The sequence below is a fragment of the Myodes glareolus genome, chromosome 1 (genome assembly GCF_982192425.1).
Source record: "Myodes glareolus chromosome 1, mMyoGla1.1, whole genome shotgun sequence".
NCBI lineage: Eukaryota > Metazoa > Chordata > Mammalia > Rodentia > Cricetidae > Myodes > Myodes glareolus.
The window spans coordinates 72,746,928-72,891,106 of record NC_142026.1 but is presented as its reverse complement, the minus strand read 5'-3'; the positions used below and the strand labels follow the sequence as shown (position 1 = coordinate 72,891,106).

The window sequence follows — 144,179 nt, the reverse complement described above, 5'->3', positions numbered from 1 at the left end:
TGTGAGGCACTGGGGTCAGAAACAGTTATGTGGGCTAGTTTCATCTCAGTTTTTAAATTTGTATTAATTCTTTGAGAATTTCATATGATGTTTTGATCATACTCAACTCTACTACCATAGATCATACTACCAGATTCACCCCCTCACTACCCAACTTTTGTGCCTTCATTTTTTAAAAAACTTATCAATATCTTGCATGTGTAGCCTTCCACAAGAGTGTGGTCAGTCTATCAGGGGACAAAACCCCTAAAGAAACCTACTCTTCCCTTATCTAGCAGCTATCAAATGCTAATGGCTCCCCCTCCAGGGGTGAGACTTCACACTTATCTCCTCTCCGTGTTGGGATTTGGTCTAGCTTGACCTTGCACAGGCTGTATGAATGCTAACATAATATGAGTTTACATGTGCAGCTGCTCTATATGGTCAGAAGACACTATTTCCTTATAGTCATCCACCACCTATGGCTCTTACAGTCTTCCCAACCCCTCTTTCATAATAATCCCTAATCCTTGGAAGAAGGGATGTGATAAAGCTCATTTAGGGCTGAGCATTCCACAATCTCTCTTATTCCCTGCACCTTGAACAACTACAGGTCTCTATTTTAATTACCTTCCTCTCTGGTGGAAAATTCATTTCTGTTGCTGTGATAAGACACTCTGGTTAAAAGCAACTCTGAAAAAGAAAAGATTTATTTGGTCATCTCTGAGAGAAAGTCACGGCAAGAACTCGGGCAGCTAGTTGCATTACATCCACAACAAAGCACAGAATGAAACAAATACATCCATGCTACCTGTTTCAGCTTTCATCCAGTGTTCTTCTATATCCTTTGTCATTCATACAACCCTGCCCAAGGACTGGTACCACAAGAGAGTGGAACTTCACACATCAATTATTAATAAAAAGCAATCCCACAGAGACATGCCCACAGGTCAACCTGATCTAAATAAATCCTTACCTCAACTCTCTTTTCAGACAGTTCTAGATTGTGGCAGATTGACATTTAAAACAGAGCATCATAGGAGTGATGATGGGGACAGGTGCAGCTCACTTCAGATGGTGAAGAAAATAACATGTGTGAATTTGTCTTCATGTGAGACAAATGAGTCTCACAATTGAATGAATGACGAAAATGAGGCTTCCCCAGAGTTTCTGTCTGGCGTGACCATACATTAGTACTCTGTGAATCCATACTTAAGTACATCCATTTCTTTACTAGTCTGCTCTATTTCCAGATGAAGCCCTGAGAACTTGGAATTCTAGGTGGGAACCAACGTTGCAAAGACATGAGATGCCATGGGGCCTATACAGAAAAAGAAACGTTTCAAAGGAAGGATCCAACACCATTGTTCATTCATCCCTTCTTCTTTTCCTTATCCTCAGATTATTGGGAGTACAACCTTTCAGCCGAAGAAGAATCAGAATTACAGAAGGGTAAGTGAACATCTAGATTCTGAGGAAAGGCACAGGGCAAAGCAGGAATGTCAAAAAAGAAGAGGGAGGATGGGGTGGGTGTAGCCTCTGCCAGCAGTGACCCTGTCTTCCGACTCCAGACTTTGCCTTCTGGGATCACACAGCCCAAAATCTCATTCGAATTGGTGTGGCATGCATAGTCCTGATGGCTCTGGTATGGCTTTTGGTTGAAGACTGCCTCAGCAGGAAGAGGGATAAAGAGGGGACCAACAAATCACCAAGTTGGGAATACAAGAGAAGATGGAGAGTCCACCGTTCCCTTGAAGAGGAACAAAGGAACGCAATTTCTATGCGGGAACTGAAGGCAACTCCTGGACCTGGGGACATATGAGCTCTATGCTGCCCCCTGGAGGAAGAAAGGCATCATTGCAGGAATGAAAGGGTAGTGTCACCCAGTCTGGCAAAACACCCTAAAAGGGCATGGTGAGACGAAATGTCTAAGTTTCTACTATAGACAAATTCTCTGTCTCTGTTAAACTTTAAGTTTAATGTTTGTTTACTGCAAGCTATACTTTTAAACACTCTGGTCTTTCCTAGGGGGAAAAAAACATGTTGGCCATGGGAATATTTCCTTACTACTTTTGTCTTTAGCATTTTTCTAATTTCATTTATTTTATGTGTACGGATATTTTTGTGCATGTATGTTTGTGAACCATGTATATGGCTAGTGTCAGATCCCCAGGGACTCGAGTTACAGATGTCTGTGAGCTGCCATGTGGATGCCGGGAATGGAACACAAGTCCTCTAGAAGAGCAACAAGTGTTCTGAACAACCAAGCTGTTGTAGCGTATTTGTTTACACTGTGTAAAGATGCTTCGCTGTAATTGGTTTTAGAGCTCAATAGCCAATAGCTAGGCAGGAGAGAATAGGTGGGACTTCTGGACAAACGGAAAAGTCTGAGATGAATCTCTGTGCATAAGAAACACCAGGAAGACATGGAACAAATCAGACATACAGAATGGAAGAGAGGTAAAAGCCACCTGGCAAAGCATAGATTAGTAAAAGCATGATAAGAGCTAGTTATAAGAGCTAGTTGGCAAAAAGCCTACGGTAAGGCAAAGCTTTCATAATTAATAATAGGTCTCTATGGTGTTATTTGTTAACTAGCAATCCGAAGAAAGATTGGCTACACTGAGCCTTATCTCCAGCTCCATCCTCAATTTAGTTTTTTGTATTGTGTGTCCATGTGTGAGGTACATGTGTGCACACATATGTCATGTCACTCATATGAGGTCAGAGGACACCTTTGTGCGGTTTTCTCCTTCCAATTTTAAAACATTGTTTCTTTTGTTTTCTGATATAATACAATTATATCTCCCCCTTCCTCCCTTCAAACACTCACATCCTTCCTTGTTCTCTTTCAAATTCATGGCCTCTTTTTTCATTAGTTGTTGCTACACATATATGTCTATACATATATGTTCCTAAATGCTTAAGCTTTTTGTGGGTTCCAACAATTGAATACAGATTGTTAGACATATACAGCAAGTGTTTTTAACTTACTGAGCCTTTGCCTTGCTAATCTATCATTATTTCTTTCTTCTTTCCTTTGTCTGCAAGAATTCCATTCAAAATAAGTACTGAACAACAATACTAATAAGTAGACATATATTGTTCTAGCTAGAATTATGTCAACTTGATACAAGTTAGAGTCATTCTGGAAGAGGGAACCTCAGTTGAGAAAATGTTCCCACAATATTGGCTTGTAGGAAAGCTTACAATGCATTATCTTGGATGATAAGAGATATAAAGGACCCAGCCCACTGTGGGCAGTATCATTCCTAGACTGGCAGTCCTGGGTTCTGTAAAATAAGCAGGCTGAAAAACCATGAGAAAAAAGCCAATAAGTACCACCCCTCCCTGGCCTCTGCATCTGCTCCTGCCTTCGGGTTCCTGTACTGATTTATCTCAGGGATGGTCTGTGGTATGGAAGTGAAAATAAAATAAACCCTTTTCTCCCCAAGTTACTTTTGGTCATAGTATTTTATCACAGCACCAGAAACCCTAACTAAACATGTATGAAATGCTTCAAAAACCATTGCAACCACAACATATCATTATAAATGCAAACTAAGAACAAACAATGCAAAGATGTAGATGTGTCCTAGCTGGTTCTCACCCAATCCTTGGTTTCCCCCATCTATATACCATGTAGGTCCTAGGGATTGAACTCGTGATCACCCTTGGTGTCAAGTGACTTTTCCATCTGAGCCATTGCACCTCCCTTGATCGTATAGCACCAGAACCCTGTTAGTGCTCACATGTCCATGTTCCCATCTGTAGTATAGGTTTCATGTGAATTGAGTCTATCAGTTTGGTGATAATATTCTCAGTCCTCAAGGAGATATCAGGAAACACAATGAGTGGGTACATGAATACAACACAGAACTTGAGACTCCTGAGTCTTGATATGAAGTAGAGGGTCCCGCAGCTCTTTCCTCCTTAAACTATTTGATTGTTCCAATAATATACTAATATGGATCACCATTCCCTACTATACAGACACATCCGGCATGTAAAACTCATCTCTAAAGCTAAATTTACTGTTAAGGATATTCCTAAACCCAAAGACATGCAATCAGGTGCTTTATTGTTATTCTTTGCTGGTTGGTTGGTTAGTTGGTTGGTTGGTTGGTTGGTTGGTTGGTTGTTGATTTAGGCTGTTTTGTTTTGTTTTGTTTTGTTTTGTTTTTTGAGACACAATCTCAAATTACAAAGATGTAATGAGGAGTCATATCTAGAAAGTAGCCTAAACTCTGGCATACATGTCACTCACTGCACTGTAGGCAACTGATGGTTGCATCCATTGCCCAGGGAGCTCCAAATTGAACTTTCTTCTCTATTTTCCCTATTGGTAGAACTTTCTAACTTGGTATCAAATTATAATCTCCCAACACCCTATTCAACCCAAGATTAAATGGATTGGTTTGGAGTGAGTTTATGACATGTTAAATTTTCCCTATTCTAGTTTATGTCAAGGAACCAGTCATCTTAAACAAAATAGTATGTAAGTTAGGAATATTTTATAGCCTTCTACCTAGAGTCAGAACTTGGTTTTGGTAAATGAGCCTCCTCAAGGGAATGAAGAGGGTGGTCCTGACCAGCCCTAACCCTGTGCCCTTAACTCATCCTAATCAAAATCTCTCAAACTGATCACAAGCAATACCCGAGAGCTCTACTGCATTTATATTTTGTAAGATACTGAACATGATATCTTAAACATAAAAATGAAGGATGCAGATAAAACACCTTCAGTTGCTAAGTTAAATTATATATAAAAACATTATTATAAAAATTCAAAATGAATATAACTTTCATAATGGACAAAGTATCAAAATTTTAAACAAAATTGTGCATATTGTTTGTCAGAAATGCTACAACAAAATACTACAGGACAACTATCACATTACAAATTTATTACCTTAAGATTATGATATGCTCTAAGATATTCACTATTGCTGCACTCTGTGAGAGAGAGGGATCTCTTTAGATGTCTGCCCAATATAGGCATCAAAGCATAGCTCCAACCCCACAATCACACAGATGAACCTCATTAGTCTCAGTGGTCACAAAACAAAATGAATGTAAGATATTCATTCAAAAGGAATGAAGGGTGGGCAGGAGTGGAAGAAAGATGGTGGATGATAGAGATCACCATGCAAGGTGTACATGTGAAAACTGTCTAAAAACAAATTTAAGGAATAATTTTTAAAATCAACATGTGGACAGGGTTGGTTTCTCATGAGACCCTTCTCTTTCTTCACATGACTAGCGTGTGTGTGTGTGCGTGTGTGTGTGTGTGTGTGTCCAACAGAAAACAAAACAAAGTAAAGATTTTCCCAAGGCCTGTCTCCTTGGTTGTCTCATCTCTATGTCTTCATGTCTTCTTCCATTATTTTCTCACTTCATCCTCCTCTCCCACCTCTGTCCCTGCATCTGAGTCTCTGTGTCCTCTGTCTCCATCTCTCTGACCACCTCTCTCTCTAACTCTCTCTGTGTCTCTGTCTTTGTCTGTCTCTCTATCTCTATCTGTTTCTCTGTCTCTCTATGTCTCTGTATATCTCTCTGTCTCTGGCTGTCTCTATCTCTGGCTATCTGTGTCTCTGTGTCTCTGTCTCTCTCTCTGTCTCTCTCTCTGTCTCTCTCTCTCTGTCTCTCTCTCTCTCTTTCTGCCTGCTACCTGTGGATCTGGATGCAAAACTCTCAGATTTTGCCCTACCTCCGTATCTGTCTGCTTCCTACCATGATGAACATGGAGTAACCCTCTAAAACTGTAAACAATTAAATGTTTTCTCTGAACCCTAGACTTTTACCCTCAGAACTTTAAATCATCTTATCAGCTTCTTCCATTAAACTATGGTCCATAATTTTCTTTTTTAATTTTTATTAATATCATAATATTTATTATGTATGAGCACATATATGTGCACGCAAGTGCCCATGGAGTCAAGAATAAAAATGTCAGATTCATGGTGCTGGAATTACAAGCAGTTGTGTAGTGACCAACATTCATTCTGGAACTGAACTCTGATCCTTTCTTAAAGCAGCAAATGCTCTTAACCACTGAGTCATCTCTCCAGTCCCTGGATTCACCATTTTTTCATGCCAAAAAATGGTTCCTCCGATTTTGAAAAACCTTAACCCTATTCACACATACTCTTCTCACTCTCTCATACCCACCCACATGCAGAAGCCCACAAATCACTTAATACAAATCAGCCCCTGACCCCTGGTAAAGGTATAATAAAATAAATAACTTAAGTTGTAACATTTTCATGCAAGCATATCATTGTGCTTGGCTCATATTCATCCTTTCATTGCCCTCTTTATCCTCCTTTCCCCACTAAATAATCTCCCTTCTATTTTTGAGTCATTGTGTTAAATCTGCATCCCAAACATTAGAACATATATATTTGCCTCTCCTTCCCCCATTACTTTTTTAACTTGTGTTCCTGCAATACATTTAAAATGTCTCTCATACCAAAGTGCTTTATTTTTCTTCAGGTAATCTATTTTACTAAGTATGTCATTTTTATTTCAAAATCAGGTTACATCAATGTTTTGTTTGAGAATGGTTTCGTATAGCTCAGGCTGGCCTTGAATTCACTATGTAGCTCAGGATGACCTTAAATTTCTGATCCTTCGGCCTCCACCTACCAAGTGGAGGATTGCATACATGAAATCACAATGCCTGAATTCATTTTCTTTTCTTCTATATAGAAAGCCAATTATAGGGGCTGGAGAAATAGCTCAGCGGTTAAGAGCATTGACTGCTCTTCCAGAGGATCCGGATTCGATTCCCAGCACCCAATCCAGTTTCAGGGTACCTGACACCTTCACACCAATGCACATAAAATAAAAGATAAATAAATCATAAAATTAAAAAAAAGAAAGAAAGAAAGCCAATTATAAAACCACAAGACTATACAGCATGTTGTTCTACCCTCCCCCTTATACAACAGTCTCCTTCATCCTCAACTTCGATTTCCAGAATTTCAGTTACTCAGGAATCAAAGGAAGTGGGTCTTTGCTAGTTCCAGGATAGCTCAGAGCTACATAGTGAAGCCCTATCTGCAATAATATTTCCACAGTACAATGGTGATTTGGGACAGTTTGAGACAGAGGCATCATATTTCATAGTTATTTTTATTTTATCGCTAATCTCTTACCCTGCCTAATTTATAAGGTTTGGGGTCTAAAGAAGTGGTTCAGTATTTAAAATGTTTGCCATAAAATTGTGAGGACCTCAGTATAAAACTTCAGAACCTATGCAAATGCCAGATGTACATAGAAGCCCACCTATAATTTCAGTACTATGGCATGTGCACACCCACACACAAATACATAAAATCAAAAGTATAATAGGAAAATATTGAATGGAAATGCTACATCCAGTGATCAAGTTATTCTGCATTTCTCCTCTAGCCCTGGCAACCATTAATTGGCATCTATGCATTTGACTACTTCAGAAAAATGTCTTGCTGGTTCTAGAAGCTTTTAATGGGCAGAAACCACAAGATTAATAAAATCTTGCAATGTGCACCATCTAATCAGTGAAGAATCTGGCCTTTAATGACAATCATACTAAGGTTGAAACCTCTGACATGGAGAATAAATGGTTTAGGGTTTCCTACCTGAAAATTCTTTGGGATTTTGAACACGCATGCACACACACACACACACACACACACACACACACACACACACACACACCAGTATTCATACTGTGTGAAGAATATCTAAGAGTTTATCTCTGGGGTACCTGATGGTCCCCACCTCCCATATCTGTGTTTCTTTGTTACAAGAACTGCATGCAAGGTTTCTAAAATAGTCTGTAGTACTGAAATTTGGACCAGGATCTTTCTTTGTTGGAATTGAAAGATACTGTCCTCTGTGTTGATAGATCGGGTGTTATAGGCAGAATCCCTGATCTCCATCCATTAGTGCTAACAGCACCTCCTAGTTGTGACAACAGGAAATGCATAAAAATATTGTGTGATAACTCTGTAAGTTTTCTTCTGTGGACAGAGGATAATATAGACTCACAGCTGATCAAATGCAGAGAACACATGACTGTGGAATGCTTTACCCTAATACCACACCCCTTTCCTCCAAGGGTCAGAAAACACTATGGAAGAGGGAGTGAGTAGAAGGGCTGAAAGAGCCTAATGATGGGAGGTCTGTGTAAAACACTGTCTTTAAGACATGACACCATGGAAGAGGGAGTAGAAGGGCTGTCAGCCAAAGGATAGGGAGGTCCATTGTAAAACACCATCTTTAAGACATGACAGGACCACTGCACTTGTGGACTCACAGAAGCTCTGGCTGCCTATAAAACACCAAGCCAGTAAACATTCCAGCATGGATGTGGAAAGGATTCATAAGATTCCTCTCATAACTGAGGAGCTTTGGATGACTGCTGAGGAAGTCAATTTTTCTTGGTAGATTCTCCATACTGCAGTGGTCAGCCCTGTACCCATAAGCATACTTGAGGCACTAGTTGGACTCAAAAGAGCTATCAACACACACACACACACACACACACACACACACACACACACAAACACACACACACACACACCACTTGGGAGAGGGGTGCTGTAGGGAAGTCTAGGAGGAGTTGAAATGAGAAATGAGTACAGATATGACCAAAGTACATTATATATATACATGGCATTCTCAGAGAATAAAATTTAAAAGTACTGGGGGTATACCCCAAAGATAAAGCACCATCTAAACTGTACAAGACCATGAAATAAATCCCTAAGCATGGCAAAAGGAAAATTTTAAACTATACATTTCAATCTAGACTCTCAAATTAAATAGCTTTAACCCAAAAGTTTGACTTAGTCCCACATCTAATAACTTATTGAAATCCCAATTCTTAACTTCTCCAACATATTTCCATCATTACGATCTATGTATCAGACTTCTTTGCCTATCATACCACTATAGTTAACTCAAAGCCTGAGTTGACATCAGCCAATGTAATACCAAATACTACAGAAATCAAGTATTTGAAAAGACTTACTACCATAGACCCATTGAAGATGGAGATGCTAAAAACTAAAGTAACTAAAAATTAGACATCTATAGTACACATCCCTCAAGGTTCACGGAACATTGAAGAGAAGTGAAAAAGACAGAGGCAGAGGTCAGGGACAACAGATCCAAAACAGTGTCTCCTGGGTGTGGCAAAGCAGTTATGTGCCTTATAAAAGCTGTGTAAGATCAAGCCAGCAATGCTCCAGTGTGGATGGGGAGAGGCTCATGATGCTCCCCAACCCCCCGCTGAGGAGATACAAACCTTTGATGACTGCTAGGGAGGAGTCAGTTTTCTTTAGCGATGTGGTTCACGGGAAGATGTTCATGCTGTAGCAGGTGGCCCCACATCAACAGCACATACAGGCAGCACTAACTGACTTCAGTGGGTTACAAAAAAGGACACAAAGTTGAGAGGGTGATGTGTTGGGAACATTCAGGATGAGTTAGAGGAGAGTGGAGGACTATATATGACAAAAACACATTGTAGACTTTGAAATTCTCAAAGAATAAAAATTTTAAAGTTGTACCTTAAGTTTTCAACCTACATAATTAGTGATAAGGATATTGATGTAGAGGTTCAGACTTATGCTTAAAGTAATAATTGTCTATTTAAGACTGGTATAAAAATTATGGTAGGATGTGGACCAATTACCTTCTCTCAATGCCTGGGAAGAAATGCTAAGTAGTAACTGCAGTCAGAGGCTTTAGTTCATTCCAGGCCACTTAGACCTGAAATAATCACTAAAAAACTATATTATTTGCAATACTATTTGGCCAATAGCTTAAGCATATTGCTAACTAGCTCTTATATCCTAAACTAACCCATGTTCGTTAATCTGTGCATCACCATGAGGTTGTGGCCTACCACAAGTTTCGGTGGGCTCCAACAGAGGCGTCTGTCTCTGGCGATGACTATAGCTTCTCATTGATTTCACCTTCTTTCTCTCTATATATATATATGTGAGTGTGTGTGTGTGTGTGTGTGTGTGTGTGTGTGTGTGTGTGTATTTCAGCCTGGCTATATTCTGTCAAGCCATTGGCCAAAAGCAGCTTTTTTATTAACCAATAAAAACAACACATATACAGAAGGACTTCCCACACCAAGTAACCGAAATTTTTCTCTAAGAAAAATTCCTAAGTGGGTCTGAATCTTCATTTAACAGAAATAGATTGTTGGTAACATGGGGAAAAGTGTGTTTTCCACCAAGAATGTGAGGGGTGGAGGGGGAGGGAACAGGTCAATAAAGAGTTACAGAGAATGACAGCGACAACAGTGAAAGGATGACATGGTGACATGCTGAAAGCAGCGGTACATATCTCTTCAATATGCAGATGGAGGTCGAAGGGTCAAGCATTCCAGACTAGCCTGAGCTACACAATAGCGAGATCCTGTCTCAAAGATTGTCAATAGTTCCTTCAGAAGTAACAGTTAATAGTTGTTGGAGAATGTTGTCATTCTCCTCAGTAGTGTGGCTACTGACAAGTTACTCCCACCCACACATGGGCAAGCAATCTGAATTAAACTCAGTAGCTCATGCACAAAAGAACGTGAAAGTGGGGGATGGGAACCTGTTGGAGGAAGGGTTTCAGCCAGAAAGGAAGAAAACCAGAAGAGGGAAATTGGGGGGAGGTAGATGAAAATCACTGAAATTCACTACATACATGTATGTAGTTGTCAAATAAAAATCAATTGCACTTCTTCAGTTCGATAGGTTAAAGACAATTTGGCAAACTGACCCATGAGACAAAGCTTCTCACCCATTTTCTAAGTTTTTATTAGAATATAGTCCATTTGTCTACTGTGGCTGCTTTCATGATTTAGGGACAGAGGTGGGTAATATAACAAGGGTATATTTTTTCTGCTCAAAACATAACTAACATTATTATTGGGTACTTAATGGAAAATTTTTGCCAAACTCTTGATTATGATATGATAAAAACTAGTAGCTAAAACACCCATCCTATTAAATCTTAGGATTATTACTACAATGAAACATCATGACCAAAAGCAAAGTTGGGGAGGGAAGGATTTATTTGGCTTACACCTCTGCATCATAGGTCATAAAAGGAAGTCAGGACAGGAACTCAAATGAGTCAGGAACCTAGGAGAGCTGATGCAGAGGCCACAGAGGAATGTTGCTTTACTGGCTTGATTCTATGGCTTGCTCTGCCTGCTTTCTTAGAGAACCAAGGATCACTAGTCAATGGATGGCACCACCCGCAATGGGCTGGGCCCTCCTCCCATCAATCACTAAAGAAATGCCCTACAGGCTTGCATACATCCCAATCTTGTGGTGACATTTTCCTAACTGAGATTCCCTCCTCTCTGATGCCGTTAGCTGTGCCACACACTGACAGATCTATCCCTCAAGAAGATCATTTCACACATGAACTCACATGCCTGTGACTGTATACACAAGAACAAACCAGCCAAACATCAGCACAGATGGGGAGGGTCTGTGAAGCTCCACCCCTAGCTGAGGAGCTATTGGCAGCAAATGGCTGCTAAACAAAGACAAGTCTGTTTTCTTTAGGAATGCAGCACCCAAGAAGCTACATTAGAAGGTCCTACACTGATGGGTATACTGTCAGCATTAGACTCTACTCAGTGGGTTTGAAAATATACACATGAACGATGGTTCAGATGCTGGGGAGGAGCAGAGAGAATAAGAAGCAGATTAGCTCAAAACATTACACATATGTATAAAATTCAAATTAAAACTTTTAAACACTCCCCTTGTAGACCCATCAGGCAACTATTAAACTAAGAATGTTTTTAAAGAGCTAGGGAATAAAAATAAACAAATATGAACCTCCTTGCATCCCCTTATTCTATGTATGTCAATCATGAAATTTATTGCCAAACGGATTCAGAGATTGTTAATAAATGAAGCTTTAAGATGTGGAGATCCTCAGCCAAGCACTGATGCCAGCTCCAGGAGTCCTGGAGAAGTAAGAGAGGGATGATTAAATGGGCCAGAGGTATTAAGGTTACAACAGGGGAACCCACAGAGACAGCTGACTTGAGTTGTGGTGCTTACCAACTCGGCACCGACAGCTAGGGAGCCTGCATAGGACTTACCTAGGCCCTCTGCATGTGTGTGACAGTTGTGTAGCTTAGTCTGTTTTGAGGACTCCTAGTAGTGGGATCATGACCTGTGCCTGGTGCTTCAGATGGCTTTTGGGAACCCATTCTCCATGCTGGGTTGCCTTACCCAACTTTGATGCAGGGAAGAGAACCTTGGACCTGCCTCAATTTGAGTGTCATGCTTTGTTGACTCCCATGGGAGGCCTCCCCTTTCTAAATGAAGAGGGAAGAGGAGTAGATGGGGGATAAAAGGGAGGTGGGAAGAGAACAGGAGGAGAGGAAGGAAGAAAAACTGGTCAGTATGTAAAACAAATGCAAAAAAAATAAATGAAGCTTTAAAGGAAGAACCTTAACACTTTGTTATGCTGGTAATACGTCGTGGACAGAAGTGTGAAGTGAGTGTGAAGTGTGAAGCAGAGAGAAAAGTCAGTGGCTTATGTTTTTGTCACTTGGTGACTATATTTGGCACTCTGTCTGTTTTACAACTCAGATTGCCTTCCCTAAGCTGTCAGAGGGACAGTTTCAGTGTACTCAGAGAAGAGATCATAATACGTTGGTGCAGCTGAGCTGGTGGCATTGTCAACCCTCAAGCTGGGCTTGCTTTCTTTTATTTTCCTCAACAGTTTTTCCATTATCAGGCTTGAATTATCTATCATCAATCTGCAAGGTAACAGAGCAGAGTAAGGGGAACATTCATCCATTGTTGGTGGGAATGCAAACTTGTGCAGCCACTGTGGAAATCAGTGTGGTGGTTTCTCAGGAAACTGGGAGTCAACCTATCTCAGGACCCAGCAATTCCACTCTTGGGAATATACCCAAGAGATGCCCTATCATACTACAAAAGCATTTGTTCAACTATGTTCATAGCAGCACTATTTGTAATAGCCAGAACCTGGAAACAACCTAGGTGCCCCTCAAGAGAAGAATGGTTAAAGAAGGTGTGGAACATGTACACATTGGAGTTCTACTCAGTGGTAAAAAACAATGACATCTTGAATTTTGCATGCAAATGGATAAAAATAGAAAACGCTTTACTGAGTGAGGTAACCCAGACCCAAAAAGAGGAATATGGTATGTACTCACTCATAAGTGGATTCTAACCATAATTAAAGGACATTGAGCCTATAATTCGTGATCCTAGAGAAGCTAAATAAGAAGGTGAACCTAAAGAAAATCATATAGTTATCCTCCTGGATATTAGAACTAGGCAAGATTGCCAGGCAAAACCTGGGTGCACGAGGGTGTAGGGGGTGTATGTAAGGGGAGATGGGTAGAGAGAAGGGGAGGATTAGGGAAAGCTTGGGGGAATGGGATGGGAGGGATGGAGGAAAGATGGATATGGGAGTAGGGATGTAAATTGTGGGGGTCGCTCCACGTCACGGGGTCAGCATCACCACCCACCTCCCACGAGTTCTATATTATCCTAGGGGTTAAAACAGAAGACGCACACGCACAGACAGAGTTTTCGAGTCATCCTCAAGAAGAGAATGCCGAATTTTTTCTGCTTAATCTGGGGTTAATATACCCTTTTGCCCCAGTAAAGAAAAACTCCTCCCACCCAGAGGGGGCTGGGGAAACTGGCGCCTGTGAGAGCTTCTCCGCAGGCAGGTGGTCGAGGATGCAAGGCAGTGTCAGACAGGGTAGATGGGCCTTGGCGCCTGGGCTCTTCCTGGCAGGTTGAGAAATTACCATTTTAAAACTCTATGCTATTTTACCAGGCTAGAGCAGAAGCAAGCATGAAACTTAGCAGAAAGCTTAACTGGTTAGCGTAAACATTTCTTGCATCCTGTGCTTTGGCCTCGAGGAACAGGGAAGACAGGGCCTCACAGTAAATATCTTAATTAAGGGAGCCATTTTAGGGTTTGCAAGAGACTTGATTCTAGAGAGGTTCCCAGGTCCAAGGAGAGGTCCCCAGATTGTTCCTTGGGCAGCAGGGGAGAGGGTGCCTGAACTGGCCTTGTCCCATAGCCACACTGATGAATATCTTGCATATCACCATAGAAACTTCATCTGGCGATGGATGGAGATAGAGACAGAGACCCACATTGGAGCACTGGACTTAGCTCCCAAGGTCCAAATGAAGAGCAGAAGGAGGAAGAACATGAACAAGGAAGTCAGTACCACGAGGGGTACGTCCACCCACTGAGACAGTGGGACTGTTCTAATGGGAGCTCACCAAGGCAAGTTGGACTGGGAGTGATGGAACATGTGATCAAACTGAACACTCTGAATGTGGCTGGCAATGAAGGCTGACTGAGAAGCCAAGGACAATGGCACTGGGTTTTGATTCTGCTGCATGGACTGACTTTTTGGGATCCTGGTTTGTTTGGATGCTCACCTTTATAGACCTGTATGGAGGGGGGAGGACCTTGGACTTCCCATGGGGCAGGGAACCCTGACTGCTCTCAGGGCTAGAGAGGGAGGGGGAGGTGGGGAGGAGGAAGGAAAAAGGAGGTGGGGAGGAGGTATACATTTTTAATAAATAAATAAATAAAAATGAAAAAAATAAAGGCATGTAGGGTCAAAATTATGTGAGAAAGAATGAAACTTGGTGAACTAGGCAACTAGACCTTATTTTCATACTCATCCGAGAAAGGGAGACCACAAAACTTCCCAAGAGTTTATATATTTGAACAATAAGAAGTAAAGAACTCATTCCTACAATGGGAAAGAAAACTCAAAAGTTTTTCCATGGAAAGCTCAACCAAGGAGAACAAGCTTATTCAGAAATAATATGACCACCTCAACTAGCTCCAGTCAGGTTCTCTTAGCTTTTTACAGCCTGCTTTGACATTCTGCTCTCTCTTGCATTTATTCTTTTACTATGACTCACTATGCACTTAATGAACTCACAACTGGGAGAACCACCCTCATGTCTCATTCTCTGGGCCATTCAGAACATACTGGTTCTTCTTTCTCCCACAGTGTGAGTTCTTTTCCTGATGCTCTTCAGAAATGGAATGACTTTTTCCAGGCCCTGAAAGTCAATGAGTCCCTGACATGTCCTGACCTCACAGACAACAAACTCTGGGCCAAGGGTGCCAAGCTGCTGTGTAAGACTTGGAAGCAACCGAAAAGCAAACTGCAGAGGATGTCGTAAGTATATCCTCTCTTCCTGTAGAGCATCTCTCTGAAGTCTGAGCTGTAGAGAGGAGAGACCTGGTTGACACCACACTTAGCAGGCAATCCATTTGAGTCCACTTGGGATGCAGATACCTGCTTCTGAGTTTTTGACTCTGCATCATGCATTTTGCGCTTCTCATTCTTTTTTACTGAGAATTTCATACATGCACATATATATGATATATATCATATATGTGTCATTTGATAAAATTTATCCCCTGTTTTCTCTCCTCTGAATTTCCTTTAGCCCTGTCACCATTTCCTCCCAATTTCACCAGCTCTTTACTTAAACCAACTGAGTTTGTTTATTGTACATGGGAGTGGGACAACCTTCTAGAGCACTGATCACCTCTCAGGAACTTTGTCCCTGAAGAAAATTAGACCCTCCTTTCCCCCAGTATCCATCAATTGCCAATAGCTCCTCAGCTGTAGGGTGAAAACATGAGCCCCTCCCTCATCCATTCTGGGATTTTGGCTGGCTTGGTCATATGTTTTTCTCATTCTAAATTCCTCGCGTGATCACGGCTGTGTGATGGAATGTGAGGATTTTACCTGCTGGAGACAGCTGGAAATGTCCTCTCCTCTTTTAATAGCTATATGATTTTTTTTTGTTTTTTGTTTGTTTTGGCTTCGGATTTTTGTGGGGTTTTTTTACAATTCCAAAAAGACATGTGTATTATGCATAATGGCATTCAATCTATCCTCCCGATAAATCTTTCTCATTTATACCTATTCATTTTGGTTTGTGACTCACCAAGATTAACCAGGCTATCTGTGAGACTAGATTTGAAGCTATGTGTGGGAGTCTGGTGAGCTCAGCATAGGAGATACAAATAAGGATAGCAATCTCCCTCTGCTAAAGTCTATCTAGAGCCACATTTGAGAGATAAAGGGTAGGGCCTATGAGCCTCTCCCCTTCCTAGAGTGATAGTTGGTAGAGGCGCTCCTGTATGGTCCAGGTGTGTGATTCATCCACAGGTTGGAGAACTGTCATCTCACTGGATCCTGCTGCAAGGACCTCTCTTCCATTTTGATGGTCAGCCAGACTCCGACACATTTCAGCCTGGCCAAGAACAATCTTGAAAATGGTGAAGTGAAGACCCTGTGTGAAAGCTTAAGATACCCTGAGTGTAAACTACAAACTCTCGTGTAAGTCGTCTTTGCCTGCAGATGTTTGAGGGTTTGTATGTGTACTTAAGTATGATACATATGAAAGAAATTCATGATTATTCTAGCTAGCAGAAATATGCTAATGATCTTCCAAGTCAGAATGATATAAGAAACACCATTTGCTGGGGCTGCATCCTAATGCTAGCAGATATATACAGCATGAGTAAAGCCCTGACCTTATTATTATCACCATTGTAGAATATGAATATTTGGTGTTAATATTCTGTAGTGAATTGAGAGGGAGATATGATTTATGGATATGTCTTCCATTTTGTTTTTGTCTGAGACAATGTCTAGAGTGTCCCATGCTGGCCTTGAATCCACTCTGTGCCAGAAGATGACTTTGGGCTCCTGATCCTCCACCTACCAAGTACCCAGATTTTAAGGATGTGCCACCATGCCTAGATTTTTCTTTTTGTTCTTTTGCAAACTTTTTGTCAAGTATAACCCACTAAGCCCAATTAGTACCGATGACATGCATTCAAGGGTGGCATCATATACTTGGGGCATTGACAACCTATAAGTAGGCATCTCACAAAAAAAACAGTAGCTCTCCCTACCTCACAAGCTATCAGCTATCAATAGCTTCTAGCTAGGGGTAGGGCCTCAGGAACTTCCCCCATATATACAGGATTCCTGCCTGACTTGGTCTTCTGCAGGTAACCATAGTTCCTGTGGGTTCCTGTGTGATGCAGTCATAGCACGTCCAGAAGACACTTTCACATCACTCCTCTGCATCCTCCAGCTCTTACACTGTTTAAGTATTTTTATGAGACAGGATCTCACTCAAAACAATCCTCCTGCCTTAGACTCCCAAGTTATGTGCCACCAAGCCAGCTTCATTTCCTATTCAAATCTGTTCTTCTCACTATGTAACAAAGTACACATGGTTGGATAGAGGCAGAATCATCTTGTCCACAAGTTCAATGTGACCCTTGGTGTTCATCCTGGAATCTATAGGATCCATTTTTATATATATATATATATATATATAATTTTTGAGATTATAATAAAATTGCAACATTTTTCTCTTCCCTTTCTTCCCTCCAAACCTTCTCATATATCCCTCCGCACTCTCCTTAAAATTCATGGCCTCTTTTAACTAATCATTACCATATGCATATATGTACATGCATACATATATATGTGTATTTGTGTGTGTGTGTGTATATATATATATATATATACATTCCTAAATATAAACTATTGAAACCATATAATGTTACTGTTAGGTGTTTTTTCAGGACTGACCACTGGGCACTGGACAACCAATTGGTGGTCCCTAGGGATAGACCACTTCTCCTGTTCCCAGTTTTCTTAAGTTGCCTATTGTCTTTTTGTGTAGGGTTGAGACCTCATTGGCTTTTCCCTGTCCAGTTTTGCCTGTCCATTAGTATCATCCTTGTTCAGCTCATGTTTGGGTAGTCACGGTGGTGAGACTTTATGGGTCTAACTTCTGACATTACTAGGAGAGACAATCTCATAGTAAACTCCCTGATCTTCTGGTTCTTTCAATATTTACTGACTCCTCTACCATCTTCCCTGAACTCAGGTGTAAGCATGTTTTACAGGTATACCCATAAGAACTGGCTCCGGAACTCTGCATTTTGACTGGTCAGTGATCTCTGACTGTTGCAAAGAGGAGGTTCACATATTTAATTTCCGAAGTCTAATGGGACTGTACTGGCCACTCTGCAGAAACTGTATTAACATTGATGACATTGATATTCTGGTTAACAGAGAGGTCACTGGTAACATTTAAACACTGGCTCTGTTGGAAGTCACCAGTACAATTTGTTCTCATTTGCTCCCTATTACTGTGATACATCCCATGACAAAAAGCAACATGGGGAGAAAAGACTTTGTTTCATGCTACACATTGTAGTCCATCATGAAGGGAAGTCAAGGCAGGACCTAGAGTCAGGAGCTAATGCAGAGGCCCTAGAGGAGTGTTGCTTACTGGCTTGTTCACTTTGCCTTCATATACAACCCAGGACTAACATGCTCAGGAATGGCATGACCTAGAGTGGGCTCCTCTACATCAACCATTATGTAAATGCTCTACAGACTTGCCTACAAGCCAATCTTACGGAGGTACTTTCTCAACTGAGGTTTCTTCTTCCCAGGTGACTCTAACTTCTGTCAAGTTGACCAAAGAATAAAATAAGTAGTGCAGTTTGTGTACAAGGTCCTGTGTTCCATCCTCAATACCACAAAAGGAAGTAAGGAGGCAAGAAGGAAGGAAAGCTCTCAGCAGAGTTGCTTATAGTTTTAAGCTTTGTTATACCTTTAAGCAACTAGGGTTGGATGACTACGTCATTATCTATATGTGATGAAATATTAAGTTCATGGTTGGAGATAGATGGAAAGAAAGAACTCTCCAACAATACACTATTTAAATACCCAAACACCAAAATCCAAAGTCTTGAAGAACATATTCACTACCAAGCCCTATCTTGAACTTACAGCCTAATTATGTTTGAAGGCACTATCATCGATACAGGCATGACGGCATATGCCTGAAAATCAGTGTTTGGAAGTCAAGAAGCAGGAGGGTCACAGCCTACAGCCTAGGCCACAGAGAGGGACCCTGTCTGATAAAAGACAAAAAACAAAAAACGAAAAAGCGACATTGCAGAAAAGTCACTATCCTCCAAGACAACCAAACACAGTCATGAAATAATGATGATTAGCAATAATGATGATAAGCACCTACGGGGCAGAGGCACCCTGCTAGGAACTTATCGCAGATCTTGTCCCCATCCATAAAGTACTACAAATATAATGGTTTCTTTGTTGATGAATAAGAGCTGCATTTATCTATGAGCATGAGCATTTAAAAGGCAGTTGAAACTATGTATTCATTTAACAAAGAAGTGTTCTTCTAGAGTCTTTGCCCTCTTCTAGCCACAGGTAGTTGCCTAGGTTGACAATAGCAGAAATGAGGTTACCTACCATACCAATTAATTTTATTTCCTTATTTTTTGAGAAGTTCATATGTATATACAATATATTTTAATCGCATTCAGTCTTCTCCAATTTCTCTGTAGAAGGGGGTTTTAAATGGGGATGGGATGGGAAAGTGGAACAGAAGGAAATTAAGGCAGTTAATAACATTAAGGATTTTTTTGAAAACCCATCTGGAAATGTACTCTGTGATTTCATTCTAATGTCCTCATTTATTCCAACATCTCTAAGCTTAACTGAAACCCATGGTTGAGGTAAAAAGGGCTGTGGTTTGGGTCCATCATCCCAGAATGGACTAATGGGTTAGTTTGTTCCTTATTTTTGTCCTTGTCCTGTGGTTTTCCAGACTGCGGTCCTGTAGCATCACCAGCGAAGGTTGCTGCCATCTATCAAAGATGCTCAGAGAAGCACTGCATCTGGAGCACTTGGATCTGGGACTAAATCATATTGGAAGTGAGGATGTGAGACTTCTGTGCAATGCCTTAAAGGAACCCCAGAGTAATTTGAAAAGTCTGTGGTGAGTTATGCCTTGTTGAACTGTAAGTACCTCAAAGGAGCTGTCAAGTGTACCAGATGCCTTCATGAGCAATACAGACAGGGCTTGAGTCAAGTCAAGTCGAGTATTGTATCACACTTTTTAGTATGTGTATCTATGGTTGGTGCTTAATGTTCAATAGGACAACATGAGGGAGGTTGGTTCTTTCTTCCCACCATATGGGATCTGGAGTTCGAACCCAGGACATCAGGCTTGGCAGGAAGTGCCTTAACCCACAGATCTTGTTCCAGCCCAACTTGAGTATTTTTTTAATCACCTAACAAAAGAATGGAAGAATAATAGGTCATCAGTTAAAATCACTTACTGCTCTTGCAGAGAACTTAGGTTTTTCCCAAGCCCACATCTAGTGGCTCCAAACCTCCTGTAACTCCATCTCCAGGGAATCTTCTAGCCTCCTTGTGCACACAAACATATGTGTAAACTTTTTTAAAAAAATAAAAAAGAAATTAGATAGTGGATCTAATTGCTCGCTGTGCAATCACAAGACCAGAGTTCAGATTCCCAGCATCAACATAAAAAAGTCAGGTGAGATGGTGCACCTTTATAATGTCAGTACTGGTGAGGCAGGGTTTGGTGATGATCTCTGGGGCTCAACAAGCAGTCATTACAGCCAAATCACCAGCCCTGGATTCATAGAGAAGACCCTATCCCAAAATATGAGGTGGAGAGTGATGGAGGAAGTTGCAGTGTCAACCCTCAACATCTACATACATGTGCATGCACCTAGACATTTACACACATATATAGAGCATACAAAGGTCTCCTCTGAAGAATCTTAAAGATGAGTTGCATCAAGTCAAGCAGAAGTACCCAGTGCTGTCCAATACCCAGGGTTAGTAAAGACAGGAGTTAGGCATGAGGCAAACCTGTGCCTGCCATGAGGTCAGTGGAGTGACCATGATTCTGTCCTATAAATCTCAGGAAAGCTAGGATCCTCAATCAAATGCTCTTAGTGACAACCCTTACCTGTAGGAGACACGTGAAGAAGAATCCTCTGCATAGAAGGGAGGTCATTTGAATGTCACTCAACATATTGTCCTCCTAATTCACTCACGTTGTCACAGATGCCAGGACTCCTTGTCTTTTTACGAATGAGTAATGTTCCATTGTAGGCATTTACCCCACTTTCCTTAACCCACCAGATCTGTTGGTGGTACTTGGGTTGTTATACTTAGGCTAGTATTAGTATGTCTTCAATGAATGCCCAGAAAACTTAAAAAGCCAGACTCACAGAAGCATAGAGTAAGCCAGTGGTTTCCAAGACCTAGAGGTAGAAACGGAAATATTGATTAAAAAAAACTTCCAGAAGTTACAAAGATAAGTTTGGAGATTTAATACATTGTGGTGGTAACCAAATTAATTCTTTGGGGTCCTTGATGCACAAGAGACATTAAATCCTGTTGTACACCTTGCACACAAACTTTATCAAATATTTTGAAACAGGTTTTACTACCTAGTCCAAGATGCCCTCAAATGTTCACTTTTCCAGTCGCAGTTTCCAAGAGCTAGGTTTATAGGTGTGCACCACCATACATAGCTTGTCAAATACTTTAAAAGAAAATGTGCTATCTGGTATCTACAATACAAGTTAATATAGTGTATATGCCGTGTTCAAATTCTACTTCATAACAGAAATGCTCATAGCTTTTAAAATCTCAGTTTCCAGGTAATATCACAGAATAATCAAAGAAAAATTTCCAAAGTGAATGCTCACTAGGCACCAGTTTTTTGTTTTCTTTTGTTTCGTTTTGTTTCGTTTTTGGATTCTTTGTTCTTTGGGGGTTTTGGTTTTTTGTTTTATTTTGAGAGGTATTGTTTGTTTGTTTGTTTGATTGATTGATTAATTTTGCTTTTAGAGACAATGTTTTTCTGTAGCTTTGAAGCCTGTCCTGGAAGTCGCACTGTAGACCAGAGTGACCTCGAACTCACAGAGATCTGCCTGCCTCTGCTTCCCGAGTGCTGGGATTAAAGGTGTGCACCACCACCAACTGGCAGCACCAGTATTTCTTAATAGACAAGAAAAATGCAAACTGAGAGTGGTGGTGAAAGACTGAGATCCCGACCCTCAAGAGGGTGAGGCAGGAAGATTGAAACTTTGCATTTGCCCCCTTCAAACACTCAGGTGTGATCCTATTTCCTATTTCATAAAGGGTGGTTTGGTGGAGGTGAGATCCCCAATGATACTGAACAGTTCACTGTTGACATTAGTCACTGGCAATCATTGCATTTGCTCACTCAATATTATCTTTTTAATGTTTCAAGACAGGATTTCTCTGTATAGCCCTGGCTATCCGGGAACTCACTTCATAGAGTAAGCTAGTCTCACTCAGAAATCCACCTGTCTCTGCCTCCTGATTGCTGGGATTAAAGGCATGCATCACCACACCCAGTGGTCACAAAATAATCTTAATCTTCTCCTTAATATTTCTGTTGCACTGATGTGTAAACTGGGTCACAGAATGAAGTCAACACTGCACGAGAGACCAAGAAGCCATCATGGTTAGATATTTGTCTTATTAATGAAAACAAAGGACAAGTCAAATATGGTGTCTCTAAAAAAAGTGGAAACCTAGTATGATGGCACAGCCCTGATTTCTGGATCTTGGGAGTTTGAGATCAGATTGCCCCAGTTGGACTTATGTACTGAATTTCAAGCATTCCTAGATTTCAGCATGAGGTGTTCTTTCAAAGAGCACAAATTTTCACAATGGTGGGGAGATAGCTTGCTTAATAAAATGACTGAACTCAAGCACAAGAACCCCAGCGTGGACATGAATGCCAGGCTTTAAGTTATATGTTTGCCCATCTGGAGCTTAATGACCTGTAATCTGGGAGATACCCATCATTCCAGAAGAGTAAGCAAGCTAAGATTTTAAGAAAGGAGAACTATACCAGAGAGCAGACCCAGGTATATTAACCAGGAAAACCAGTCCCACATATCCTTCTATGGAGCCATTCCCCAAAACTGTCTCCTTTAAATCAGATGTTGGTTCTTTTAATCCTTTTGCTGCATTTCATACTATCTTCAGGAGACTGGCATAGAAACAACATTCTTTTCCCATGATCAAGCAGCTGTCCCCTTGGGTTGAGATGTGGTCTTTTTCTCATAGCTAATTTGGCTAACAGGGTATGCTATTTTAGGATTTCTAATGCTATTACAAACCACAATGACCAAAAAGCAAGTTGGGGAGGAAAAGGTTTATTTGACTTATACTTCTGTATTGCTTTTTATTATTGAGGGAAGTTAGGACAGGAGCTCAAACAGGTTAGGATCCTGGAGGCAAGAGAGGAAAAAAAAAAGTTATGTTTTGCCTCTCGAAGGCTGGAATTACACAGGCAGGCAGGTCCCAAACACTTGATACACAACTTAACCTTGCCCATCAATGAGTTCTTGTTGCAGTCAGAAACCCTGATTCAAAGTACAGTGTGATCAAGACTGAAGGATGTGCAGCTATGCAGTGTCTCTATTGCTACAGATATCTGTGCCCTATTCAATCAATGTGCAGGGCTAAGTGTGGGATTCAGTCAGTGGTGTGCTTACCTAGTGTGTGCCTTGAATCTGATCCTAAGAACTGCATAAAACTGGGTGTGGTAGTAAATGTGGAAGAGGGAGGTAGGAAGATCAGAAATTCAAGGCCATCCCCAGCTACACAGTGAGTTTGAGGTTGGCATAGGCTAAGGAGACCCAACATGCTGTAGCTAGGAAGTTAGCTTAGTGTGTCAAACTCTTGCTGTGCTAACATGAGGACCTTAGTTTGAATCACCAATACCCACATAAAAGCTATAGACCATCCAGGTCTATAACCCCAATACCTGGGAATGGGATCAGGAAGATTCAGGAAGCTTACTGGTCAGTCAGTTTAACCAAAATGGCGAGCTCCAGGTGTCAGTGAGGGATCTTGACTCAGAAAAGCAAGATAGTGGGAGGATGGACAGAGGGCTCAGCAGTTAAAAGCACTTGCTGTTCCTGCAGGGGACCTAGGTTTTATTTTCAGTACCTGTATGGTGGCTCACAGCCATCTGGAACTCCAGTTCTGGGGCTCTAATACCCTCTTCTGAGCTCCCACAGTCACCAGGCACACATGTTGGGCACATGCATACTTGCAGGCAAAATATTTATAGACAAATCGGGTGGCAGCAGTATGGTAATGAATTGTTTGAGAAAGCCATCCCTATAACAACATCTGGCCTCTACATGTAGTCCAGGAGTGTAGTCTACCAACATACACATGGGCACATATGCATGTACCATATACCAAATAAAATCTAAAATATCAATATGCAATTCTACTTTGCAGCATAGTGTTAAAGTGACCCATGAAACATTTAAGGTATGTTGGAATTTTTAATGAATTTTCTGAAAGGTACAAGAAACTTTTTCTCCCCGTTTGTGACCTAGGTTGAAATTTGATAACACTAACCCGAGAACCCAAAATCTGATTCAAGAAATGAAGGCGAGCCATCCACAATTGACCATTAACAGTGACCAACCAGATCCTAAGAAAAAGGAATCTTCTTTCCTTCATTTCATTTTTTGATGCCACCTGGCATCATTATTCATCATCATTAAAGGAGTAATGGGCCTTGAGAGTGTGGGTGAAGGCCCTCTGGCCACCCTGTCTGGTCTTTTTGTAGCTGGGCTAAATGTTTTATCCTTTATTCCACCCATGTCTCTGTATAAACCACACAAGTCACTGAAAAAAATGTTATGTGTGAAATGTTTATAATCACGGGTATATTGAGAAATAAAGGTGAAAGCATTCATGAACAGCTGTGTTTACTAATGGATTCCCACAAAACTGAAGAGATCTTAGGTTATAATGTGACACTATTCCCAGGTATATGAGAGATATACACCCCATATAGGGGACCAAAAATGGGCCGAAGTATGAATACCGGGAAAAATCCAACTTGGTGAGCCAATGAGCTTTATTGGAGCGACTTACAAAAACGGTTGCATCACCAAAGTCCACCCCAGAATGGTGTTGTTCAAGAAAACTGACAACCTGGAGCATGCTACACAACTTGCAGATAGTTCAACAGGTTGGAGACTCTCCGCCAGGCCGCTGGTCTGGTCTGGTCTGGTCTGGTCTGGTCTGAGAGTACCCCTTAGCCAGCCACTTTACTACTTATGCATGCTTGGGGAGGAAGGGCCCTAGCATAATCTGGTCAGTTTCAGGGCCTTTCTGAAGCACTGAGTTGTTTACTTTCGGAGCTTAAGGATCTGCCACACAGGGCAGAATCTTTCACCTCCTTTAGAACACCCTGCACCTTAAAGAGCTTCCCTCCAAGATGAAAGATTTTTTTTTAATCTCAGAAGAAATTGCTAGACAACAGTAGGGGAGAATGCAGAGCAGGAAATAAATGAGGCAATTGTTTGATTGCACCTATTTCTATAGACCTGCCAGTACATGCTGGGTTCTGGTTTTATGTCTTAGTGTGCAGCCCTGGGGACCAAACCAAAGCCTTGCACAGCTAGGTGTAGGGAGTAGAGGAAGCCCTGAGAGAGTAAAGGCCTGACTGAACGTGTATTATTGACCTAAGCATGGCCATGTCCAGGACTCCAATGCCTCAGCCCCACAGGATTGGGCAAGACTTGCCCAGGTTAGGTCCAAGAAGGATTGCCAAACTTTCCTATAGAATCCAAGTGCAGTTGGGTGACAAGTGTGTATAGAGACTAGAAACTTTGGTTTCCTCCTCCTGGGTCTTTGCTGCTATGACTCTGGGGTCGCTCACAGAAGAAATTTTCATATGAGGCTTTTTATTTAGATGTTAGTACCTGGACTGATTGATGCCCCTGAGAGTGCTCTAAAAATGCAGCCGTAAATCGTATCAGCCCCGGCCTTAGGCAAAATCCACAAGATAACATGTATTCTGCAGAGTAAGCGAGCTTGATTACAGAAACAGAAAGAGCAGTTAACCTTCTGACCTACTGTCTTGCAAGAACACCAGTTTTACCAGATCAGTCAATTAAGGACAGTCTTCAATGTCTTGGGAAAATAGGAGGTGGCTGCTAGATTCAAGTTTGTACCAACTACAGGCTTACATTTTAGATAAATTTTTTTCATTTTGCAATTTCTCAAGCATAGTTACTAAAATCTTTAATGTTAACCATGGCATTTATAACCTTAGACTGCTTGCCTACAGAGACTGCTTATCAAATCTTGCTAACCTATCTCCTTGTTTAGTATCTCATAAACGTACTGATGACCCAGGTGGCTGGAAGTAGCTTTTGCCCTCCAGTGGTAGCAGACATTCACCCGATCCCAGATATTTTCTATGTGTGTCTATCTGTCCTTTCTTCATCCTCTCGCCACCCCAGTCAGGGTTTTAAGATCCAGGCTATGTAGGTCACAATAACTAAGGACTTTGTCGTTGAGTTATTTCCCTACATGATCCTGGTGTGTGTGGGGGAGGGGGCATGTGTGTTCATTCATATGCATGTGGAGACCAGAGGTCAGTGTTTGGCGTCTTTACCATATCAAAAGAGGGTCTCTCACTAAACTTGGAACTTCCCGATTTGATGAAACTGACTGTCCTGTGAGCCTGTCTCCACCGCTCCAGCACTGGAGTTGCAGGCCCACCGAGTTGTGATTTTGTTTTGTTTTTGCTGTCCAAGAAACTTCTCTGACCCAGGTTAAGAGCAGTCTGGGTCTACAAGAATAAACTTTAAAACTTAGAGGGCAGTCTGTGGGGCCACTGACAGTGGAACCAGGATTTATCCCTAGGGCATGAACTGGCTTTTTGGAGCCCATTCCCTGAGGAGGGCTATCTTGTTCAATCTACATTCAGAGCAGAGGGTCTTGGTCCTGCCTCAAATGATGTGACGGACTTTGTTGACTCCCCATGAGAGACCTTACCCTCTCTGAGGAGTGAATGGGGAGTGGGGTGGGAAAGGTGGGAAGAGGAGAGAGAGATTTTTATGTAAAATAAAGAGATTGTTTAAAAAAAAACAGATAACCAGAAAAAGTAGGGAATAGGTTTGAACCCACTGGCACATAAAAGGACTTTCTGAATAGAACACTGACAGCACAGGAACTAAGACTAACAATAAATGTGACTTCACAAAGCCGAAAAGCTACTGTGCAGCAAAGGACATCATTATTCAGGCAAAACAGTAGGCTTCAGAGTGTGAAAAGATCTTACCAAATACATAGCTGATAAGTGTTCATACCTAGAATAAAGTGCTAAAGAAAAAACAAGAAAATAAAAAACTCAGTTAAAAATGGGGGTACCGACCCAAACAGTTTTCAACAGATGAAACAAAAATGGCTGAGAAACACTTTAAAGAAATGTTCAGTATCCTAAGCCATCAGGGAATTGCAAATTACACTACTTTGAGATTTCACTTTCTCCCAGTTGGAATGGCCAAGATCAATAAAACAAATGACAGGAGGTGCTGGTGAGGATGCAGGGAAAGGGGACACTTGTTCGTTGCTGGTGTGAGTGCAAAGGTACAAACACTATAGAAATCAGTGTGGAGTTTCCTCAAAAACCTAAGAGTTGATCTATCTCAAGATCTAGTGATACCACTCTTGGAGGATGATCCCCACAGGCTCATATTTGAATGCTTAGTCACCAGGGCGGGAAACTATTTGAAAAGATTAGAAGGATTAAGAGGTGTAGCTTTATTGGAGGAAGTGTCAATGGGGGTGGGCTTTGAGGTTTCAAAAGCTCACATCAAGCCTGGGTCATATCAAGCCTGGGGTCTCCCCGACCCCGCCCCCCCTCCCTATGGATCAGAATGCAAAGATCTCAGGTAATACTCCAACACTTAACTTTCTTTGCACTACCATGCTCTCTTTCATAATGATAATGGACTAAGCCCTTCAGGCTGTAAGTAAGCTCCTTTAAATGCTTCCTTTAGCAAGAGTTGCCTTGATCTCTTGAAATTTTCAGGCAAATGGATGGGACTAGAAAAAAAAATCCCAAGTGAGGTAACCCAGACCCAGAGAGACAAACACAGTAGGTACTCACTCATAAGTAGATATTGGATGTAAAGCAAAGGATAACGAGACTACAGTCCTCAGCCCCAGGGAAGCTAGGTAAAAAGGAAGACCTTAAGAAGGACACACATGAAGGGCCCCAGGAAAGAGAAATCGTTAAGATCTCCTGGGAAAACTGGGAAGGGTATAGAAGGAAGCAGATGGGGGATGGGAATAAGAGGACTCCATATGACCTGAGTTGGGAGGAGGGACAGAGAGGGAGAGCAATAAAAGAGATATCTTGATAGAGGAAGACATGAGATTAGGGAGAAACCTGGGACTAGGGAAATTTCCATAAGGATTAACACAGCTAAGACTCCTAGTAATAGTGGATGGGGTGCCTGAACTGGCCTTCCCCTATAATCAGATTAGTGACTACCCTAACTGTCATCATAGAAACCTACATCTAGTAACTGATGGAAGCAGATCCAGCGTCCCATAGCCAAGAACTGAGCTGAGCTTCTGGAGTTCCGCTGAAGAGAGAGAGAAAGGATCATATGAGCAAGCAGGGGTCAAGATCATGATGGGGCAAACCACAGAGACAACTGACCCAAGCGAGTGGGAGTACACAGACTAAGTATGGACTGACAGCTGGAGAACCTGCATGGGACCGAACTAAGCCTTCTAAATGTGGGTGATCCATTGGGGTGGCCCTGACAGTGAGACCAGGACTTATCAGGAGTGCATGAACTGGTTTTTTGGAGCCCATTTCTTTGGATGGAATACCTTGCCCAGCCTTAATACGGGGGGAGGGGCTTGAACCTACCTCAATTTAATACGCCAGATTTTGTTGATTCTCCAAGTGAGACTTTAAACCTCTTGAGGAGTAGATGGGGGTGGGATGGAGGAGGTAAAGGCAGGAAAAGGGAGAGAAGGGGAACTGGAACTGGTATGTAAAATGGGGAAAAAAAGCAATTTAAATAAATAAAGAAAAGAAAAACTTAGAGGACAACTTGACCACTTAGCAAAATAACAATAGCAGGTTATACATTAGGATCTTTGACATCCCCAACCATAAGCTTTGTTTTGACCAGAGTCTTTCTCCTGCTTATGTGTATTTGTCTTTATGTGTGCATGTACACATGTGCAGGTACCTGTGGAGGCAAGAATCAGGCCTGAAGCTAGAGTTACAGGTAGTTGTGAGCCACTTGAACCGGGTGCCTTGAATCAAACTCACATCCTCTTCAAAAGCAGCAGGTTCTCTTAGCTCAGACATCTTTTCAGTCAGGGTCTTAACTCAACTTTCTAGGTGATATATATTCTGTGTATTACACTCTCAGACCCTTATTATCTACAGCCATACCCAATGCTGAAACATGGCACAAGGGCTCCCTATCATCTACATGAATGTTTATGCATGTCCAGAGGTGAGCAAGCAAAGCAGCACTAGTTCTCGTGGCATTGGTTTAGCTGGGTCACCAGCTTCTGCCCATTACTAATGTATGAGAACATAGTCTCAACCCTACTGCTGAAACTGTGCATATATAAATATTTGATCTGTTCACATTGTTAACCAGGAAGGAAGTTCTTTCTTGAGTACTTTGGTAAGGCATATAGCAAGATCATCCTTCCATAATGTTACCCACTTCAGTAATTCAGTGGCCATGTAGCATATCCATGTTTTTATCTTAGGGAGGAACACAGGGACTTGGTGAGGCTGAGGAGGCTGGGCAAAATAACCGGAGGTTATGAGAATCTGTTACTACACCATTTTAGTTAACATTGAACCTCATTCAAAGGTTCCTATCAGTGAAGCCATATTTTCCAATCCTCAGCTGTCCTTGAAGAGCAGGTCGTTAATGAGAGAGTCAGTAGGTGCTTTCCTGAACCAAGCTCAGTCTCAATTCTATAAGAAAAACCCCAGTGAGGTATAGTTTTTCACATACCCCATAAGAAGACCACATCTTAGACCCCTAAAGAATGACAGTATTCCTCTCTCATCCAGAGTCCTGACCAGGAATTCTGGGCACTCCCTAAACCCCTCTACTTATCAAGACATAACAATGCAACAATGTGACTATGGTGGCATTCTGGTGGCATATAGTATATATGGTGGCATATAGTATATTCTATACTATATACATGGCTGCTCTTGCACAAGGGAACATAGGAAGCAAGAAAGAAGGCAGGAAGTGAGATCAGAAGACAGGAAGTGAAGTCAAGAAGAGAAAATAGTTGAAGGTGGAACTGGTGAGACAGCTCAGCAGTTAAGAGCACTGCCTGCTCTTCCATAGGATCAGAGATCAGTTTTAAGCCTGCATTGGGCAATTTATAGCCCATCTCTATCTCCATCTCTAGAGGAGTTGCATAATTAAAACTAAAAACCTAAAAATTTGAAGCATGAGTGGATCCCCTATCCTCATCCTCTTCCTCATTCCGCTTGAAGGCAACCATCAGATATGATAGTTGAGTAACTAGAAAAAGTTTAAACATCCTCATCTCCCACCTGCCACCATCTAGATATCATAGGTCACTTCTGAAGGTACAGTAGCCCACTCAAGCCTGTGACTCTGGCGGGACTTGGCCTTCTCCCAATCCCTTTGCCTTGATAAAAACCATTAGATTGCATTCCTAAAGCTAACCAGCATGGTCCATTCCCTTATTTGGCCACTTCCACCTCCTGCGGCTCACCACCAAAGTCCAGCAACCAAAAGCCCACTTTGGCTCACTTAATAAACATGTCCAATTAAACACCTCATCCTAACACAGGGTTTTACCTTATACCTTTAAAAACCACCATTTGCTGATGGCCCACATCTGTCTCCTCTCTGTCCAGAGGCAGTTGTTTATCCCAGGGAAACAGATACCCACTCCCCCTCTCTCTTTTTTTCTTCCCCTTTCCTTTTGTCCTTTGTTTCCTGTCTTTGTCTCATATTCCCTGCCATCTGTCCCTCTGGGGCAAATAAATCTCCTTTGAGCTGAGAACTTGGTCTTGAGATGTCCTGAAGTAATAATAATCTCTTTTTAACTCCCCTTCACTGACTTTCTTTACTGATTCTTTTATTCATGGAGTTGGGGTCCCCAGACTGAGTGACTGAATTACTATGTTGTAGTTTGATAGCTTGACTATTAATCTCTAAATGCCTGAAGCACCAATGGTTCCACTTAAGATTACCTACAGTTTTGTTGTAATATTTGTGATAACTTGTTATCATAACAGTTATTTGGATATTTTGAAGTTGGCATATAATCTTTTTTAAGTACAAGTGGGTGTGTGATGTAAGAACGAGTGTGTGCATTAGCACTCTTCTCCATTGATAAGTCCATTCCCTTGAGAAAAATAATATTATGATTTTTGTCTGTCCTGGAAAGAGGGTTAGAGAGATGACTGAGCACTTAAGAGCAAGTGCTGCTCTTCCAAAAGACCCAAGTTCAGTTCCCAACACCAACATCAGGTAACTCACAACTGCATGAACATTAGCTCCAGAGTATCTTACTCCCTCTTCTGGCCTCTAGACACTGCACTCATGTGCACAGACCCACAAAGAGACACACTTGGTTTTATTAAGCCTGTAAGTACATATTTTATTAAAACATCAGAATCAGCTAAGAAAGAACTTTGCCAGGCCATATTCAGGAAAATATTTCCAAAACCCCTAAAAACTTTTTTTCATTTTTAACTTCTTTATTGACTCTTTGGAAGTTTCACATCATGAACCCCAATTCGGCTCACTTCCCAGTTCCCCCTCTATCTTCCCCCACATCCCTGCCATGCCCCCTACCAAAGGAAACAAATCAAAGTAAGCAATCAACTAAACAAAAGCAAAACAAAACAAAACCACACCAACAGAAAAATCTCTTTGCTTTTCCTTTCCTTCCTCTCCAACACCTCTTCATTCCTCCCTGTAGCAATGGAGGTTTCAGTGTGCCATACTATATACCTCTTTGTCCCATCAGTTTTTACTGGCAAATGGTTATTGCAATGAGTCACTGGTCAGGTTCAAGGCCTCTGGTTTCTGGTACACTGATGTTACCCAGTTCCTGCAGTCATTAATTCCCAAAGAAATCAAACAGAGGTCTACATTAACTATAAACTGATTGGCCCATTATCTCAGGCTTCTTATTAACTCTTATGACTTATATTAGCCAATTATTCCTGTCTATGCTAGTCACATAGCTTGGTACCTTTTTCAGCAAGACAGTCACATCTTGCTTCTTCTGTAGCGGGCTCACAACTGCGCACCAAGCTTTCCTCTTCCCAGAATTCTCATTGACCCACCTCTACTTCCTGTCTGGTTGTCCTGCCTATACTTCCTGCCTGGATACTGACCAATCAGTGTTTATTTAAAAGATAATTAACAGAATACAATTTTCCCACACCAGTACACTATCATCACTGGGTCCTCATAGGAACTCCTCTGGGATATCCTGCAACAGCCACAAGTCTTAGAGATCTTGTTCCACAAAAACAGCCAATTCCTTCATCAGCTCCAGCAGGTATTAGGTACTAGATGGTGTAAATGCTAAGGTGGGTCAACCCACAGCCCAACTGTGGACTTAGATGGTAGCCAACATGATCAATCTAGACCCCTGGGGCAACCTGCCTTAGGAGAGGGGGTAGAGGCAGCTCCCCTATGTGCATGCCCTCAGGGTTGGTTCATCCTTGCTGTGTTGATGGGTAGGGCCATCTCTCCAGCAGGGGCCAACACTCTTGCTGTAGTGTCCAGTGAGAGGCAAGTCCTGCTTTCCCAGGGCCTGCAAAGGGGCAGAGCCAAGTCAACATGGCCCTCTGATTTCATCTTGCATAGTTCCTAAGACCTCCTGAGGTGACACAGGCCACAGACAGCCACACAGACCTCAGCTGTAGCTGGACCATGGACCCAGACGTGGCCCTCAGAAGCAGCTTGAGCCAGGTCAACTTCCTGGCTCTAGGTGGAGGGACTGGCTATTCAGGTGGGAATGATTGAAGCCCTAACCTTGGGCATCTATGAGACACACACTTGATTTTAAAACAAATTTCAAAACCCTTTAAGAAGCTAATTTTTAATGATTTTTTGTCCTTAATTCTCCTTACTAAGAGAATAAACCCCATAAAAGATGTGTTCTCATCAATTTATCTTATTATAAATATAGAGATCAACCTACTTTAACAATTTTAGGGCAGAAAGCCATAACTCAGTGCCTAACATGTGGAAAGTCTTAAGCTTCAACTAAAACACCACAAAATAAATATGCAAACAAGCCCAAAAGTTTTCCATATACATATACATATATATGTGTATATATATACATATATATATATATCCATTAATAACTAGCCAGACATCCTTTCCATTGTCCCTAAGAGACACATACTATAATCTGAAGACTGAAATTACCAACAAAATAGAAGTTTCCGTTTCCAGAAAGGGACCAGCTATTAGCTGGATGTCAGGACTTGATGACAACCAAGTGGTAAGCATTTCCAATATAACCCCACATATCCAAAGAGAGATGATCCCATGGATAACAAAGATAAAGGTTTTTCTTTTAATATTTTTGGGTGTATAAGTCATATAAAATGAATTATTCTTTTCCTAAATCAACATTTGACAGACATGAAGAGAAAAATTGCACATTTTATGGGGTATATATGTGTACATTTAATAATATATCTTTTACGTTGACAACATTTAAAATCATTCTTTGCTCTTTTAATACACAGTGTATTATAGTTGTCTGAGGTCACAAGACTGTATCTGTTTCAGAGACAGGGGCTCATATTAGTGCAAGCTGGTCTTGAACTCAAGGGCTTCCTACCTCTCCTCCCAAGTACTGGGATTATAGACACTCCCTACTTTGCTCAGCTGCCTTACTGGATTTTTTAAGTGAACCATTTCATGGCTCTTAGCACACTGACAATGTGGGGAAACTATCACCTCTAATTCCAAAACAATCACACTAAAAATTTATTGTTCCAAACTCATCAAGTAGTAATCCCAGCATTCCCTTCCACTACCCTTCTCAGCTTCCAGAAATAGTTATTTCCAGGCTCTCTGGATTTGACTATTCTGGCCTTTCAGATAAGGTTAAGACTCTTTCTAATATGAAGGAAACCATAGACAAAAATAAACCTATTTTTGTCGATGTTTTTGTTGTTGGAGGGAGTGCCTCCTCGTGTGTGGTTTTGCTTGATATATACATGTGATCATCCTTAGGTTGAAAATATTAAGTGGAGAAATTCCAAAAGTAAACAAATTATACTATTTAAATTGTGTGTAGCAAGATACACTCTCATGCCATCCTACACCATCACATTCCAGGACACGAGCCAACCTTTTGGAGGTGTAGTCACTGCCTGCTCATGAGGATGTCATAGTCATCTTATTTAACAGATCAACAGTCACAGAGATCCTGGTCAGACACCTCTTATTTAATGGTCTCAGAATGTAATAATATATGTAGGAAAAACATTATGTGTACGGGACTTGATACTTTTAGGCATCCGTTTAGAGTCTTGAAATATATCTGCTATAAACAAAAGGAAATCATATAGATTATCATATATTAATGAAAAGTAACCCCCCAGCATACTTTCTGGAGAACAGGTTTCCATTCTAAAAAAGTAAAAGATTTATCCAACTGTGACTTAAGATGAGGTTAGGGTAAAGGCTGAATCTATAGACTACCATAGAGGAACACAGACTACCAGAGAACACTGGATATATAAAGGATGGAATAGGTCAGTTGTATAAGACAAATAAATCAATCTAGAATCCAACTTAGATAAGGTTGAAGAAATACCATTACAGAGGTCTATTATGATATCTACAATATGCAAGATATAAAAAAGATAGACCTTCCCTAGATTTTCCCATAACATAACAAATTCTTAGAGCAAAGAAGACATTGACTCAACTGCTTGATTGAACACCAAGAAGGCTTATGACCCTCTGTCCTCCCTTGTTGACTCTGACTCATTCTCCACACACATTCTTTATAAAACCTCCCCATTTTTTATTATATCCATGTCTGAGGTTCTAATGGTGGTGCCCATGGTTTTGAACATCTGATCCACCCCTATCCTACAAGTCATGTTATTTCTAGGCCAGTGGGAGGGGTGGGAGTGGTCTTTGCACAGCTCTGATTCTGTGTGGTGGACGTTTCTTCCGACTGTACCAATCCTCTGCCAGAAGCCCCACCAGGAATATTATAATCATGGCACCAAGGCATATCCGGACCAGATTCCCCTTCGCATAGTGCTGGTGGGAAAACCCTAAACAAAAGAAGAAAGTTGAAAATGACACTAAAAAGGCTCTTCTCCAGGCCCCACTCCATACACCTGATAGAGATTCTACTATCTTCCATCAGCTATGATGATCATCACATTCCCATAGGGTCCTTCCATCACCCATCAAGAGTCAGAATTGAAGAATCCCAGTTCTCTATCGAGTGATGTTCTCACCAATCCCTTCCTAGAATCCCAGTATGATTCCTCCTCAGACAATCAACACCTGGTTATATTGCTGACTTATAAGAGAAGAAAACTGTAAGAGAGTAAGGGAGAGCTGGAATGTCCTTACTTGACTATTGGGGAATTTTCACCCTTCCCATTTAACCTTCTTGATCATTTCTGAATTCTATATGCTAATATTCTACTTCCCTTGATGTTTTATGCACCAGGTCCCAAGATAACAGATCTACATATTCCATATACAGGGGAAATACTCTGCTCCGAATGAAGAGATGGGATACAAATGAAGTGGGTATAGACAGAACCATTTACCAAATGGAGAACTTCACCCCTCTGGAGAGACACTGACATTCATAGACTTCTTTAAGAATGAAAAAGGGGCCAAGGGTAAAGAAATGGAAGCATTGCCCCTGTTAGATATAAACATGTGTTCTCATGTGCTTGTGAGGCAGAAGTCCATGACATTTAACAAGAACACAAACCATAGAGTCAGGCTGCCCAGATTTGACTTCCCTATACAGCACTTATTATATAAAGGACCTCTAGAAAGTATCTCAACATCTGTGAGTCGATTTTATCATCTATCAAGTGGAATCAATGCTATAATACAATGGGTTGACCTATAAATAATAGTACAGATTTAGCTTTGCTAATCTGGAAATACAAAATATGAAATATTACAAAATTTGACATTTCCAAGCACTGACATGAAGCCACAAGTGAAGAAAATCCACACCTGATCTTCATAGGACAGATTGTGATCAAAACCCAGGAGGAATTGGGGAGACAAAAGAGCATGATCATAACATACTGTATGTACAATTTTTAAATAAAAAAGAAGTATTATGTAGAATAACCTTTAAGCTATATCTAATGTGTATATAAAACATAATGTGGGCCTGGTGTGGTAGTGCCCATCTTTAATGCCAGCACTTGGGAAGCAGAAGCCAATAGATCTTTGTGAATCTAGGGCCACCCTGGTTCACACAGCAACTTTGAAGCCAGTCGGGGTTACATAGTGGGACTCTACCACAAAAAATAAAAACATAGATAGGGGCCAGAAAGATAACTCAGCTGGTTAACTGCTTTTCCTAGCACACATTAAGCCCTGAGTTTCATAAGCAGCACCATATAAACAGAGCATAATGGCACATGCCTTCACTCCCAGGATTCAAGGGGTGGAAGCAAGAGAAACAGAAGTTCAAGGTCATCCTCTGCCAGATAGTGGGCTTAAGGTCAGAGTAGCTGCATAAAATTCTGACTCAAAGAGAAATGTCTATAGATTCTGCTGATAGGAAACAAAAACCCATCCTCATGCTCCTTTTGCATTAAGCTTTAAATGCCTACTTACCAGTTGTAGATGCCTTGGTTGAGGGCAAGATAGAAGATCTCCTGGGGGATTCTAAGAGTTATAAGCAGGAATATTATAAGGAAATAGAATAATAACAGTTCATCCCAAATGGCCCCACTCTCCAGACCCCTTCTGGGATAACTGAGTTCTCTAAAGTTCCCTCATCTAACACACATTTCCCAACTACTGAGATTAATAAATTCAAACAGCCATGGTTAGTACCCAAAGACTTCATAGAATTGGACCATATCTCAACAGATAGGCATTGAACTTGTTTCCACTTTAGGGCTGGTATGAATGATGCTGTTATAAGCATCCAAGTATAAGAATTTGTGTGAACATAAGTAAAATTGCTTGAATGATAATGCTCCCTCCACAGATTCATATATTTGAATGTCTGTTCCCCATTTGAAGAAACTGGGAAAGTTTAACAGGTGTGGATGGCCTCATGACTGGAGGTATGTCACTTGGGGTGGGCTTTAAGGTTTCAAAAGTCCACCCCAGTTTTCAGTTCTCTCTCTCTCTCTCTCTCTCTCTCTCTCTCTCTCTCTCTCTCTCTCTCTCTCTCACACACACACACACACACACACACACACACACACACACACACACGCACACACACACATACTTGTAGATCAAAATGCAAGCTCTCAGGTACAGCTTGCCTGCCTATCTGTTATCATGCTCCCCTACAATGTTGATCATAGACTCACCCACCCCTTGAAACTGCAAGGCCAAGTAAACTCTTTCTTCTATAAGTTACCTTGGTCATAGTGTCTGATCATGGCAATAAAAAGAAGTAACTAAAACAATAAGTTTTCAAATTTTTAGTACCGCTCCAAGAATTTCAGAATCACTGGGTCACGGGATAATTCTGTTTAACTTCTGTGAGACTATAAGACTAATTTTCAAATTATATGCTTTATTTGACAACTCCCCAGTACTGTAGAAGTATCTAAATCTTTCCAACATGTGACTTGATTGTTTATCTGGTTTGTTTGTTGGTTGATTGGCTAGTTGTTTGGTTAGTTGACTGGTTGTTGACTGTTTAGCTTGTTGGTTGATTGGTTGGTTGGTTTGTGTTTGTATAGTTATAACCATCTTAGTGAACACATAGTATGTGAATTGTGTCTCTGTTTTAAACAGGTGTCATAAAAGAACCAGTTTTTAACATCTTGTTCAGGATGCTCCTTCTATCCTTAGTTCATTATCTTCACATGAGTTTGCCTATTGTTTTAACAAAAATGTTTCCTGAACCTATTAAGCCTGTGAGTATAAAACTCTTGACAATGGGGACTACATTTGAGGGCACCTTCATCATAGAACTTCTTTCCCCAGACACCAGAAACGACTGAACTCACCTGTTATGGGAGATGGCACCTCTGTGGGTACCTGACTGGGAGTGGCAGAGGGTCCTGAGAAATCAGAAAAGAAGAGAAGTCAATACCCTGTAAGTCTGTTAACTGTGAATTCTGAACAAACAATGAGACATTTCTGTGACTTGATTTTTCTCATGCAGCAAATGAGTATGAAGAAGCTCCTGCTGCTGACTGATTGAAAAGCATGTTTGGCCTGTTCCCTGGTACATTGTACAGTTGCTTTCTTACCTTTGTCTTCCACGGACCCTTGTCACCTATCCCCTTACTTGTCATTTGACACTTGACTGGCACTTGTCCCAGGAATTATATGTGGAGACAAAAACCATGGATAAAGCTTTGGAAATGCATTAGGAATCACAGGTGAGAGGGAGTATGCAATGGGAGAGGAGGTAAATACCAAAACAGTATACAGTGTTCTGAGTATTAGAACAGCATAAGATAATCCTTTTCCTTCTTTTATTCATTCATTCATACATTTTTTGATACGTGGAAGTGAACCTGGGTGCCTTGTGCATGCTGAGTATGTGCCCTAGCAGAGATATATTCCATTCATTATTTTAAATCATATTTATAATCTATAAATCAGGATTTCAGTTCTTTAATAATGTTTTCTTGTTTTTATTCTATAGAAAAATCAAAACTGAAAAGTCAAAATGTAGACCAAAGGTGCAACTCAGTTGGAATAGCTTGCTTATGCACAAAGTCCTGTTCTCCATCCCCTGCATCACATAAACCAGACATAGTAGCTGAAGCCTGTAGATTCAGTACTCAGAAGTTCAAGGTTATCCTCCACTACATAGTAAGTTCAAACCAGCCTGGGATACATAATATCATGAGTTTAAAAAATAAAATTTTAAAAGGAGAAAAAAAGTACTACAAAAATTGAAGCAAAAGTAAAAACTCAGCAATTTATGAATGCAAAATAATTCTTGCTATGTTGTTACATGTTCACTGATTTCTTATTGAATTTTTTGAGAATTTCATACATAGTTTCATTTTTCCACCACCCCACACTTTTCCTTCTCCAGCTCACCTCATGTCTCCCCTACTCCATCTCAAATTCATGACGTCTTCTTCATTATTGTATGTGTATAACATATAACCTAATGAGTACATTTAGTGTTGATCATATGCACATGTGTTTAAGGATGTTCACTTGATATTGAATAACCTATCATGAACTTTGTCCCCAGAGAAGACAAATTCTCCCTCTCTTAAGGAGCTACTGATTACCTATACCTCATCATCTAGTGGGGGGCCCTTGTGAGATTTTACTCAGTTGGCAATGTCAGCTGGGGCTGCCATTATACTTGTTTTGTTTGGGAAATCATATTGTTAAAATTTCATTGGTGCAGCTTTCATATCATGTCTAAAAGACCCTATGTCATATGGTTATCTGTCATCCTGGTTATCTATCTCATAATCTTTGATATATTTATATCTCTTTTCTTGGTGAACTAATAATTTTTACTCAGGCTTCATTATTTCCATAGAAGCATGGACAATAAAATTGCTAAGGAAGAAAATCTAATAATTAATTGTGGTTTGGAAAATCAAAGAGGAAAAACCTTCAGATTTTTACTTTCCAATTACCTATACTATTATATTTTTACAATAAGTGTGTGATACCTCTTGTCTATCAACTTATTTGGATTGAGATATACCTAAGAAACTAGGAACATACACCTATAGGTGTATCTATAAGAACATTTCCAGAGACTAGTACATCAAAAAGCATCCTATAACTGGAGGTTTCTCTCCCACCTGCCAATTCCCAAATAACCACTCTGAGGCTTAATATTAATTACAAACTATTTGGCCTATTAGTTCAGGCGTATTATTAACTAGCTCTTACAACTTAAATTAACCCATAATTTTTATCTATGTTTAGCCACATGGTTGATAGCTTGCTACCTTATATTTTGCATGTCTTCCTTCCTCAGAGGCTGTCATCTCTCAGACTCTGCCCTTCTTCTCACTGCCTCTCTGCTTGGATTTTCTACCTGGCTCTATCCTATCTTGCCATAGGCCAAAGCAGCTTTATTTAGCAACCAACGAGAGTAACAGATACTCACAGCATACAGAGGAGTATCCCACATTAAGATCTGACACAACCAATGAATTAATACACTGATGGATTCAAATTCCAAATGTGCTATTAGGTAGTGGGAGAAGTGTGAAGTCAGTCACTGAGGGTGTATGTCTTTGGAGAGTATAGCTTGACTTAGGCCCTTCCTATGATCATTCGCCTTCCTGGCTGCCATGAGCTCAATGACCTTGTTCTACTACATCTTTCTGCCTTACCATGATCCCAGGAATACAGCTGAAGCCTCTGACACTATAAACAAAAATAAATCTTTCTTCCTGTAAATTTTTCCCAGGCAACTTGACACAATGGCAAAATGTAGAGAGCGGTATGGACCCAAGGCTTTTCAGAGGCCCTGAAGAAAGGACAAAAGTAGCTTAGTTCTTTGTCCTTGCTCAGGACTGGGGGCCAGGACCTTAAAAGTACCAAAGTTCTGTTTCCTGGGAACTTGGTTTTCCCCCTGAGACAACTGGAGTTGTCAGTCATAAGGCCACTGTGTGCTCGCTCTGTCATGATCTTGAGATTCTGTGTTCCCCTTGTGTAACACTGCTTGGTCAGCCTCGTGCTGACTTTGTCTCATTGCATATCTTCTGCTCACTCTGTCCCATTTCTCCCCTGAAAATAGTATCTAAGTAGACTTCCTAAAAGGTTTGCTTGGCATAAGTCACAGCATGTGCAAGACTTCCAGTCCCAAACTTTTCTCTATCTTTGGTCCTCTCTCTCAGGACTTTATCATTGAAGAGTGACCCACTAGTCCAAATCAATTTAAGGCTAACAAACCCAAAGTGCTCCTGAAAAATAAACAAAAGAGATTTTGCCACTAAAATTTCAACAATGCATTTCATTTTATTTAATTTGATTCTTTTATATACTGCAGTCCTTTGTAACTTTCTGTTGTCCTTAACTGTTTCTTTATTATACTACATTATGTAAGGCTATTTTTTGTATTTATATGAAAATGCATATGTATGTATGTATGTATTATATATATATGTATGTATATAATGTACTTTGAACAGATTTTCGCTGCCCTGCTTCCCTCTACTTTCTCATCTCTCCCATTAGTCCCCTTGTTTCTCCTAGATTAGTGGTTCTCAACCTTCCTAATGCTGTTACTCTTTAATACATTTCCTCAAGTGGTGGTGACCCCCCAATCATTATTTTCAGTGCTACTTCATGACTGTAATTTTGCTACTGTTGTGAATTGTAATATAAATATCTAGGTTTTATGATGGTCTTAGCAACCCTTGTGGAAGAATCATTTCAACCTCCATAAGGGATCATGACCCACAGGTTGAGAACCACTGCCCTGGTTAGTTTTGCTTCAGCTTTCCTGTTGTACGTAGACATAAGATTTTTATGTATCTATATAAAATCTATGACCCACAAATGAAAGAAAACATGTGACATTTGTCCTAATGGCTAAAAAATATCCCTTTGTTTAAGAACGACATTTAATTTCTTTATTCATCCCTCTGTTGATGGCCATGTAAGTTGGTTGCATAACTTCACTGTTGCAAACAGGGCTACAATTAAGCAATGGTTTATAAGTGTCTCTGTGATACATCTATAGCTGAGTTATACATGTTTAATTTGCTAGGGGAACTCCATATTGGTCTCCATAGTGATTGGACTATTTTCCATTAGTGACCATTGATAATAGTTTACTTTTGTCTACATTCTCATCAGGATTTGTTGTTTGTTTGTTTTATTAATAACCACCATTCTGATTGAGGTGAGTTGGAATCTCACAAATCTTCTTAATATGCACTTCTCTGGTGCTAGTGATGTAAATCTCTTTTTATGTTTATTAACATTTAATCACATTCCTCTGGTTGGTTATATACCTTACGTGTTGTAACTGGAACAGTAATAATTGACAGCTTTATTTTATAACGGTGAGACCTTTCACAGACTTGAGACCTTCACAATGTTAAGGTAATAAATTTGCATTACAATGAGCCAGCGAGAGTCTGTTGTGATTTGTTACAGCAGCTATAGGACACTCATACACCTCCAAAACTGATTGGAGCTGGAGGCTCTCATTGCCCACACCTCTGACTCCCTCGAAATTTCCACAAGGGTTTACAAATACCAGAGAAAATCTTGGATCTGGACCCACTTACCTGTAACCACAAGCACCAGGGGGTCACTGGGGGCTGACCACAGGTATGGAGATGTGCTTGAAAAGCTGTAACACCGGTAAGTCCCACTGTGAGCTGCAGTCACTGTGATGATGGGAAAATTAGCCCGGTACCATCTATCATGTTTCTTATAAAGCCCAGTATCCCCCTCTTTGTGTAGAGCAAATTGATCAAAACCATGTTTGGTCCGGCACTGCAGAGTCACGTCCCTGCCTGGAGCAACTGCTGAGCTCGGATGAGCTGAGAGGGAGGGCTTACCATAAATGCCTGGGAAGAGAGAAAACTGTGTTAAAGGCAGGAAGCACGCGGAGGAGATGACTCTATAGGTAAAGCACTTTCTGTGCTTGATTAGAACTCTGCGAATACAAGAGGTCGGCCCAGTGCTTAGCTGTGGATCCCTGCACCCGCTTCCATTAGTTACTGGATGAAGATTCTATGATGACAATTAGGTTAGTCCTCAATCTGATTGCAGGGAAAGGGCAGTTAAGGCACCCTCTCTTGGGTAGTTTGCAGGGCCACTGGCAAGGGAACCTGTATTTATTCTTAGTGCATAAAGTGGCTTTTTGGAGCCCATTCCCTTTGGAGGAATGGCTTGTTCAGCCTAGATTTGGGGGTGGGGCCAACTTCATTCTGCCTCAAGTGATGAGACAGACTTTGTTGACTCCCCATGGGATGCCTCACCCTCTCTGAGGAGAAGATGGGAAATGGGGGAAGGTAAGGGGAGCAAGAGGAGAAGAGGGAGAGGAAACTGGAATTGGTATGTAAAATAAAAAAGATTATTTTAAAAAACAAAATTTAAAAAGCTCTGAGACTACATAACAATCTAGCTCAGACCGACACAGGACACTTAATGCACATGCCTTCTAAGACTCAAGAAACATTGAGGAAGAGGGAGCAGGAAAAAATTAAGAGCATGGAGAAGATTTACAAAATATGATCTCACAGCAGCTATGAACACCCATACATGATCAAGCCAGTATTTTAATATTGGAAGGGAGAGGGCCTCCCTCACTGAGGAGCTGCCAGCAGCTGCAAGCTGTTGGGAGAAGGAAAATCTTTTCCAGAGAGTCCCCATACCCATGCAAAGACAGGCAGCTCTAACTAGACTTAGTGAGTTTTATTTTAAGGGGAAAACATGAAGTTGGGAAGGGATGTGTTAGGAGAAATGGCATAGAGTTGGAGGTGGGATGTAGATGATGGGCATGATTTATAGTTCATTGTTTGCAAGCATGAAATTATCCAAGAATGCTTTTTTAATTTCTTAATTAATAACTTGTCTTGACTGATGACTATCCTGGAGACACCACCCCTATATTCAGTAAGTGAGACCAAGACTCGTTTGTCTCATTCTAGCACTAGCACCACGGAATTTAGGGGTTTACCATCTAGCACCCACATTCCTCACATTCACCCTCTCCAAGTCCAGAACTGAAGTCACACGACCAACAGCACCCCATCCCTCCCTCCAATTACCTGTAGCTATTAGCTCAAGGTGGTCACTTGGGGGAGACCAGTGACTCCCATTCTGATATGAGCAGCGGTAGCGTCCTGCATGACTTATTCGCATGTTCTTAATGAAGAGAAAGTTTTGATCTTCATATTTCTCAGATTTCAGTTTCTCCAGGCGATATAAATCCACAACCGGAGGCCCCTGGCACCTCAGAGTGACTGACTGCTCCAGGGCCACCAGGGAACTGGGCTCAGCCCAGAGTGAAGGCTTAGGGTACAGGCCTTGGGAGGGAAGCACAGCCTCTAGGTTAGCATCAATGACCTCTTACTAGTTGAACCCTGGGGAGGCTTGGGGGTACTGGGGAGATGTACTCACCACTCTGTGCTTGCATCGCTTGCAGTACACACAGCCCTGAGGAAAAGAATCAGAGACTAGAGACTCTCTTGAGTGGACAGCTATACACGTGCATTAGCTTGTATCATAATTATCTTACATTTGTGTTGATGTACACAACCCAGGCTGGCCTCAGACTTGGTCTGTAACCGAGGATGGTCTTGAATTTCTGATCCCACTGCCTCCATCCCGTGAGTGCTGGGGTTGTAGGCATACATACATCACCATACCTGGTTTTATGTGGTACTGGGGATAGAACCCAGGGCTTCACCGATGCTAGGCAAGTCACTCAACTGACCTACATACCCAGATCATAATTGCTCTATTATTTCAGAAGACACTGCTGCATATCATTCAACTGGAAAAGACTGCCTCTCAAAACCAAATCCCAGCCAGGAGAGGAATGGTGAGCATGAAGTCCCAACGGTGAGTTATTGGCATTTGATAGCTACTAGGAGAGCGAGTTCATTTTCTTTAAGCGTGTGTCACCGCCCCATAATTTGATTGTAATCCAGTGGAAGCCCACATACCCAAGGCTATATGGGCAGCACAAATTACTTGATAGGTTTAAATTTAAAAATACACACACAAAGAAAAGTTGTGTGAATAGTGAAAAATAGTGCATTGTGGGAGAAGTGAATGTGATCTAAACACATCACACAAATTTCTCAAATAACTCATTCTTTGAAAGTTGGAGAAATGTCTGCAGTATTGCTTATGTGAAATGTTCAAAAAAGGTAAAACAATAGATGCAGACCAGCGCTTATGTTGGATGATAGAAGTGGGTCTGTGGGTAGGTGAAATTGTTCAATAAGTGCAGGGTCTCTTTAGGAGTGGAAAGAATGTCGTGGAAGAAGACAGAAGTGCTAGCTGCACCGTATCATCAATGTACTAAATGTCACTCACTAATAATATTTAATTAATTTTAGTCTAACAAACAAAATCTTCATACATATACTGTGTTCTCTCATTCACTCCCCTCCAACAGTCCTTCCTTCAGTCCCGCCCCCCTCCCAATTTCTTAATACGTAAATTCCATTGTCCTCTCTATTTCCCATATCCCTTAGGATCTCTGTCTACTCTCTCCTGATCCTCTCTCTGGTTTTAAAAGCTACATAACAACCACACAGACACACAGACACACACACACACACACACACACACACACACACAAAATTTTAAATCTAAGTTCCCCATATGAGAGAAAACAACGTATTGTAGCAATGCTTTTTCATGAGACCGCCAGCCCACAAATAATGGCACAAAGATTTATTATTAATTAGAAATGCTTGGCCATTAGTTTAGGATTGTCCCACTAGCTCTTCTAACTTAAATTAACCTATGCTCTTTCACATGGCTTGGGTACCTCTATTCTGTACCATTGTCCAAACTCTGCAGTGTCTCCCTGGCATCTTGCTACCATGATCCATGCACCTAGATTCCTCCTCGTCTTCCTCTCTCTCCCCAGGAAATTCCACCTATCTTCTCCAGCCTAACTATTGGCCATTCAACTCTTTATTACACCAATCACAGCAATACATCTTCACACAGTGTACAAATATCCCACAACACCGCATTTGCACTTCTTTGTCTGAGTTATTTCACTTAACATAATTATGTGTATTTTTTAAATAAAAAATTTAAGTCAAGGAGCTGGAGAAATTGCTAAGAGGTTAAGAGCACTTGCTGCTCTTTCAAGGTACCTAAGACTGGGCTTCAGCTCCATTGTGTAGTGGCTCACTTAAGTCCAGGGGATCCAGCATCCTCTCTTGGCCTCCATGGGCATCAGGTACACACATAGTGTACATATATACATATGGGTAAATACACATACATTAAAAGTAAAAACAAAATAAATCTTAAAATGTATTTTAAGTCAAAACAAGGATTTCTCCCCCACCCTGTCTAGACTCACCCCATCATTCCCCCAATACCCATGCTCTTGGCTCCTTTAACTTTTCCTTTTCATATTTTCATATCTGTAAAATAATTTAACTCTATACATACTGTGAACAAACGTTGACTTCCTTGATGAAGATGGAGATTTGGATGTCTAGATTCACAGCCACCATCTTCCAATTCTGTTTTGTATACAGCCTAAAGTATCTCACCCATGACCTCACATCTAGTAGTAAACTGATCAAAATGCTAGCAGAGAGTTTAACAAGAAAGAAGATGCACTTGAAAAATTATAAAAGCAAAGAAAATGGAATGATGATTATAGGAGGTGGGGTAAGGACTGGGGAAGATTGTCATCAGAGGAGGAGAAATTTCAGTCAGACAAATTCAAGAGCTATATTGAACAGGATAGTGAACAATAACAACAGTATTTCATGGAATATTATTCCACTCTAAAGAAAAATGTAATCAAAACATTTACAGGAAAATGGATGACTTAGAATGCAAGGTATAAGGCATTAAATCAATAATATATGTGTAAACAAATATATATGTGGGTACAATATAACATGAAGAAAAGAGAGGGAGAAAGGCTGAATATCAGGGGATGAGGAAGGACTGGATGCAGCTGATGGATATGAGTCAGGAAAGAGGATGTAAAGTCTGTTGTTTTTCCAGTTCTAATTCTGTCATGGATTTTTTTGCTTTGGGTGATGGATAAATGGTGTGGTGTTTAAATAAAACTGGCCCCCAAAAGCCCATAGGGAGAGACACTATTAAAAAGTGTGACCTTTTGTGGAAGAAGTGTGTCACTGGGAGTGGGCTGTAAAGTTTCAGATGCTCAAGCCACACCCACTGCAGCATTCTCTTTCTGCTGCCTGAGGATCCGAATGTAGAACTCTCATGTCTGCCTGGACACCACCACGCTTCCTGCCATGATGATAATGGACTAAGTATCTGAACTGTAATCCTACCCAATTAAATGCTTTCCTTTATAAGAGTAGCTATGGTCATGGTGTCTTCTTCACAGAAATAAAACCCTAACCTAACGAAGACAAGAGCATAAAAATGTATTTGATTGTGAAAGTGTAAAATCCAATGTGAAATTCCACAGCTTCTGTTCTGAATGTCTGCACTACCTATACAGAAGTTCATTGAGTTGTGTAGTCTGTGGGTCTGGTTAATTTCTCTCTCTCTCTCTCTCTCTCTCTCTCTCTCTCTTTCTCTCTCTCTCTCTCTCTCTTTCTGTGTGTGTGTGTGTTATAATAAAATTTTAAATTGGTTTGCTTCTTATTAAAATAATTTTTCATACAGTGTATTTTGATCATGTTTGCCCTCCACCAATTCCTCCAAAATCCTTTTCACCTCCCTGTCCTCTCAACTTTATGTTCTGTCTTGCTTTACTTTAAAAAAAAAAGTCAAACAAACAAACAAACAAAAAGCAATTAGACAAAAATAATACCAAAACAAAACCCCACAAAACATGGAGTTCATATTTACTCCAGAGCATGGGACTGCCCTGCAGTATGGAATATGATGTACCCAGTAAACACTCCATTAGAGAAAACTGGTTTTCCCTTTGTCAGTAGATATCAGTTGTAAATAACTTCTTCACTGGGGTGGAACTCTGCCTGGCTTGACCCTGTCATATGCTCTCTGTGGATGTTTTGTTTGTTATTAATAACATATTTTATGGTTGAGAGGAAAGTTTTTATTCTAGATGTGAGGGAGAGAGTACAGCCCAAGCCATCTGGAAGCTTCCAGAGCAGGGAGAGGAAAGTAGCAGACCGAACATGACCAATAAACTGAACTGGGCTGTGAGAAAAGAGGGTATGTGTTAAAAGAGGCAGACCAGAGAGAGGATGAGAGAAGAGACCAAGAGATCACCAACAGAGCAAGGGCTGAAATGGAAGGGTAATATAGGGATGAGAAGCTGGCGGGAGGGAAGTTAATAAGCTGGAAAGGTTAGGGTAGAGAGCGGGCCGAGAACAGCCAAACCCCGTATGGACTCTGCATCAGGTATTTTCAGTGCTGAGAGATAGCAACACATAGTATTTTATTCTGAAATTGTTTAATGTTCTCATCATTTTAGAAATTAGAATATATGCGATCTTCTTGTCAGACTCCTAACAGTGGTAGAAGGGACTTTTTCTGACTCTGTAGCCTGCTTTTGGCACCCATTTCTCCAACCAGATTGCCTCGTTCAGCCTAAATAGAAGAGGAGGTGCCTAGTCTCACTGCAACTTGGTATACCATGACTAACTGATATCCATGGGAGGTCCACCCGTATCTGAAGAGAAACAGAGGAAGAGGAGAAGATGTCGGGAGGAACTAGGAGGAGAAGAGGAAAGGGAAACTTTGTTTGGGATGTAAAAACAAAATAATAAATATCCTAAAAACAAAAAAAATAACATATATGCAATGCGTATGTTAATTAGCTTGAGCTAGCTATTTCATGTGCAGACATTTATCAAAACATCATCTTCCTTCACTGTAAATATATTTACCTTTTATGACAATGAAAAAAAGAATAAACAGGTCTCTCCTTCCACCTACAAAAGGAAAAATATAAGCATTTTAAAGTGTGGAGATACAGATAAATTAAGTTTTAAAATAAGAGTGTGGCATGACTGTAAGGAAAGAAAGACCCATGACTGAGCCAAGTCCAGAAACAGAGTCACATGCATGATATTTAAATTGTTACAAAACATATAAATTATTTTCATAAGCAGAATAAACCATCAAATTGGTCTTTCATGCTGGAAAAATAAATGTAGAGATAGCAGCAAAACTCTTTAGTTTATATTTGAATCCCTGCTATATGACAAAGTACTTAACCTTCTGAAGTTTTAGTTTATTTACTTATAAAGTGAGGTCAATTACTGTCCCTGCCTCATTCAGCTATGGGGCATTGATTGAGTTATATTTTTTAAAAAACAAAGAGGGAAGGAGAAGGAGTCACAGAATAATGTCTAACCCATAACAAGCATTGCATAAGTGTATTAAAGACTGAGTGACAGATTGCTTGTATTCAGAGGATTCCTCTTATTCCCAATAACTCAACAGTCCCTGTCTACTCTACCTCTTTAGGTCATGAAGTTCATCTAATAAAATAAGGAAGTAATGATGCAACCTGAAAGTACCAGCCTGGTAAAGAGTGGGCAAGAAAAACACATGCTCCACCATGTGTCATTTGGCAAAGATTCTAATGTGTTCTGCTATCAAGGCACATACAGACAGATTAGATTTGTGAACTAGCTCAAATGTTATCAAGCCCACATGGTAACAAATAAAGGTGAAATTAAGAGGAAAAATAGAATGAGAAAGAGGAGGGGGAGAAAAGAAGCAAGTGAAAAAGAAGAAAAGAGAAGTAAAGTTTTAAAAGGCAAGAAGAAAGAAAAGAAAGAAAAAAAGAAGGTCAATGAGGTGACTCGATAAGTAAGGATGCTTGCCACCAAAATGGATGACCTAAGCTTGATTCCCCCAGATATAACATGAAGGAAGGAAATAAGATGCCCTCTGACCTCCATGGTACACAAGAACACACACACACACACACACACACACACACACACACACACATGAATAAGCAAATAAATAAACGATTAATGACTTTTAAATGGATAGAGGAGGAGGAAGGGAGGAAAGAAAGCAGTCCTGGTGTTGCTGGTATAAAGGTGGGAAGTGTGGCAAGGCCTGAAACACCTGTTCAAGTGTCCTGGCCAAGCCAAAGCAAATCAAAACAATTAAACCAAATGCATCACAAGTCTGATCTTCCTTCCAACAAATGGACCCTCATAGCCTCCCATTCTTGTTCCGAGATTCACCACTGATGAGACGGTTTTCATTCCTTTGTACACAGAGACGGTTTCACAGTACTTCCCAGGTCAACCCTCAGGACTCACCAAGATAGAAGAAAGCAGGTAAGACTGGAGACATGGTTCTACAGTCTGGTCCTGAGCCATGTGGCACAGCAGGGAAGTTGTAGATGCCTGAGCAGAGGCATAGGATGGGATGGGGGTGAAGAATTCCCTCCTTGCTGATTCTACAAGCCCCAGCTTTCCTAATTGAGAGTCATCAAGACAGGGCCATCTCCTCAGTAGAATGACTTGCACATTAGCTCTTGAAGCCACCATTTATCTCCTCTCGCCAGCTGTATGTCAGCCATCTGTCTGCCTGCAGGAACAAGATATATGTCCTAAATTCCCATAAAATTCCTAGTAGTCACTGGGGAAAGGATTGTCCAAACTTCATTTGTCTGACCTCATACTGTCTGGTTTAAAGGACATTCCAATTCCCCAAATTCCAGAAGGCTGGGCAGTATGACTCTCTTGGCCCAGCTTGAGCTGTACTATAGAAGGTAGCTAGATAAAAGTCAGCATTCCTCAGGAACTTGTGAAACAGTTCCAGTCTTCCGAAAGGAGTCGTCTCCCTTACCTCTGACAGAAGGGAGATATGGCTCTCCACTGGCATATGCCTACAGTTGCATAACAAAGCCCATGCTGGCCTCCAGACTCCTCCAGTCAGTCCCTATTCACAAGTACCTAGTATACATTTCAAATGCCCCACACTGGCATCCTGGACCTTCTCACCTTCCCAGGCTTCCCTTCTCCTATATATCCATTTGTTCTCTATATAGCAGCAATATTTTCCCCTGCCCCCACTATTTCTTGGTATCTCTAATATCTTCTGCTATTCCCACTTCCATAACACTTGCCATGTCCAGTCTGTTTCTTTTCCTCTTCTACTCTGGATATTCTCTATATCTTGCTTACAATAAAAAAAAAAAAAAAAAAAACCCTTCCCTCCCAATGGAGTGGCCACTTAGGTAGTTACTTTATTGTGCTCCCCAAATACCTCATTCCTGGAGGGTGGAGCGACTGCTTAGAAGCACTTGCTGTTCTCTCAAAGGACCTCACCTTCTAGCATCCACATTGGGTTGCCTGTAACCCCAGCTCCAGGGAATCCAATGCCCTCTTCTGGAGTCTGCTGTCACTTACACTAATGTGTGCAAACTCACATACAAACACATAATTAAATTTTTAAAATTATCCCAGCCCTAATTGATGAGCTTTGGTAAGTAATGGTTGCTGATGGAGGGAAAGTCATCTTTCTTCAGTGGTTTGGCCTTTGTGGGCTGTCCATGTTTCAGGGGACGACCCTGCAACTATTTGTGCATGGGCAGCACTAATTCGATTTAGGATATTATGAAAAGAAGAGGAAGGGAAGAAGAGGAAGAGGAGGAGAGAAAGCAGCTGAAGAAGACATGACTGTGGTCAAGAGTACTTGCTACTCTTCTGGCAGACCCAATTCACATCCAGACATCTACACTGGGTGGCTAACAACCATCTGTAACTGTAGCTCTGTGGAATCTGACACCCTCCTATGGCCTCTGCAGGTACCCTCTCTGTCTCCTGCCCACCTGCCATGTGTCTGCCTGCCGCTGCACTGGCTGCTGCCGGCCGGCCATCTCTCCTGGGACCCGGGAACTGCCCGGGGATCTTGGGCAGGCCGCTCGGGAACCACCAGCATTTTTTAAAGTATTAGAAAAGGTACTCCACTCTACAACATACCCAAATCCTCAGTCCCTCACTTGTGAATTCTAGATCAGTGTTCTATCACTAAGTCACAACTACACCCTTCACTAGGGATTTTAGGCAAATGGTCTACTACTGAACCATGCCCCCAGCCCCTCATTGGGTGGTTCTAGGCAGGAGCTCTACCATTGAGCCATGCCCCAGCCCCTCACTGGGGAGTTCTAGGGCAGGGGCTCTACCACTGAGCCATAACCCAAGCTCTTCACTGTGATATTCTAAGCAGGTGCTCTTCCACTGGCCCATGTCCCCACCCCTTACTTGGGGATTCTAGAGCAGGAGCTCTATCACTGAGCCACACCCTGAGCCCTTCACTGGGAATTCTATGCAGATTGTCTACCACTGAATCATAACCCCAGCCCCTCACTGGGGGGTTCTAGGCAGGAACTCTACCACTGAGTCACACCCCCAGCCCCTCACTGGGGGGTTCTAGGCAGGAACTCTACCACTGAGTCACACCTCCAGCCCCATATGTTGTACCATAAACTGCACAGTGGTGTAAAAGTCATTCATCTGTCCATTGGATGCTAGAGATTTATCCTCTCCTTATAGATCTGCAGGACATTTATCTACTTCTAACACAGTATTCTCTGCAACTTTACCAAGAATAACCAGATAGATTATATCCAAATACCTGTCCTGACCAGCGGGACATGAATGGGGATCTCTGATAAACCTGGAAGAGAGGGGAATGGAGGGGACAAGAGACATGAGAAATGACAGCAAGTCTTGCTTTCCGCTCAAGCTGCCCATTTTATTATTCTTCAGAAGCTGTTATATAGCAAACAGACAAGGGGAGGGGAGGTAGGATGCTGGAATTTAGGTCTGGAGATATCCCTAGCTGATAAGGAAATACTGAGGTCTGTGACTGTTAACTAACAAAAGAAATGTTAATTGCTTCTAAAACCTGGAGCCTGCAGGTCTCACTAGGTTAATTTCCTAGGTCTGGAACTTGCCCTGCAAAGGTGAATATCTTACTTGTGATCTTAAGATGGCATAAACAAAATACAGGTCTCAAAATACAGGTCTTTGTTTCTGGCAAGTACCTTTACTGTAAGCAACAATTGGCCATCACTCTATGTGCACCGTTAATGTACTTATATAAGACTGTCTTCAATATACAATCACACTAAAGTTGAAGGGAAACCATTTGGAGGAGGAATGGGGCCAGTAAGAAATGACTAGAGAAGGTGATGAAGGTAAATGTAAGCAAAGTATATGATGAGTTTGTATAAAGATACCATGAAATCCATTGTGTTGCAATGTAATTTTTAAAGTAAAAAAAATTAGCTATATCACATCCCTTCCTCCAAAGGCTCAGAAACCATTATGAAAGAGAGGGCAGAAAGTTTATAAGAACCAGAGGTGGTGAATTACCACAAAGAATTGTTCTAACTATACAAAGTAAGGGTACATGCTATACTATTGTGTGATCACCAGTGCAGTAGATCTGTTAAAATGTGAATACAGTGAGTCACCAAATTACAATGACTAATTTCAATAGTCAATAGGGATGTCTCAGCTCTATTATAATCTTATAGGACCACCATTGCATGTGCAACCCATGGTTGAAATGGTTGAATGAAATGGCACACCAGTATGTTAAACACGGCTTATGTACCCAGGAGGAAATTATCTCCTGGTAATCCGAACTGTTAAGTCTACTTCACTTGATGTTAAATTCCATTTAAAAACTGATACACACTGGAGGCTGACCAGATGATTCAGTAGGTAAAAGTGTTTGCTGCCAAGCCAGGTGACCTGCATCCAATCTCTATCTCAGTGGGTAAGGGCACTTGTCATGCAAACCCAAGGACCTGGGTTTGAACTGCAGAACCAATTTTAAAGTTGGACCAAAAGAACCAACTCCATCAAGTTTCCCTTTGACCTCCACATACAGACCTTGGCTCAAATATGTCCATACACACATATACCCTATTATTATTATTTATTGTTGCTATCATTATTGTTGAAATAAACAGTAACACACAAGCTTCTTCTCTTCCAGCAGAATGAGGGTCGCTGTACCTATCTCATACACCCCAGGGCCATCCAGCCTTCTAAGATCTGCCAATCTGAGGGCACATCAGTCTGTGAACTTGCCGTAGACTGCATGATCTAAACCTAACTTTACTGGAAGTCTGAAATTGAGGGTTAGTTCCTTCAAAGAAGACTATTTTCTTCGAACTGAGTCTATCTTCCCCTTTCTAATACCACCAACCCCAGATATTGGAAATTCTTAGCACTGCTTTGTTTATGGATGTGTTGACCCAGTATTTGTCTTCATATTAAAATGGTGGCGTGTGTGTGTGTGTGTGTGTGTGTGTGTGTGTGTGTGTGTGTGCTATGTATAGTATTTGTGTTATGTGGTATTGGTGCATGTATATGTGTGTGCTTGATGTGTAGGCTAAGTGCATATGTTCTTTGTGGTGTGTGTATATACTTTCTGTATTTGCCATGCAGTGTTTGTGTTTTATATGTGGTGTGTGTGTGTGTGTGCACTGTTAGGGGTGTGTGTATTTGCTGTGTATATTGTATGCATGCTCTATATCCAAACTTCTTCTTTTCATGAGGTAACCAGTTATATCAGATTAGGCTTCCACTATATTCCACTAGCACTTCATTTTAACTATATTAGTTACACTTTCACAACCTATTTCTAAATAAGTTCACATTCTAAACCACCAAGGGTTAGGATTTCAACATACAAATGTGAGAATACCATGAAATCCCACATAGTTGTTATGAAATAATATCACATTGTTTCTACAACTTTAGAATTTTGCTGTTGAGCAGGACCCAAAGAGGAATACATGGATTTTCATAGGAAGGGGAAATAGAAGAGATCTCCTGAGTAATCTGGGGACAAGCCTGGAGGGATACAGAGCTGAGAACTTGAGGAAGAGGGTCGAGTGGGCTGGGCACAGGAGATGGGTTGGGGCGGGACAGAGGGGTATTGTACCAAAGGGAACATCTTGATGGCGGCACATTTCGGGGCTAGGAAGAAACCCAGCACCAGGGAAACCCCCAGGAATCCGTAAGGATGACCCCAGCTAAGACTCCTAGCAATAGTGGAGAGGTGGCCCTATACTGTCCATCTACTGTAATCAGATTGGTGACTACCCTAGTTGTCATCAAAGATATTCTATCCAGTAACAGATGGAAGCAGATGCAGAGGTCCACAGACAGGAACTGGGCTGATCCCCAGAAGTACTCTTGAAGAAATGGGTGATTGTATGAGTCAGGGAGATCATGAAGCGGGCAACCCACAGAGACAGCTAGCCTGAGCTCATGGGAGCTCATGGACTCTGGACCAGCAGTCAGCAAGCATGCATGGAACCAACCTAGGCCCTCTGCACATGTGTAACAGTTGTGTAGCTTGGTCTCTTTGTAAGGCTCCTAGCAGTGAGATCAGGACCTGTCTGTCCCTGGCACTTAGCTGTTTTGGGGAACAAAATGTTGGATTACCTCACCCAGGCTTGACACAAAAGGAGGAGCTTGGTCCTGTCTCACATTGATATGCCATACTTTGTTCAAGCCCATGGGAGGCCTGCCCCTTTCTGGATGGAGACAGAGGAGGAGTGGATGATGAGGGGTAAATGGGAAGCAGTAGAGGGGGAAGGAACTGCAGTCAGTATGTAAAATAAATGAAAAAAATGTTATTTAAATAAAAATTTTAAAAGAATTTTGCTGTTGTTATTGTTGCTGCTGCTGCTGTTGATGATGATGGTGGTGGTGGTAGTGGTGGTGATGTTATGAGACAGAATCTCATGTACCGCAGGCTGACCTAAAACATGTTGCCAACAGTGACCTCAAGTTCCTGATTCTCCTGCCTTCACCTCCAAAGTGCTGGTATTACACCTATGTGCCACCACACCCAGTTCTACAATTTTCACTTCTCCAATACCCAATGGTGCTGAACATTACCCTAATGTGGTCATATGAGCTTGTATTTTTCTCCTCTCTTAACAGATAATTTGCAAGATGCATGTACCCCATGAGACTAACAGATTCAAAAGCAGAGTCTAAGATACACCTACATGTGCCAATTATCTCTCCCTCCCCAGAAATGGCCGCACTATTTCCCCACCATCCCCAGTTTGCATCCACTGTGCTCTCAGTTTCTCCTAAATCTTCTACCCCCATCCAAAACTAGCTCACCACAACTCACTGTCCCTGTGTCCATCCTTCTTCTCAGCTTCCTTTTCATTCTTTTTCTCCTTTGTAGTTCTCTAACTATTGTGTTTATTATTCATACCTGCATCTAATGTGATTGGATCAAATCTACCTTCCAGTTCCTCCCTTATAACTTCTCTCCCATTTCCCTTCCTTTCTCCTACCCCATTTCCCCTCCTTTCCCCTTTCTTCATAATTTTATAGGCAATGTCTTACTCAAGAGTTAGTCCTCTCCTTCTACCATATGGATCTCAGGGATCAAACCCAGGTCTTCAGGCTTAACAGCAAGCGCCTCTACCCAGGGAGTCATCTGACCAGACCTGGGAGCTCACTACTGACCTGAAACTCACTGTGTGCACAAGATGGCCTTGATCTAGAGGTAATCCTCTTACCTCAAGTTGAAGCTGAGACTGCAAATGTGAGTCACTGGCATGACCCATGACAGACAATTCTTGACAACCACACTAACAAAGCCAATTCAAAGTATGTAAGTCCTTTGATTAACCAGCAGCCAAGATTAGGGCTCGTCCCTCAGAGTCTCTTGATGTCAAAGTTCAGGGGTAAAGTGTTTTTAAAGACAAAAGTCACAATTACATCAATGTTTGAGGATGGTCTGAGCAACATTTATGGGGTTTTTTGTTTTGGTTTTTTGTTTTGTTTTTATTGTGCTATACATTTTTCTCTGCTCCCCTCCCTTCCTCCCCTCTCTGTTTCTATCCTCTCCTGTAAACCCCGCCCCCAGGCTCCCAATTTACTGAGGGAAACATCTATGTTTTTGCAGAGAGTTTTGGGTGTTTTCCAGATACCATATGAAAATTATTTCTGGTTTATACTTCCTTTTAGTTATTTTAGTCTTCTGTTTTAACACAAACAAACACTAATTATCCCATCTGGACCATGGCCAGAGTCGTGAACAGTCCCAAAAGCATCACCAAAGTGGATGTGACTATGTTGGGGTATGAGAGTGAAGGCTGACGAGTGGTTAGTCAGACACAAAATAGAATCAGGACAAGATGGCATCACCTTAGCCATTTCATCACCATGCCTACTTCCTACCTTCTTTGGTCAACATTTATTGAAAGTATTGTTTTGTTATAATTTTTATTCTTTAAAAACTTTGTACATGAATATGATGAAATTAATCATATGGAACAGATGAAGTCCTGAGTAGATGTGTATTGTTGGCATGGACACACCGATGTCAAGGACCCCAATGCTTCCGAACCACGGAAATGGCAAAGCCTCCCCCAGGTAGGGCCCAGAGGGATAGCAAAGCCTTCCTCTGGTCCAAGTAAGAGTGTTTACAAATTATTTGACCAGCAGTGTGGGCAAAAGCTAGCAGCCACAGCTTCCTCTTCTGTGATGACTGGTATTTCTCCCTTACAGAGATCTCCCACTGAGACTAGTTAACCCCTTCTTGTGCTGTGCATAATAACCATAAACTGTGAGTGCACTCTGTCATTACTGGCGGTGAGAGAGTGGACCAGTTGTAGACATGGAAACACAAGAGGGTAATGGAGAAGGAGTATGAACAAAGTACAAAGTATTTATTGTGAAAATGTCATAATAAAGCAGATTATTTTATATGCTAACTAAAAACTTAGTAATAAAAAAATAAAAGGAACAAAGGTATGGATTTTATTTGTCTTCAAAAAGATATAAAATTCCCAGCAAGTACACAGAAAGGTGTTTGGTACCACTAACCATTTTATAAATACTAACCAAAGCCACCATGAGATATCACCTCACACATATTAGGATGCCCATCACCAAAGAGAAGAGGCAACAAAGGGTTGACAAGGGTGTGAATAATAGGAAATCTTTGTACACTGTTGACGGGAGTATAGATTGGTGCAGCCTTTGGGGAAAGCAGTATGGAGGTTCTTAAATAAATTTGAACAGACCTGTCTACTGTGTTACCCAAATCACCTCCTCTTCTATGTGCACAAATAAAATAATATCACCACCTCAAAGATTCTTGAACTCCCATGTTTGCTTCAGTATTATTTACTGTGCCAAGTGATGGCAGGAGGTCTCTTTAATCTTTTCTTCTCCCTGGTACCTGTCGGTCTCCTTAAATAAACCTGAGTGCTTTTACCCACCTGGAAACCCAAAGTTTCACTGAAAATGTGCTAGCAGGTGAATGGCTCCTCCTCACCTCCTCTATTAGTTACTTTTCTGGTGGCTGTGATAAAATGGAGTTGAAGAAGAGAGGGTATCCTAGTTACTTTTTCTGTATTGGTGATAAAAACAAATTGACAAAAAGCAACTCGGTTGCAAGACCAAGGTTATAGTCCATTTTGGTGAAGTCATGGCAACAGGAGCCTGAGGTACCTAACATATCTCATCTACAATCAAAATAAAGAAAGTGATAAATACTTGTCTTCAATTGACTATTTCCTTTTTTTTACATAGTCCTGAATCCCAACCCAGGAAATGCAGTGGGCAGGTCACCCACCCTCAGTTAACCTAATCAAAATAATCACTCGTATGCATGTGAAGCAGTCTGTTTCCCAGGAAGCTATATCTCAAGTGGACCATTGAGAGCAATCATTACCAAAGGTTTATTTTGACTTATTTTGAAGGTGTAATCCATCATGGATGTGAGGATACAGTGGACGAAAGTGTCTCTAGGTAGAGTGGCAGGAGCATGACACAGCTGGTAATTCTGCATCCATAGTCAGGGAGCAGAGAGAGATCAGTCAGTGAGTGGTGATGTTGCACTTATGTTCTCCTTTCTATTCAATCTAAGACTCTAGCCCTTAAAGCAGTACCACCTATATTCAGAGTATGTCTTTCCACTTCAGGTAAACATCTCTGGAACAGTTCTAACAAACACACTTACAGGTATGTTTCCCAGGTGATTCTAAAACCCATCAACTTGACAGCCAAGGTTAAGGATCTCACTGTTGAGGTATTCTGCAACACTAATCACCAGGGGTCCAGACTGTATAGCTTGCCTCTTTTATTAGATGATGGAAACCATGTCTTACTAAGTGAACAACAGGTACACCAGTGAGTGGGCAAATCACAAGGAATCAGAAGCTTGCTGAGCACTGTTGATGAGCTCCAGAGTTCCTTCACAGTTACAAGCTTCTCCATGCTTGAGTCCATTGGTACTCTGTGCTAACGGCTTGAGTTGAAAACATGAGAAGCATCATTTGTGGAGCCACCCTCTGCTGAAGAAACACCTGCACACCTAGCTCTGACTCTCCTGTTGGGATAACGTGAGGGTAGCATACACACAGGTCTGTGTAGATGTGTTGTGAACGGTACTGGAGGGAAGTGGATCCATGTTCTCTGTCAAGACCTCTTGGCATAGATGGGCGTAAGTCACCTCCTGTGTGTCTCCTGCTGCAGATGCCTGCCATTGTGAGACACAAACTATGAAGAGAATCCCCAGGTGGGATTCTGAAGAAGGAGAGCAGGGCAGTGGAGAGGGCTCACCTGTGTATCCACCTTCCCACAGTCCTCAGGCGGAATGCCCTCCAAGTCACCATCTGTAAGGAAAGGTGAGAAGGTGTGTCTGTGCCGCAGGAGCCCTTAAACAATACCATTTTGTGTTTTATATTTCACAGATAACCAACAGAACCCGAGGGTAAGACAGCAACATCACACAGCGAGGGGCCCTCCCACCTATTCTGCTCTTCCCAGGAGGCCTCCTAAGCCCACAAGCATCCTAAGACCACAAGCAACCCTTTTCACAGCGAGGCTCCTTACCTTTATGTTTGTCTTCCATGTCCATGGCTGGGCTGGCCCTGAGTGAAAAGAAGTGGAAACATTAAAGTGTGCCTGAGAAATGACACATAATTAGAACTCTTAGGAGCTGGATGTGTAGCTCAATGATAGAGTGCTTGTCGAGTATGTAGTGGCCGTGGCTTCAATCCCCAATACTCAGACAAAAACCTTATGGAGATGCAGGGATGTATTTATTGGGAGAGTCCAAATTTACCCACCTCTTATATTTCACTTGCCTCCTGGTCTCACCATTAGTGGACCCTACAGAAAGACAAAGATCAGTCTTAGAACCCACCATGCCCCATACACCCCTCCCAGATTAACACACACACACACTGACTGCTGGGACATACTGTGTTTGGCACAAAGCCAGAAGAGGCAGATGAAGAGAAGGAGGAAGAGGAGGAAGCAGGCAGCACCAACTGAGGCCCAAACCACAATGCGACCGGATGAACCTGGAATTATAAAACAGTAGTGATCCGTTATTAAATATCAGTTACATTAATTCACTCATTCAATCAAACATTTATTGAGTGAAATAGGCATTTAGGAAACCTACACAAAAAATAATTAAAGCAATCAATCCATGTGTTGTTGATCACATAGGTGGTGTCTCTTATGAATCTTTTTTTCCCATTCCATCTTCTTTTATTTTATTTACATTTTAATTTTTAGAAATATTTATTTATTTTACATCCAGATGATAGTTTTATACCCCACCTCTCCACCCACCCCATCCCTCACCCCAACCTTCCTCCACATGCTTATGAGTCTTTTAAACATAGTAAGACCCTGTGTAACCCAAGATGACTTCAAACTTGAGACCTTCCTGCTTTCAGCTCCCAAAAGCTGGGATCATAGGCATGTACCTGCATACCCAACTGATGAGACAAATTAAATATAATACCAAAGAAAATTCATTTGGGGAGATGGTCCATAAAGAATAAGAAACACCCAGCCATCTGAAGCTAAAAGAGAACCATTCCCAGATGTTTATGAAGAACATACACTTATCCTGACCTGAGTGAACCACATATGGAAGGAACAATCAGGAGATGGCAGGGGAGGGTGTTTTCTAATAAAAATTGTAGATCAAAAGTAACATGCAAGAGTCAGAAACTGAAAAGCATTGCAAACTACAAAGGTGAGCGTAAATGAAATAGCACCTACAAAGTAATTGGCTTACAGTGTGTCTTGTTTTGTTTTAAAGGGACAGAACCTCTTAACAAATGCTGGAAAGCTGTAAGTCAACACAGCACATACTTGTGCATCTGTGTACACTACTGCACTAGTCACAGTAGCCAGGACATTAAAACAGACCAGCTTGGATTTTCATCCACAGATGAACGGATAAAGAAAATGCAGTGCATAGTCAGAGTGGAACTTTATGCAACTGGAGAGAAAAATGAAATCATGGGACATATAAGAAAATGGATAAAACTGGAAACCATTATATTACAACAAGTAAGCCAAACTCGGGGAGATAATAACACAGGATTTCACTCTTATATGAAACTTCCATTTAAAAAGTGTGTGTGTGTGTGTGTGTGTGTGTGAGAGAGAGAGAGAGAGAGAGACAGAGAGAGACAGAGAGAGAGAGAGAGAGAGTTGAAACTAAGAAGGGGATCATGAGAAAAAGAGAACTTGAGAGAGGTAGGAAATTGAAAGTGTAATGAAATTATGAACTAGGGAAGCAGCAGTGGAGACTGTCTTGGGGGAGAAAAAGCAGCAGTAATAATAACGCATATGGCCTTGAACAGAGATCTGAGTGTAGGGATTAAAGGAGTGTATGCACCATCACGCTTGGCCTGATATTTTAATTTAAAGTTAATTGAGCCAGTCAGAGGTGGTGCATACCTTTAATGCCAGCACTTAAGAGGCAGAGTCAGGCAGATCACTGTGAGTTCGAGGACAGGCTGGTCTGTAGAGTGAGCTCCAGGACAGTCATAGTTACACAGAGAAACCTGTCTTGAAAAACCAAAATAAATATCATTTGGTGAAAAAAAAGAAGAAGAAGACAAAAGGCTAGTGAGATGGCTCAGTGTATAAACATACTTGCTTTGTAAGCATGAGGATCTTAGTTCAAATCTCCAACAACCACATATATACAAGCACACATAGAAACATAGTTATACATGCTTGTAACCACAATATTGGGGAGTGGAAACAGCAGAATCTCAAGAGTTGAGTGGTCCAGTCAAGCACTGGGCAGAGCTCTGGGAGTCTTGATAAAGAAAGGGAGGAGGAATTCTAAGAAAGTGGGGGGTTCCTGATGATCATGATGAGGAACTCACAGAGAAAACTAACCTGAGTACATGGGAGTTCATGGACTCTGGACCAGCAGTCAGCAAGCCTGCATGGGGCCAACCTAGGCCCTCAGCATGTGTGTGACAGTTATATATCTTGGTCTCTTTGTAAGGCTCCTAGCATTGAAATCAGAACCTGTCCTGGGGCTTAGTTGGCTTTTGGAACTCTGTTCCCCATGCTGGATTACCTCCCTGAGTCTTGATACAACGGGTCAGGGGAAGGAACTTGGTCCTGCCTCAATGTGATATGCCATACTTTGTTCAAGCCCATAGGAGGCTTGCCCCTTTCTAAATGGAGATGCAGGAGGAGTGGATAGGAAGAGGATTAGATGGAGGCAGGAGGCTGTGGGAACAGGAAGAGAGTGTGGAGGGGGACTGTAGTCAGTAAGCAAAATAAATGAAAAAAATGTTAATTAAAAAGAAAGAGCTCAGCAGTCAGCCAGCCTAACCAAAAGAGCAAGGAGCAAATCTGGTGATAGATCCTGTCTCAAAGAATTGAGGTAGAGGGTAGAGGAAGACAGCTGACACCTTGCTCTGGCTTCCGCATGTGTGTACCCACAGCCTCATGTACATGCACCACACACCACTCACATTTAAAAAAAAAGAGAGGAACAGAAAAGTGGGCCCCAACTACAGGGAAGAAAGGAAGTGGTTGGCAGCAGAGAAGGGACAACAGAGAGGGCAAAGAGGGGAACAATGAGACAAAGCCTAGTGGTACTTTGTGTGTAAAGATGCTTGAGTAAAATCTAGTACCTTGTGTGTCCTAATTGAAAACTCATTTTTTTAAGGAAAATGCATTTGTGTTGATGATATTAATTAGCAACTTGACAGGATCTACCCAAGAGACAAGCTTCTGGGCATGTCCGTGAGGGGTAGTCTGGATTCAGCTAGTCTCTAGTAATGCCTGTGAGAGACCATACTGATAAGACTACCTGAGGAGGGAGCACCCACCCTAAAAGTGAGAAGCACCATTCCCAGGGCTTCAGTCACTGCATTTAAAAAGGAGAAAGGTAGCTGAGCTAAAACAGCCATCACTCTCTGCTCCCTGCTTCCTGAATATTGATGCAATGTGACCAACTACCTTCCACCACACCTTCCCCACCATGATGAATGTACTTCAAGTAGTTCAAATTGAGCAATAAAGTAAACCGTGATTTCCTGAAGTTGTTTTTCTCCCATGTTTAGTTGCAACAATGAAAAGGGGTAACTAGAGCAACAGTGTATATACAGAATGGGAATTTACTCAGACAGAAAGATGAACTAACAGTTGCAATTTGCCAGAAAATGGATGAAAATGGGGTCCTCATATTGAGCAAAATATTTCCGAATCAAATAATATATGTTTTATCGCCTATGTGAAATATAGATAGATAGATAGATAGATAGATAGATAGATAGATAGATAGATAGATAGATGTGTGTATGTATGTGTATACATCTCTACAGTACACATATTCATGACATAATAGTAGGAAAGAGACCAGGTGAGAGTAGAAGACTAGTGGGAATGACACAGACAAAAGAGAAATAGAGGTGAATATGGTCACACTATAGGAAATATCTGAAGAAAATATCATTAAGGAACCTATGACTTTGTGCAATGAATAGAAACCTTTTCTAAAATGCTTAATGTGAATTTTCTGTGAGATGAATAGATAAAATATTGGGTAGAAAGAAGAAAATAAGGTGACTGGGTGAAAGGTGATTTTGGTGTGACAAAGATGACATAACAAAGAAGGAACTGGATTTGAAGAATGTTTTCAGGACACAAAAGATGGTTTAATGATGAGCCATGTGAGAACTGAAAGCAAAAGAAGATCCCTGAAGAATTACTCTTCAAAAGAAACAGATGTACTCTCTGTCCCACAAGGACAGATTGTGGGGGGATGAGTAGATGCTTTCCAATTCGTGTATGCTACACCTCAACAAAACATAAATCTCAAGTATCCCGTTGGATATATAATTCTGAAGATCATAGATGATTTTATGGCTGCAGCAGTAAAATTAAACTTCATCAGCAAATACTGCACGAGAGTAGATGTCTAAGAATGGTGCAGACCCCCAACAAAACTACTGGACACCACCTGCTCCCACAGAAACTCATCATGCATCATTCCCTTCTACATTCTACTTGGACTTTCTTCCTCCTGCCTTAACATGCCCATTTCTCTATCTTTAATCCATTCTCTCACTTGATATTTTCTACCCCAAGATTCTATCTCAAGTATGTATCCAAGTTGAACTTCCATGGCCCTGCCCACTTTATTCCCCGTACCTGAAACATGTTCAGTCTCTTAAAACCCCAAGACAACCCAAATGATTAGGAGTTCTAAGATATAAAGAAATAAATCCCCCCTGTCAAGAAATGTGAGTTTCTTCTGTTAATGTTACCTACATTCTGCCAGACTTTGTTGACTCCCCCATGGGAGCCCTTTTCCCGTGGGGTGGGATGGGAGGAAAATGAGGGGTAGAAGGAGGGGTGGGAGGGAGAACTGTGGTTGGAATGTAAAGTGAAATTTTTTTATTTTTCATTTTTACATGGTTTATTTAAAAATCTATTTCTTTTGATTTTATTTTTAATTTTTTGTTTTTTTAATAAATGTATTTATTTGTTTATAAAAATTTCCACTTCCTCCCCTCCTCCCCATACCCTCCCATTAAAGTGAAATTTTTTTTAATTTTTTTTCAAAGTTTATTAAATTATGAAAGTTTCCATTTCCGCCCCTCCTCCCAACACCCTCCCACTCCCCCACTCCCCCTCCTCCTCCCTCTCCATCCCTAAGACCAGTCAGGGCTTCCAGCCCCGTGGGAAGTCCAAGTTCCTCCCCCCTCCCTCCAGGTCCAGGAAGGTGAGTATCCAAACAGACTGGATCCCAAAAATCCAGTATAAAGTGAAATTTTTTAAAAAAAAATAATTAAAAAAAAAAAAGAAAAACAAAATTAACACTCAAAAAAAATGTTTCCTCCATTCTCCACTGTACTAATGACTGTTCAGAAGTGGCACCATAATTACCAAAGGGTGGTGGGACAAGTGTAGTACTCACTCCTTGTAGTAAGAGGATGCTCATTTTTTCCTAGCTGCCAGACCACGAAATAGTCACACAGAAACTATATTATTTGCAATACTATTAGGCAAATAGCTTAAGCATTTTTCTGGCTTACTCTTATCTTTTAAATTAATCCACTTCTATTAATCTGTGTATTGCTACAAGATCATGGCCTACTGGCAAAGCTTCAGTGGGCTCCAGCACAGGTGTTTGTTCATGACAGAGACTACATGGCTTTTTGCAACTCCACCTTATTTTCTCCCAGCATTCAGTTTAGTTCCCCACCCCGGTCTAGCTCTACTCTGCCCTATCACAGGCCAAGGCAGCTTCTTCATTCATTAACCAATAACAGCAACACATATACAGAAGAACTTCCCACCCTTGTCAAGGAAACTTCCTTATGCAAGAGATAAGACCATTAAAAAGTTACATTACATATACATTACAAGTGCAACAAACCAAAATGCAGAGTTGTGGAGCTCAGTTACAATGGATACATCTACAAAACAACTCGTGCATTGTGATAGAGGAAAAGGAAAGATTGTAGGACCCAGTGGACAAGAAAGTTTGTTGTAAGATTGTGTCTTCTATTAATATCAGAAGGAATACCCACAAAGTTTCACCAACATGGCAACCTAAACATGAGCTGGACCAGGACAACAAGATAGATGGGACAGTGGTGCAGTGTGCATCAACCAAAACACAGCTGAAACACAGTGGATTTGGTGTGTTCCACTTGACACATTTTGAGGCTTCTCTGACATAGACCTAAAGAGCTAGTATAAGACTTGTACTCACCTGTGATTGAGAGCTCCAGGGGATCACTAGGCAGTGACCACAAGTAGGAACTGTGTTTGTGAGAGCCAAAGCATCTGTAGGTCCTCCTGTGCCCTGGGCTCACAGGGGAGATGAGGAATGTGCTGTGGTCCTGACGTGAGCAGCCCTGGGGAAAGGAGGCATTTCCACCTCTGCAGAGGATGAAGATGTCAAAGGAAGAATGCGTGTGACAGAGGAGAGTCACATTTCTTTCTGAGATTCCCTGAGGTCCTGGATCAGCAGTAAGGAGTGGCTTTTCATTGTAAACACCTGGAAGTGAAAAGATTCTATTTGCTGGTCGTTGTGACTTGGGTCTTTATTCCTAGCACTCAGGAGGCAGAGGCAGGTAGATCTTTGTGAATTTAAAAACAACCTACTTGTCCCCAGCTAAGGCTCCTAGTAATAGTGAAAAAGGTACCTAAACTGGCCGTCTATTGTAATCAGATTGGGGACTACCCTGTCATCAGAGAGCCTTCATCCAGTAACTGATGGAAGCAGATGCAGAGATCCACAGCCTAGCACTGGGGCCAACTCTGGGAGTCCTCCTGAAGAAAGGGAGGAAGTACTGTATGAGCTGGGTCGGGAGGGTCAGGGTCATGATGGGAGAACCCGCAGAGACAGCTAGCCTGAGTTCATGGGAGACCATGGACTCTGGACCAACAGTTAGGGAGCCTGCATGGGAGCAGGCTAGGCACTCTGTATGTTGTGTAGTTGTGTAGTTTGGTCTATTTGTAAGAATCTTAGCAGTGAGATCAGGACCTGTCTCTGGCACTTAGCTGGCGCTTGGGAATCTGTTGCCCAGGCTTAATACAGGGGAAGGAGCGTGGTCCTAACTCAACTTGATGTGCCAGGCTTTGTTCAAGCCCATTAGAATCCTGACTTTTTCTGAATGGAGACAGGGGAAAGGTGTATGGGGAGGAGGTAGATGGGAGTCAGGAGGGAGGTTATGGGGAGTGGACTGTGGTCAGTATGTAAAATAAATGAAAAAGTATTAATTAAATAAAATAAATTTTAGAAAAGAAGAACCAGGCCAAAAAAATAAATAAAATAGAATGAAACCAAATAAAATAAAAACATTCTGCTCAAATATTGATGTTCAAAGGAAGCCAGAGTTTGAAACAGTTGAGACTCTGTTTCAAAAAAAAATACCTTGTCTTAGTGAGGGCTCTTATGGCTCCTATGAAACAACATGACCAGAAAGCAAGTTGGGGAGGAAAGGGTTTACTTGGCTTACACTTCAGCACTGCTATTTATCACTGAAGGTAGTCAGGACAGGAATACTCACAGGGCAGGATGCTAGAGGCAGTAGCTGATGTAGAAGCCATGGACAGGTGCTGCTGACTGACTTGCTTCCCTTGGCTTGCTCAGTCTGTTTTCTTATAGAACCCAGGACAGCAGCCCAGCCATGGCACCACCCACCATGGGTTGGCCCTCCCCTGTTGATCACAACTTGAGAAAATGCCTTAGAACTGGATCTCATGGAGGCATTTCCTTAACTGAGGTTCCTTCCTCTCTAATGATTCTGCTTCTGTCAAGTTGTCACAAAACTAGCCAGGACAACACTGTTATTTAAAATATGATTAAAAATAAGCCTACAGTTCAGAGTCTGACCAGAGAAAAGAAAGATAAAGACAATAGGAAACTCATCTATTGCTAATCTATAGGGATCACAAAACATGTTTGTATTACTTTTCATGAACCAGGACCACAGAAAGGCTCTTCATAAACAGAAAGCCCCTGTCAGTTCCTGTGACCTCCATCCCTTAGGCAATATAATCACCAATCAGAAGGGAGGCTGCAATATGGTCAGGAAAGACTGAGGGTCACACACCAAAGCAGAAGGTGTTTGGTTGAATCTTAGTTGGTCAAGATCTTGCCTAATATACCTAATATACACAGTGCCCTGTGTTCTCTGTCTATCAGCAAATGGATGGTGTCATTCTTTAGGTCAGCAACATTAGCACTAGGAGAATATAAGCAGAAAGATCATGAATCAAAATTATGCTTGGTTACACAGTAAATTCAAGGTTAATCTGAGATGTGAGAGAACTTGTTTCAAAAAACTGAAAATCAAGTTTTCAAGAAAATTAAGTAGTCAAGAAAAATGGAAATTGAAAAGAAAATGAGGAGAGGAGAGGAGAGAAGAGCAGAGGGAAGAGATCACTATAATGGAGCGGAGATGTAGAGCAGGGCCTGGGATGGGGCACATGTAGTTAGTTAGGTAGGATCAGAGACTGAGTCTAAAGGACAGTGTTCTTGGGCAGTTACTCACCTGTCACCACCAGCTCCAGACTGTCACTACTTCGTGACCATTCACGTCCCCTAAGGTATTCACAGCAGTAAAACCCAGCATCGCTGTGTGTCATATTCTGCAGACTGAATTCAAACACCTCCTGGGCTCCCTGTAGGTTACCATCAGACACCAAAACACTGGGCACAAGACGGGTTAGACGCACAGTGGTCACTCCTGGAGGGATCCTGCAGAAGATGGTCACACCACTGCCCATGGAAACCACAGCTCCTGGAACTGCCCAAATGGAAGGCTGGGGTGGTGGCCCTGGAGAGACACGGGAAAAGTGCTAATCAACTGATATCAGGAGAGACACATTCCCAAGGACTACAGAATAGCTCCCACAACAATTGGAATCAAGAAAATGCCTCACAGACAAGCCAACAGGCCAGTATGATGGGTAAAATTCCTCAGTTGAAATTCCTTCTTGCCATGTGACTCTAGCTTATGTCCTGTTGAAAGAAAACTAACCAGAGTGAAATGTAATTATTTTCAGAACTGAGCTTCTGGCCTAGTTCCAAAGGACTAATCGTCTTTACTCTTCCCAAACAATGCCAGAATAACCCTCATACCTTAATATTATCAGTGGCTTCTCTACTTGTGTCCTATCAGCTCAGAAATGAACCCTGTGGGTTGCCATTCTTATCACCAAATCATCTATTTCTCTGGGTTATTCAACAGGAAATCCATTCGGATGACTAACCTATGTCTGACTTTGTCTCTTGTGTCCATAAAAAACCCAAACATAATTCTCACCTCCAAAGTCACACAAAGCCTGGGAACCTCTGAAAATAAATGAATCCTATCTATGTGACACACACACTAGACAGTATTTTACCCAACTCTGTCTCATGGATGATATGCCATAGCAATGGCAGAATCAGTAAGAGAGCAAGGCAAAGCTCAAGTGAGAAGAGACAGGAGAAAAAGGAAAACAGATTCGAAATCAAATATCTATATCCTCAGGAGGAAACATGTGTGCAGGTGCCCCCTCCTCTGTGCCATTTATACAATATCCTTCTGAGACACGTATCATGCAGGCATTACTGGAGCACAGTTGAGAATCCTCACCCCAGAGATGGCTACAGTAGTAAGTTCTGATCATTAAGTAAGTGTGCCAGTGGCTGCCAGTGAAAAATCCCAACTCAGGATCTGCACAAGATGCTTCAAACTCTTCCCATACTACTCCCAGCCAACCTAGTTCTCCAGGGCTAAAAGAGGGAACAGACTCACCATACTGTGCCCAGATTCTCTGCAACATTAAAAACACTGAAAATAGAAAAAAAGACTGATAAGGGAAATCTGTCCTGTTACAAACTGAAGCATATCCCAGAGCTCAGATCAAAAGACCAGGGCCCAGTGGACAGGCTGAACTCAAGGAGGACTCCTCTGCAGCCACCAGACCAGGTCTTCACAGAGGAAGAGTTCTATGAGAGGAGCCCAGGTTATATAACTAGGACTCTGTATTCACTACCACAATAGGTAAAAAGAATGACTCCTGTCAGACTTACCAAGTCCGGGAAGAGCAGCTCCTAGGACCATGGCAGTGCTTCATGTCATATCTTCACAGAAACAGCACACAGAACTGGTGACACATTCCTCACTGTGGGACACACCTATGGGATAGAAAAGAATGTAGCCAGGATGAGGACGCCCAGTACAAAACAGAAAGAGGATGTGCTCTTTCTCAATACTTGCCTCTGACTCTTCAATTTTACACCAAAGCTCAGGGCTAGGCAACAGTTCCTCTATATACTTCTTGTACTGGCATTAATTTTTTTTTAATCTTTGGTGCATTTTCATTTTTTGTTGTTTTTTAATTTAAGTTTATTTTCTTTTATTGAGCTATACATTTTTCTCTGCTCCCATCCCTGCCTCTCCCCTCGCCTTTAACCCTCTCCCAATATCCCCATGGTCCCTTTACTCAGGAGATCTTGTCCTTTTCTCCTTCCCATGTAGATTAGATTTATGTATGTCTCTCTTAGTGTCCTTATTGTTGTCTAGGTTCTCTGGGATTTTTATTTATAGGCTGGTTTTCTTTGTTTTATGTTTAAAAATCACCTTTGAGTGAGTACTTAGGATAATTGTCTTTCTGGGTCTGGGTTACCACACTCAATATGATGTTTTCTAGCTTCATCCATTTTCCTGCAAATTTCAAGATGTCATCATTTTTCTGCTGTGTAAATGTACCACATTTTCCTTACCTTATTCTTCAGTCAAGGGGCACTTAGGTTGTTTCCAGGTTCTGGCTATGACAAACAATGCTGCTATGAACATAGTTGAGTACATGTCCTTGTGACATGATTGAGCATCTGGTATGGGAGATTCTTCTGTCTACGTGTTTCTTTGGAGCCTGTACTGGAACTAGCTATTATAGACCAGGCTGGCCTCGAACTCACAGAGATCCACCTGCCTCTGCCTCCTGAGTGCTGGGATTAAAAAAGGGTAAAGTCTTTAAAGAGACACAGTACAGATAGTCATAGATTAAAAAGAGTAGAGAAGAATAATCCATGTAAAGATGAAAAATTCACAAAGTCTGGATTATGTATATTATTGTGTTTTCTTTTATTTTTTTTTGACTGTAAAGGAGCTAAATACAGACAGAAATTCTATTGTATGGGCTGCTAAGCAAAACCAGCATATATATTATAAAGGTATCATGACTTCCAAATTTCGGTCTAAGGATATGATGCTCTGGAAAAGAGGTTCTTCTCTTGTTTCCACAGAGGATGAGAACCTGAAGATTGCTTCAAGACTGGTGTGGTTGGATAGAGCACAACCCCCTGAAAGGTGGCCGTGAACACACTCAAAAAATTACTTCACCCAACTGCTGACTGAGATGAACCTAGCACCCAGAATACACCATGAAAGACCTGATTAACAGCATCCATAAACTGCAGGAAGCAGTTTGGAGAAACTACGCCCATATTCCCAAATATTTTTTTAAATATTTCTTTATATTTAAAGGGCAATATGATATAGATATGAATAATTTGCCTTGGTATGGATCTTGGTTTATCAATTCAAATTTAAGGTAAATTTTATTATATGGTATATGTATATTTTCTGCCCTTAATTAAGGTGTTGCGATTGTATAGTTCATTTTAAAATGTAATGTATAATTAAGAAATATATGTTGGTAGATAATCATCTATAATAGTCAAGCTTGTAGACATGTTACTTAGATTTACTAGATATATTAAATATATTTCAGTTAGATAGACATTCTTCAAATCTTTCACAGACCTTCAGAATATGGTATTAAAATGTTTTAAAACTTAAAATTTTTCATGACAATGAGACACATCTGCCCTTGGTAGCACCAAGCTACTTCAAGAGGAAGATGGGCATTGAAGAGGTTCCTTATGGAGTTTGCTAGCCATGGGCAAAAAACTGCTCTTACCTGGATTGCTTAACTGGACATTCAGGACCCATAGAAAAATGACTGCTGAACTTGGACAAAGGTGAGCTGGTCCTTCAGGGTTCCTGTTTCATGAAAGAGACTGCCAGACATTCTGCAAGACACAGAAGAAAATGACTGACAGACTGCCAATATAGGCAAAACTGTCTTCGAAATTTTCTGCTTCTTGGAAAAACCTGTTGGATACTATGGGCTAGTAGGCTGAATATGGATGTCCCAATGGTACAGGAAAATTTTGGGTGACTGTCCAGGCAGCAAGATGTCTCTGTAAATTCTAGAGTTTTGGAAGCTGCTTACAATATATTTCCTGTTTACTTAGATAGTATCATTTCCTTCTGGAGTCTTTGTTGGAGTTGAAGAATTTATAGTTATTGTTATAGTTTTCCTTAGTTACGATAAAAGATAAAGTAAATATAAATATCATAACTGTAATTCTTGTTTGATCACTGTTTTGTTATATGTAATTTTACTATATTAAAGTTAAATCCTTTCTGTTTAAGCAGAAAAGGGGAAATGGTGTTGGAGGTTCTTATGTCTATGTGTTGCTTTAATTGGTTAATGAATAAAAAACTGCCTTGGAATGTTGATAGGGCAGAACTTAGATAGGTGGGTATTATTCTTTTGGTTTGATCCCTTTAAGGGCAAGCCACTCCCACTCCCAGCCACTTCTGATTCCCTGGTAGCCATCTTAACCCCTTCCATCTGTCCCCCTCGGCGTGTGCACATGTGTCTTCTCTGTGTCTCCTCTATGTCTGTCTCCATGTCTCTCTGTCTCCCTCTTCTTTAAGTAATAAATGTTTACCTTTATGTTTAGCCTTACATCTATTTACTATGTCCTGTAAGTCTTTTATCTGCCACACCCACCCGTCTGCTCTCCGGGCCACATGGCAGGACCAGCCTGCCACCCTGGGGATCTTGCAGGGACCCACAGCTGTCCTTGTCGGACTAGCAGCTGCTCTGCGAGCCTGCCGGGGCATGCCAGCATTATATTTTTTAACAACAACATTGGTGCCGCGGACTCGAGAGATTCACCCACCCAGGGCCGGTCCCGGCTTCAGATATTGTCTGGGACTCTGAGTTCCAATTTCCAGGACTGAATCGGGACTAAGGGCCGTCTCAACACTGACCCACATGTTTCATCTGCCTGGTCATGGCTCCTACCATGCTTCTAATAACACCAGCTTCTAATCATGAGTTTCCCCACTCTGGCCAGCTTAACCGAGTCTCTTAACCCAGGAATTGACCAGTACTCTTGCTGTTTTTAGGCTTGGGGGAACTTCTCCATCCCTTCACTGGCATTCATTCCCGACTTGTCCCCTTTGCTAAGCCTGTGTCTGGGGCGGCTCACCTAGCCAGCCCCACTGCGCCCACGCTAGAGGCAAGGGGCCTCTAGTTTCAGCTTTCTCTCTTCTTTCAATCTTTTCTTCCTTCCTACTTTTTCTCACGGATTGGCTGATACGGATCGGCCCATAGCACCCCACTTGTTAATGCAAACACCTGTTTTTGAGGTTTGGTTGTTCAAGCCATCTGCATTTGCGTCTCACCTTAACGGCTTGAGATGTTACGGTTTTTGCAGGGTTTTCATGGTTTTGATCATGGGAAGCAAGTTGTCCCAGCCTAAATATGCCTTACTTAAAATCTTCCACAATTATCCGTCTTTAAATTGTTTGTTTGCATGGGTTTTCACGATTCAGATTCTGGATAGCAACCGCCCATGGCAGGTGGCCCCCGGCTTTTAAAATTCCTGCCAGCTTTTCCATTCCAGTCACAGCATGGTACAGTTTTTTCGGTTCCAGGCTTTTGCTCCCCTCTGCGGCTTATGGTTCAGCATGGCAGCTCAACAATAGGGCAGATAATGCCTTCAGGTCCCTCTCATTAAGCTTAAAATCCTTACAGCTCAAAAATTGTAACTTTTTCCCCATAACACATGGTCGCCACCATGTTCATTGGGGTCAGGTGACTTTATTGCTATCTTGGCCGAGAGCCAGGTCACGTGACCAAGCTCTCCCATTCTTATGTATGTCCTGCCTTTCCTCCCCCCTCCCTGGTGTTCACTGAAATCCTCTCATTAACTCTGATTCCAGGTGTTTTGCATAGCGACGTGCTTTTGATAGGTCCCATCAAAAGCATGCGTGTTGCCCAATTCCTGTTCATTCTTTCTATATATAATAATTGTTCACTACATCTCATTTCAGACTATGAAATCATAAGTCTCATATTTTCAACTGGTATATATTTTTAACTCTTTTATATTTAATATTAAACTGTTCTCTACCATTGTCAGTTCTGCCACTAATCTTATATTACAAACAGTTTTTTTTTCTTTCTTTCTGTCTTTTTACGACTGTGGATCTTACCTGTTAAGAGCCAGTACAGTCAAGCTCAGACTCAACCTTCCAGACAGATTCTATACTGCAGCTATACCTGATAAACAGCCCTCAACTGCTCAGAGATCTGGGGAATGTGATATTTAATTATTTTAAAAAAAAAAACTTCATAACAAAAAGGGACAGGTTGGCTCCTAGCAAACACTTTGTTTCCTCCAAGAAGACAGAAGACAAATGGTCACAAAACAGTGTCCAACTGTAGTTGCAGAGCAGTGTCCGTCTGCAGTTCGCTTCAACTGCCAAGCGTTGACCATCGGGCAAAACTGCCTTTCACCTAAACTGAAGACTTCCAGACGTGGACAAAATCACTGGAATCGAAAGCCTAGCTGTTCAGGTAAGGTAGGCCTGTCTTTCTACAGATTTATTAGCCCACAGGGTCTTCTGGAGCCTGACAGACTCCGCGCTATACAGCAAAGGTCAAATACAACCTTCAGCAACCATAGAAGACCCAAAAGAGTAGCTCTGGGTACCAACCAAGTAAGTTCTCTGTCATTTTTTAATCAGTAACTCAGGTAAAATCTTATCCTTCTCAAATATCTCTGACAGTTTGATAGCTGAGAGGTTTTACCAGGTTGCCTCACCAAATAAAATATAGCTTTCATTGTACGAAAATATGTCACAGCCATTATACAATGCATATGTCTAAAATTTCTGCTTTTACAAACCCAAGGAGTTCTTGTGACTTCCAGGGAGCCGAATTAAAGAACCTACCATAAACAGGTCAGATACATATCCCCTCAATTCCCTGGTCCTAAAAATCTTTTTTTCTTAATTTAACTTTGTCCTCTGTTCTGCTAATACCCTAACCAGGTACAAGGAACACCAGACATTTCCATGCCACAGACACCTGTCGGGAGCAGAGACCAACTATGCCAGGATGTGACCAACACCCAGCCTTCTCTCGGATTCTCCCCCCCCCCAAAGACAATACCCACAAATCAGCTGGAAGCAGTCTTGAGAATTCACAACCCCAATTCCTTCAAACTGTAATGTCTAATCTGCTTTTTATTATAAAAAGGATCCAGGAATGTTATTCTTTTGGTTTGGTCCCTTTAAGGGCAAGCCACGCCCACTCCCAGCCACTTCTGACTCCCTGGTCGCCATCTTAACCCCTTCCTTCTGTCCCCCTCTCTTGGCATGTGCATATGTGTCTTCTCTGTGTCTCCTCTATGTCTGTCTCCATGTCTCTCTCTCCCTCTTCTTTAAGTAATAAATGTTTACCTTTATGTTTAGCCTTACGTCTATTTACTATGTCCTGTAAGTCTTTTATCTGCCGCACCCACCTGCCTGCTCTCCGGGTCGCATGGTGGGACCAGCCTGCCACCCTGGGGATCTTGCAGGGACCCACAGCTGTCCTTGTCGGACTAGCGGCTGCTCTGTGAGCCTGCCAGGGCATGCCAGCATTATATTTTTTAACAGCAGTGGGGATAACTGGACTGAATGCTGGGAGAAGGAAGGCAGAGAGAGAGAGAGAGATGCCATGGAACTGCCAGAGTCATACATGACGGAATTTGTTGATAAGCCACTGCCATGGAGCAATACACAGATTAATAGAAATGGGTTAAATTAAGATGTAAGAGTTAGCCAATAAGAAATTAGAGGTAATGGCCCAAGCAGTGATTTAACTAATAAAGTTTCTGTGTGATTATTTCTTGGCTGGGCAGCTGGGACCAATGAGCAGCCTCCTCCCTGCAACAAGCATCCTATGCATATTTACCCAAAAGTGGTATTGCTGGGTCTTGAGGAAGGTTGTTTTCTAATTTTTTGAGAAATCACCATACTGATATCCAAAGGGGCTGTCCCTTATTGCACTCCCACCAGCACTGGAGTGGTAAAGTAAAAGGAGTGTTCCCTTTATCCCACTGTGGTCTCCCTTGACTTTCTGACCCCATCTCCAATGGATCACAAAGACCTTTTCCAATAACCTTCCTTCCAAAATCCATTCCATTATCCCAGTCTTCAACACTAGCAGGCATTCCCTCTGAAGATGCCAGCTGATCAGGCCAGGAAAAGAGGCAACACACAGCCATCACACTCTCCAAAAACACAGGGGGAAAATAGAAACTAAGGAACAAAACACATATCCAACAAAGACAAACCCAGAAATCAGCACCTGAACCTAGAATCATCCCAATCCCAGATGACTACATGCCAGTGTGAGAACTCAATTAAGTGACTTCTCTAGCTAGCCAGCAGACATGCTTACTGCAGTTAGGCTACTCCAATATCCCCATCCCATCCATCAGACCTACAATCTACAAGTCCCAATCTGCCTTTAAACCCTCCTCCCTTCCCACCCCTCCCACACACAGCCTCACTGGAACTCTACAACAGAGCCTGCCACTACATGGAGTGAACCAAAAGGTGAGTGACTAACCACCCAGTGGCACATCCCACTCCATAGGCCCTCTATACTGGGGCAAAACCTCAGGCCCCTCTCCCATCTGTCTAGGCTTTTCTAGCCAGCCAGTAGGCAAGTTTCCTGCAGGTGGGCTGCTCCAACATCCCCATCTCATCCATTGGATGCTGAAAGCTACAAGTCCCACTCCACTCCCAAACCTTCCTATTCAAACTTCCCCCTCTCTGCAACCTCACAGGAATGCTGAAGCACAAGTGCAACTACACAGAGAGATCCAAGAGAGAGGAACAAGAGAGACCTCAGTGACTCCCTGAGACACAGGCAGAGCAGACTAAGAACAGTTCCCAAAGGCACAGAAAGCCACTGCAAGGATTAGACTCTTAGTCTAAAGGCACTGCTGGCACCAACTGAAGGAAGAGATGGGTAGGCACCAATGCAAGAAACTACCTCAAAAGCAACATGCATCCAGTATCCAGAATCCAGTAGTCATACAACAGGAAGACTTGATCACCCACCCAAACACAGAAGAAGCAGAAGAAAATTAGTTAAATGTAACTTTATGAGGATGATGGAGACCTTTAAAGAGTAAATAAAAAAAATCCCTTAAAGAAATTGACGAAAAGTCAAACAAAAAATTGGAAGAAATAAATAAATCTCTTGAAGAAAACCAAGAAAAAAGAATCAAAGAGGTAAAGCAAAAAATTTAAGACTTGAAGCCTGAAATAGAGGTAATAAAGAAAACACAAACTGTTGGCAGGAGGCCACTTGTTTGTTCTCAGCTTTCAAGAACAGAAATAATTACACAGAAACTATATTATTTAAATCACTGCTTGGCCAATCACTTAAGCATATTGCTAGCTGTCTCTTATATCTTTGGTTAACTCATTTCTATTAATCTGTGTATCGCCACAAGGTTGTGACTTACAGGCAATGTTCCAGCTGGCAGCTCACATCTTTCCCCTCTGGTGGCTTCATGGCATCTCACTGATTCCACCTTTTTTCTCCCAGCATTCAGTTTAGTTTTCCCCACCTAGCTCTACTCTGCCCTATCACAGGCCAAGGAAGTTTTTGTAGTCATTAACCAATAAAAGCAACACATATACAGAAAGACTTTCCACACCATTTTCCCATTTCTGTTTAAATAAAATGGAATGCTTTTAACTTTAACATAGTAAAATTATATATAACAAGACAGGTATCAAACAAGAATTATACTTGCAACATTTATATCTACTTTATCCTTTTTCATAGCTAAGAAAAACTATAATAATAACTATCTTTTCTCCAACTCCATCAAAGACCCCATAAAGATATAATATTACCTAAGTAAACAGGAAGTTGTAAGTAATTTTCAAACTCTAGAATTTACAGAGACATCTCACTGCCTGAACAGTCACCCAAAGTCAAGAGGAGCCATGTAGCCCCACCAGAGACAGACACTGGACAGAACATTACCTGGTAAGCCACAGGCACATGGTGATATACAGATTAATGGAAATGGATTAATTTAAGATATGAGCTAGCCATAAATATGCTTAAACTATTGACCAAACAGTATTGCAAATAATATAGTTTCTGTGTGATTATTTCATGATCTGGGCAAATGGATTAAAGACCTCAATATAAATCTGACCAAACTGAGCCTGATAGAAGAGAAAGTGGGAAGTAGCCTTCAATGCATGGGCACAGGAGGCCACTTCCTAAGTATAACCCCAGTAGTACAGACAATAAGAACAACAATGAACAAGTGGCACCTCATGAAACTGAGAAGCTTGTGTAAATCAAAGGACAGAGTCATTAAGACAAAAAGGCAGCCTACTGAATGGGAGAAGATCTTTACCAACCCTGCATCAGACAAAGGACTGATCTCCAAAATATATAAAGAACACAAGAAATTAGACATTAAAATTCTAAATAACCCAATTAAAAAATGGTGTACTGAACTAAACAGAGATTTCTCAACAGAAGAATTTCAAATGGTCAAAAGATACTTAAGGAAATGTTCAAATTCTTAACTATCAGGGAAATGCAAATCAAAACAACTTTGAGATTTCCTGTTACACCTGTCAGAATGGCTAAAATCAAAAATACCAATGATAGCTTATGCTGGAGAGGATGTGGAGTAAGAAGAACACTCATCCATTTCTGGTGGGAATGCAAACATGTGCAACCACTTTGGAAATCAATGTGGCAGTTTCTCAGAAAATTGGGAGGCAACCTACCTCAGGATCCAGCAATAAGACTCATGGGAATATACTCAAGAGATGTTCAATCATACTACAAAAACATTAGTTCAACTATGTTCATATTAGCATTATTTGTAATAGCAAGAACCTGGAAACAACCTAGATGCCCATTTTCGATGGGGCTACATGGTGTCTTTCTCATTCTGTCCTTCTTTCTTCCACCATTCAGTCCAATCCTCCCCACCTAGCTCTGCTCCACCCTGTCCTACTCTGCTATAGGCTCAGCAGTTCTTTATTTATTAATGGTAATCACAGCTTACAGGAGGAAATCCCACATCACCTCCCCTTTTCTGAATAAATTCTAAAAAAATAAAAGATTTTAATTTTAACGTAGTAAAATTACATATAACAAAACAGGTATCAAGCAAGAATTACAGTTACAGTATTTATTTCTACTTTATCTTTTATCAGAAATAAGAAAAACTATGACTATAACTATTTATCTATTCTTCAACTTCATCAAAGACTCCAGAAGGATGAAATATTACCTAAGTAAACAGTAAGTGCATTGTAAGAAAGTTCTAAAACTCTAAAATTGACAGACATTTCATTGCCTGAACAGTCACCCAAAGTTCGGTACCATTGGGACATCCATCTCAGCCCATAGTATCCAGCAGACTTTTCCATGAAGCACGAAATTCAAAGACAGCTCTGCCTAAATTGGCAGTTTGTCCATCATTTTTTGTGTCCTGCAGAATGTCTGGCAGACTCTCATATGAGGCAGAAATCCCAAAGGATTGTCTCACCTTTAGGCAAGTTCAGCAGTCATTGCTCTGTGGGTCCTGCATGTACAGTTCATTAAGCAGTCCAGGCAAGAACAGTTTCTTACTCAAATGACTAATCAACTCCATAAGGAGCCTCTTTGACATCCATCTTCCTCTTGAAGTAGATTGGTGCTGGCTGAAGCAGTTGTGTCTCACTATCATGAAAAGTACTAAATTCTTAAAACATTTTAAATGCCTTATTCTGAAGATCTCTGAAAGATTTGAAGAATTTCAAAATAACTGAAATATATCTTTATATATCAAGAGAACCTAATTAACATGAATACAAGTTTCACTATTATAGATGGCTATCTATCACCCTATATTTTTAATTATGCATTACATTTTTAAATGAGCTGGACAAACACAATACCTTAATCAAGAGCAGAAATATACATATAACAGAATTGACCTCAAACTTGAATCAATAAACCAAGATCCTTATCAATGCAAAATATCCATCTCTATAGCATATCCCCCTTTAAATATAAATGAACATTTATAAACAAAATTTGGGAACTTGGGCATAGTACTCTAGACTACTTCCTGCTGATTGGGGGCACTATTAATTGGGTCTTTCGTGGTGTTTCCTGTGTGCTAGGTTCATCTCAGTCAGCAGTGGAGTGAAGTTATTTTTTTTTGAGGGGTATTCAAGGTAACCTTTCAGGAGGTCTTGGTCCATCAAACTATATTAGTCTAGAAGAAATCCACAGGTCCTTATCTTCTGTGGAAATAAAAGAAGATACTCTTTTCAAAATCAACATATCCTTAGACCTATATTTTGAATTCAAGTTACCTTTAAAATATATATGTTGGATTAGCTTAGCAGTCGCCAGAATCAACTGTCTCTCTGCAGTCAAAAAATTCAAAGAAAACACAATAGTATACATAAACCAGACTTTCTGTGTATTTTCCACCCTTATGTGGCTTATTTTCTTACTCTATTACTTTTTATTATTTACTTTATTGTTTTTACTTCTTTAACCTAAAACTGTCTGTTCTCTGTCTCTTTAAAAACTACCTTTTTAAAAACCATTTACTTGTTTTTATAACTGTCTGTATTCTTTTACTCTTTTCTCCCAAGCCTACATACATTTATCCAACACTGTGACCCATTTAGAGGTCTTTTGTATCTGAATCTGTGCTATTATGCATCTCTAGTTTTTTCCTGTCTTGAAGAGCTTTTAAAATGGTAAGGAGCTTGCTTATAGTGACTCTGAATGCTGGCTCTGCCCCTCTCCACTTTCAAAATGGTGGAGATAACATTACTGCCAACTCTGGGACTGCCAAGTAGGAACCATGCTCAGCACTTTAATTCTGAGAATGAGCATGCAGCACATAAACCCTTTTTATCTGAGTAATAGCTAAATATGCCTTGCAAAGCATTGCACGACCTGGAAATATCTCTGTGTGTGGCAGCAGGAATCTGCCATGCTCTCCTGCCTATGAACTCCAAGGAATCCTGAATCTGTCACCCACCCAGGCAGATAATGCTTAGCTGCAGGCATGGTCTCAGCTACTTCCCCAAGCAAGCATACAATCACCTGGGCCCACAAACCCCATTCAAGTGTTCCATAGCCAAACCTCCAGGAAGAGTCAGCCTTCATGCTGGCACACAACCCAAAAAGCCAGCATTTCAAAATGGCATTGCTTTTTTTCTGCTACCACTGAATCAGGAAAACCTCTCTTAAAGGAGTCACAGCATGCTGCCAGCAAACAGCAAGATGCTGTGTTAAACTCTTTTGTGTGTGTGTGTGTGTGTGTGTGTGTGTGTGTGTGTCTAGAATTGCTTTTCAAGCCTTCTCATGTTTTACATGGATTTAGTCCACCATGTTGACACCAATTTGTAGGAAGGAAGGGCACTTGTTGGTCCTGGCTGCTCAGCCCAGAAATAATCACACAGAAACTATATTAATTAAATCACTGCTTGGCTCTTTAGTTCTAGCTACTTATTGGTAACTCTTACATATTAACTTAACCCATTTCTATTAATCTTTGTATGGCCACATGGCTGTGGCTTACCAGCTAAAGTTCTGGCATCTGTCTCCGGCAGGACTACATGGCATCTCTCTCATTCTACCCTTCTTTCTTCCATCAATCAGTCTAGTCCTCCCCGCCTAACTCTGCTCTGCCCCACCCTTCTCTGCTATAGGCTCAAAGCAGTTCTTTATTCATTAATGGTAATCACAGCATACAGAGAGAAAACCCACATCAGTGGACCTTTCCTCTTTTCAGGCCTCCATCATTACAGAGCCAGGGGGTTATTGCCCAGACCCAGGGGCATCCCATGGTTGGGTGTCAGGTTCAGGGGCTGAGTCTATGTCTGCACAAGCTCCAAAGTATTTTATACCATCCTGTCAACCATACTGGGCAATGACAGAATGTAGATCTCAGTCCTCTCTCACCTGTCATCTCTATTATGCCTCCACCTCTACATCTCTCCTAGGGCATGCTTCATGAGGCCTGGATGGCAACTTTTGTTTTCTTAATTAACTATTCTGACTATAGTAAAATGAAATGTCAAAGTAGTTTTAATTTCAATTATTTCTGTGGTGGCTCAGGATGGTGAACACTTTTGTAAGTATTTATTAGTCATTGGCATTTTTTCTTCTGAGAACTCTGTTTAGTTCCGTAGCCTGTTTTTAATTTTTTGTTTTTGTTTGCTCAGTCAATATAGGGACTTTTCTATGTTTATTTTGTCAGGGAATTTGCTGAGACCATCCATACACTACAGAAGCACTGATTCCCAGCATCTTCACTGGCCATCCCCTCCCATGTATCTTGTCAGATTTGGTGTCTACCTATCTCCCATCAAGAAGAATCTAATTGTTTTGGTAGATTATGAATTTTTGCTTTGTGTTTTCTAGTTGGATCAACCTGTTTTCTCTGAAGCATTGGCCACAAGTCTTCTACATCAGATGTGGAGATACAAGGGAACAGCATCACTCCTAGCCCTTTAAATTTCATTTTTGAGAATTTAAAGCCTGAGAGTAAGTGCATAGAGGAATTTTTGCCCAGCTTAGAGCTGTAGTGTAGAAGGATGTCAGAGACAGTACTTGTGCAAGTACATCCTCTTCCTCTTTTGTATCGGATGTCATCATCCCAGCCTCGAGCCTGCTCTATCCCACAAGTGTGCCCCACTATGTGAACTCTGTCACCAATTCTGTGGGCTGTGTATGTGGAGTTCTGTGTGCTGTGTATGTGGAGTTCTGGCATGAGGCACTGTCATGGTCCTTGGGACTACTCTTCTTGGACTTGGTAAGTGTGATAGGGGTCATTATTTTTAGCCAGAGTGGTAATGAATACAAACTCTGAGATTTATAACCTGGGTCTTTTGATCTGAGCTCTGGGGTTGGGATCAGTGTATAAAGGACAGACTTCTCTCACCTGGTATGTATTTTTTTTTTCTATTTCAGTGTGTTTAATGGAACAGGGGGTCTGGGAACAACATGGTGAGTCTGTTCTCTGTTTTAGCATGGGTAACTATGTTTGGAGGAGGAGCTTGAAGCACCTTTCACAGATTCTGAGATGGAATTTTCACTGGCAACCACTTACTTAGAGTACTGACATAGCAGCCTTCTTTGGGATGAGAATTCTCAACTGTGCTCTGGTAATGCCTGCATGATATGTGTCTCAGAATGATATTGAAATAAATGGCACAGAGGAGGGAGTACCTGCACATACAAGTTTCCTCCTGAGAATACAGATATCTGATTTTCAATTTGTTTTCTTTTTCCCCCATCTCATCTCACCTGGGCTGTGTCTGGCTTTCTTACTGACTTCTGCCCTTGGAAAGACACATCATCCTCAAGTGAGACTTAAAGAGAATGCTGTCTAATGTGCCTGTTGCCCAGATGTGATTAATTTATTTTCAAAGGCTCCCAGGCTCTGTGTGATATTGGAGGCGGGCATAGTGGTTGAATTTTACATGGAAGCAAATGACAGACATAGGTCAGTGATTTAATGGGATTTTCTGTCGATTGGGTCAGTGAATTGGGAAGGTTTGGTGATAAGAAAGGCAAAACACAGGGTTCATTCTTGAGCTAGGACAATAAATAAAGGACAAGGGGAGAAGTCACTGATAGCATTAAGGTATAAAAGTAATTCTTATATCATGTGAGAACAGTAAAGATGATTAGTCCTTTGGAACTATGCCAGAAGCTCAATTCTGAAAATGATGAGATTTCACTACAGAAGTGTGCTGGTTAATTTTCTTCCAACTCTACTCAAGCTACAATCATCTGGAAGAAGTAATATCAACTAAAGAATTGCCTTGACCAAATTGGCCTGTGGGCTCGTCAGTGGGGCATTTTCTTAATTAGTAATTGTGGCAGCTACTCTATAGCTCCTTGAGATCCTGGCCCTGCTGATATCAGTTGACTGGCGCTCTGTTCCTGTGTCTCTCCAGGGCCACCACCCAAGACTTCCATCTGGGCCGTTCCAGGATCTGTGATTTCCATAGGCAGTGATGTGACGGTCTTCTGCAGGACCCCTCCAGGAGTGACGCATGTGCGTCTAACCCATTATGTACTCAATGGAAAGTGGTTTGATCGTGCCCCACAGGGAGTTCAGGAGGTGTTTGAATTCAGCCTGCAGAATATGACACACACCAGTGCAGGGACTTACCACTGTGACTACACCAAGGAAGGTGAATGGTCACAAAACAGTGACCATCTGGAGCTGGTGGTGACAGGTGAGTAACTGCCCAAAAACACTGTTCTTCAGATTCAGTCTCTGATCCTACCTAACCACATATACCCCGTACCAAGCCCTGCTCTGTATTTCTACTCACATATATTGATCTCTTCCCTCTCCTCTCCTCTTCTCTCTTCTCTATTCTTTTCCTATCTTCCTGTTCTCTCATCTCATCCTATCCTTTTCAATTTCCATTTTTTTTATATTTTTGAGACAGGTTCTCAAATATCTCAGTCTGTCTTTAAAATTGTTGTGTATACTAATATAATCTTGAGTTTCTGATCCCTATTCTTCTACTCTCCAAGTACTGTCATTATAGACATGAACAATGACACTATCCATATGGTGATAGGCATAGAACACAATGCCCTGTGTATGTTAGGCAAGAACTCCACCAAATAAGATTTATCCTCAAACCTTCTGTTTTTGTTTGTGGCCATACTTCTGTGCTGACCATGTTCAAGGCTCCCTTCAGAATTGTGACTACAGCCCTGAAGGGATGGAGTTCATGGGAGCTGACAGCAGCCTTCTGTACATACATAAAGCTTCTCTATGGTCTTGTCATGAAAAATAATGCAAACATGCTTGGCAATCCCTTTCAATTAATAATGGATGAATTTCTACCTTTCTTTTTATTTTCTACTCGGTGGTCAGGTTCTGAATGTATTTTAAAGAACAGGATTTTCTGTGATATTTTGAGAAACAGGGTCTCATACAACACTTTGGCTTAGATACCTTGATGTAGATAAAAATTCTCTTTTTTGGTGGGGGGGGGAGATTTTTCAAGACAGGGTTTCTCTGTGTTGCTTTGGAGTCTGTCATGAAACTAGCTCTTGTAGACCAGGCTGGCCTTAAACTCACAATGATCCACCTGCCTCTGCCATTGAGTGCTAGTATTAAAGGTTGAGCTACCCAGAATACAAGATCAACTCAAAAAATCAGTAGCCCTACTATATACAAATGATAAAGAAGGTGAGAAAGAAATCAAACAAACATCACTCTTCACAATAGGCACAAATAACAGAAAATATCTTAGGGAAACACTAACCAAAGAAGTGAAAGATCTATCTGACAAGAACTTCAAGTCTTTAAGAAAGAATTTGAAGAAGACACCAGAAAATGGAAAGATCACCCATGCTCTTGGAGAGTCCATGCCATAGTAAAAAATAGCAATCCTACTACCAATTGCAATCTATAGATTCAATGCAATCCACATCAAAGTCCCAACACAATTCTTCACAGACCTTGAAAAAAACAATGCTCAACTTCATATGGAAAAGCAGAAAATCCAATAAAGACAAAACAATCCTATACAATAAAGGAACTTTCAGAGGCATTACCATCCCTGACATCAAGCTCTATTATAGATCAACAGTAATGAAAACAACCCGGTATTTGCATAAAAACAGGCAGACTGACTAATGGAATTTAATCAAGACCTAAATATTAATCTACACACCTATGAGCACCTGATTTTTGACAAAGAAGCTGAAATTATACAGTGAAAAAAAGAAAACATCTTCAACAAATGGTGCTGGCAAAACTGGATGTCAACATGTAGAATGAAAATAGATCCATATCTGTCCCCAAGTATAAAATTCAAGTCCAAATGGATTAAACCTCAATATAAATCTGACCATACTGAGCCTGATAGAAGAGAAAGTGGAAAGTAGCCTTCATTGCATGGGCACAGAAGACCTCTTCCTAAATATAACCCCAGTAGCACAGCCACTGATAGAAACAATAAATGGAAATTCCAGAAACTGAGAAATTTCTATAGAGCAAAGGACACAGTCAATAAGCCAAAAACGCAGCCTACTCAATGGGAAAAGATCTTCACCAACCCCACATCAGACAGAGGACTGACCTCCAAAATATATAAAGAACTCAAGAAATTAGACATCAAAATTCCAAACAATTCAATTTAAAAATAGAGTACAGATTTAAGCAGAGAATTCTCAACAGACAAATCTCAAACAGTCAAAAGACACTTAAGAAAATGTACAACATCTTTAGCCATCAGGGAAATGCAAATCAAAATGACTCTGAGATGGTAATCTTACACCAGTCAAAATGGCTAAGATTAAAAACACCAATTATAGCTTATACTGGAGAGGATGCAGAATAAGGGGAATACCCCTCCATTGCTAGTGGAAATAAAAACTTGTAGAACCACTCTGGAATTCAGTATGGTGGTTTTTCAGAAAATTGGGAATCAACCTACCTTAAGACCCAGCAATACCACTCTTGGGCATGTAATCAAAGGATGCTCAACCATACTACAAGGACATTCATTCAACTATGTCTGTAGCAGCATTATTTGTGATATTCACAACCTGTGTACAAACTAGATGCCCTTCAACCGAAGAATGGATAAAGAAAATATGGTACATTTACACAATGGAGTGCTACTCATCAGTAAAAAACAATGACATTTTGAAATTTGCATACAAATAGATGGAACTAGAGAAAACCATCCTGAGTGAGGTAACCTAGACCCAGAAAGAAGAGCATGGTAATTACTCGTCCATAAGTGGATACTAGCTGTTAAACAAAAATAATGAGCCTACAGTTCATGACCCTAAAGAAGCTAAGCAACAAAATGAACCTTAAGAGAAATATATAGAGAGATCCCCCTGGGATGGGGAAATAGACAAGATTTCCTGAAAAATTGGGAGCATGGGGGTGTGGGGGAAAAGGGAAGGTGGTAGGGGAGAAGGGGAGGGGAGAAGAGAGTTCTTTTTATTTATTTTTTTTTTTACAAATCAGCGGTTACCAAGTTTAATGAATAATCTCTTGTGTTTCCTATCAACCTTTCTTTTTATTACTTATTTTTCCATTTGATTATTTACACTTCCTTCCCTCCTCCCAATCCCCTCCCGCTCTTTCACACCCCTTCCTCCCTCTTCCACCCTGCTTGAGAGAGGCCAGGGAACCCTGCCCTGTGGGAAGTCCAAGGCCCTCCACCCTACATCCAGGTCTAGGGAGATGTGCATCCATATAGACTAGGGTCCCAAAAAGCCAGAACATGCCGTAAAAACAAGTCCCAGTGCTTTTATCAATGGTTTCTCAGTCAGCCCCCACTGTCAGCTACAATCAGAGAGTCCGATTTGAACACATGCTCATTCAGACCCGGTCCCGCTGGATTTGGTGAGCTCCCATTACAACAGGCACACTGTCTCAGTGGGTGGACCAACCCCTCGCGGTCCTGACTTCCTTGCTCATCTTCTCCCTCCTTCTGCCTTTCAACTGGACCTTGGGAGCTCAGTCCGTTGCTCTGATGAGGGTCTCTATCTCTATCTCCATCCATCGCCGGATGAAGATTCTATGGTGACATTCGAGATAATCATCAGCGTGATAGTGGGGCAAGGACAGTTCAGGCACCCTCTCCTCTGCTGCCCAAGGACCTAGCTGGGGGCATCCCCGTGGAAACCTGGGATCCCCTCTAGAGCCAAGTCTCTTGCCAACCCTAAAATGGATCCCTTAATGTAGGTATCTTTTTCCCTGCTCCTATATCTGCCCTTCCTCCATCTCCACCCTCCCACTCCCCCAAACTGTTGCCAGTCCTTCCCTTCTCTCTTCCCTCTCCCCCTCTCCCCTTCCCCCAAACTCACTCCCACCAGTGCACCCACCCCCATGCTCACAGCTTTTGCCCTGCAATCTTGTTTGCTTCCAATTTCCAAGAGGATCTATATATGTTTTTCTTTGGGTTCACCTAGCTATTTGGCTTCTCTGGGCTTGTGAAATATATAGGCTTAATGACCTTGGTTTATGGCTAAAGTCCACAAATGAGTGAGTACATACCATAATCATCTTTTTGGGTCTGGGTTATCTCACTCAGGATAGTGTTTTCTATTTCCATCCATTTGCATGCAAAATTCAAGATGTCATTATTTTTTACCGCTTACTAGTACTCTAATGTGTATATATTCCACACTTTCTTTATCCATTCTTCAGTTGAGGGGCATCTATGTTGTGTCCAAGTTCTGGCTATTACAAATAATGCTGCTATGAACATAGTTGAACAAAGGCTTTTGTAGTGTGATTGGGCATCTCTTGGGAATATCCCCAAGAGTGATAGTGCCTGATCCTGAGGTAGGTTGACTCCTAATTTCCTGAGAAACGACCACACTGATTTCCACAGTGGTTGCACAAGTTTGCATTCCCACCAGCAATGGATGAGTGTTCCCGTTACTCCACATCCTCTCCAGCAAAGGCTGTCATTGGTGTTTTCGATTTTAGCCATTCTGACAGGTGTAAGATGGTATCTCAAAGTTGTTTTGATTTGCATTTCCCTGATTGCTAAGGAGGTTGAACATGACCATAAGTGTCTCTTGCCCATTTGAACTTCTTTTGTTGAGAATTCTATGTTCAGTTCAGTGCCCCATTTTTTTTAATTTATTTATTTATTTATTTAAAATTTCCACGTCCCCCTATTCTCCCATTTCCCTCCCACTCCAGCAGAGAAGAGGGTGCCCATTTTTTAATTGGATGGGAAGAGATCTTGAAGAAAGAAGATAGTTGAAATGGGGCAGGGACAGAGACATAGAGCAAGGAATGAGATATTTTGATTTATGGAGCCATTATGTGGCTAACAAGAAACCTAGCACTAGAAAAATTTCCAGAAATCCATAAGGATAACCCCAGCCAGGACCCTATGCAATAGTAGAGAGGGTACCTGAACTGGCCTTGCCCTTAAGCATCGCCAAAGAACCTTTATCCAGCAACTGGTGGAGTCAGGGTCAGAGACCTGCAGTGGAGCACTTGGCTGAGTTCCCAAAGTCCAGTTGAAGAGTGGGAGAAATGAAAATATGAGCAAAGAGGTCAGGATCATGATAGGGACACCCACTGAAACAGTTTACCTGAGCTAAAAGAAGCTCACCAACTCTGTCAGGACAGGAAAGGAACCAGCATAGGACCAAGCCAGATCCTCTTAATTGGGGTGACAGTTGTATGACTGGGGCAGACTCTGGGGCCACTGGCAGTGGCACCACAATTTGTCCCTGCTGCTTGTACTGGCTTTTTCAAACCCATTCTCTTTGAATGGATACCTTGCTCAGCCTGGATATAGTGGGGAGGGTCTTTCTTTCCTCACAGCAATGTGACTTAACTGCTCTGAGGATTGGATGGGGGTTGCGGTGGGGATTAAGTTGAAGGGAATGGGAGGAAAAGAGAGAGTCAAAACTGGGATTGGAATGTAAAATGAAAAATTATAGTTTTTTCTTTTTAAAAAAATAAACAATAATATTAATAATTTAAAAAGGTGTGTGCCACCACCAGCCAGTGATAAGAATGGTCTTAAACTAACAGAGATCCACTGCCCTCTGATTACGAGTGTCACCGTGACCAGATAATTACAAGGTCTTTTCTCTTCCAGGTGTTTATAAGATCAAACCATCCCTTACTATTGATTCAAGACCAAAGGGATCCTCAGAAAGAAAAATGACTCTTCTCTGTCACACGCATCATTCCTTTGACATCTTCATCCTCTGCAGAGGTGGAAATGCTTCCTTGCCCAGAAACTGCTCACATCAGGACCATAACACATTTCTTATCTCCCCTGTGAGCCCAGGTCACAAGAGGATGTACATATGCTTTGGCTCTTACAAACGCAATTCCTACTTGTGGTCACTGCCTAGTGATCCCCTTGTGCTGTCAACCACAGGTGACTGCATATCTTACACTAGCTCTTTAAGTTTGTAATTATAGAGGCCTCAAGATGTAGCAAGCAGGACTCAGCAATTCCGCTGGTTTTCAGCTGTGTAATGGATATTGCACAGTGCCTGTATGGAATCACTTCATCTGCATTCTGGAATCTGAAGATTATCCGCCAATCATGTGAAATTAGGGTATACGGAGGTGTATTCCTCTGGATCAGAGACATCATTAACCATCATGATATGTGCTATTCCCACACGTTATTGGCTTTGTAAGCCACACACAGAAACACACACACACACTTGCTAGCTAATAGTGATAGAGAATTTGAAAGTGCCTGTGCTAGTTTCTTCACTCAGAAAGACTTGAATTTTTGTCTCATACCATATTTTTTAGCACAATGCTGCATACAAATAGGCATTATACTCATGAAGAAGGGTAAAAACATTTGCCAAAGAGAACAAGAGGAATTTTACTCAGGATTTTTGGGTTTATGTAGGAAGAGAGCAGATTCAGTCTTCATGATGGAAAAGATTCAGTTCTGTATCCTTAGCTCATCCAGTGAGTTGGAATGTTTCAGAGTTTCAGTGGAGGTGACATATTCTAGATATGGAGACTAGGGACACAGATGTGTTCTCTAAGAACTATAGCACAAGTATGAACATTCACTTTGCAAATACAAACTGAGACCTAAGTAGTTAATGACTGGGGTTGCACCACAAACTCTAGTGAATATACTTGAACCAGAGATGACATTATCCTAGTAATCAGCACCAATTCTCTTTAGATCGTCTGTAATGATTTTGGTACAGGTTCAACCTCCATCTCTTTTTGTGCTTTGTTCCGAAGAAATATGATCCTTGCATGAGTCTTACATTGTAGAAAGTGCAGTAGCTGCATTTTGTAATCTGACTTTCCCTAGCTCATTCAACCAAAAAGCTAAGCTGTCTATATATTTCTGTATATTTGGCAGAAGTGCTCTTTCTATAACTCATGTAGGGATGTATTTGTGTTCTAAGACCAATGTAGAAGTCATTATAGAAAAAACAGCCAAAAATAAGTGATATTTATTGTTTAAAAAACTTTAAATTTTGCTTTACTTTTCCTCCACAGAGTCTTCTACTTCAGATTACAGATTAGAGAATTGCATTCGACTTTTCATGGCTGTCATCCTCCTGTTAGGACTTGGGGCTTTATTGTTGGATGCTTGGAAGAGCAGAAAAGAGCCCATGGGGCCTTTAGAGAGTCCTAAACTAAAAGCCTAGCTTCCCCTTTCCACACCTCAACAAAATACTGGCAATAAAGGGTCTAAAAGAAATTGTGATCTCTCTGGATTTGTGGTACAATACTTGCGATGTGACTGGAATTTCAGAATTCTTTTTATGGTTTTATAGCAGAGATTCCCCTTTTAGCAGATTCCTGTTTTTCTGATCTATCATCTTTGTGTAGCGCCCATTCCTCTTTTCTTTTTTCTGTGCATACGATTGCTTTCATCTTTGTTTTCTAATGCCCTGTGGGCATCCTATTTTGGAATATAATTGAATATGCATCATTAACATGAGCATAGCCATGCCACTGGTGCCAGTCCCCTAGACACTTGAGAATGCCAAAGCCTCCCCTGGTTCTTGTGTAGATGTTGAGAGTGAGTGTAGTAAGTACCATTTGTAGCTTCCTTATCCATGCTGACTGCAGCCCTAGACTGTTCTATGGAGACTCCTTAGGATACAAGCTAACCTACCCCCCTCATTCCTATGTATATAACATCAGCAACTCAATGAGTTCCCAGTTAGCTTGTATATCTCCAACAGAGAGTGTATTGTCCACCTTATCCCATCTTCACTTGCTTCTTTTGAGTCTTTCGTTCTTCATTTCTTTTTGCCCCCAGTCAGATTCTCAAACTCAACTATATGTGCTGCATCTCCACCCCATCTCACGTTAGGAGTCCCCTACTCTGTCTTGATCTCTCACTATGCTCCTCTACCACTGACCGTGTGAGCAATATCCATCCTCCAGTGTGAATTTCCTTGTCAAGCACAGCACCTGTCTTCTTTGTTTAGCTTTAGTTTTTGATCAGCAATATGTTCAGTTGTGATATTTTTCTACATTGGTGACATTAGACTTTAGACTCATCCCTTTCTCTAGTGCCTTTCCTGTACCTCCACGCTCCTCTAGCTTTTCTTCCTACCCCCACTGCCATCCTAGTATATATGCTCCATTATCCTGTCTATTTCTCCCTCCCCTAAGATCCTTGAACATTACATGCAATGCATTTTGGTCACATTTAATTCCTACTAGAGGAGTATAATTCCCTGTGTAGACTAACTTCAGTTAAATTCTTTTACATGAATATATGTACAAGTATATGCATAATCATGTACACACATACTTACATATATAAAATATATAGAAGCTTATAAAGAAGTAGGTTTCCATGTGGTTTTTCACACATCTTTATTTTTAGCTCCCCTTCTTCTGCCCTATAATCCCGCCCTCTTCCTGATTAAACCTCCTTCCCCATTACTCCCTTTTCCCTTTAATATCAACTGCCTTAAGATCTTTCTTCCCCCACTCTACCAACTCTGCCTTTGTACTTTTCTGATTTTTTAGTTTGTTTGTTTGGTTTGCTTTTTGGACTTTAAAGACACAAAGGAAGAATCAACACTGAGATCCACATATGAATGAGAACATGCTACATTTATCTTTCTGGGTCTGGATTATCTCACTCAGTATGATGTTTTCCACCTCCATCTATTTACCTGAAAGCTACATCTTCCTTCACTGGTGAACTAAATTCTACTATGCATAGAAATCTGTCGTCATCACTGTTGTGTTCTCATGAAGGGACATAATGACCAAAGGAACTCTTGTGGGAGGGTGTATTTAATTGGGGACTTACCACTTTAGAGGTTTAGTTCTTGATCTTGATGACAGGGAAGCATAGTAGTACACTGGGAGACTTTGGAGCAGTAGTTAAGAACTACATCTTAAGAACAACAGACCTTGAGAGAACAATAATTAACTTTATATGAAAAAACAAAAAACTTAGGATAGCCAAAATAGTCCTATATAATGAAGAAACTTCCGGAGGCATTACCATCCCTGAAATCAAACTCTATTACAGAGCTACAGTAATGAACACAGCTTGGCATTGGCATAAAAACAGAGACATTGACCAATGGAATCTAATTAAAGACCTGGATATTAATCCACATACCTATGAACACCTGATTTTTGACAGAAGCTAAAATTATACAATGGAAGAAAGAAAGCATCTTTAACAAATGGTGCTGGCATAACTGGATGTCAACCTGTAGAAGAACGAAAATAGATCCATATCTAACACCATGCACAAAACTCAAGTCAAAATGGATTAAAGACCTCAATATAAATCTGACCACACTGAACCTGATAGAAGAGAAAGTTGAAAGTAGCCTTCAATACATGGGCACAGGAGACCACCCCCTAAATATAACACCAGTAGCACAGATAATAAGAGCAACAGTGAATAAATGGGACTTCCTGAAACTGAGAAGCTTTCTGTAAAACAATGGATACAGTCAATAAGACAAAAAGACAGCCGACTGATTGGGAAAAGATCTTTATCAACCCCACATCAGACAAAGAACTGATCTCCAAAATATATAAAGAACTCAAGAAACTAGACATTAGAATTCTAAATAATCCAATATAAAGATGGAGTGCTGAACTAAATGGAGAATTCTCAACAGAAGAATTTCAAATGGCCAAAAGATACTTAAGGACATGTTCAACTTCCTTAGTGATCAGGGAAATGCAAATCAAAACAACTCTGAGATACCATATTACACCTGTCAGAATGGCTAAAATCAAAAACACTAATGATTGCTTATGCTGGAGAGGATGTGGAGTAAGGGGAACATTCATCCATTGTTGATGGGAATGAAAACTTGTGCAACCACTTTGGAAATCAGGGTGGTGGTTTCTCAGAAAATTGCAAGTTAACCTACCTCAGGATCCAGCATTACCACTCTTGGAAATATACCCAAAAGATGCCCAATCATACTACAAAAGATTTATTCAACTATGTTTATGGCAGCACTATTTATAATAGCCAGAATCTGGAAACAACTTAGATGCCCTCAACAGAAGAATGGATAAAGAAAGTGTGGGACATTTACACATCAGAGTACTACTCAGTGGTAAAAAAAAAAGAAAAACATCTTGAATTTTGCATGCAAATGAATGGAATTAGAAAACACTACCCTCAGTGAGGTATGCCAGACCCAAAAAAAGATGAATATGGTATGTACTCACTCATAAGTGGATACTAGCCATAAATAAAGGACATTGAGCCTATTGTTCTTGATCCTAGAGAAGGTAAGTAATAAGATGAACCAAAAGAAAAAGATATAGGGGCTGGAGAGATGGTTCAAAGGTTAAGAGCACTGACTGTTCTTCCAGAAGTCCTGAGTTCAATTCCCAGCAACCACATGGTGGCTCACAGCCATCTATAATGAGATCTGGTGCCCTCTTCTGGCATGCAAGTATACATAGAAGGAATGTTGTATACATGATAAATAAATAAATCTTTTAAAATATATATATAGACCCACCCTGAAATGGAAAACAGACAAGATCACCTAATAAAATTGGGAGAATAGGGTTGGGGATAGAAAGAATGGGAGACGGGGAGGGTTGAGGAGAACTTGAGAGAATGGGATAGTTAAGATGGAGGAAGAACAGATATGAGAGCAACGAAAGAGATATCTTGATTTAGGGAGCCATTATGGGGCTAGCAAGAAAACTGGCTCTAAAAAAATTATCAGGAATACACAATGATGACCCCAGATAAGGCCCTAAGCAATAGAGGAGAAGGTGCCTAAACTGGCCTTGCCCTGTAGTAAGACTGATGATTATCTTAAATATCATTATTGAACCTTCATCCAACAACAGATGGAAACAGAGGCAGAGTCTCACATCGGAGCACTGAATTGAGCTCCCAAAGTCCAGTTGAAGAGTAGAAGGAATGAGAATATGAACAAAGAGGTCAAGACCATGAAGGGTTCACCAACTGAAACAATTTACCTGAGCTAATAGGAGCTCACCAACTCCAGCTGGGCTGGGAAGAAACAAACATAGGACAAAACTAGTCACTCTGAATGTGGCTGACAGTTGTGTGGCTGAGGCAGTCTGAGAGGCCACTGGCATTAACACTGGTATTTGTCTCTACTGCATGTACTTGCTTCTTGGGATCCTATTCTCTTTGAATGTATGCCTTATTCAACGTAGATATATTAGGGAGGCCATTGGACTTTCTACCAAGCAACGTGACTTACCCTCTCTTAGGATTAGAGGGGCCTGGGGTGGGAGAGAGTGGGAATTTGGATTGGTATTTTTTTAAAAAAATCTAATAAAAAAAATAACAATAAATGAGATACCAAAAATCTAAATAACCCAATTTAAGAACGGAATACAGAACTAAACAGAGGATTCTCAGCAGAAGAATTTCAAATTGCCTAAAAGATACTTAGGGAAATGTTCAACATCCTTAGTCATCAGGAAAATGAAAATCAAAACAACTCTGAGATACCATCTTACACCTGTAAGAATGGCTAAGATCAAAAACACAAATGATAGCTTTTGCTGGAGAGGATGTGGAGTAAGCAGAACACTAATCCATTGCTGGTAGAAATGCAAACTTGTACAGCCACTTTGGAAATCAATATGGCGGTTTCTCAGAAAATTGAGAATGAACCTACATCAGGTTTCAGGAATACCACTCTTGAGCATATACCAAAAATATGCTCAATTATACTACAAAGGCATTTGCTCAACTATGTTCATAGCAACATTATTTGTAATAGCCAGGACCTGGAAACAATCTAGATGTTCCTCAACCAAAGAATGGATAAAGAAAATGTGGCACATTTACACATTAGAGTACTACCCAGCTGTAAAAAACAATGACACCTTGAATTTTGCATGCAAATGGATGGACTTAGAAAACACTGACCTGAGTGAGGTAACCCAGACCCAAAAGATGAATATGGTATGTACTAACTCATAAGTGGACACTAGCTATAAACAAAGAATACTGGGCCTATAGTTTTTGATCATAGAGAAGCAAAGTAATAAGGTGAAGCCTAAGAAAAGCATATATAGATCCACCTGGAACGTCGAAACAGACAATATTGTCTGACAAAATTGGGAGCATTGGGGTCAGGGAGAACAGAGCGTGAAAGGGGAAGAGGACAGGAGAAGGGGGGGTGAGGAGAACTTGAGGGAATGGGATAGTCAAGGAGGAGGAACGACAGAAATTAGAGTGATGAGAGCAAGGAAAGAGATATCTTGATTGGTGGAGTCATTATAGGGTTAGTAATAAACGTAGCTCTGGAGAAATTCCCAGGAATCCTCAGGATGACTCCACCTAAGATCCTAAGCAATAGAGGAGAGGGCCCCTGATCTTGCCTTGCCCTGTAATCAGACTGATGAATATCTTAAATATCACCATAGAACCTTCATCCAGCAACTGATGGGAACAGAGGCAGAGACCCACATCAGAGCACTGAACTGAGCTCCCAAAGTACAGTTGAAGAGTGGGAGGAATGAGAATACAAGCAAAAAGGTCAAGACAATGATGGGTACACCTGATATAGTCTACCTGAGCTAATGGGAGCTCACAAACACCAGCCGGACTGGGAAGTAACAAGCATAGGACCAAGCTAGTCCCACTGAATGTGGTTGACAGTTGCATGGCTGGGGAAGACAGAGGGGACAATGGCAGTGGTACCAGGATTTATCCCTACTGCATGTACTGGTTTTGGGGAAACCTATTCTCTTTGAATGGATACCTTGCTCAGCCTAGACATAGTAGGTAGGGGCTTGGACCTTCCCCAGAGCAATGTGCCTTACCCTCTCTGAGGATTGGATGGAGGTGGGTTGGGAGGATATGTGAAGGGTACGGGAGGACAGAGGGAGTGGGAACTTGGATTTGTATGTATAATTAAAAAAAAAGATAGTTTGTTTTCTTTTTAAAAATAAATAAAAGAAAGAAAAAATAAATCTAAATATAAATTATATGTGCTGTGCTTGACAAGGAAACTCACACTGAAGGATGGATGTTGTTCACAGGGGCGGTGGTGGAAGAGCATAGTGAGAGAACATGACAGAGTGGGGAACTCCTAGCATGAGATGGGGTAGAGATGCAGCACATGCACCTGCCTTTAAGATTCTGACTGGGGGCGCAAAGAGATAAAGAAGGAAAGACTAAATGAAACAAGCCAAGCTGGGGTCAGTCAGGTGGACAGTACTCACTCTGTTGGAGGTGCACCGGCTAATTGGGAACTCATTGACTTGCTGATGTTATATATGGCAGGAATGATGGGTGTGGATTAGCTCAATTCATAGGTAGTCTCTGGAGGACAGCAGTCTAAGGCTGCAGTCAACATGGATGAGGAAGTTGCAAATGGTACTTACTGCACTCACTATCAACATCTACACAAGGACCAGTGAAGGCTTTGGCATTCCCAAGTGTATAGAGATTTGGCATTTATGGCATGGCTATGCTGATGTCAACAATGTATTCACTCACATTCCAAAGTAGCATATCCACAGGATAACAGAGAATGAAGAGGAAGATAATTATATGCAGAGAAATGAGAAATGAGGGATGGGCACTACACAAAGATGTCCCACAGGAGACCAAAGCAAGAAATGGGAATCTGCTTCTTGGGGGATCTCTCCTACAAACACCACACAAAGAATTATGACATTCCAGTCATATCACAGGTATTGTACCACATCTCCAGACACTGAATATTTAGCAGAGAAATTACAACTCCTTTTAGACTCTTTATTGCCAGCATTTTGATGTGTTGTGGGATTCCCCTCTGTATGCTGTGAATGTCATTGGTTAATAAAAGAACTGCTCTATGCCTAGAGCAAAGCTATAGGAGAACAGAGGTAGGTGGGGAAAACTAAACAGAATACTGGGAGAAAGAAGGGTTGAGTCTGAGTGATGCCATGTAGCCCCGCCGGAGACAGACGCCAGAACTTTAGCCGGTAAGCCACAGCCACATGGCCATACACAGATTAATAGAAATGAGTTAAATTAATATATAAGAATTAGACAATAAGAAGCTAGAGCTAATGGGCCAAGCAGTGATTTAATTAATACAGTTTCTGTGTGATTATTTCAGGACTAAGCGGCTGGGAACCAACAAGCGGCTCCCTCCTCCCAACATTGATGAGGTGTAGGAAGGGGTAGCTAGGCACTCAGGTTAGGACTCTCTGAAGGCATCATGGGCTCCCTCTGCTGTTGCAAGCATCCAGCAATAGAGACCCAAGACATAACAGGATGACGATAGCCAGGATGAGCCGGATGTGATTCTCTAATCTGCAATCTAATGTAGAAGATTCTGTGGAGAAAAAAGAATTTAAAAATTTTTCAACAATATAAATTTATTTGTGACTGTTTTTTCTCTAATAACCACTACATTTAGTCTTAGAATGAAATCTGTCTCTACATGAGTTATAGAAAGACCACTTCTGCCAGATACACAGAACTGTATGGACAACTAAGGAAGTGTTTTGGTTGGACGAAGCAGGGGCAAATTAGATTACAAAATTTAGCCACTGCACTTTCTACAATGTCAGACTCAAGAAATGATATTTCTTCATGACAAAGAACAAAAGGAAATACATGTTGAAACTATACCAAAATCATTACAGACTATCTAGATTTGAATCGGTGCTATGATAATGTCTTTGTGGCTTTTCTAGTTCTAGTATATTCACTAGAATCTGTGTTGCCACTTAAGTCATTAACTACTTAGAATCCAGTTTGTATTTGCAAAGTGAAAGTTCACACTTGTGCTGATATGTCTCTGAGCTTCAATTTCACAATGCAAATAGCAATAATCTAATTGGTTTGATCAATACTAGATGTCTCTCTGTACTTCATGCTTGAACAATGTATTCTGATTACTCTGGCTTCCTAAACTTTCCTATCTCCATCCTGCCTCTACACACCCTCATTTTCTCCATTCGTCCCTTTTATATAGTCATGTGTTTGACGTTCTTTAGTTTTGATCCAATGTGTTTAACCAGAGTCATCTGTGTGATCATCGGTGCGCAACTTTCCATGGACATCTAGTAGGCTCACAAATGGTTACACAGTCAATGCCAGTGATGCCTCAATTTCCAGAAGCTGTCAGTGGTGATTAGTTCAACAGGAGGGTGTCAGCAACTCTTTAGTCTTTCTCTTTACTTGACTGTTGACAAGCTCAATATGAGGCAGCCCCAGTGGCAAGTGCAGTTTCACTGAGTTCATAATGGAATGGGTATATCATGTCCAAAAGTGGCAGTATATACCCCTTTTTACCATCTTTCAGCTTACTTTCTTTTCCCGCCAGCCTTATCACACATGACATGAACATAAGAGCATGGGTTAAATACAAGTCAAATTTCAGGATATGCTTAAAGAAAAACAACACTTTTGACAATGAATATACACTAAAGTTTTATGTGCAGACAATGAACTATAGACAACTACACGAAACAGAGCAAGACGGGTGGTTATTTCAGAGGGAAGAGGACATCAGCTGATTGTTCAGAGTCAGAGATCAACAGTGAAAGCATATATACAAGTAACATTATACAGACTTAGTGCTTATGTTTAGGCATATATATAAACAAAATAAAAATTGGTGAAGATAGAGGCCATGAATTTGAAAAGGGGCAGATGTAGGAGGGTTTGGAGGGAAGAAAGGTAAGAAAGAATGTTGCAATTGTATTATAATCCAAAAAAATAATCAAGTTTTACCTGAACTTGTTGTGTGATAAATGGACGTGAGAGGCAAGAAGAAATTGGGGAGATAACTAGTGACCATGATGGTTGGAGAAAGGTGATGTTGGCAGGATGGGGGAAAAGGGAAGTGGTCTGAGGAGTGTTTTAAGAAAAGAAAAGATGGGATGTGGTGAAGAACCATGTGGAAACAATGCAAAAGAGAACTAATACATAATATATGAAATCTCCTGCAACCAGAACCTGAGGTCAAGAGGATGCTTGGATATTAGCCAGCTAGGAGCTCTGTTGAGATGATACCAGACGTCTAGGCTGAATGATGTCAAATACTCCATTAGTTACACAACCCAGACTCATTCAGGTGCTTTTGACTGTAGGAGTAAAATTAATGGCCATCAGAAAATAATTTATCTGGGCAGACGTCTAATTATGGATACCACTGTTTCTTTTTGATGCTGTAATAAAGTGCTTGATTTATCTTAGACTTCTAGGTCACACTCTGTCATTGAGGGAGACTGGTCAGAAACACAAGCAGGAATCTGAAGCTGAAACCATGTATGGATACTGTTTGCTGCCTCCCTAACACTGGAGTCTTCCTCAGCTAGTGTTAACAGAGGTATTGGCAGTCATATAGGAGACTGCTCAACTCATTCAATGACACGAACAAAAAAATGAATGACAGCCAGGAACAGCAATGCCTACACTTTTAATCCTAGCACTTAGGAAGCAGAGGCACATGCATCTCTGTAATTTTGAGGCCAGTCTAGTCTACTTACAAAGTTCAAGAACAGCCAATACAACACAGTGAGGTTGTGTCTCTAAAAAAATATTGAATGACAGAGAAAGACAGAAGATCAAGCCTCAGAGAAAAAGAAATTAACAGGTTTACACGTTCTGGATAAGGGAAGTCTAATGCTGGAAGTCCCTTAAGTGGACACTGGCTTGAGTATTTTATAGAGCCCCTGGGTCCTCTCTTTGCCCTTCCATCCTGTTTGGATACCCACATATGCCTTCCCCACCCTCTCTTTTCCCAATACCTTCAGAGAATAAGAAGCCACCATGACAGGGAGCCTTCCCTCATTTCCTTTTCTCCCATTGTCCCTCTAACATTCATGGACATCCTGCCACCTCCTAATTAATGGACTGAGGCTGTTCGTTTGTTCCCAACTGCCCAGACCAGAAATAATCACTCAGAAACTATAGTATTTAAATCACTGCTTGGCCTATTAGCTCTAGCTTCTTATCAGCTAGCACTTACATCTTAATTTAACCCATTTCTATTAATCTGCATATCGTCACGTGACTGTGACTTACTGGCAAGGTTCCATCCGGTGTCTATCTCTGGTGGGGCTACGTGGCTTCTTCTTACTCTGCCCTCTTTCTCCCAACACTCAATTTAGTTTTCCCCGCTCTACTCTACACTACTGCAGGCCAAGGCAGATTCTTTATTCATTAACTAATAAAAGCAACACATATACAGAAGAACTTCCACTTAGGGCATTAGGCTGGGCTCTCATATATCAGCTAATTATTTTAAAAAAAAAACTACCACACAAACTTACCTACAAGCCAATCTAATCTAGACAATTCCTTACTCAGGTATTTCCTCTCAGATGACTCAGGCTATGTCAAGTTGTACCAGCTAACTAGTGCAAACAGCAGCCACTCCTCCCACTGATGACTGTTTACACACAAGCTCACCACACACTTTCCCTTTCTTAGCTCCTCCTGGAACATTCATATTCAGTGTTCTGTTGTTGCATTTAGCTGTCTGACTTAGTGCAAGCAAGGTTATGTACTTGAGTAAAGGAAGCATGCTATCAGTTTTAGTTTGGCTTAAATATTTTATCCTTGGAAAGTCCATATGTATATCTTTTTCAATGTGTTTTTGTTCTTTTCATATTTCATTTCCCATTCTCATCCCATGCCCAGCTACATCAAACCCCTTCTTTATCCAACAAGTCCAACTCCATCTTTCATGTGATAGTTCTTTTTTCTGCCTCCTCGGGTTCACCCTTCCTTCCTTTACCCATAGTTCTTTGAAAACGTCTCTATGCCCCTAGTCTTCACACCTACAAGATGTCAACTCCATTGAAACTCTGAAACATCCAAATAACTGCAGGAGCTAAGGATACAGAACTGAATCTTTTCTGTCATGGAGGCTGGATCTGCCCTCTTCCTACATAATCTTACAAAGTCCTGATTCAAATTCCCTTTGTTCTGTTCTGCAAATGTCTTTATACCTTCTCCTCTAGGGTGATGGCTATTCAGGTGCAGCACTGAGCTCACAAAATATGATATAAGACAAAGATTCAAGTCTTCCTGCATAAAGAAACTAGCATAGAACCTTTCAAATTTTCTATCACGATTAGCTAACAAGGGGTATATGTGTTTCTCTGTGTGCAAGTGTATACACTACATTAGAGTACATGGCCAATAACTGTGTGAAATGCCACATATTATGTTGGTTAATGACATCTCTTCTCCAAAAGAACATTCCTGCATATGCCCTAATTTCACACAATTAGCAGATAATGTTTAGATTCTAGAATGAAAAAAAAAGTGACTCGAGACAGGGCAGTGGTGTAGTGTGCATCAAAACACAGTTGAAACACAGTGGATTTGGTGTATCCCACTTGACACATTTTGAGGCTTCTCTGACATAGACCTAATGAGCTAGTATAAGACATGTACTCACCTGTGATTGAGAGCTCCAGGGGATCACTAGGCAGTGACCACAAGTAGGAACTGTGTTTGTGAGAGCCAAAGCATCTGTAGGTCCTCCTGTGCCCTGGGCTCCCAGGGGAGATGAGGAATGTGCCGTGGTCCTGACGTGAGCAGCCCTGGGGAAAGGAGGCATTTCCACCTCTGCAGAGGATGAAGATGTCAAGGGAAGGATGTGTGTGACAGAGGAGAGTCACATTTCTTTCTGAGATTCCCTGAGGTCCTGGATCAGCAGTAAGGAATGGCTTCTCATTGTAAACACCTGGAAGTGAAAAGGTTCTATTAGCTGGTCATTGTAGCATGTGCCTTTAATCCTAGCACTCAGGAGGTGGAGGGAGGTAGATCTTTGTGAATTTAAAAACAACCTGCTTGTCCCCAGCTAAGGCTCCTAGCAATAGTGGAAAGGGTGCCTGAACTGACCATCTACTGTAATCAGATTGGTGACTACCCTCACTGTCATCAGAGAGCCTTCATCCAGTAACTGATGGAAGCACAAGCAGAGATCCACAGCCAAGCTCTGAACTGAACTCTGGAAGTTCTCCTGAAGAAAGGGAGGAATGATTGTATGAGCCATGGGGTCAGGGTCCTGATGGGGGAACCTACAGAGACAGTTGAACTCAGCTCATGGGAGCTCATGGACTCTGGAGCCTGCATAGGACCGACCTAGGCCCTCTGCATGTGTGTAGTTTGATCTATTTGCAAGGCTCCTAGCAGTGAGATCAAGACCTGTTCCTAGCACTTAGATGACTTTTGGAACCTGTTCCATGCTGGATTACCTAGCCCAGCCTTAATGCAGAGGGAGGAGCTTGGTCCTACATGCATGCTTTGTTCAAGCCCATGGGAGTCCTGTCCCTTTCTGAATAGACATGGGGGAGTGGATGGGGGGGGGGTGTAAAGGGGAGCCTGGGGAGGGAAAAGGTTGAGAGGAGAGAGGGAAAACTGTGGCTGGTACTTAAAAGAAACAAAAAAAACTGTTAAATAATAAAAAATTTTAAAAAAGAATGAGGGACCAGGCTAAATAAATAAATAAATAAATAAAAACAATCTGCTCAATATTGAGGTTTCAAGGACAGTCAGAATTACACAATGAGATCCTGTGTTAAAATATTTACAAAAAGACTCTTGTCTTATTTAAGGCTTCTATCGCTGCTATGAAACATTACCAAAAAGTAAGTTGGGGAGGGAAGGTTTTATTGGGCTTACACTTCAGCATTGCTATTCATCATTGAAGGAAGTGATGACAGGAACTCAAGCAGGGCATGAGGCTAGGGACAGGAGTTGATACAGAGGTCATGGAGGGGTGCTTCTTATTGACTTGTTTCCATGTCTTGCTCAGTCTGCTTTCTTACAAAACCCAGGGCCACCAGCCCAGGGATGGCACAACCCACAATGGGCTGGGCCCTACCCCGTTGATCACTACTTGAGAAAATGCTGTGGAACTGGTTCTCATGGAGGCATTACCTCAATGAGTCTCCTTCCTCTCTGATGACTTAGCTTCTGTAAAGTTGATACAAAACTAGCCAGTACAATGCTGGTATTTCAAACATGATGAAATATAAGCCTACAGTTCAGAGTCTGACCAGAGAGAAGAAAAGATGAAGACAAAAGAGAACTCATCCAACGTTAATCAACAAGGATCACAAAATGTGTTTGTATTATTTTTCATGAACCAGGACCATAGAAATGCCCTATGTATATACAAAAGGCTGCTGTCAATTCCCATGAACTCCATCCTTTAGGGGCTATAGTCACCATTCTGAAGGAAGCCTAGAACACGGCCAGCACAGAGGGAGGATCACAAACCAAAACAGAGGGTCTAGGGTTGAATCTTGATTGGTTGAGTTCCTGCCTTACATATACACAGTGCCCTGTGTTCTGTGACCATCACCACATGAATGGTGTCATTGTCAATGTCTCTAATGACAACACTAGGAGAGTAGCAGCAAAGGGACCAGAAGATCAAGATGATGTTTGGACTCACAGCAAGTTTAAGGCCAGTCTGAGATATGTAAGAATCTGTTTCAAAAAAATTATTAGAAAAAAATGGAAATTGAAAAGGAAAGGATGAAAAGAGGAGAGGAGAAAAGAGAGAAGAGGAAAGGAGAGAAGAAGAGGAGAGGAGCAGCAAGGAGCAGAGAGGGGAAGGGAGGGGAAGGGAAAGGAAGGAAGAAATCGTTATATGGGAGCAGAGATACAGGGCAGGGTTCATGATGGGGCATACGTGGTTCAGTGAGGTAGGCTTCCAAGACTAAGTCTGAAGAAGTGGCCTTGGGCAGTCATCACCAGTTCCAGATTCTTACTATTTCGTGACCATTGACTTCCATTAAAGTATGCACAGAAGTAAACCCCAGCTTTACTCTGTGTTATATTCTGCAGACTGAATTCAAACACCTCCTGGGCTCCCTGTGTGGTACCATCATACCACACAGTCCTGGGTGGAAGACGGGCTAGACACACAGTGGTCACTCCTGGAGGGACCCTGCAGAAGATGGTCACAGCACTGCCTTTGGAAACCACAGCTCCTGGAACTGCCCAGATGGACGACTGGGGTGGTGGCCCTAGAGAGACACGGAAAAAAGCACCAGTCAACTGATATCAGGAGATCCAGCTTTTCAAGGAGCTATACAGTGGCTCCCACAACAACTACTAATCAAGAAAATGCCCCACAAACATGCTCACACAACAGTGTAGTGGAAGCAGTTCCTCAGCTGATGTTCCTTCTTTCCAGATGACTCTAGCTTACGTCATGTTGAAAGAAAACTAACCAGCACACCTCCAAAGTGAAGTCTCATTATTTTCAGAATTGAACATCTGGTATATCTCAAAAGGCCTAATTATATTTTCTGTTCCCAAACAATGGAAGAGTACCTCTTATACCTTAGTGCTATCAGGGGCTTTTCTCCTTGTCTTCTACAAGCTCAGTAATGAACCCTGTGGGTTGTCATTCTAATCACCAAACCCTCCCACTTTCCTGGGCCAATCAATTTAAAATTTCATTAAATCACTGACCTATGTCTTACTTTGTCTCTTGCCTCCATAGAAAACCCAATCTCTACACCGAACTCCAATATCATATTATCATATTGAATAAATGAATAAAAATAAATGAATCCTTGGATCCATGTCTACCACTCCTACTCTCAGAAGCAGTTACTTCCCACAAACCCCATTCAAGTGTTCCATAATAAGACCTTCTGAAAGAGGCAGAGCTATCTGTGCCACCAGCATGAACCAGGAAGCTCTTTCTTAAAGGAACCATGCAGCTTTTCCTGCTAGTGTTGAGTCAGGAAGCCTTCTCTTAAAGGAGCCACACCTCTGCTCGCCACCAACAAACAGCCTATCGAAAAACATACAGCTACCAAGAAGCTCCAATTGACTCTCACTTTTGTGTCTGAGCCCTTTTTTATTATTCAAGCTTTCTTAGACTCTGTGTGAATACTCTTGCCAAAATTTTGGGTGCCATTTGTAAACTGAGACTGCATTTTCATTTTCTGGCTGCCCAGACCAAATAATCACACATAAACAATATTCATTACAATATTGTTCGACTAATGGTTCGGCCATATTACTAGCTAATGCTCACATCTTAAATTAACCCATTTGTATTGATCAATATATCAACATGAGGCTGTGGCTTACTGGTAAGGTACCAGCATCTTTCTCCTTCGGTAGCTACATCGTATCTGCTGATTCCATCTTCTTTCCTCCTCTATCCCTGCTTGGATTTTCCAAATTTCTGCCCTGCTGTATTGGAAAATAACCAGGCTAGCTAGAAGATAAAACAATTATATTTTTATTTATTATAAGGGGAAAATTCATGAAAACAGGAACGAGAAGTCCAAGCTCAGCTGTGCCACAAGGGAACCACACAGAGAGCACACCTGGGCCTGTACCATTTTTTCTCATGGTCCCAGCAAGCCACACCCTAAGTTGGTCCCACCTCTCAAAGATAATGGGTTAACCAAGCTTTCCCATCACCCTGCCATAGGCCAAAGCAGTTTCTCAATTAGCCAATGGCAATAAAGTATATTCACAGCCTACAGAGGGGAATCCCACATCAGAATCCCATCTTGCCACACACACATATTAGACAACATTCACTTCAACTCTGTCTTGTGGATGATGCATCTTCCCAAGTATGAGAATCAGACACAGCCCGAGAGAGAGGAGAAAAAAGAAAAAATTCAAAATTGAATGTTTGCAGCTTCAGGAGGAAACATGCGTGTGCAGGTGTCCCCTCCTCTGTGCCATTTATTCCAATATCCTTCCAAGACACATATCTTGCAGGCTTTACTAGAGCACAGTTGAGAATCCCCACCCCAAAGATGGCTCCAATAGTAAGGACTGATCATTAAGTAACTGTGCCTGTGGCTTATCAGAGGCCTTGAGTACCAGCCTCAGTACCCACTCAGGGCTCAGAATTGATGTCTTTGGTAGACAAGGATCTGAGGGTAAAAAATTAACTCAAACACGTTACCTCTGCATGTTCTTTATTTGTCATGCAAGGGGAGAAAGTGAAGTGAAAGGGCAAGAAGGAGAAGGAGAAGAAAGAAGAAGCAGGGTAAGGGGAAGAAGTAGTGAAGAAGAAAAGAAAAAGAAGAAAGAAAAGAATAAAGACTCCTCTCTACAAGGTTTCTAGTTTTTACAAACATAGTTGAAAAATTCCATAGGCAAGGACAATGATAATATAAATATCAAAATCATTGAAAAGGGCAGGTAGAACTGGACAAAGCTGTACTCCGAAACAGGTGATATCACCCAGGAAAGAGCCAGCATTCAAGGGGAAGTACCGGATTCCAAACCATCAGATAAAGTTACTAAACATCCCTGAATCCTGGATTCACCCATTCTCCACATCTAATCTCTTCTGTGATAACCAGCTTTGGGGACGCCCAGATTTGCTTGTTAGCAAAGGCGGAGCATGCAGCCTTCCTGCTCAGTGCCTGTCTTCTATGGAAATTTCTACATGCTCTGTTAGCAGGTAATTTTGTGAGATTCACTCTATATAAATTTGACTGCTAGAACAAAAAGTGAATGCCACCCCTTCAAGGCCTCCTGGTGTGGGGGAATGGAGCAAGGTCATTTCACTGCCCCTGCAGAGATTACACCGCCGATATGTTCTGGGAATGAATCCCCATTTCGAAAGGAAGATTCATGGGTTTACAAGGTTTTCACAGATATGCCAGCAACCTTTCCTAAAGACAAGTGTTCCCACAGCTCTGCAAAACGGGTTATTCCATGTGGACGTGTACATATACACTTCCTATGGATCTGCCTATTGGTCTGTCAGCTGTGCATTCACTGTAGAGTCTTGGGGGCTCCAACAGTGGCTGCCAATGAAAATCCCTTCTCAGGATCCGCATAAGATGCTTCAAGCTCCTCCCATGCTACTCTGAGCCAAACTCAGTTCCCCATGGCTAAAATAGAGAACAGACTCACCATGCTGTGCCCAGATCTTCTGAACCATTAAAAACACTGCAAATAGAGCAAAAGACCTGATAAGACAAGTCTGTCCTGGTATACACTGATCCCAACCCCAGAGCTCAGATCAAAACTCCAAGGCCAGATGGACAGGTTGAGGCCAGGGAAGACTCCTCTGCAGCCACCAGACTAAGTCTTCATAGAGAAAGAGTTCTATGAGAGATGCCCAGGTTATAAACCTGGGAATCTGTACCCATTACCACTCTAGCTAAAAAAGAATGGCCCTTGTCACACTTACCAAGTCCAAAAAGAGCAGCTCCAAGGACCATGGCAGTGTCTCATGCCAGATCTTCACAGAAACAGAACACAGAAATGGTGACACAGTCCACACTGTGGGACACACCCATGGGAGAGAGCAGGCTAAAGGCCAGGATGATGACAACCAGTACAAAAGAGGAAGAGGATGTTCTCACACAAGACCTGTCTCCAACATCCTACCCCACAGCTCTAATCTGGGAAACTGTTCCTCTATGCACTTACTATTCTGGCTTTAAATTCTCAAAGACAGAATTTAAAGGGCTAAGGGTAATGCTGTTCTCTGGTATCCCCATATCTGATGTAGGAGACTTATGGCCAATGCTTCAGAGAACACAGTGAGATGCAGCCAGAAATCATTGAGCACAAATTCATAATCTACAGAACAGTTAGACTCTTCTTGGTGGGACACTAAATTTGACAACATAGATGGGAGGGGATGCTGGGGACCAATGCTTCTGTAGTATGTGGATGCTCTCAGTAAATTTCCCTAATTATCAAACTGCGTAACCAAGAACCTACAAATGACCGACAATACAAAAAATTATTTAAAAGAAGGTTATAGAATAAACACAGAGTTCTCAGAAGAAGAAATCCAAGCAGCTAACATCATTGGTTGCTTTCTTACTCTTTTGCTCTTTGGGGGCTCACCACCCAGCTTCCAAATACATTTCAAGGAGGTTTATTCTTTTTTATGAATACCCAGTCTTATCTTGGCTTCTTTCTATTCAGCTTTTCTTTTTTATTATTTTATTTAAATAACTTTATTTATTTTATATACCACCCAGAGTTTCCCCTCCCTCCCTTCCTCCCAGTGTCTCCCACTTCCTGTCTACCTCCTCCTCTTCCAATCCTCCTGTCTTCATTCAGAAAGGGACAGGCCTTCCATGGGCTTGAACAAAGCATGGAATGTCAAGTTGAGGCAGGACCAAGATCCTCCCCTTATGTCATGGTGGGGCCAGGCAATCCAGCATGGGAAAAGGGTTCCAAAAAGCCAGTTAAGTGCCAGGGACAGGTCCTGGTCTCACTCCTAAGAGCTTTACAAACAGACCAAACTACACAACTGTGACAAACATGCAGAGAGCTTACATCGGTCCCATGCAGGCTTCCTAACTGTTGATCCAGAGTCCATGAGCTCTCATGAGCTCAGGTCCACTGTCTCTGCGGATTCCCCTGTCATGACACCCCTGGTTCATACAATCCCTCCTCCCTTTCTTCGGCAAGATTCCCTGAGCTCAATCCAATGCTTGACTGTTGATCTCTGCATCTGCTTCCATCAGTTACTGGATAGAGTATCCCTGATGACAGTATTACATCCCTGATGTAATATAATTACAGGAAATGGCCAGTTAAGGTACCCTCTCCACTGTTTAGCCAGCTTTTCTTAACTTACATTATCCTGTCTGTCTTTTGCCTCTGGACTTTTACCTTTCTCTATGTTGGTATACCTTGTCTTTCCTTCTTCTAAGAATAGCTGGATGTCTGGCCCCTTCTTCTTGCTCTTCAATTTTCCTTTCTCTCTTATTCTCCTTCTATTTGTTCTCTGTCTGCCAGCCCCATGTATCCTTTCCCCTGCCTTGCTAATGGCTATTTAGCTCTTTATTAGCCCCATCAAGTGTTTTAGTCAAGCAAAGTAAGACAGTTTCAGTGAGTTATGAGTTACTGATTAAAAAACGACAGAGAACTTACTTGGTTGGCACCTAGAGCTACTCCTCAGGGTCCTCCATGGTCGCTGAAGGTCATATTTGCCTTTTGCTGTTTAGCACAGGGCCTGCCAGGCTCCAGAAGCTGTGAGCTAAGAAATCTGTAGGAAGAACTTGACCTGAGCAGTTAGGTTGTCAATTCCAGCTATTCTGTCCACGTCTGGAGATCTTCAGTTTAGATGAAAGGCAGTTTTTCCCAGTGGTCAGCACTTGACAGTTGAAGTGAATTATGGATGGGTGTTGTTTTGTGCCCATTCATCTTCTGTCTTCTTTGGAGGGAATAGAGTGCTGCTTCTAGGAGCCAGCCTGTCTCTTTTTGTTATGAAAAGGTTTTTAATAATTAAATATTTAAATGCCATATCCCCCAGATCTCTGAGGAGTTGAGGGCTGTTTATCAGGTGTAACAACAGAATAGAATCTGCCTGGAAAGCTGGGTCTGAGCTTGACTCTACTGGCTGTTAACTTAGCAGGTAAGATTTACACTCATAAAAAGACAGAAAGAAGAAAAAACTGCTTGCAACAGGAGGTTAATGGCAGAACTGACAGTAGTAGAGAACATCTTAATATATTTTAAATGAGGGTTGGATTAAATATAAAGTATTTTTGTAAGAGACTTAAAGGTACATACCAATTTAAAACATGAAACTTCTTGGTTTTGTAGTCTGAAATGAGATGCAATTATAAATGTTATAAATGGACAATTATAACATTTACAATAAACATAGGTGCATTTAAGTTACCTGTATGAACACACACAGAGAGTGAACAGGAATTGGGTGAAGTGAATGCTCTTGGTGGGTCCTACCAAAGGCATGCCACTGCATAAAACATACATGCAACAGAATCAACAAGAGGAATTTAGAGAGAAAAACATAAGTGAATTGGGGGACATAAGTAAAGCAGGGTATACTTCAGTAAAGATGGCAGGACTTGGTAACCTGGCCTAGCTCTCAGTTAAGAGTTGGTGAAGTCACGTGACCTCAGCCAAGGTGGTGGCAAAGTCACCTCACCTCATTCAAAATGGCAGCAGTTACATGTTGTATGGAAAAGCCAGAATTTTTGAGCTGCAGGGATTTTAAGTTTAATAATAAGAGAGACCTAGAGGCCTGACATACCCTGTGGCTGAGCCACCAGGCCACAAGCTGCAGAGGGGAGCAAAAGACTGGAGTTGAAAACAGCTGTGTCTTGAATCAGACCAATCTTGTTGGCAGCAGTAGAGGTGGCAGGAACAGTTTGAGGAAACTCCTTCCATTTTCCTGTGCACTGACAGTAGTTAGAAAGCTCCCATAAAAATGGAGCTGGCAGAACATCAGAGAAGTGACAATAGAAGCTGAAGAAGGAGGGCATTAAGGCCTGGGGTTTTAGGGCCTCTAAAATGCATCCATCTCTGGAGGAATGGACATGGATGGCTTGCTACCCACAGCTGAAACCGTGAAAACAGAAACACCACAAGGCCTATAACAGGACGTCTTCCCCTATAGGCGGGGTGTAAAGCAGTGTGAACACCGCAGGACCCATAGGAGAGCATCCTCTGCCCCCGGGGTGGGTGTTACATCCTGACTGGATTTGGTCAGAAGGCAGAGAGGCCAGAGGTTGCTCTGAGCACCCTTTCACAGCGGGGGGGGGGGAGGTAAGAAAAAGAAAAAAAAGAGAAAGAAAAATCTGAGGGACTCTGGACCCCCAATTGAATCAGTGTGTGCAGTGCTAGCACGGGTCAGTCCTGTCATGATTTGCACTAAGAAGAGCAATCCAGAGTTGAATGTCAGCAAAGGGCTCAACTGTCCATAGTTGGGGGTTACCTCCCTGTTTCTAGGGACATCAGAGTTTGACCAGACACTCATTAATCAATTCCTCGGGTTCAAAGAAATGGTTAAGCTGACCAGAAAGGGGGGGGACTCACCAATTGAAGCTGGTGGTGTGCATAGAAATCATGCTGCAGAAATCATGTTCAGGCATATGGAAAACGTGGCTGTTGTGGAAAAAAAAAACCCAGTTCTGGATCCTGACCCCAGGAATGGGGAGAGGGGTGGGAGAACCATCCGAGTCCTGGAACCAATGTACTGAATTAAATAAAATGTTACAGATCCCCAAGTGGCTGCAGCAGCAGAAACGCTGCAGGTCCCCAAGCGGCGGTACTTGGCATTGTGTTCTGAGAGCAGCCAGTCCCAGACATGGACTGTGCACGAGACCACACCACAGGTCTCCAAAGGAGGCTGGTCCTGGGCAGGGAACCACAAGGAGGGTGAGAGACAGACAGATAGGCACACCAGGTGGAGTGAGGTTGGACTTTTATTTAGTAGGTTGTGGAAGGGAAGGGGAGAAGAAAGAAGAGCAGAGAAAGAGAAAGCGGGGGTGAAAGGAGAGACAGAAGCTGCCTCTATGAGAGGGAGATGGAAAAGGAAGGGACTCAGGCCTCAGCAGATGGGGGAGGGAGTGGGCATGGCTTGTCTCTTAAAGAGATAGAACAGATCATTACATAACCCCAGCTCAGAAAAACAAGCATGGTATGTACTCACTCATAAGTGGATATTGCAGGGCAGTGGTGGTGCACACCTTTAATCCCAGCACTTGGGAGGCAGAAGCAGGATTATCTCTGAGTTTGAGGCCAGCCTGGTCTAAAAAGTTAGTTCCAGAACAAGGAAGGCTACACAAAGAAATCCTATCTCAAAAAAAAAATTAATATTAGGCGTAAAGTAAAGAATAAGCTGGCTGCAATCTACAGCCTCAGGGAACCTAGGAAACAAAGAGGGACAAATGGATTCCCCTGGGGAGGGGAAATAGAAAAGATCTTCTGGGTAAATTGGGGGAATGAGGAATGAGAGCAGTGGGTATGGGGAGGATGGGAACATGAGGGATTGGGGTGATCTAATTGAGGGTGAGACGGGGGGGAGTAATGAAAGAGATGTCTTGATGTGGGAGGGGCATTTCAAGGTTAGGGAGACACCTGATGCCAGGGAAACTCCCAGGAATCCACAAGGATGACTCCCCCCAATGTGCCTAGCAATAATGGAGAGGGTGCCTGAACTGGGCATCTCCTCTAGTTAGACTGGTGACTAGCCTAATTGTCATCAGTAAGCTTTTATCTAGTAACTGATGGAATCAGATGCAGAAATCCATTGTCAAGAATTGGGCCCAACTCCTAGAGTTTTATTGAAGAGAGTGAGGATTGTACCAGCCAGAGGGCTCAAGGTCAAGACAGAGTAACCCACACAGATGGCTGATCTGAGCTCATGGAGTACAGGAACTCTAGACCACCAGCTAGGAAGCCAGCATGGGACCAACCTATGCCCTCTATATGTGTGACAGTTGTGTAGATTAGCCTGTTTGTGGGGCTCCTACCAGTGGGACCAAGACATGTCCCTGGAGCTTCAGCTGGCTTTTAGGAATCTATTCCCCATGCTGAGCTGCCTTTCCCAGTCTTGATGCAGGGGGAAGAGCTTGATCCTGCCTCAAATCGATGTGCCATGCTTTGCTGACACCAATGGGAGGCCTGCCTTTTTATGAATGGAGACTGAAGAGGAGTGTATGGGTGTGTAGGAGGAGGTGGGGAGGACAAAAGGAGGGTGATGTGGGATTTCCCTCTGTATGCAGTGAATACCATTGTTTAATAAAGAAACTGCATTGGCCTGTGATAGGGTAGAGTATCAGTGGGGAAAAGTAAACTCAATGCTGGGAGAAAGAAGGCAGAGCCAGTGAGACGCCATGCAGCTGACAGAGGGGAAAGATGTGAGATGCCAGATGGAACTTTGTCAGTAGGCTACCAGCCTCGTGGTAAAATATAAAATAATGAAAATGGGTTATTCAAAATGTAAAAGCTAGCTAACAATGTTTAAGTAACTGCCCAAGCAGTGATATAAATGATATGGTTTCTGTGTGATTATTTCAGTTCTGGGCAGTCAGGAACAAACAAGTAGTCTCCGTACAACAGGAGAGAGGGAGGGGAGACTTAGGTTGGGAAGTAAAATAAATTAATAAAATTAGTTAATAATTGTTTTATAAGGAGTCTACAGTTTAATACGTTTTCAACCTTCAAAGCCTGAACAAAATCCACAAAGGCATAAGAACTCCCTAGCACACAGAGAGGAGCATTGATGGTGAAGGGAAAGATGCTGGGGAGCGATGATCACAGTGTTGAGTCGCAGCAGTGATGGCCAGATGCACAAAAGCAGCTGTGATGGCCATAGCACAAAAGCAGCTGTGATAACCATGTGCACAAAAGCAGCTGTGATGGCCATGTGCACAAATGCCAAGTCAAGGGAATGAAGCATGCGGGTTTGAATAAGGATGGTTCCCATAGGCTCGTAGGTTTGAAAGCTTGGTTACTGGGGAGGGGCACTATCTGAAAGGATAAGGAACTATGGAGTAGGCTTTGAGGTTTCAAAAGCCTATGCCAAGTCAAGAATCTCCCTCTCTGCATATGGAGGATGTTGTAGTTCTCAGCTACTGCCCCACTGTCTCTCTGTGTACCGCCACACTTCTATGCCATGATGACAATGGACTAAACCTCTGAGACTGTAATTAAGCACCAATTAAATATTTCCCTTCAAAAGAGTACCTTTGGTCATGGGGTATTTTCACAGCAATAGACTAATGACTAAGACAGATATTCATACTCAATGGGATTTTACTCAGCTGTAAAGAAAACTGCAATTTACACGTAGGCAGAAGGAGGTAGAAATCATTATACTGAATGAATTAATCCAGACCCAAAAAGACAAATGTTGCATGTCCCCACTTATATGTGTATCTTAGTGTGGTGTATTTACGTGTTTTGGTTTGTTTAATTTGAAGTACCTGCTGAATAATCCAGAAAAGTAGAAAGGGACATTCAGTAGGGTGAAGAAAGACAATCCTAAGGGAGGCTGCACAGCACAACACAGATGAAGGTAAAGGGAAATACAGAAAATGGGGAGGGGGAGTTAATCACGAAGAGGAGTGGGAACATAGGGTAGAAAGAGAGTAGGGAGATGTTAGCTTTAAAAAAGATGTTTGAGCCAGGCAGTGGTGGCACATGCCTTTAATCCCAGCACTCAAGAGAGAGAGGTAGGTGGATCTCTGTGAGCTCAAAGCCAACCTGGTCTACAAGATCTAACTCCAGGAGAGGCTCCAAAGCTACAGAGAAACTCTGACTCAAAAAATAAAAAGGATATTTGAAAAAGCCACATAGACGGGAGAGGCAGAGAAGGGAGCAGAGAAAAATGTAGAGCTCAATAAAAATCAATTAAAAAAAGAAAAAGCAGCATAGAAATCCATAAACTTGATAAGCTTCCTAAATATTTCATGGATATATGTATATGTATATATAGATGTATATGCATATAAATGTACATATATCCATTTGAAAGTATGTAACTGTAGTTACCCTACACAGGGAATTATTCTCCTCTAGTAAGAATTATATGCAATCAAAAGTCATTGTAAGTATCTCAAAGATCTTAGGGGGAGGGAGAAAAAGAAAAGATGACAGAGTGTAAAAGCCAAGATATCAGTGCGGGCAGAAAGAAAAAGAGCTAGAGGAAAGAGAAGGTACAGGAAGGCACTAGAAAAGAGATGACTGTAAAGTCTAATGCCACAAATGTAATAAAATGCCTCAATTAAACACATTTGCTGATCAAAAGATAAATCTAAGAAAGAAAAGTGCTATGCTTGACAAGGAACTCACACTGAAGGATGGATGCTGCTCGCAGGGTCAGAGGTGAAGGAGCATAGTGACACAACAAGACAGAGAGGGGAACTCCTAGCATGAGATGGGGTAGACATGCAACATAAGCAGCTGAGTTTAAGAATCTGGCTGGGGCAAAAGACATTAAGAAAGATGACTCAAGTGAAAGAAGTAAGGCTGGGGTCATGTGGACAGTAAGTACTCTCTCTTATGGAGATGCACAGGAAATTGGGACTCACTGAGCTGCTGATCTTATATATGTCAGGAATGGGGATTTAGGTTAGTTCCTATCATAGGGCTTCTCCATAGGAGAACATCTAACACTGCAGTCAACATGGACGAAGAAGCTGCAAATGTCACTTACTACACTCATGATCAACATCTACACAAGGACCAGGTGAAGGCTTTGGCATTCCAAGTGTCTCTGGGGGTTAGCATCCAGCATGGATATACTCTTGTCAACAATGCAATTCACTCACGTTCCAAACTAGAATGTCCACAAGATAGCAGGGAACAAAGAAGAGGAAGGCAATCATATGAAGAAAAATAAGAAATGAGGGATGGGTACTACATAGATATGCCCCACAGGAAACAGAAGAGAAAAACAGGCATCTGCTACTTGGGGGATCTCTCCTACAAACACCACACAAAGAGTTTTGAAATTCCAGTCACATCACAAGATTTGTACGACATCTCCAGACATTGAATACTCAGCAGAGAGATCACAACTCCTTTTAGACTCTTTATTGCCAGCATTTTGGTGAGGTATAGGAAGGGGTAGCTAGGCATTCAGGTTAGGACTCTCTGAAGACCTCATGGGCTCTCTCTGCTGCTCCAAGCATCCAGCAATAGAGCCCCAAGACCTAACAGGATGACGATAGCCAGGATGAGCCGGATGTGATTCTCTAATCTGTAATTTGATGTAGAAGACTCTGTGGAGAAAACAAAATATTTAAATTTTTTATGTCAATCATATCAATTTATTTGTAGATGGTTTTCTCTAATGACCATTATATTTGAACTTAGAATACATGTCTACATGAATTATAGAAAGACCACTTCTGCCAAATACATAGAACTGTATGAACAGCTAAGGAGGCTTTTTGGTTGGATGAGCTCAGGGCAGTTAGATTACAAAACTCACCTATTGAGATTTCTACAATGTCAGAATCAGGCAAGGATATTTCCTCAGAGCAAAGCACTAAAAGAGATGCATGTTGAACCTGTAACCAAAATCATTACAGACTATCTAAAGAGGATTGGTGTTGATTACTAGGATACTGTTACCATGGCTTTTTGGTTCTGGTATATTCACTAGAATCTGTGGTACAGGGCTTGTTATTAACTACTAAGAACACAGACTGTATTTGCAAAGAGAAAATTCATACTTGCACTACAGTTCTTAGAGAACACAACTGTGCCCCTAGTCTCCATACCCAAATGTTACCTCCACTAAAACTCTGAAAAATACCAACTCACTGGATAAGCTAAGGATACAGAACTGAACCTTATCCATCATGGAGTCTGGATCTGCTCTCTCCCTACATGACCCTGCAAGTCCTGATTAAAATTCCTCTTGTACTGTTTGGCAAATGTCTTCGTACCTTCTCCACTACTGGGATGGCTATTCATATGCAAAACTGTGCTCTTAAAATGTGATATAAGACAAAGATTCAAGTCTTCTGGAATGAGTAAATAACATAGGCACTCTCAAATCCTCTATTACTATTAGCTAGAAAGGGGTGTGTGTGTTTCTGTGTGTTCAAGTGTGCACACACTACGGTAGGTTACACAGTCAGGAACTGGGTAATGATGTGTAATGATATCTCTTCTACAAAAGGACACACCTGCATATGCCCTAATTTCACATAATTAATAGATAACCTTCAGATTCCAGATTGCAGATGAAATGATTCCAGACAGGACAGTGGTGCACTGTGCAACATTCAATGCACAACTGAAACACAGTGGAATTGTTGCCTCCCACCTGACTGACATATCTTGAGACCTCTCTGCGTGCAGATATAAAGGACTACTGTATGGCATGAGAATCTCAATCGCTGAAGATACAATAGAAGAAATAGACTCTTCAGTCAAAGGAAACATTAAATCTAACAAAAGCTTAACCCAAAATATCCAGAAAATATGGTATACCATGAAAAAAACCAAACCTACGACTAATAGGTATAGAAGGAGAAGAACAAACTGAACTCAAAAACACAGAAAATATATTTCATAAAATCATAGAATAAAACATTTTCAACCTAAAGAAAGATATGTCTATGAAGATACAAGATCTTACAGAACACCAAATAGATTCTATCAAAGAAAAATATCCCCTCTCCATATAATAATCAATACACTAAGCATATTAATATTAAGAGCTGCAAAGAAAAAAGCCAATTAACATATAAAGGCAGACCTATCAGAATTACACCTGACTTCTCAACGGAGACAATGAAAGTCAAAAGGTCCTGGTCACGTGTTACACAGACATTAAGAGACCATGGATGTCATCCCTTAATACTATAGCCAGCAAAACGTTCAATCACCACAGAAGGACAAAACAAGGTATTCCACCACAAAACCAGATTTAACCAATAACTAGCCACTAACCCAGTCCTACAGAAGTACTGGGAAAAAAACTCCAACCCAAGGAAGTTGGCAACATAAACAAAAACACAGACAATTGATGATCTCACAGCAGAAAATTTCAAATAGGGAAAAACACAAAAATTAACATCACCAACAATAAAAACTAAATTAACAGGAGACAGTAATCAATGGTGATTAACATCCCTTGATCTAAATGGACTCAACTCACCTATAAAAGACACAGACTAACAGATTGGATACGAAAACACAACCCATACTTCAGCTTCATACAAGAAACACATCACAACCTCAAAGACAGACATCGCCTCAAAATAAAGGGTTAGGAAAAAAATTTCCAATCAAATGGATCAAAGAAATAAGCTGGGGTAGCAATCCTAGTATCTAACAAAATAGACTTCAACCTTGGGGGAGGATTGAAGGAGGGAGGGGAGAGGCAGGGAGGAAAGAAGAAAAGTAGAGCTCAATAAAAATCAATTAATTAATTAATCAATTAAAAAACAGAAAAAAGAAAAACCAAAACAGCAAATCACTTGGCTAAAAAAAAGAAGACAAAAGGCTAGTGAGATGGCTCAGTGGATAAACATACTTGCCTTGTAAGCATGAGGATCTCAGTTCAAATCTCCAATAACCACATACATACAAGCACACATAGAAACATAGTTATACATGCTTGTAACTCAATACTGGGGAGTGGAAACATCAGAATCTCAAGAGTTGAGTGGTCCAGTCAAGCACTGGGCAGAGCTCTGGGAGTCTTGCTAAAGAAAGGGAGGAGGAATTCTATGAGCCATGGGGTGGGGAGGACGTCATGATCATGGTGAGGGATCACAAAGACAAAGACAGCTAACCTGAGGGTGTGGGAGACATGGACTCTGGACCATCAGTCAGGAAGCCTGCATGGGACCAACCTAGGCCCTCTGCATGTGTGTGACAGTTATGTACCTTGGTCTCTTTGTAAGGCTCCTAGCATTGAGATCAGGACCTGTCCTGGTGCTTAGTTGGCTTTTGGAACTCTGTTCCCCATGCTGGATTACCATCCCCAGACTTGATACAGGGGGTCAGGGAGAGGAGCTTGGTCCTGCATCAATGTGATATGCCATACATTGTTCAAGCACATGGGAGGCCTGCCCTTTTCTAAATAAAAAGGGAGGAAGTGTGTGAACAAGGAGAGTGTTGGATGGAGGTGAGGAGTGTGGGGACAGGAAGAGAAAGAGAGGAGAAACTGTAGTCAGTATGTAAAATAAATGAAAAAAGTGATAATTAAAAAGAAAGAGTTCAGTAGTCAGCCAGCCTAACCAAAAGAACAAGGAACAAGTTTGGTGATAAATCCTACCTCAAAAAAATGAGGTAGAGGGTAGAGGAAGACAGCTGACACCTTGCTCTGGTTTCCGTGTATGTGTGTACCCACAGCCTCATGTACATGCACCACACACCACTCACATTTTAAAAAAGAAGAAGAGAAACACAACAGTGGGCACTACCTACAGGGAAGAAAGGAAGTGGTTGGCAGCAGAGAAGGGACAACAGAGAGGGCAGAGAGGGGAACAATGAGGCAAAGCCTAGTGCTACTTTGTGTGTAAAGATGCTTGAGTAAAATCTAGTACTTTGTGTGTCCTAATTGAAAACTCATTTTAAAAAAAAGGAAAAAGAAAATGCACTTGTGTTGGTGATATTAATTAGCAACTTGACAGGATCCACCCAGGAGACAAGCTTCTGGGCATGTCCGTGAGGGGTAGTCTGGATTCAGCTAGTCTCTGACCATACCTGCGAGAGACCATACTGATTAGACTAACTGAGGAGGGAGCACCCACCCTAAAAGTGAGATGAACCATTCCCAGGGCTTCAGTCATTGCATTAAAAAGGAGAAAGGTAGCTGAGCTGAAGCATCCATCACTCTCTGCTCCCTGCTTCCTGAATATTGATGCAATGTGACCAACTACCTTCCACCACACCTTCCCCACCATGATGAATGTACTTCAAGTAGCTCAAATTGAGCAATAAAGTAAACCGTGACTTCCTTAAGTTGTTTTTCTCACATGTTTCATTGCAACAATGGTAACTAGAACAGCAGTGTATACACAGAATGGGAATTTATTCAGACAGAAAGATGAACTAACTGATGCAATGTGTCAGAACATGGATGAGAATGCGGTCCTCATATTGAGCAAAATATTTCAGATTCAAATAACAGATGTTTTATTCCCTATGTGGAATGGAGAGAGAGAGAGACAGAGACAGAGACAGAGACAGAGAGGTGTATGTGTATACATCTGTACAGTATACATATTCATGACATAAAAGTAGGAAAGAGACCAGGTGAGGACAGAACACTAGTGGGAATGACACAGACAAAAGAGAAATAGAGGTAAATATGGTCACAGTTTAGGAAATATCTGAAGAAAATATCATTATGGAACCTATGACTTTGTGCGATGAATAGAAACCTTTCCTAAAATGCTTAATGTGAATTTTCTGTGGGATGAATAGATAAAATATTGGGTAGAAAGAAGAAAGACAATAAGGTGACTGGGTGAAAGGTGACTTTGGTGTGACAAAGATGACATAAAAAAAAGGAACTGGATTTGAAGAATGTTTTCAGGACACAAAAGATGGTTTAATGATGAACCATGTGAGAACTGACAGCAAAAGAAGATCCCTGAAGAATTACTCTTCAAAAGAAACAGTTGGACTCTCTGTCCCACAAGGACAGATGTGTGGGGGATGAGTGGATGCTTTCCAATTTGTGGCTCTGTTGAGATGTATGCTAAGTGTCTACAAAAAATAAATCTCAAATATCCCATTGGATATATAATTCTGAAGATCATAGATGATCTCGTGGCTGCAGCAGTGATATTAAACTTCATCAGCAAATACTGCACGAAAGTAGATGTCTCAGAATGATGCAGATCACAACAAGACCGCTGTATACCAGAAACTCATCATGCATCATTCCCTTCTCTATTCTACTTGGACTTTCTTCTTCCTGCCTTAACATGTCCATTTTTCCATCTTTAACCCATGCTCACTTGATGTTTTCTATCCCAAGATTCTATCTCAAGTATGTTCCCAAGTTGAACTTCCACGGCCCTGCCTACTTTATTCCCCATACCTGAAGCATGTTCAGTCTCTTAAAACCCCAAGACATCCCAAATGACCAGGAGTTCTAAGATATAAATAAATAAATCCCATCTTGGTGTGGGACAATGATCTGTATTCTGTCAATTATATTTTAAATAAATGCTGATTGGCCAGTAGCCAGGCAAGAAGTATAGGTGGGACAACCAGACAGGAATGAGAGGCAAGTCAATGAGAACAGTAAATTCTGAGAAGGAGGAAGCCCAATCCTCTGGAGTCTGTGTTCCAGACACAGAAGAAGCAAGATGTGACTGACCCGCCAAATAAGGTACTGAGCTACGTGACTAACACATATAAGAATAATGGGTTAATATAAGTTAAAAGAGTTAATAAGAAGCCTGAGCCAATGGGCCATTTAATTTATAACTAATATAGACCTTGTGTGATTTCTTTGGGACTTAACAATTGCAAGAACCAGGTAGGACAGAAACCTCAGTCAACACCCTCTGTCAAGAAATGTGAGTTTTTTCTGTTAAGGTTTCCTACATTCTGCCAGACTTTGTTAACTCCCCATGGGAGCTCTTACCAGTTGGGAGGATTAGATGGGGTGAAATGGGAGGAAAATGAGGAGAGGTAGAAGGAGGGGTAGGAGGGAGAATTGTGGTTGGAATGTAAATAATTTTTTTGATTATTTTAAAATAAGAAAAGGAAAATTAACATTCAAAAAATGTTTCCTCCATTCTCCACTGGACTGATGACTGTTCAGAGGTGGCACCATAATTACAAAGGGTGGTGGGACAGTAAGTGTAGTACTCGCTCCTTGTAGTGGGAGGAGGCTTGTTTGTTCCCAACTGCCCAGACCATGAAATAGTCACACAGAAACTGTATTATTTGCAATATTGCTTGACCAAAACCTAAGTATATTTCTGGCTTAGTGTTATATCTTAATTTAACCCATTTCTATTAATCTGCATATTACCACGAGGTTGCGGCCTACTGACAAAGTTTCTGTGGGCTCCAGCGCAGGAGTTTGTCCCCAGTGGAGGCTACATGGCTTTTTGCAACTCCACCTTCTTTTCCCCCAGCATTCAGTTTAGTTCCTCCCTCCCCCCACCTAGCTCTACTCTGCCCTATCACAAGCCAAGGCAGCTTCGTTATTCATTAACCAATAAAAGCAGCACATATACAGAAGTATTTCCCACACCAGTCCCTCGTCAAGAAAATTTGCTTATGCAAGAGATGAAGACCATTAAAAAAAGTTACATCACATATACCATTACAAATACAACAAACCAAAATACAGAGTTGTGGAGCTCAGTCACAATAGATACATCTACAAAACAACTTGTGCATTGTGAAAGAGGGGGAGGAAAGATTGTAGGACCCAGTGGACCAGGGAGTTTGTTGTGAGATTGTGTCTCCTACTAATATCAGAAGTAATACCCATAAAGTTTCACCAACATGGCAACCTAAACATGAGCTGGACAAGGACAACAGATAGACGTGCCATAGTAGATGGAGAAAGCCCATGAGGTCTCACTCTACATAGATGACTATAAAGAACCTGGAATGCTGAGAGTGGGGGAATAGTCTTCCCCAGGGAAAAGAACACAAACTGGTTATTCAATATCAAATGCTCAGCTCTAGAAACATACATATAATAACATTATACAGACTAAGCAAGTTATGCCAAAAATATATTCATGTACATGTATATATACTGATGTATATATAATTAATGTAAAAATAAGCCATGGATTAGAAAGATAGCAAGGAGGGGTACATGGGAGGGTTTAGGGAAAGGGTAAGGACAGGAGAAAATGATGTATTATAACCAAAAAGGCAAATAAAAAAAAAACAAGATGATCTCTTGAGATCTAAAAAACTGTCATCAATGGAAAAACTAGCAGATATTCTTTCAATTTTTCTGTCTCCATCGGCTAGTAATGTACTAGTCACACAAATAACTCAGAAAGAAACATTCTGAAAGATGATTCTCATCATGGACAGATGAAGATGTCTATTCCCCAGATGAATATGTCCCCAAAATAATATGACTAATTATATAATTATGCTCAGAGCCCATAACAGAAACAGAGCAATTCCGGTCAAAAGAGCAGTGCAGTGTGCAACATATGACACACAGGAGACATAAAGTAGAATAGATATATCCCATGTGAAATCCCTTGAGACCTCCTGTGTCAAACCACAGAGATAAGAAACAAAAACCAGACATACTTACGTGAGACTGAAAACTCAAGCAGATCACTAGGCAGTGACCACAAGTAGGAACTGTGTTTGTAAGAGCCAAAGCATCTGTAGGTCCTTCTGTGCCCTGGGCTCACAGGGGAGATGAGGAATGTGCTGTGGTCCTGACGTGAGCAGTTCTGGGGAAAGGAGGCATTTCCACCTCTGCAGAGGATAAAGATGTCAAAGGAAGGATGCGTGTGACAGAGGAGAGTCGCATTTCTTTCTGAGATTCCCTGAGGTCCTGAATCAGCAGTAAGGAATGGCTTCTCATTGTAAATGCCTGGAAGTGAAAAGATTCTATTAGCTGGTCGTTGTGACATGGGCCTTTAATCCCAGCACTCAGGGGGCAGAGGCAGGAAGATCTTTGTGAGTTTAAAAGCAACCTGCTTGTCCCCAGCTAAGGCTCCTAGTAATAGTGAAAAAAGGTACATAAACTGGCCGTCTACTGTAATCAGATTGGTGACTACCCTGTCATCAGAGAGCCTTCATCCAGTAACTGATGAAAGCAGATGCAGAGATCCACAGCCTATATCACTGGGTCCAACTCTGGGAGTCCTCCTGAAGAAAGGGAGGAAGTATTGTATGAGCTGGCGGGGAGTCAGGGTCATGGTGGAGGAACCCACAAAGACAGCTGACCTGAGTTCATGGGAGACCATGGACTCTGGTCCAACAGTTAGGGAGCCTGCATGGGAGCAGGCTAGGCACTCTGCATGTTGTGTAGTTGTGTCGTTTGGTCTATTTGTAAAAATCCTAACAATGATATTAGCACTTGTCCCTGACACTTAGCTGGCACTTGGGAATCTGTTCCCATGCTGGATTACCTTGCCCAGGCTTGATATAAGGGGAGGAGGGTATCCAACCTCAACTTGATGTATCAGGCTTTGTTCAAGCCCATGAGAGTCCTGCCCTTTCTGAATAGAGACAGGGGAAAGGTGTATGGGGAGGGGGATAGATGGGAGTCAGAACGGAGGTAATGGGGGGGTGGGCTGTGGTCAGTGTGTAAAAAAAATGAAAAAGTATTAATTAACTATAATAAGTTTTTAAAAATAAGGAGGGACCAGGCAAAAAATAAATAATAGAGAATGAAACAAAATAAAAACATCCTGCTCAATATTGATGGTCAAAGGAAACCAGAGTTTGAAACAGTTGAGACCCTGTTTCAAAAAAAAAATATCTTGTATTAGTGAGGGCTTTTATGGCTCCTATGAAATAACATGACCAGAAAGCAAGTTGGGGAGGAAAGGGTTTACTTGGCTTACACTTCAACATTGCTATTTATCACTGAAGGTAGTCAAGACAGGAACACTCACAGGGCAGGATGCTAGAGGCAGGAGCTGATGTAGAAGCCATGGACAGGTGCTGCTGACTGATTTGCTTCCCCTGGCTTGCTTGGCTTGTTTTCTTATAGAACTTTTCACCACCAGCCCAGTCATGGCACCACCCACCATGGGTTGGCCCTCCCCTGTTGATCACAACTTGAGAAAAAGCATTACAGCTGGATCTCATGGAGGCATTTCCTCAACTGAGGTTCCTTCCTCTCTAATTATTCTGCTTCTGTCAAGTTGTCACAAAACTAGCCAGGACAACCCTGTTATTTAAAACATGATTAAAAATAAGCCTACAGTTCAGAGTCTGATCAGAGAGAAGAAAGATGAAGAGGAAACTCATCTATTGCTAATCTATAGGGATCACAAAACATGTTTGTATTATTTTTCATGAACCAGGACCACAGAAAGGCTCTTCATAAACAGAAAGCCCCTGTCAGTTCCTGTGAACTCCATCCCTTAGGCAATATAATCACCAATCAGAAGGGAGGCTGCAATATGGTCAGGAGAGACTGAGGGTCACACACTAAAGCAGAAGGTATTCGGTTGAATCTTAGCTGGTCAAGTTCTTGCCTAATACACCTAATATACACAGTGCCCTGTGTTCTATATCTGTCAGCATATGGATGATGTCATTCTCCAGGTCAACAGTACTATGAGTACAAAAATAGAGAGATCATAAATTCAAGATTATGCTTGGTTACACAGTAAGTTCAAAGCCAAGCTGAGATATGTGAGAACTTGTCCCAAGAAAACTGAAAATTAAGTTTTCAAGAAAATCAAGTTGTCACAAAAAATGGAAATTGAAAAGGAAATGAGAAGAGGAGAGAAGAGCAAAGGGAAGAGATCACTATAATGGGGCAGAGATGCAGAGCAGGGCCTGGGATGGGGCATATGTGGTTAGTTAGGTAGGATCAGAGGCTGAGCCTAAAGGACAATGTTCTTGGGCAGTTACTCACCTGTCACCACCAGTTCCAGACTGTCACTACTTTTTGACCATTTACCTCCCCTAAAGTATTCACAGCAGTAAACCCCAGCATTGCTGTGTGTTATAGTCTGCAGACTGAATTCAAACACCTCCTGGGCTCCCTGTGGGGTACCATCAGACACAAAAACACTGGGTACAAGACGGATTAGACGCACAGTGGTCACTCCTGTAGGGATCCTGCAGAAGATGGTCACAGCACTGCCTGTGGAAACCACAGCTCCTGGAACTGCCCAGATGGAAGGCTGGAGTGGTGACCCTGGAGAGACACGGGAAAAGTGCTAATCAACCGATATCAGGACAGTCAGAGTAGCAAGGACTACAGAGTAGCTCCCACAACAATTGTAATCAAGAAAATGTCCCACAGACAAGCCCACAGGCCTTGGTGGGGACAATTCCTCAGTTGAAATTCCTTCTTGCCATATGGCTCTAGCTTATGTTCTTTGAAAGAAAGCTAAACAGAGTGAAATGTAATTGTTTTCAGAATTGAGCTTCTGTCCTAGTTCCAAAGCACTAATCGTCTTTACTGTTCCCAGACAACGCCAGAATAACCCTCATACCTTAACGCTATCAGTGGCTTCTCTGCTTGTGTCCTATCAGCTCAGGAATGAACCCTGTGAGCTGCCATTCTTATCACCAAATCATCCCATTTCTCAGGGTTATTCAACAGGAAATCTATTTAAATCACTGACTTATGTCTGACTTTGTCTCTTGTGTCCATAAAAAACCCAAACACTATTCCCACCTCCAAAGTCACACAAAGCCAGGGAGCCTCTGAAAATAAATGAATCCCATCTATGTGACACACACTAGACAGTATTTTATTCAACCCTGTCTCATGGATGATGTGCCTTAGCAAGGGCAGAATCAGTAAGCGAACAAGGCAAAGCCAAAGAGGGAAGAGACAGGAGGAAAAGGAAAACAGATTCAAAATCAAATATCTATATCCTCAGGAGGAAAAATGTGTGCAGGTGCCCCCTCCTCTGTGCCATTTATTCAATATCCTTCTGAGACACGTATCATGCAGGCATTACTGGAACACAGTTGAGAATCCTCACCCCAGAGATGGCTACAGTAGTGAGTTCTGATCATTAAGTAAGTGTGCCAGTGGCTGCCAGTGAAAAATCCCAACTCAGGATCTGCACAAGATGCTTCAAGCTCCTCCCATGCTACTCCCAGCCAACCTAGTTCTCCAGGGATAAAAGAGGGAACAGACTTACCATACTGTGCCCAGATCCTCTGCAACATTAAAAACACTGAAAATAGAGAAAAGGACTGATAAGGGAAATCTGTCCTGTTATAAACTGACCCAGAGCTCAGTTCAAAAGACCAGGTCCCAATGGACAGGCTGAACTCAAGGAAGACTCCTCTGCAGCCGCCAGACCAGGTCTTCACAGAGGAAGAGTTCTATGAGAGGAGCCCAGGTTATATAACTGGGACTCTGTATTCACTACCACAATAGGTAAAAAGAATGACCCCTGTCACACTTACCAAGTCCAGGAAGAGCAGCTCCAAGGACCATGGCAGTGTCTCATGTCATATCTTCACAGAAACAGCACACAGAACTGGTGACACCTTCCTCACTGTGGGATAGCAAAGACTGTAGCCAGTAATGCCTGTCAGGATGAGGACGCCCAGTACAAAACAGAAAGAGGATGTGCTCTTTCTCAAGACTTGCCACTGACTCTTCAATTTTACACCAAAGCTCAGGGCTAGGCAACACTTCCTCTATATACTTCCTGTACTGGCTTTATTTTTTTTAATCTTTGGTGCATTTTTATTTTTGTTGTTTTTTAATTTAAGTTTATTTTCTTTTATTGAGCTGTACATTTTTCTCTGCTCCCATCCCTGCCTCTTCCCTCACTTTTAACCCTCTCCCAAGATCCCCATGCTCCCTTTACTCAGGAGATCTTGTCCTTTACTACTTCCCATGTAGATTAGATCCATGTATGTCTCTCCTAGGGTCCTCATTGTTGTCTATGTTCTCTGGGATTTTTATTTATAGACTGGTTTTATTTGTTTTATGTTTAAAAACCACTTATGTGGTTTGATACATATGATATCATTTGATACATATGAGTACATATAATTGTCTTTCTGGGTCTGGGTTACCACACTCAATATGATGTTTTCTAGCTCCATCCATTTTCCTGCAAATTTCAAAATGTCATTATATTTTCTGCGGTGTAATACTCCATTGTGTAAATATACCACATTTTCCTTATCCATTCTTCAGTCAATGGGCATTTAGGTTGTTTCCAGGATCTGGCTATGACAAACAATGCTGCTATGAACATAGTTGAACACATGTCCTTGTGACATGATTGAGGATTGGTGTGGGAGGTTCTTCTGTCTATGTGTTTCTTTGGCGCCTGTACTGGAACGAGCTATTGTAGACCAGGCTGGGCTCGAACTCAGAGATCAACCTGCCTCTGCCTCCTGAGTGCTGGGATTAAAAAGGGGCAAAGTCTTTAAAGAGACACAGTACAGATAGTCATAGATTAAAAGGAGTAAAGAAGAATAATCCATGTATAGATGGAAAATTCATGAAGTCTGGATTATGTATATTATTGTGTTTTCTTTTAATTTTTTGCCTGTAAAGGAGCAAAATACAGACAGAAATTCCACTGTATGGGCTGCTAAGCAAAACCAGCATGTATATTATAAAGGTATCATGGCTTCCAAATTTGGGTCTAATGATATAACCTCTGGAAAAGGTTCTTCTCTTATTTCCACAGAGGATGAGAACCTGAAGATTGCTTCCAGACTGGTGTGGTTGGATAGAGCACAACCCCCTGAAAGGTGGCTGTGAACACCCTCAAAAAATTACTTCACCCAACTGCTGACTGAGATGAACCTAGCTCCCAGAATACACCATGAAAGACCTAATTAACAGCATCCACAAACTGCAGGAAGGAGTTTGGAGAAACTATGCCCATATTCCCAAATATTGTTTTTAAATATTTCTTTATATTTAAAGGGCAATATGATATAGATATGAATAATTTGCCTTGGTATGCATCTTGATTTATCAATTCAAACTTAAGGTAAATTTTATTATATGGTGTATGTATATTTTGCCCTTGATGAAGGTGTTGTGACTGAGTAGTTCATTTAAAAATGTAATGTATAATTAAGAAATATATGTTGATAGATAATCATCTATAATAGTCAAGCTTGTAGACATGTTAGATTTACTAGATGTATAAAAATATATTTCAGTTAGATATGCATTCTTCAAATCTTTCACAGACCTTCAGAATATGGCATTTAAAATGTTTAAAACTTAAGATTTTTCATGACAATGAGACACATCTGTCCTTGGCAGCACCAAGCTACTTCAAGAGGAAGATGGGCATTGAAGAGGTTCCTTATGGTGTTTGCTAGCCATGGGCAAGAAACTGCTCTTACCTGAATTGCTTCACTGGACATGCAGGACCCACAGAGAAATGACTGCTGAACTTGCCCTAAAGGTGAGACTGTCCTTTCAAGTTCCTGCTTCATGAAAGAGACTGACAGACATTCTGCAGGACACAGAAGAAAATGACTGACAGGTACAACTCTCCCCTCCCCCTCAAGTTCGCCTTTTTGTCTGTGGAGTCCTTTGATCTCCAAGAGTCCTGTCTCTGTCCTGAGGACAACCTTTCAGACCGGTGAGTGGATGCCATCCCGGGACAGGGCGGAATATCTGGGAAAGAGCACTGGACCCCTTTAGCTCCTGCTGCAGGGGCTTCTCTGTTCCACACTTCCCTGCTCAACAGAATACAAGAGAAAGAAGAAAGAATCTCAGACACTGATGATACTATAGAGGAAATGAATGCACTGATTAAAGAACAAAACAAATCCAACAAATTCTTAACACAAAACATCCAGGAAATCTGGGACACCCTGAAAAGACCAAATCTAAGAATAATAGGGGTAGAAGAAGGAGAAGAGTTACAACTCAAAGGCCCAGAAAATATATTCAACAAAATTATAGAAGAAAACGTTCCCAGCCTAAAGAAGGATATTCCTATGAAGGTACAAGAAGCAGACAGAACACCAAGTAGACTGGATCAAAAAAAAAGCATCCCCTCACCATATAATAATCAAAACACAAAGCATACAGAATAAAGAACAAATATTAAGAGCTGCAAGGGGAAAAGGTCAAGTAACATATAAAGGGAAACCTATCAGAATTACACCTGACTTCTCAATGGAAACCATGGAAGCCAGAAAGTCTTGGATAGATGTGCAGCAGAAACTAAGAGACCAAGGATGCAAGACCAGACTACTGTACCCAGTAAAGCTTGCATTCACCATCGATTGAGAAAACAAGATATTCCAGGACAAAAACAGATTTAAACAATACGTAGCCACAAACCCAGCCTTACAGAAAATACTAGAAGGAAAATGACAAACCAAGGAAGTAAACAACACCCATAATAACACAAGCATCTGACAACCCTCCACCAGCACAACTCGAAGAAGGGAAACACACAAACACTACCACCAGAAAAAATAACCGAAGTTAACAACCAAGGGTCATTAATATCACTTAATATCAATGGACTCAATTAACCTATTAAAAGGCACAGGTTAAGAGAATGGATACGAAATCAGGATCCAACATTCTGCTGCTTACAAGAAACACACCTCAAACTCAAAGACAGACACTACCTCAGAGTAAAGGGTTGGGAAAAGGTTTTTCAATCAAATGCACCAAAGAAACAAGCGGGTGTGGCTATACTAATATCTAACAAAATTATTTCAAACTAAAATCAATCAGAAGAGATGGAAATGGACACTTTATATTCATAACAGGAATACTTTATCAGGAGGAAGCCTCAATCCTGAATATCTACACCTCTTATATAAAAGCACCAACATATGTAAAAGAAATATTACTAGAACTCAAAGCATATATCAAACCCCACATTCTGATAGTGGGTGATTTCAACACTCCTCTCTCACCAATGGACAGGTCAACCAGACAGAAACTTAACAGAGAAATAAGAGAACTAATAGATGTAATGAACCAAATGGACCTAACAGACATCTATAGAACATTCCACCCAAACGGAAAAGAATATACCTTCTTCTCAGCATTTCATGGCAAAAATTGATCACATAATTGGTAACAAAGCAAACATCCGTAGATACAAAGAAATTGTAGTAACCACCTGTGTACTATCGGATCACCATCGAATAAAGTTAGAATTCAACAACAATTCTAACCCCAGAAAGCCTACAAACTCATGGAAGCTGAACAGTCAACTACTGAACCATCCCTGGGGTCAAGGAAGAAATTAAAGTCTTCCTTAAATTAAACAAAAATAAAGACACAACATACCCAAACCTATGGGACACTATGAAAGCAGTACTAAGAGGAAAGTTCATAGCACTAAGTGTCCACATAAAGAAAACAGAGAAAGCACACATTAGAGACTTAACAGCACACCTGAAAGCTCTAGAAAAAAAAAAGAAGCAGACTCACCCAGGAAGAGTAGACGACTGGAAATAATCAAACTGAGGGCTGAAATCAACAAAATTGAAACACAGAAAACAATCCAAAGAATCAATGAAACAAAAAGCTGGTTCCACAGACACAGAGGAAATTCAAGGAATCATTAGATCTTACTACAAAAGCCTGTATGCCACAAAATTGGAAAATATGAAAGAAATGGATACATTTTAAGATAAATATCACAAACCAAAATTAAGTCAAGACCAGGTGAGCAGTTTAAATAGACCTGTAAGTGCGAGGAAATAGAAGCTGTCATCAGAAACCTCCCTACCAAAAAAAAAAGCCCTGGACCAGATGGTTTCAATGCAGAATTCTAGCAGAACTTCCAAGAGGAGTTAATACCTATACTCCTTAATGTGTTTCACAAAATAGAAACAGAAGACTCATTGCCTAACTCCTTTTTGAAGCTACAGTCACCCTGATACCAAAACCACACAAAGACTTAACCAAGAAAGAGAATTACAGACCAATCTCACTCATAAACATCGATGCAAAAATTCTCAATAAAATACTGGCAAACTGAATCCAAGAAAACATCCAAAAAATTATCCACTACAATCAAGTAGGCTTCATCCCAGAGATACAGGGCTGGTTCAACATGTGAAAATCTATTAACGCAATTCATCATATAAATAAACTGAAGGAAGAAACCATATGATCATTTCATTAGATGCTGAAAAAGCATTTGACAAAATTAAACACCCCTTTATGATAAAGGTCCTGGAGATATTACAGATACAAGGTTCATTCCTAAATATAATTTTAAAAAAAAACAATATACAGCAAGCCGACAGCTCACATTAAATTAAATGGAGAGAAACTCAAAGCCATTCCACTAAAATCAGGAACAAGACAAGATTGTCCACTATCTCTATACCTCTTCAATATAATGCTTGAAGTTCTAGCGATAGCAATAAGACAGCATAAAGAGATCAAGGGGATTCAAATTGGAAAGGAAGAAGTCAAACTTTCATTATTTTCAGATGATATGATAGTTTACATAAGTGACCCCAAAAACTCTACCAAAGAACTCCTACAGCTGATAAACACCTTTACTAATATGGCAGGATACAATATCGACTCCAAAAAATCAGTAGCCCTCCTATACACAAAGAACAAAGATACAGAGAGGGAAATCAGAGAAGCATCACCTTTCATGATAGCCACAAATAGCATAAAGTATCTTGGGGTAACTCTAACCAAGGAAGTGAAAGATCTATTGACAAGAACTTCAAGGCTTTGAAGAAAGATATTGAAGAGGATACCAGAAAATGGAAGGATCTCCCATGCTCTTGGATTGGGAGGATCAACATAGTAAAAATGGCAATTTTACCAAAATCAATCTATAGATTCAAAGCAATTCCTATAAAATTCCCAACAAAATTCTTCACAGACCTAGAGAGAATAATAATCAACTTTACATGGAAAACCAAAAAACCCAGGATTGTCAAAACAATCCTATACAATAAAAGTACTTCCGGAGGCACTACCATCCCTGACTTTAAGCTCTATTACAGAGCTACAGTAATGAAAACAGCTTGGTATTGGCACAAAGACAGAGATGTTGACCAATGGAATTAAATCGAAGATCCAGATATTAATCCACAAACCTATGAACACCTGATTTTTGACAAAGGAGCTAAAACTATACAATGGAAGAAAGAAAGCATCTTTAACAGATGGTGTTGGTATAACTGGATGTCAACCTGTAGAAGAATGAAAATAGATCCATATCTATCACCATGCACAAAACTCAAGTCCAAATGGATTAAAGACCTCAATATTAATCTGACCACATTGAACCTGATAGAAAAGAAAGTGGGAAGTAGTCTACAAGACATGGACACAGGAGATCACTCCCTAGGTAGAACCCTAGTAGCACAGACAATAAGAACAACAATGAATAAATGGGACCTCCTGAAACTGAGAAGCTTCTGTAAAGCAAAGGACACTATCATTAAGACCAAGAGGCAACCTATTGATTGGGAGAAGATCTTCACCAACCCCTCATCAGACAAAGGTCTGATCTCCAAAATACATAAAGAACTTAAGAAAGTAGACATTAAAATGTTAATTAACCCAATTAAAAAATGTGGTACTGAACTGAACAGAGAATTCTCAACAGAAGAAATTTAAATGGTCAAAAGACACTTAAGGTCATGCTCAACCTCCTTAGCAATCAGGGAAATGCAAATCAAGACAACTTTGAGATACCATCTTATACCTGTCAGAATAGCTAAAGTCAAAAATACCAACAATAGCCTATGCTGGAGAGGATGTGGAATGAGGGGAACTCTCATCCATTGTTGGTGGGAATGCAAACTTGTGCAGCCACTGTGGAAATCAGTATGGTGGTTTCTCAGGAAACTGGGAGTCAACCTCCCTCAAGATCCAGCAATTCCACTCTTGGGAATATACCCAAGATACGCCCTATCATACCACAAAAGCATTTGTTCAACTATGTTCATAGCTGCACTATTTGTAATAGCCAGAACCTGGAAACAACCTAGGTGTCCCTCAATAGAAGAATGGTTAAAAAAGGTGTGGAACATATATACATTAGAGTTTTACTCAGCGGTAAAATACAATGGCATCTTGAATTATGCATGCAAATGGATGGACACAGAAAACGCCTTACTGAGTGAGGTAAGCCAGAACCAAAAAGAGGAATATGGTTTGTATTCACTCATATGTGGATTCTAGCCATAATTAAAGGTCTTTGAGCCTATTATTCGTGATCCTAGAGAAGCTAAATAAGAAGGTGAACCTGAAGAAAATCATGTAGTTATCCTCCTGGAGATTGGAAATAGACAAGAGTCCCAGGCAACCTCGGGTGCATGGGGGGTGGGTGGGAGGGTCGTTGGAAAGGGAGAGGGTTAGAGAAAAGGGAGTAGGGGAGGAATGGGGAAAGCTCGGGGGACTGGGATGTGGGGGAGGGAGGAAGGATGGATATGGGATCAGGGAAGAATATATCTCAACTAAGGGAGTCATTTTAGGGTTTACTAGAGACTTGATTATAAATGGGATCCCAGGTCCAAGGAGAGATCCCCAGATTGTTCTCTGGACAGAGGAGAGGGTGCCTGAACAGGCCTTGGCCCATAACCATACTGATGAATATTTTATATATCACCATAGAACCTTCATCTGGCGATGGATGGAGATAGAGGCAGAGACCCACATTGGAACACTAGACTTAACTCCCTAGGTCCAAACGAGAAGCAGAAGGAAAGAGAACATGAGCAAAGAAGGCAAGACCAGAGGGAACCTTCATTCAACAATGGATGGCGATACAGACGGAGACCCACATTGGAGCACCGGACTGAGCCCCCCAAGGTCCAAATCAGGAGCAGAAGGAGGAAGAACATGAAAAAGGAAATCAGGACCGCGATGGGTGCAATCACCCATTGATACAAGGGGACTGATCTAATGAGAGTTCACCAAGGCCAGTTGGACTGGGACTGAACGAGGACGTGATCCAACCAGATTCTCTGAATGTGGCTGGAGTCTCTGAATGTGCCTGGCCCGGAGTCTTTCTGAAAAGCCATTGACAATGACACTGGGACTTGTTTCCTCTGCATATACTGGATTTTTGGGATCCAGTCTGTTTGGATACTCACCTTCCTGGACCTGGAGGGAGGGGGGAGGAACTTGAACTTCCCACAGGGCAGGAAACCCTGACTGCTCTTAGGGATGGAGAGGGAGGAGGAGAGGGAGTGGGGGGAGTGGGAGGGTATTGGGAGGAGGGGCAGAAATGGAAACTTTTATAATTTAATAAACTTTGAAAAAAATACCAACGATAGCCTATGCTGGAGAGGATGTGGAGTAAGGGGAACACTCATCCATTGTTGTTGATGTGGCGGTTTCTCAGGAAATTGGGAGTCAACCTACCTCAGGACCCAGCAATTCCACTCTTGGGAATATACCCAAGAGATGCCCAATCATACTACAAAAGCATTTGTTCAACTATGTTCATAGAAGCACTATTTGTAATAGCCAGATCCTGGAAACAACCTAGGTGCCTCTCAATAAAAGAAGGGATTAAGAAAGTGTGGAACATACACACTTTAGAGTTCTACTCAGTGGTAAAAAAAAAACAGTGACATCTTGAATTTTGCATGTAAATGGATGGAAATAGAAAACACTTTACTGACTGAGATAACCCAGACCCAAAAAGATGAGTATGGTATGTACTCACTCATAAGTGGATTCTAGCCATAAATAAAGGACATTGAGCCTATAATTCGAGATCCTAGAGAACCTAAATAAGAAGGTGAACCCAAAGAAAATCATATAGTTATCCTCCTGGATATTGGAAGTAGACAAGATTTCCAGGCAAAACTTGTGTGCATGGAGGTGGGGGCATGGGTGTAAGGGGAGATGGGGAGGTAGGAGGGGAGGATTGGGGAAATGGGATGGTTAGGATGGAGAAAGTGTGGATATGGGAGCAGAGAAGTAGATATCTTAATTAAGGGAGCCATTCTAGGGTTGGCAAGAGACTTGACTCTAGAGGGGTTCCCAGGTCCAAGGAGATGTCCCCAGCTTGTTCCTTGAGCAGCTGAGGAAAGGACACCTGAACTGGCCCTATTCTATAGCCACACTGATCAATATCTTGCATATTACCATAGAACCTTCATCTGGCAATGGCTGGAGATAGAAACAGAGACCCACACTGGAGCACAAGACTGAGCTCCCAAGGTCCAAATGAGGAGCAGAAGGAGGGAGAACTTGGGCAAGGAAGTCAGGACCACGAGGGGTGCGTCCACCCACTGAGACAGTGGGACTGTTCTAATGGGAGCTCACCAAGGCCAGCTGTACTGGGACTGATGGAGCATGTGATCAAATCAGACTCTCTGAAAGTGACTGTCAATGAAGCTTGACTGAGAAGTCAATGATAATGGCACTGGGTTTTGATTCTACTGCATGGAATGGCTTTGTGGGAGCCTGGTTTGTGTGGATGCTCACCTTCCTAGACCTGGATGGAGCTGGGAGGACCTTGGACTTCCCATGGGGCAGGGAACCCTGGCTGCTCTTAGGACTGGAGAGGGAGGGGGAGGTGGAGAGAAATGGGAGGTGGGGAGGAGGTGGAAATTTTTAATAAATAAATAAAAGGATAAAAAGAAGCCAAAGGTCAGAGAGTTTGGTACTTGCTTTTAGTTTTTAGTTCATTCAAGGTTATTGTGTTTCTAATTCATTCAAAGGTCCCACCTATATGAAAATCAGAGTTCTGCTCTCTCAAGACTTTCAGCAACAACTGTGGCTAGTTGCCAGACCGTGTGCTCCTAAAATAGGGAAGTAGTTGATTCCTACCTAAAACAAAAGTCTAAGGATCCAACTAAGTTCTAGTTCCCTTTATGGAAATAACTTGGGATTTCACCCAGGGAATGGTTTGCCTACAGAGTGTTTGGTCTAGGGCAAGAGTCAAGGGCATGAGCATTGAATGTACCCCAAGACTTTCAATTTGTATGTTAATGCAGTCTTTTTATTCTACTCCTACATTTTGAAGTCAGGGGTTTATCAAGCTGTTGGAAAGTAAAACAGGGGAGTAAAAAATACCCACTGAGATTACCTCTGGGATACTATCCTAAAAAAAATGGCCAAGATCAAAAACACTGATGACAACTTATGCTAGAGAGTTTGTGGGTTAAAGAGAACACTCCTGCATTGCTGGTTGGAGTGCAATCTGATACCCTTTGGTTATCAGTATGGTGATTTCTCAGAAAATTAGGAAACAACCTTCCTCAAGACCCAGCAATATCACTTTTGGGGATATATCCAAAGGATGCTCAACATGCCACAAGGAGATGTGCTCAACTATGTTCATAGCAGCATTGTGTGCCATAGCCAGAACCTGGAGACAACCTAAATGCCCCTCCAAAGAATGGATAATGAAATGTGGTACATTTGCACAATGGAATACTACATAGCAGGGAAAAAAAACGACATATTGAATTTTGCAGGCAAATGGATGGAGCTAGAAAACATCATTTTGAGTGAAGCAACCCAGACTCAGAAAGACAATTATTGTACTCACTCATAAGTGGTTTTTAAACATAAAGCAAAGAAAATCAGCCTACAAATCACAATCCCAGACAGCCTAGACAACAATGAGGACCCTAAGAGAGACATACATGGATCTAATCTTCATGAGAAGTAGAAAAAAATAAGATCTTTTGAGTAAATTGGGAGTATGGGGGTCATGGGAGAGGGTTAAAGGGGAGGGGAGCAGAGAAAAATGTAGACCTCAATATAAATCAATTTTAAAAAACATGGAGGAAGGAAACTTTTACTTTTATCTACTTGCCTGAATTCTGATTGCCAAACTCATTTACCCTGTTTCTGAGGCATTCCTTTTCTGGATACCAGTGTATACCAGCAGCTCTCTAGAACTTTTCTAAGACGCCAGAACCAGATTGAACTGCTTAGAAAACCAACTCAAGAGCAAAACAACTACTAAAATCTGACATTTTTGTCTAGAGACATTCATCATTGGACTAACCAGATCACAACCTATAAGCTACTCTAATATATATATATATATATAATATATATATTTATATTTATATATATATATAAATTTATATATATAATTCTCTAATATATATGTATTCTATGTTATATATTATATAATGCATATGTGTAATTTGTGTGTGAATTAAATATGCATAATATTGAATACTTATTTTTAAAAAGTTCAAGTAGCATATAAAATTAGGTTTATTAAAATTGCACCTGACTTCTCAAAGGAGAATCTAAAAGTCAGAAGGCCTTGAATAGATGTCCAACAAAATCTAGGAGACCACAGATGTAGCCCAGAATACCATAACCAGCCAAATTTTCAATGACCATGGATTAAGAAAACAATATATTCCATAATAAAGTCAAATTTAAACAATGTCTACCAACTCAAAAAGGTTAATGACATCCATGAAAACTCAGGAAATAATCACATGCCAACTAAACAGAAGTGTGCACATACACACACATATACACAGCACATAATACATACACAAAACCATCATCATTATCAACAACAAAATAACAGGAATTAACAATAGTATTCAATATCTCTCAATATCAATGTGTTCACCAATAAAAAGACACAGGATAACAGAATAAATACAATGTAATAGATTAATTAAAAATGCTGCAGGATCCCTGGCGGCTGCAGCAGCAGAAGCACTGCAAGTCCCTGAGCGGTGGCAGTGGGCAGTGGATTCCAAGAGCAACCAGTCCTAGGCAAGGACTGGTGCAGTTCCCCAAATGGCTGCAGTGGGCCACAAGGAGTGACAGATGGGCACGTCACAAGACTGTGCCACAGGTCTCAGAAGGTGACTGGTCCCAGGCTGGGAGCTGTGCAGAGAGACTGACAGATAGGCACACACTGCAGAGTGAGGTTGGATATTTATTTAGTGGGTTATGGAAGGGAAAGGAAAGAAGAGAGAGAGAGAAAGAGGGAGGGAGGGAGAGAGAAAGAGAAGGGAGAGACAGAAGGGAGAAAGGGGAGAAGTGGAGAAGCTTCTGCCTCTATGAGAGGCAGACAGAAAAGTGAAGAGAATCAGGCTGGAAGCTGAAGATCAGCTTGCCTAGGTGGACGGGGGGGGGGGGTATGGCTTCCTTCTTAAACGGACAGGACAGATCATTGCATGCAAAAACAGGATGAAACCTTCCACTGCATGGAAGAAACAGATCTTAACATCAAAGACAAATAAAACCTCAGAATAAATTGTTAGAGAAAGAATTTCCAAGCAAATGAACCTAAGAAGCAAGTTGGTATATACATTCTAATATATATCAAAATATACTTCAAACCAAAATTAATCAAAAGAGATAGAGAAAGATACTTTATACTTATCAGAGGAAAAAATCCCCCAAGATGATATTTCAATTCTTAAGCAGTAAGATAACTTAAGATCAAGGGGATACAAACAGGAAATGAAGAAAAGTATCATTATTTACAGATTATATGGTAGTATATATAAGTGATCCTAAAAATTCCATCAATGAACTCCTAACAACTGATAACTACAACTTTCAGCTAAGTAGCTAGGCACAAGTTTAACTCAAAAAAAGGAGACTCCCTTCTTTATACAAATTGAGGAAGAAATCAGGAAAGCAACAACTTTTGCAATAGCTACAAAAAATATATAATATCTTGGGGTAACCCTAACAAAAAAGGTGACAGACTTGTATGATAAAAACTTCAAGTCTTTGAAGAAAAATTTGAAGAAGATATCAGGAGATGGGAAGAACTCAAACACTCATGGATTCATTGGACTAATACAGTAAAAATGGCCCTCCTATCAAAAGCCATCTACAGATTCAATGACATCCCTATCAAAATCCCAACATAAGTCTTTACACAGCTTGAAAGGACAATACAAAACTTTATATGGAAAAAAGGATAGCTAAAATAATCCTGAACAATAAAAGAATCGTTGAAGGCATCACCATTCCTGCAGTAAATTAAAATGACACATTATTGGTGTAAAAGCAGACAGGTAGACCAATAGAACCAAATTAAAGACCCAGATGTAAATCTTCACACCTATTGACAACTGTTTTTATAAAGAAGACAAAATTATACAATGGAAAAAAAGAAAACATCTTCAATAAATGGTGTTGGCATAACTGGATGTCAACATGTAGAAGATTGCAAATAGATTTATATCTACTACTCTTCAAAAATACAAGACAAGTGGATCAAATACCTCAACATAAAACCAGATACACTGAACCTGATAGAAAGAAAGCATAAAATAGCCTTGAATGCATTGGAACCAGAGACTATTTCCTGAACAGAACACTGATAATACAGATGTTAAGATCAACAATTAATAAATGGGATGCATGAATCTTCATGGGAAGGTGAAATAAAATAGATTTTGTGGGTAGACACAGGGTGTGTGGAAGAGAGCAGGAAGAATCATTCATCATCAGAGGGAATTTCTCTGGCAATATATGCAGACATTATGCAGAGAAAGGTAAAATTGAAAGTTCTTTCCTTGAAGTGTGGGGAATCCCACAGAAGAGGGGAAGGAAATATTGTAGAATTCAGAGGGGATGGAGGACACCAGGAGAACATGGCCCACAGAATAAAGTAAGTTGGACTCATATGGGCTCACAGAAACTGAAACATTAGGCTCAAGGACGATATGTCTGGACTGGGTTCTCTACAAATATATTGTGGCTGTTAACTTGCTGTGTTTGTGAGATTCCTTGGGATACTGTGGGAACTTGTACCTCTGACTCCTTTGCCTGCTCTTGGGACTCTGTCCTCCTATTGGGTCCCATTATTCAGCCTCAAGATAAGGGCTTTGCCTTGTGTTGTTGTATCTTGATAGAAAGTTTAAATAAGATACAAAGCTTAAAGAAAAACCTGATGCTACATGGAATGAAGGTACTGATGAGTTCAGGGCATGAGCCAACCCTGATAAACTTCCAACTTGTGAAAAGGAATTTTAAAAAGTTTAAGCAGAAAGGGAAACTATCAAAAACAGAGAGCTGATACAAATGTAATTGAACAAGGGACCAAGTTCCAGCCCCAATAAGCAACAGAACTGGGCAGTTTCAGCCATGTGGTTCTGGAGAAGTCAGGAGAAAAGAAGTTGTAGAACCTCCCTCAATGACACACACTAAAGCCAGGTGTGTGTCAGGGGTGTCCCAGCATGAAGGCCCAGAAACAACACTGCATGAAGCTGAGAGATAAGGCCCAGATTGTGTTGGAAACCCAAATGTGGGAGATTTTAAAGTCCTGGACTACTTGCCAACGAGAGCTGAAGAGCAGGTGTGGAAATGCCTGAAAGAGGGAAATGAACAACACTCAGCAAAGCTGGGAGGAGTTAGAGACTGCAAGAGTGCTTTGACATCAGATATGGAGATGTAGAATTTGGAATTTGGCCTACTGTTTTTAGCTTGTACTTTGGTCTATTAGTTCCTTACACTAATCCCTTTTTTCCTTTTGGAATGGTAATGTGTATTCCAGTCCATTGAATGTTAGAAACGTGTGATCTGATTTTTTCTTTTGATTTTACAGGAGTTTACAAATAAGAGATTGTGGGACTGGAGAGAAGGCTCAGTAGTTAAAAACACTGATTGCACTTCCAGAGGATCTGGGTTTGATTTTCCACATCCACATGGCAGTTCATAACTGTATGTAATTCCTGCCCCCAAAAGATTGAATACCCTCTTTGGACCTCCACAGGTCCCAGGCATGTATGTGGTACACAGACATATGTGCAGGGAAAAAAAAACACATATACACAAAAAATAAGTTCAAGAGGGGAAAAAAGGATATTGTCGTGAGGTTCAGAAGAGATTTTGAACATTGAACCTTTAAACAGTGTTGAGACTGTAAAAGATTATTAGGACTTTTGAAGTTGGACTGAATGCATTTTTGTATTATGATATGTCTATAAGCCTGTAGAGGCCAGGAAACAGAATATGCTCATTTGAATAAGAATGGTCCCCATAAGCTCATAGATTTGAATGCTTGATCACCAGAAGCGGTGCTATTTGAAAGAATAAGGTGGTGTGGATTATCTGGAGAAAGTGTGGGGTAGGCATTGAGGTTTCAAAGCCTATGCCAAGCCCAGAGTCTCCCTCTCTGCATATGGATGAGTGTGTAGTACTCATCTGCTATCCCAGTATCTCCCTGTAAACCACCATATTTCTATGCCATGATGATAATGGACTAAACCTCTGAAATTTGAAGACCACAGTTAAATGCTTCCCTTCATAAGAATTCCTTTGGCCATGGGGGATCTCCACAGCAATTGAAGACTCACTAAGACAGATGCCTATACACAATGTGATTTTATTAGCTATACAGAAATCTGCAATTGCCAGGTATGCAATAGGAGGTGGAAAACATTCTACTGAGTGAAGTAACACAGACCCGAAAAGACAAATGTTGCTCATATGTGGATCTCAGCGTTGAGTATTTATATCTGTCTGTGTTTAATTTTAAATACCTACTGAAGAATCCAGAAAAGTAAGAAGGGATCATTACTAAGGTGAGGAAAGAAAGAACTTAAGGGAGGCAGCATGGTATGACACATGTGATATTGAAGGGAAATATGGAATAATGGTGAGGGAGGTTTAACTGGGTAGATCATTGGAAAATAGGGCAGAAGTAGAGTAGGGAAAGTAGTAGTTAATAATAAATAGGATGTTTGAAAAAGACACAGAGAGAGCATGAGGGAATGGGATGCTCAAGAAGGGGGAGGACAGTGAAAGAGAGAAAGAAAAGAGGTATCTTGATTGAGGGAGCCATTAAAGGGCTATCAAGAAACACAGCAGTAGGAAAATCCCAGAAATCCTCAAGAATGACCCCAACTAAGATTCTAAGCAACAGTGGAGAGGACACCTCAGCTGGCCTTCTTCTGTAATCAGACTGATGACTACCTGAATTGTCATCATAGAACCTTCAACTAGCAACTGATGGAAGTAGATACAGAGATCTACAGCAAAGCACTGGGTCCAGTTATGTGAGACCAGAACAGGAGAGGGAGGAGCAAAGAGGTCAAGATCATGATGGTGATATCCACAAAAACAGCTGACCTGAGCTAGTAAAAGCTCACTGACCCTGGATCAATAGTGGGAGAAAATTAGGCCACTGAATGTGGGGGACAATTGTGAGACTTGTACAGTCTGTGGGGCCACGGGCAGTGGGAACAGGATTTTATCTCAAGTGAATTGGTATCTAGGAACACATATTTGGAGAGATACCTTGCTCAGCCTAGATATGGGGAGAGGGCCTTGGTCTTGCCTTGAAGTGACGTATCAGACTTTGATGACTTCCATGAAGCTTTACCCTTTCTTAGGCGGAGTGGGGGGGGGAAAGTGGAGGAAGCAGGAGGAGGGGAGAGAGTGGGATCGGGGATAGTCATGTAAAATGAGAAAAGACCTGAGCTAATGGAAACTGATCGATTCTGGCCTGACTGAAGGAACCAGGACAGGACCAAACTAGTCCCTCTGAATGCAGGTGACAGTTGTATGGCTGGGGCAGACTGCAGTGCCACTGGCAGTAGCACCAGGATTTATCCTTACTGCTTATTCTGGCTTTTTGGAACCCATTCTCTCTTGAGGGATGCCACGGACCGGCTCAGGTGAGCCACTCAGACCGTGGGGGAACAGGACGAAGGATCAGGAGAATTCAGAAATCGGCACAGGAAATGACAGTCAGTCATTCTCAATGTGACTGAGAATGCTGCTGCAACTTTATTCTTTCAGTGCGAGGCTTTTATATTTTTACAAACAAAGAACTTGGCAAAGGCATACACCATCAGATTATAAAACAGAAAAGATCAGCACAAAACAGTTTTACAAAGAGAATCTTTGAAGATGCTTTGGCAGGGGTACAAGGACTTTTGCTCCCTCACATTCTCTTAAGTCAGCCTTTTTTCTTGTTTTTAGAGAGACCACTGTTCTTGAGTTAGGCCATCTTTATCAGCTTACACCAGGTGGCTGACTGGGTTAAGCTAAGTGACCTTGTGTTCAGAAAGGCCATTATCTTCCTGGGAAAACTTTCTGCTAGGAAATTTTATGATCTCAAACTTGTCTGAAACTCATTTCATACCATTAATCTCAACTCCCTTCCCTTCCCGACTCTCAGGGTCAGATGATGTAATTAGCCTAGATTTTCTGGCCATAAGGAAGGCTGCATAGGCCTCCTGTTAAATCGCACGTATTTTCCCAGGTAAATGCCTAATACTGTTTTCCTGTAGAAGGTTTCTAAGATTTTTTTCTAGTAAAATTAACTCCTTTTGTTCCACATCATCAAGAAATTATCCTAATGATGACCCTGCCAATTCCCAGAACTGGCTACTTCTTTTAAGGCTTTAATGAATGGTGGGGCAGAGCTCAAAATGTCCTCAGCAGTCTTGATTGTATCTGCAACTGCCTGGAATAGTCTGATCTGTTGGCAATATGCAAGAATAAAAGACAGACATATTGGCACCAAGGACAGCGAGGTCGAATCAGTGCAGGTAGCAACTTCAGGTGGCATCATGACCACAACTGATTGCCAAGGGACAGCCAGGGACGCAGCTCCATGAAGCGCAAATCCCAATCCTATGGCAACAGTCCATCCAGTCAGCATTTCTGCTACACTGGCGTGACAGCCATGGATGTAACACCCTCTTCTGTTCTTCAGCTGGACCTTGGGAGCTCAGTCCAATGCTCTGATGTGGGTCTCTATCTCTATCTCTATCCATCATCAGACAAAGTTTCTATGTGATATTCGAGATATTCATCAGTGTGACCATGGGACAAGGTCAGTTCAGGCATCCTCTCCTCTGCTGCCCAAGCACCTAACTG

At 41.3% G+C, this 144,179-nt stretch overlaps 4 protein-coding genes across 13 annotated transcripts in view; 2 read left to right on the top strand and 2 right to left on the bottom strand.

Moving 5' to 3' along the window:
* Positions 1–3,433, top strand: part of LOC125395529 (natural cytotoxicity triggering receptor 1-like) — a 19,518-nt gene extending 16,085 nt beyond the window's left edge. For both annotated transcript variants that reach the window (XM_085692638.2, XM_048426955.3), the window contains exons 6-7: positions 1,381–1,431; positions 1,551–3,433. In XM_085692638.2, coding sequence (XP_085548764.2) covers positions 1,381–1,431; positions 1,551–1,801 — 302 coding nt within the window. In that variant the 3' untranslated portion in view covers positions 1,802–3,433. The remainder of the gene's footprint in view (positions 1–1,380; positions 1,432–1,550) is intronic.
* A 15,910-nt stretch (positions 3,434–19,343) lies between these two features.
* On the bottom strand, positions 19,344–50,115 carry LOC125395528 (platelet glycoprotein VI). Of its 7 annotated transcripts, XM_087909699.1 has the most exons (10): positions 49,905–50,115; positions 48,507–48,551; positions 44,083–44,118; positions 43,731–43,988; positions 42,240–42,524; positions 38,010–38,063; positions 36,649–36,699; positions 28,671–28,790; positions 27,066–27,106; positions 23,103–23,193 (listed from the first exon to the last, which is right to left on the bottom strand). In XM_087909699.1, exons 1-8 carry the CDS (start codon positions 49,936–49,938, stop codon positions 28,672–28,674), a joined length of 882 nt encoding a protein of 293 aa, XP_087765825.1. In that variant the 5' UTR covers positions 49,939–50,115; the 3' UTR covers positions 23,103–23,193; positions 27,066–27,106; position 28,671. The 7 variants fall into 7 exon arrangements, 6 of the variants coding, with proteins under 6 accessions (XP_087765833.1, XP_087765825.1, XP_087765829.1 ...); XR_015738702.1 differs by lacking the exons at positions 23,103–23,193; positions 27,066–27,106; positions 28,671–28,790 and adding exons at positions 19,344–20,175; positions 20,886–21,183 and having other exon boundaries at positions 49,905–50,114; XM_087909707.1 differs by lacking the exons at positions 23,103–23,193; positions 27,066–27,106; positions 28,671–28,790 and adding exons at positions 19,344–20,175; positions 21,151–21,183 and having other exon boundaries at positions 49,905–50,114.
* A 7,275-nt stretch (positions 50,116–57,390) lies between these two features.
* LOC125395534 (leukocyte immunoglobulin-like receptor subfamily A member 3) lies at positions 57,391–127,056 on the bottom strand. 3 transcript variants are annotated; one of them, XM_087909665.1, is made up of 11 exons: positions 107,724–107,862; positions 107,444–107,479; positions 104,281–104,562; positions 101,979–102,269; positions 67,949–68,233; positions 65,659–65,946; positions 59,861–59,962; positions 59,726–59,768; positions 59,490–59,527; positions 59,217–59,269; positions 57,391–59,133 (listed from the first exon to the last, which is right to left on the bottom strand). In XM_087909665.1, exons 1-11 carry the CDS (start codon positions 107,752–107,754, stop codon positions 58,969–58,971), a joined length of 1,614 nt encoding a protein of 537 aa, XP_087765791.1. In that variant the 5' UTR covers positions 107,755–107,862; the 3' UTR covers positions 57,391–58,968. The 3 variants fall into 3 exon arrangements, with proteins under 3 accessions (XP_087765791.1, XP_087765783.1, XP_087765790.1); XM_087909657.1 differs by lacking the exons at positions 101,979–102,269; positions 104,281–104,562; positions 107,444–107,479; positions 107,724–107,862 and adding exons at positions 126,577–126,612; positions 126,848–127,056; XM_087909664.1 differs by lacking the exons at positions 101,979–102,269; positions 104,281–104,562; positions 107,444–107,479; positions 107,724–107,862 and adding exons at positions 69,200–69,235; positions 69,478–69,637.
* On the top strand, positions 82,282–90,814 carry LOC125395532 (leukocyte immunoglobulin-like receptor subfamily A member 5). Its single transcript, XM_087909711.1, has 5 exons — positions 82,282–82,401; positions 82,560–82,595; positions 83,552–83,836; positions 89,216–89,503; positions 90,610–90,814. The coding sequence occupies exons 1-5, from the start codon at positions 82,371–82,373 to the stop codon at positions 90,759–90,761; spliced, it is 792 nt and encodes a 263-aa protein (XP_087765837.1). The 5' UTR covers positions 82,282–82,370; the 3' UTR covers positions 90,762–90,814.
* Positions 127,057–144,179: the final 17,123 nt, after the last annotated feature.

Coding starts and splice junctions, on each gene's coding strand:
- LOC125395534 (XM_087909665.1), bottom strand. CDS start 107,754: ATGGTCCTTGGAGCTGCTCTTTTTGGACTTG. Junction 104,563..107,443: donor GAAGATCTGGGCACAGCATG/GTGAGTCTGTTC, acceptor GTGTCTCTCTAG/GGCCACCACCCCAGTCGTCC. Junction 59,769..59,860: donor CTGGCTTTGTGCCAAACACA/GTATGTCCCAGC, acceptor GTCTTTCTGTAG/GGTCCACTAATGGTGAGACC.
- LOC125395532 (XM_087909711.1), top strand. CDS start 82,371: ATGGTCCTTGGGACTACTCTTCTTGGACTTG. Junction 82,596..83,551: donor GGGGGTCTGGGAACAACATG/GTGAGTCTGTTC, acceptor GTGTCTCTCCAG/GGCCACCACCCAAGACTTCC. Junction 89,504..90,609: donor CCTTGTGCTGTCAACCACAG/GTGACTGCATAT, acceptor TTTCCTCCACAG/AGTCTTCTACTTCAGATTAC.
- LOC125395528 (XM_087909690.1), bottom strand. CDS start 49,938: ATGTCTCCAGTCTTACCTGCTTTCTTCTATCTTG. Junction 44,119..48,506: donor TTTTTTCATTGTCATAAAAG/GTAAATATATTT, acceptor TCTTTTCCTCAG/GGCTGTGTGTACTGCAAGCG. Junction 38,064..42,239: donor CCTGGTGCTTGTGGTTACAG/GTAAGTGGGTCC, acceptor CTGATTTCTCAG/GACCCTCTGCCACTCCCAGT.